The 144,179-nt window shown below is 38.2% G+C and overlaps 3 protein-coding genes and 1 pseudogene across 3 annotated transcripts; all 4 read left to right on the plus strand.

The window, feature by feature from the left end:
* The first annotated feature begins 32,680 nt into the window (after nucleotides 1-32,680).
* On the plus strand, nucleotides 32,681-34,159 carry LOC114220995 (transcription elongation factor A protein-like 3; annotated as a pseudogene).
* Nucleotides 34,160-37,188: 3,029 nt separating this feature from the next.
* On the plus strand, nucleotides 37,189-110,688 carry SPINK5 (serine peptidase inhibitor Kazal type 5). The gene is made up of 33 exons (XM_088023175.1): nucleotides 37,189-37,243; nucleotides 38,557-38,582; nucleotides 42,935-43,062; nucleotides 44,721-44,793; nucleotides 61,023-61,150; nucleotides 62,951-63,014; nucleotides 64,133-64,260; nucleotides 65,712-65,778; nucleotides 69,225-69,352; nucleotides 70,905-70,992; nucleotides 72,883-73,010; nucleotides 74,257-74,338; nucleotides 75,770-75,897; nucleotides 77,621-77,702; nucleotides 78,037-78,164; nucleotides 81,356-81,404; nucleotides 83,104-83,231; nucleotides 85,005-85,095; nucleotides 87,446-87,573; nucleotides 88,198-88,264; nucleotides 89,289-89,416; nucleotides 91,153-91,261; nucleotides 92,690-92,817; nucleotides 95,778-95,850; nucleotides 96,670-96,797; nucleotides 96,958-97,036; nucleotides 100,540-100,667; nucleotides 101,452-101,524; nucleotides 102,442-102,528; nucleotides 102,622-102,749; nucleotides 103,631-103,727; nucleotides 107,790-107,920; nucleotides 110,457-110,688. Exons 1-33 carry the CDS (start codon nucleotides 37,189-37,191, stop codon nucleotides 110,686-110,688), a joined length of 3,417 nt encoding a protein of 1,138 aa, XP_087879301.1.
* A 13,623-nt stretch (nucleotides 110,689-124,311) lies between these two features.
* Nucleotides 124,312-129,408, plus strand: LOC148164342 (double-headed protease inhibitor, submandibular gland-like). Its single transcript, XM_088023635.1, has 6 exons — nucleotides 124,312-124,390; nucleotides 125,193-125,206; nucleotides 125,758-125,879; nucleotides 127,313-127,355; nucleotides 128,801-128,910; nucleotides 129,363-129,408. Exons 1-6 carry the CDS (start codon nucleotides 124,324-124,326, stop codon nucleotides 129,406-129,408), a joined length of 402 nt encoding a protein of 133 aa, XP_087879761.1. The 5' UTR covers nucleotides 124,312-124,323.
* Nucleotides 129,409-139,981: 10,573 nt separating this feature from the next.
* On the plus strand, nucleotides 139,982-142,335 carry SPINK14 (serine peptidase inhibitor Kazal type 14 (putative)). The gene is made up of 3 exons (XM_028119085.2): nucleotides 139,982-140,038; nucleotides 141,172-141,308; nucleotides 142,290-142,335. Exons 1-3 carry the CDS (start codon nucleotides 139,982-139,984, stop codon nucleotides 142,333-142,335), a joined length of 240 nt encoding a protein of 79 aa, XP_027974886.2.
* Nucleotides 142,336-144,179: the final 1,844 nt, after the last annotated feature.

Consider the following 144,179-nt stretch of genomic DNA (forward strand, 5'->3'; position numbering starts at 1 on the left):
CATAGGGAGGGGAGGGGACTCTGGGTGTGGTGAATGTGAGGAGCAAGATGAGTGAAGGTTAGAGAGTGGGAAAGAAAGAAAGAGGTAATCTGATCAGAAAGGGCACTTCAAGTTTTGCATCTTGGGTGGGGGGAGAATATCCACGTAATGATGAGGGCTGCAGTGTGGTTGTGTCACATAGGTTGTTAGGGTAGAAAATTCCACAAGGAAAGCTTCTAGGAGTACTCAAAGAACATATAAATTGGGGGATAAAACAGTGCAGGGCAGATAACCCCATGTACCTTAATAAAATCCAAAGGGTGTGTCTGTATTTTATAGAGTTGTCAAAGATAGATAAAATTTTGTGGATTATTTTTTCTTCAAGGAGGCAAAATGTGTGTGTATAGATTTTTAGAATATTTCCTTTCCGCAGATATGGTTAAGCCATATGGCATGCAAAGGGTGAATTCTGAATTATTTGGAAAACTTGACTGTATTGAACAACTAATTCTCTTTAAGGTGTTGGCTTACTGACATCATGTTCTTTAAAATTATTCCTACTACCTGTATACTCGCTTAATGTTCTGGCCCAACTGTTTAACTGATTCTTCTGTCACACGTGGCCAAGTTGGCTAATATAGTGCCAGTGTCAAATATAGTGCCAGTATGTGCAGGAGTCCTCAGAATCCCAAGAAACATCTCTGTTCTTTGGTATTTCAACTGAGCTGCTCTTCCGCCATGTTTGGTAAGCTCTTCCCTTCTTCAGATAACCACTTAGGAAATTCCCACTTGCATTCCTCCTGAGAGTTCCAGCTGCTTCCTACACACTCAGTATTTTTAGCAGCTCCCAAAATAGCTTCTGTCGTCTAGTTTTTTTGTCTTGCTCCTGATATAAGTACAGTTCCTCAAGTAATAAAAGCAATAATAAATACATATGGTACAGTTTTCAAAATGCTTCCATAGGCACGTTTTTGTCTTCACTTCAATAATGTGAGAAAGCTGGAATTATTTTCACCTTACTGACTGATGAGAGAAGTCAAATGATTGTCCAAGGTTGTTTACCTTAGCAAATAAAGGTGACCAGTGTGAAAAGCTAGGCCTTCTGAAGTCAACGTTGACCGCCAAGAGCTTCATTCTTTTAAAGAAATACAAAGTTTAGAGTTTGAAGGAAAAGATTTTAGGAATCATCACTTGCAACTTTCCACTTACTGCTAATATCCCATACTCAGTATCCTTGCAGAGGCTCTTTTGGCTCTACTTGGCCTTTTGCATTTTCATATGTAATATAAATTCAGCTACTCATTTTCTACAAAGTATCTTACTAGAGTTTTGAAGACTATTGAGCTGACTTTGTGCATTAAATTTGGGAACATTTAAAATTTTTATAATTTTGTGTCTTTGTATCCATGAACAGGTTGTATTTCTCCATTTATTTCAGTAGTCTTTAATTTCTTTTCAAGTATTGTTTCATAGTTTTCGTAGAGTACATCTTTCATTATATTTATTCCTAAAATTTCTGTTTCTGATGCTATTGTAAATGGCATTACATTTTTTTATTTAAAAAAGTAACACTTTTTTAAATTTATTTTTTAATTAAAGTATAGTTGACATATATTAGTTTCGGGTGTACAACATAGAGATCTGACAATTCTATGTATTACACAAAGCTCACCAAGTATAGTCACCATCTGTCACCATACAAAATTATTACATTATTGACTGTATTCTCTATGCTACACTTTTTATCCATGTGACTTACTTATTTTGTAACTGGAAGCTTGTACCTCTTAACTCCCACCACTTATTTCACCTATCCCTGCACCCCCTTCCTCTGACAACCACTAGCTTGTTCTCTGTATTTATGAGTCTGTTTCTCTTTTGTTGTTTTTTGTTTGTTCATTTGTTTTGTTTTTTAGATTCTACATATAAGTGAAATCGTATGGTATTTATCTTTCTCTGTCTGACTTATTTCACATAGCATAATATCTTCTAGGTCCATGTATGTGGTGGCAAAGGCAAAATTTCATTCCTTTTTTATGGCTGAGTAATATCCCATTGTGTGTGTGTGTGTGTGTGTGTGTGTGTGTGTGTGTGTGTGTGTGTATCTTTTTTATCCATTCATCCATCATTGGACACTTACATTGCTTCCATATCTTGGCTATTGTAAATAATGCTGCTATGAACATAGGGGTGCCTATGTCTTCTCAAATTAGTGTTTTTGTTTTATTAATAATTGATAATTCATATTGATAATAATTGGATTTGGATCTACCATCTTACTATATATTTTACAAGTTTTCCCTCCTGTTTTTTCCCTTTTTCTCATTTTCCTGTTGTTTTTGCATTGAATATTTTTTATGATTCCATTTTTGCTCCACCGTTATTGGCTATACCTTTTTTAAAAATTTTAAAGTTTTACTCTAGTGTTTTCTGTATACATTTTAAGCTTTTGCAGTCTATGATTAAATATGTCAATAATTCATCATGTAATAACCTTACCGTAAGATATTTTCATTTCCTCTCTCCAGTCATTCATACCATTGTGGTCATGTTTAATTTCTTTATATATAATAAACCCACAAATATATTTAACTTTAGGACATCAAATCATTTATTTTATTTTTATTTTTTTAAAGACTTAATTTTTTTTTAAAGATTTTATTTATTTGAGAGAAAGAGCAAGAGAGTGCAGGAGCAGAGGGGAGGGGCAGAGGGAGAGGGTGAAGCAGACTCCCCGCCAAGCAGGGAGCCCCCCGCCCCGTGGGGCTCGATCACAGAATCCTGGGACCATGACCTGAGCCAAAGACAGACGCCCAACAGACTGAGCCACCGAGGTGCCCCAGGGCATCACATCTTTTAAAGTTATTAACTTTAAAAAATGTTTAAATTTGGGTTTGGGAGTTAGTAAAAGTGAAATCTCACCTCATTTCATTCATTTTTGTTCCAGGTATCATGGACTAAGTTTGACATTTTTCCTCATCCTTTAAAAAGATGGGACTTTTTCCTTCTATGATACATTTTTGTTTTGTGAGATATTAATATTCCAATCTAATGATAATTTAGTGGTTAAATGATTTTAGAAAATGCTGTATACGTTATTTTTCTCTAGGGATTTTTCACATGTACATTAGCACTTGAAAGAACTCCTGCAGCTAAAGCAAAGTTATTCAATTTGTTTAAATCAAGATTGTCAAACCACATTTGACCCTAAAAAGCTTTTCTCTAATGGTACAAATGGTAAATTCTTGGTCTTATATGGAACATACTTTGAAGGTCACTGCTTTAGAATATATAAAAGATTTTTATTTTTATTGTTCCTAAATTCAGAGGCTAAATTATTGATCATATTTCATTCAATCATCCTTTCACATTCCCCCCTTAAAAATAAATTGAATGCATACCACGTGCCATACATTGTCATTTATACAAATAATGGTGAAGTTGATCTTTAAATACAAATTCTCTGCCTTCAAACTTCAAATCTGCCTTCAAATACTGTGCTTTTTCCACAGTATGGCAGGGGCCTCCATCGAAACTTCTTTATAATTCCCGGTATTTCTAAGCCATTATGACATGAAAAGTAAAATCCAAACCTAGTTTTTTCATTATTCCATGACCCTGAGTAAATTTCTTCCCTGTTCTACAGAGCGGTTTTCCACATCCGCAATCCTCAATATAATTCTCAACGTACCACAAAATGGTCTCTCAGTATTATTCAGTAAAAGATGAGATTCCCACAGACCTCTTAGTATACAGGCAGTTTTTTTCTTTTTTCATTTTCTTTTTAGATATAATTTTTATACACTAAAATTTGTAAGTCTTAAGTGTACGGTTTGATGCATTTTTATGAATGCATAGACCTGTGTAATTACCTTTCAGATCAAAGTATAGAAATTGCCTTAAAGGTTTCTTTGTGCCTCTTTATAGTCAATGCATTCTCCCCTCCCCTTCCCCAGCCACAGAGGTTACAGTTGTTGGAACTTCTATCACCACAGAACTGCTTCATTTGTCTGGAACTTTATACAAAAGGAATTATATACCATGTAGTCTTTTTTTTTTTTTTTTTTAAACAGGCTTAACCCATTCTATTCTTGTATAAAAACATTATATGGTGGCCATGTAGTCTTTTGTATCTGGCTTCTTTTAGTCCACATAATGTCTTTGAGATTCCTCCAAGTTGCTACCTCATTGTTTTAATGTCAGTAGGGCTTCAGTCTCTTAATCAATACAATGAAAAGGGTTGGGCTAGATGGTCTCTAAGGGCTTCTTGAGTTCTGACAGTAAGTAAGACGCTCTTTCCACTGTTAGGCAAGAATTAAAATGCAGGAATTTTGACCTGAATCAGTTGCCATGACACCATAACAACACTGGGAATGACACCTTTGAATGTGTAATCCAATGAGAGCTTTCATGTTGCATATCTGGGCTCGGAACATTTTATGCACCTGTGTTATGTAAGGACAGAAACCATGTTCTATCTTAGGATGCCCTCACTGACTTCTGGGTCCTCCCTTATTCAGCATTTTTTCTGTGTGACTTACTAAGTTGAATTGCCCATATTACACTTTTAAAAAACTGTTGATAACAAGCTTAGAACTCTAGTGAAAAGCTCCCTCCTAATTTCATTTAGAAATCCCTATGTGTAGTGTTGAAGAGTTTAAGGGGTGCCTGAGTGTGTCAGTTGGTCAAGCGTCCAACTCTTGGTTTTGGCTGGGGTCATGATCTCAGGGTCATGAGATCAAGCCCCACATGGGGCTCCGAGCTCCGAGCCTGCTTGAGATTCTTTCCCTCTCCCTCTCCCTCTCCCTCCCTCTCTGCCCCTCCCCCTGCTCACTTGTGTGTGCCTGCACGTGTGCTCTCTCTCTCTCTCAAATAAATACAATCTTAAAAAAAAAAAGTTTAAGAGTCATCCATGGTGTTAGGAAAACTCATATTTGAATCCTGGTGCTTCACTTCTACCTGTGTGACCTTGGGCAAGTCTTAATCTCTCTGAGGCTGTGTTTCCTCGCCTGGAAACAGAGATAAGCCTAGCTCCCTCACAGGGCTCCTGTGAAGAGCCAAATGAGAGAACACATGCAGAGTGTTCACCATGCCTGGCACATGGGTAGAGCTGCATCTAGGATGGCTGTTCGCCCTGACAGACTGCAGAGTCACCTGCATCTACACTGTTTCACTGAACTTCCTTTGTACACCAGTCCCGTTTGTTCACATTTGCTGGGACAAAGGTGGGCATAGCAGTGGGTAGGGAATAGCCACAGAACTGTTAATCCTATGAAGAAAAAAACGTCCAATAGAAAATGGAGTGGGACAGATAAAAGAGAAGAGCAAGCACTGGTCTAGGGGATGAGAAATGGGTTCTAACAACTTGTCTGGTCATAAAACATTTCACAGTCCTGACTGAAGCACTAACTATCATTGGGGATAGCAAACTAATTGAATGGTTTAGAGTAGATGTTTTTCATTCAAACCCTGTTCTGCCACTTATTCTCAAATTCCTCAAACTCTCCCAAAGGAAATTTTTTTATATGTGAGAACAATATAATATAGAAGTTAAAAAAATGAGGCTGGAGTCAGACAGGGGTTTGAGTCCTGAAATTGTCATTAACAATATCTGTACAATATGATATAATAGATATAATACATATATAGATATGATACAGATATATGGTATGATACTGGTTAATTAATTTCTCTTCTCCTTGGCTTCCTGACCTATAAAATGTTAGTTGTCATGAAGCTTGGTTAACATAAGAAGAACACTTTTAACAGTGCCTGGTATGGAATCATCTGCCAACAAATGTTAGCTGTTATTCATGAAATGGGCCTGATGATACCCACCCCTTCAGGTTGTTGAGGGCATTTAAGTGAGACACCATAGGTGTCATAGGTGAGATGACTGGCATAGATATAATGATACTTTGAGTCCTATTGTTATAGAAAAATTACAATGTATAAAAAGAAGTCTGGGAATGTGATCAAGGATGAGAAGATTTAAGGAAAAATAAACATCATCAGCACCAAATTAATGGATTTGCTATTTTTTTAAATGGGAGCATAAGAAAAAATGAGTGGAAGAAATTATGTTTGTGGTTTATGTGATCTATATAAAGGAATGCTCTTACTTTTGCTCTGAAATAGGGGAAACCAAGCAGAAATTCTCAAGTCACACAATAAATAATAATAATAACGACAGTGATAATACCAATAACAATAATCATGAAGTACATCCTCAGGGAGTGAAATCTGAGAAAGAGTTCTTTCTCAGGGAAGGTCCTTGCTTTATGGAGCCTATATTCTAGCGGGAAAGACAAATAGTAAAGAAGTAAACAGATTAATAACAAGAGAATTCTAGTTAGTGATTATTCTGCAAAGAAAATAAAATAAACTGTCATGAAATGACCAGTACTGGGGATGCAGTAGATGGAGGGTCTGCTTAGATTTCGTTGCAAAGAAATGTCTGTCTGAAAAAATATATATATTTAAGTTGAAGCCCATATGGGAGTCAACCCCTCACAATCTAGGGGATGAGCTTTCTAGGCAGAAGGTTAAACTCATGAGATTCTAAGGTAGCAATGAGCTTGCGTGTTGGAGAAACAGGAAAAGGGCTGATAGTAATAGATTATAATAAGTGAGAAGAAACAATAGTACAAGTTGACACTGGAAAGATTCATTAACATTTTGTAGGCCAGAACTTAAAGTCTGGATCTAACTAATTCCAATGTGAGGTCTGATGGAAAACAATCAGAAGCTCTGAGAAGGTGGTTTAATTGATCTGATTTGTATTTTTATTTTATTTATTTTTTAATTTTATTTTTTTAAGATTTTATTTATTTGTTCATGAGAGACAGAGAGAGAGAGGCAGAGGGAGAAGCAGGCTCCCAAGGAGCAGGGAGCCAGATGCGGGACTCGATCCCAGGACCCTGGGATCATGACCTGAGCCGAAGGCAGACGCTTAACCATCTGAGCCACCCAGGCGCCCCTGATTTGTATTTTTAAAAGATATCTCAGACTACTGTTTGGAAAACTGACTGGCATAGGGGTCAAAATGGAAGCAAGGAAACTGATGAGGATGCTGGAGCAGCAGTCTTTATGAGAGATGGTTTGGGTCAGGTCAGTGTAGGGGCCGTTATGTTATAGAAGAAAACTTGACTGAGTCGGTGGAGCAAGATGGCGGAGGAGTAGGAGACCTAGATTTCGTCTGGTCTCAGGAATTCAGCTGAATAGGGATCAAACCATTCTGAACACCTACGAACTCAACAGGAGATCAAAGAGGAGAGTAGCAACAACTATCTGAACAGAAAAGCGACCACTTTCTGGAAGGTAGGACGGGCGGAGAAGTGAATCCGAGGCGATATTCGGGAGGGTAGGCAGCGGGGGAGGGGCCTCCGTCGGCTGCTTCTGGCAAGTGATAGAGCCGCGGAGCCCAAAATCGGACCTTTTAGAAGTCGGCTCCACTGAGGGACGTCGCTCCAGTGGCTAAGCGGGGGGTGGAATCCTCCTGGGACAGTGTGGTCTCAGGACCCTTGGGGTCACAGAAAGACCGGGGGAGCCTGAGTGCGCTAGAGCTCCCCGGGGATCGGAGCGGGGAAGCCGGCTGCAGAGACGGAGCCGAGGAGTGGGCTCTCAGCTCGGGGTTGCCATAAACTGTGATCCGCGGCCCAGTCGGGCTACTGCTCCTCCAGCAAGGACCCAACAAGCGGCAGATCCGGGGAGACTCCCCTTCCTTCCCGGGGAGGAGCGGCGCGGGAATGCACCATAGGGATCTGCTGGGTTTGGAGACTCCACACGGGGTCGGGTGCCAGAGATAGCAACGCTCGGTCACAGGCCGGGTGAGCGCGGAGAGCGGCCGGAGACCGGGGACACGGTAGTGACTGCTTTTCTCTGGGGGCGCACTGAGGAGCGGGGCCCCGAATTCTCAGCTCCTCCGGGTGGAGATTGGGAGGCCACCATTTTTGCCCTGGTCCTCCAAGGCTGTACAGAGAGCTTGCAGGGAACAAAAGCTCCTGAGATCAAACCCGAGCAGCTTGTTTAGCCCCGACGAACAAGGGCGGGGCAATTCAGCCCCCGGCAAAGACATTTGGAAACCACAGCAACAGGCCCCTCCCCCAGAAGATCAGCACGAACAGCCAGCAAGCCAAGACCAAGTTTACCGATCAAGGAGAATGGGAGAACTCCAGCGCTAGGGGAATACTGCACATAGAATTCATGGCTTTTTTTTTTACCATGATTCATTAGTTCATCAAAGTTAATTTTTGTTAACTGATTTTTTTTTCTTTTTCCCTTTTTCAAACAACATCTTATCAACTCTTTTTTAAAAAAAAAAACATTTTTTATTTTTCATTTTTAGAGTCATATTTTATCCCTTCATAGTAGTTACCCTTATTTTTGGCATATATATATAAGTTGTTCTCTCTTTAAAATTTTGAGATACAGTTTCTTCTAACAGATAAAAATATACCCTAAATCACTAGTGTATGGCTCTGTTCTAGTCTCCTGCCTGATCACATTCTCTCCCTTTTTTCTTTTTTTTTTATCTTCTTTCTTTTTTCAAACAACTTCTTATCTTATCAAGTCCTTTTATAAAATCTTTCATAATTTTCATCTTTACAGTCATCTTCTATCCCTTCATTGTATCAACCCTTATTTTGTACATATATGTCTTTCTTCCTTTAAAATTTTAGGAGGAACTTTTTTCTAACCAAAATACGCCCAAAATCTAGTGTGTGGCACTGATCTATGCACTAGCCTGATCATATTTGATCACATTCTGCTTTTTTTGTATTGTTCTGTTTTTGTTTTTATCTTTCTTTTTCTTTTTTTTCTCTTTCTTTTTTTCTTTCTTTCCCTTTCTTTTCCCCTGGTTTCAGGTCTTTTCTCATTTGTATACAGTATATTTGCTGGGGACGTTGTAAACCTGTTAGCATTTTGTTCTCTCATTCATCTATTCTCCTCTGGACAAAATGACAAGACGAAAAAAATCACCTCAGCAAAAAGAACAAGAGATAGTACCGTCAGCCAGGGACCTACTCAATACGGACATTAGTACGGTGTCGGACCTAGAGTTCAGAATCATGACTTTAAAGATACTAGCTGGGCTTGAAAAAAGCGTGGAAGTTATTAGAGAAACCCTTTCTGGAGAAATAAAAGAACTAAAATCTAACCAAGTCGAAATCAAAAAGGCTATTGATGAGGTGCAATCAAAAATGGGGGCACTAACTGCTAGGATAAATGAGGCAGAAGAGAGAATCAGTGATATAGAAGACCAAATGATGGAAAATAAAGAGGCTGAGAAAAAGAGGGAGAAACAACTACAGGATCACGAGGGCAGAATTCGAGAGATAAGTGATACGATAAGACAAAACAACATTAGAATAATTGGGATCCCAGAAGAAGAAGAGAGAGAGAGGGGGGCAGAAGGTATATTGGAGCAAATAATAGCAGAGAACTTCCCTAATGTGAGGAAGGAAACAGGCATCAAAATCCAGGAGGCACAGAGAACCCCTCTCAAAATCAATAATAATAGGTCAACACCCCAACATCTAATAGTAAAACTTACGAGTCTCAGAGACAAAGAGAAAATCCTGAAAGCAGCTCGGGAGAAGAGATATGTAACCTACAATGGTAAAAATATTAGATTGGCAACAGACCTACCCACAGAGACCTGGCAGGCCAGAAAGGACTGGCAAGATATCGTCAGAGCACTAAACGAGAAAAATATGCAGCCAAGAATACTATATCCAGCTAGGCTGTCATTGAAAATAGAAGGAGAGATAAAAAGCTTCCAGAACAAACAAAAACTAAAGGAATTTGCAAACACGAAACCAGCCCTCCAAGAAATATTGAAAGGGGTCCTCTAAGCAAAGAGAGAGCCTAAAAGCAGCAAAGATCAGAAAGGAACACAGACAACATACAGTAACAGTCACCTTACAGGCAATACAATGGCACTAAATTCATACCTTTCAATAGTTACCCTGAATGTAAATGGGCTCAATGCCCCAATCAAAAGACACAGGCTATCAGATTGGATTAAAAAACAAGACCCATCCATATGCTGTCTGCAAGAGACTCATTTTAGACCCAAAGACACCCCCAGATTGAAAGTGAGGGGGTGGAAAACCACTTACCATGCTAGTGGACACCAAAAGAAAGCTGGGGTGGCAATCCTTATATCAGACAAACTAGATTTTAAAACAAAGACTGTAATAAGAGATGAGGAAGGACACTATATCCTACTTAAAGGGTCTATCCAACAAGAAGATCTAACAATTGTAAATATCTATGCCCCTAACATGGGAGCAGCCAATTATATAAGGCAATTAATAACAAAAGCGAAGAAACACATTGACAACAATACGATAATAGTGGGGGACTTTAACACCCCCCTGACTGAAATGGACAGATCATCTAAGCAAAAGATCAACTAGGAAATAAAGACTTTAAATGACACACTGGACCAAATGGACTTCACAGACATATTCAGAACATTCCATCCCAAAGCAACGGAATACACATTCTTCTCTAGTGCCCATGGAACATTCTCCAGAATTGATCACATCCTAGGTCACAAATCAGGTCTCAACTGGTACCAAAAGATTGGGATCATTCCCTGCATATTTTCAGACCACAATGCTTTGAAACTAGAACTCAATCACAAGAGGAAAGTCGGAAAGAACTCAAATACATGGAGGCTAAAGAGCATCCTACTAAAGAATGAATGGGTCAACCAGGAAATTAAAGAAGAATTTAAAAAATTCATGGAAACCAATGAAAATGAAAACACAACTGTCCAAAATCTTTGGGATACAGCAAAGGCAGTCCTGAGAGGAAAGTATATAGCAATACAAGCCTTTCTCAAGAAACAAGAAAGGTCTCAAATACACAACCTAACCCTACACCTAAAGGAGCTGGAGAAAGAACAGCAAAGAAAGCCTAAACCCAGCAGGAGAAGAGAAATCATAAAGATCAGAGCAGAAATCAATGAACTAGAAACCAAAAGAACAGTAGAACAGATCAACGAAACTAGGAGCTTGTTCTTTGAAAGAATTAACAAGATTGATAAACCCCTGGCCAGACTGATCAAAAAGAAAAGAGAAATGACCCAAATCAACAAAATCATGAATGAAAGAGGAGAGATCACAACCAACACCAAAGAAATACAAACAATTATAAGAACATATTATGAGAAACTCTATGCCAGCAAATTAGATAACCTGGAAGAAATGGGTGCATTCCTAGAGATGTATCAACTACCAAAACTGAACCAGGAAGAAATAGAAAACCTGAACAGACCTATAACCACTAAGGAAATTGAAGCAGTCATGAAAAATCTCCCAAGAAACAAAGCCCAGGGCCAGATGGCTTCCCAGGGGAATTATATCAGACATTTAAAGAAGAATTAATACCTATTCTTCTGAAACTGTTCCAAAAAATAGAAATGGAAGGAAAACTTCCAAATTCATCTTATGAGGCCACCATTACCTTGATCCCAAAACCAGACAAAGATCCCATCAAAAAGGAGAATTACAGACCAATATCCTTGATGAACATGGATGCAAAAATTCTCACCAAAATACTAGCCAATAGGATCCAACAGTACATTAAAAGGATTATTCACCACGACCAAGTGGGATTTATCCCTGGGCTGCAAGGCTGGTTCAACATCTGCAAATCAATGAACGTGATACAATACATTAACAAAAGAAAGAACAAGAATCATATGATCCTCTCAATAGATGCAGAAAAAGCATTTGACAAAGTACAGCATCCTTTCTTGATCAAAACTCTTCAGAGTATAGGGATAGAGGGTACATACCTCAATACCATAAAAGCCATCTATGAAAAACCTACAGCGAATATCATTCTCATTGGGGAAAAGCTGAGAGCTTTTCCCCTAAGGTCAGGAACACGGCAGGGATGTCCACTCTCACCACTGCTGTTCAACATAGTATTAGAAATCCTAGCCACAGCAATCAGACAACAAAAAGAAATCAAAGGCATCCAAATCGGCAAAGAGGAAGTCCAACTCTCACTCTTTGCAGATGATATGATACTGTATGTGGAAAACCCAAAAGACTCCACCCCAAAACTGCTAGAACTCATACAGAAATTCAGTCAAGTAGCAGGCTATAAAATCAATGCACAGAAATCAGTGGCATTCCTATACACCAACAACAAGACAGAAGAGAGACAAATCAAGGAGTCGATTCCATTTACAATTGCACCCCAAACCATAAGATACCTAGGAACAAATTTAACCAAAGAGGCAAAGGATCTGTACTCAGAAAACTATAAAATACTCAGGAAAGAAATTGAAGAAGACACAAAGAAATGGAAAAACGTTCCATGCTCATGGATTGGGAGAACCAACATTGTGAAGATGTCAATGCTACCTAGAGCAATCTACACATTCAATGCAATCCCCATCAAAATATCATCCACTTTTTTCAAAGAAATGGAACAAATAATCCTAAAATTTGTATGGATCCAGAAGAGACCCCGAATAGCCAGAGGAATATTGAAAAAGAAAAGCAAAGCTGGCGGCATCACAATTCCGGACTTCCAGCTCTATTACAAAGCTGTCATCATCAAGACAGTGTGGTACTGGCACAAAAACAGACACATAGATCAATGGAACAGAATCGAGAGCCCAGAAATGGACCCTCAACTCTATGGTCAGCTTATCTTTGACAAAGCAGGAAAGAATGTCCAATGGATAAAAGACAGTCTCTTCAAATGGTGTTGGGAAAATTGGACAGCCACATGCAGAAGAATGAAACTGGACCATTTCCTTACACCACACACAAAAATAGACTCCAAATGGTTGAAGGACCTAAACGTGAGACAGGAGTCCATCAAAATCCTAAAGGAGAACACAGGTAGCAACCTCTTCGACCTCAGCCGCAGCAACTTCTTCCTAGAAACATCACCAAAGGCACGGGAAGCCAGGGCAAAAATGAACTATTGGGATTTCATCAAGATAAAAAGCTTTTGCACAGCAAAAGAAACAGTCCACAAAACCAAAGACAACCGACAGAATGGGAGAAAATATTTGCAAATGACATATCAGATAAAGGGCTAGTATCCAAAATATATAAATAACTTCTCAAACTCAACACCCAAAGAACAAATAATCCAATCAAGAAATGGGCAGAAGACATGAACAGACATTTTTCCAAAGAAGACATCCAAATGGCCAACAGGCACATGAAAAAGTGCTCAACATCGCTCGGCATCAGGGAAATCCAAATCAAAACCTCAATGAGATACCACCTCACACCCGTCAGAATGGCTAAAATTAACAAGTCAGGGAACGACAGATGTTGGCGGGGATGTGGAGAAAGGGGAACCCTCCTACACTGTTGGTGGGAATGCAAGCTGGTGCAACCAGTCTGGAAAACAGTATGGAGGTTCCTCAAACAGTTGAAATTACAGCTACCATTCGATCCAGCAATTGCACTACTGGGTATTTACCCCAAAGATACAAATGTAGGGATCCAAAGGGGTACGTGCACCCCAATGTTTATAGCAGCAATGTCCCCAATAGCCAAACTGTGGAAAGAGCCAAGATGTCCATCGACAGATGAATGGATAAAGAAGAAGTGGTATATATATACACAATGGAATATTATGCAGCCATCAAAAGGAATGAGATCTTGCCATTTGCAACGACATGGATGGAACTGGAGGGTGTTATGCTGAGTGAAATAAGTCAATCAGAGAAAGACATGTATCATATGACCTCACTGATATGAGGAATTCTTAATCTCAGGAACAAACTGAGGGTTGATGGAGTGGTCGGGGGTGGGAGGGATGGGGTGGCTGAGTGATAGGCATTGGGGAGGGTATGTGCTACGGTGAGCGCTGTGAATTGTGTAAGACTGTTGAATCACAGATCTGTACTTCTGAAAGAAATAACGCAACATATTTTAAGAAAAAAGAAAAAGAAGAAGATAGCAGGAGAGGAAGAATGAAGAGGAGTAAGTCAGATGGGGAGAGGAACCAGGAGATATGATGGACTCTGAAAAACAAACTGAGGGTTCTAGAGGGGAGGAGGGTAGGGGGATGGGTTAGCCTGGTGATGGGTATTAAAGAGGGCACATTCTGCATGGAGCACTGGGTGTTATGAACAAACAATGAATCATGGAACACTACACCAAAACAAATGATGTAATATATGGTGATTAACATAACAATAAAAAATTTAAAAAATAAAAAAAAGAAGAAAACTTGACTGGACTTACTGGAAGATTGGGTAGAAAGGAGTCAGATAAGAATCATAGGTTTTTGGCTTGAGAAATACATTTACTGAGAAGCTCAGGACAGGTAGGACAGGTAACAGAGTACAGTAAGTGTTCAAGAGCTCAAGCCTAAACAGCTGAGCTAATAGTACTCTGTGTCTTATTTTACCATCTTCCTTCTGGTGTACATTTAAGTTGTTATTTTCTTGTATACAGAGCTATACAACTATCAAACTTATATGTTTAGGTTAGTGAATTTGATCTGTTATGTCATTGGCATAAAGAAGTTAGATTACAGATTAAGATATGCATTTAAAATAGTTGTGGACTCTCTACATTGCTCTTCAGAATGGCTGTACGGTTTCCACGAACTCTTCCACCATTGTCAGTGTCTTTCTTTTTAAGCCTTGTAAATTCAAAGTACATCCAATTTCAGGCCATTAAATATTCAGGACACTCTGTGTGGCCAGCTAATGCTAAATACTTTGGGAGGTTGCTGATGAAAGGGTTATCAGAGAGAACAAAGAATGAAATAATAGTAATAATATCAAATACTTACTGAGAGCTTATGATTGCCAGGAACCATTCTAAGTACTTTATACATGTGCTAACTTATTTAATTTTAATTATTTATTTAAGAGATAGCTATTATTATTATCCAGAATTTCCATATGAACAAACAGAGGCAAGGAGAGATAAAGTAACTTGTCTAAGCTCAACAGTTAGTGGCCATGTAAATCCAGACAGTTTACTTCCAGAATCCATCCTTCTAATCATTACATTCTGTTAAGTCTATAAGACACCTGATTGGTGAATGTTATATTTATATAAAAACAACAACGTGAAATAGAATATGTGGTTCAGATGTCAGTCTGTGTAGTAGTTAGGGAAAAATACGCGTGCATTGAATAAGTCATTATTGATTTAGTTAAAACTTGGTGAAAGTATTGAAAGAGAGAAATTTTTTCTACTTTCTGCATCTCGGCTCAGTGGCCAGAAAATCATCCTCCTCATTATCACCATCACTGACAACTACTGAGTGCCTACCATGTGCCAGGCCCCGAGTTAAAAACAACATAGGTATTAGCAGCAATCCTTACATTACCATCACCTTTTCACAGATGGAGCTAGGTTAAGTGGAATCCGTAAGACCCCAAGAGGTATGAAGTGGCAGAGCCTATATTCAATCTCAGTTTTTGTGTCTGTGACTAGCTTTAAAATCTTTAATCTTTCTACAGTGACAAATGGAGGGACAAGAAGACGTATTCAAAAGCTAGGTTGTCAAGGTCTAAGGATTCACGCAGATTCCCATATATTCCAACAGGTAAGCTGCACACAAATTATGTGGTCTTTGAAAAGCAAAGATGAATAGGAAGATCTTGATTCTGAGGCTGGGAGAAGCTGCTGGAAGATTTTGTGGATGAAATCATAAGATAAGATTTAAAAATTAAGACTTTATTTTTTAATAAAGTCTGGGTGGCTCAGTCATTAAGCGTCTGCCTCCGGCTCAGATCATGATCCCAGGGTCCTGGGATCGAGCCACACATCCGGCTCCCTGCTCGGCGTGAAGCCTGCTTCTCCCTCTCCCACTCCCCCTGCTTGTCTTCCCTCTCTTGCTGTGTCTCTCTCTCAAATAAATAAATAAATAAATAAATAAATAAAATCTTTAAAAAAAAAAGACTTTATTTTTTTGGAGCAGTTTTAGGTTCACAGCAAAGTTCAGGGAAAGGTACAGAGATTTCCCATATACCCCCTGCCAACCAGCATACGCATAGCTCCCCCACCAGAGTGAAACATTTGTTACAGTTGATGAGCATAAGATATCATCACCCAAAATCCATAGTTTACATTATGGTTCACTCTTAATGTTGCGCATCCTATGAGTTTTCAGAAATGTGTGATGACATGTGTCCATCGTTACGGTATCATGCAAAGTATTTTCACTGCCCTGGAAATCTTCTGTGCTCTAATTATTCATCCCTAACCCCACCCCTAACACCTGGCAACCACTGATTTTTTGACTGTATCCATACTTTCACCTTTTCCACAATCTCATACAATTGGAATCTGACAGTACCTACCCTTTTCAGATTGACTGCTTTCATTTAGTAATGTGTATTTAAAGTTCCTCAATATCTATTCATAGCTTTTTCTTTTTAAAAGCCAATTTCTTTTTAGACTGAATAATATTCCGTTTTTCTGTATATACCAGTATATTTATCCATTCACCTACTGAAGGACATCTTGATGGCTTCCAAATTTTAACAATTATGAATAAAGCTGCTATAAATATGCATGTACATGTTTTTGTGTAAATGTAAGTTTTCAACTCTTCTGGGGTAAATACAAAAGAGTGGTATTACTGGCTTTTATGGTAAGAGTGTCTTTAGTTTTGTAAGAAACTGCTAAACTGTCTTCCAAAGTGGCTGTGCCGTTTTGCACTCCCACCAGCAATGAATGAGAGTTCTCATTGCTTATAGCCTAGCCAGCATTTGGTGTTGTGTCAGTGTTCTAGATTTTGGCCATTCTAATAGTTATGTTGTGGTATCTTTGGTGTTTTAATTTACATTTCCCCAATGAAATATGATATGGAGCATCTTTTCATATGCTTGTTTGTTATCTATATATACACTTTGGTGGGGTGTCTGTTAAGGTCTTTGGCTCATTTTAAAATCAGATTGTTTCTTTTTTTTAAGATTTTATTTATTTATTTATTAGAAAGAGAGGGAGAGAGAATGCGCACATGAGAAGGGGGAGGTTCAGAGGGAGAGAGAGAATCCCAAGTAGACTCTGCACTGAGCACAGAGCCCAACATAGAGCTTGATCTCAGGACCCTGAGATCAAGGGGCGCCTGGGTGGCTCAGTCATTAGGCGTCTGCCTTCGGCTCAGGTCATGATCCCGGGGTCCTGGGATCAAGCCCCACATCGGGCTCTGTGCTCGGCAGAGGCCTGCTTCTTCCTCTCCCACTCCCCCTGCTTGTGTTCCCTCTCTTGCTGTGTCTCTCTCTGTCAAATAAATAAATAAAATCTTTAAAAAAAAAAAAAAGACCCTGAGATCATAACCTGAGCTGAAATCAAGAGTCAGACACCCAATCAACTGAGCCACCCAGGCGCCCCTTCAGCATCATTTATTTAAAAGGTTATCTTTGCTTCCTTGTATTGCCACTGTTCCTTTGTCAAAGATCCATTGCCCATATTTATGTGGGTCTATTTCTGGGCTCTCTAATCTGTTCCATTGATCTATTTGTCTGTTCTTTCACCAATACCACATTGTCTTGATTACCATAGCTTGATAGTAAGGTTTGAAGTCAGGTAGCATCACTCCTCCAAGTTGTTCTTTTTTTCACTTTGCTTTACTCCTTCCACATTGAATTGGCAATTCTGGGTCTTTCGCCTCTTCATATAAACTTTGAATCAGTTTGTTAATATCTACAAATAACTTACTGGAATTTTGATTTGGATTGCATTGAATCTGTAGATCAGGTTGGGAAGAACTGACATCTTGATAATATTGAGTCTTCCTACCCATGAACATGAGATATTTTGTAGTTTTCCTCATATAGGTCTCTAACATGTTTTGTTATATTTAGACCTAAGTATTTCATTTCTTTGGGTGCTAATGCAAATGATGTTGTGTTTTTAATTTTAAATTCTACTTATTCATTGCTGGAATACAGAAAAGTGATTGACTTTTGCATATTAATCTGCAACTCTGTCATAATCGCTTATTGGTTCCAAGAGGTTTTTTTTTTGTCTATTTGTTTGCATTTTCTACATAGTCACATCTGTGAAAAGACAATTTTGTTTTTCTTCCTAATCTATATACCTTAATATTTTGTAGAATGAATAATAGTTACCATTTATTGAGTACCTACTAAAGCCTAGAAATTTTCAGATATTACCTAATCAGTCCTCATGATAACTTTGGAATAGTTTAATCTCAGCCAAGAGTCAGAAATTTCAATAATTCTTTGTTGCTTTCATGGCTGGTAATTGTAGATTCAGGACCGAGAACCTAATTTAATTTTAAAGCCCATGTTTTTCACTTGCCATTCTTCCCTGCTTGTAAGTGTTATAGGAATGTAGATCAGTAGTAGAATGTGCAAGATTTGAGACTGTTGGAGGCGTCAAACTTAATAATTAAGGTGAAAAGGTTTTACAATGTCTGGGACCAATTTTAATGACAGAAACTATTTTGTGTGACCCAGAGAACACATAATTGTAAACACATTCAAGGTATTTAAAATTTTAAATCTGAGAGAACACGAAAAGAAGTTTCCCTTATCAGCAAGTATTCACTCTTTACATACTCTATCGGGTATTGTACTTATGAACATGTATAAGGCTCTGTTAACTATGTGTCTTCTCTGTTAACTACACACCTATGAAAACAAAAACCAACTCATAATTTAATCACTAAAATAGTGTGTCAAATGGGTGATCAAGTCAATGTGCTAGAGGAGGTCAGTGGAAGGAGTGTTCCCAGGTGGACAGGAAGTCTCCTTGTAGCAGCTGAAACTCCTCTCCACTTCAGTTTTAAGGTAGCGGCCAGACTCCCTGATTGATGTTCTGCTCCCATGATAACATTGCATCAAACAAGTTGGGAGGAAAATGAAAAATCAGCTAATCCTACTCCCTCAGTTCACAGAAGTGGAAACTGAGACTCAGAGAGGGCAATTTTTGTGAAATCTAGCGTTTTGGATGATGAAATTATCCTCAACTCTAAATGTTTCTGGCTTTCAGATTAGCACATCTTTCCTTTTCTACAGGGAGTTTTTAAGTTGGGAGACCACTGAAGGAATGAGCTCTCTCATGTTTATGTCACTGTTTATATCCTGGCAATTTAAGTTGAGTTGTCTGCCTTAAATGCTTTTTAGAACAAGGCGGGGTGGAAATAAATTAGCAAGTGAGCAGAAATAGACATGAGTAGTCCTGGATAAAATGACACTCTTTGATCTAAGGAAATCCTATATGATGAATCATACTTCACATATTTCACATTATAATTTGACCTTGGAGAGTTTGATGGATATTAAACACAGTGTAATTTAATTCTTAAAAAGAGGGTGGGTGGGATCAGGGATGAAAAAAAGAAGAGAAAGATCATCTATTGGACTTTTTTTTTTTGCCAATTGTAGAGCTAGATTTCATTTAATTTTAATTCTCACATTATTCTATGAGATCGATGTCATTATTGACATAGAACCCCTATTAGTGAAGTGTAGAAGTTCGTATAGCTGGTAAGTGGAGAAGACAGGCATGTGTCCTTTCCTCTGCAATGGTTTGCTTTATATGGTCTCCAGATTGGGTGGGATCCTAGGTTTCTGTATCTGCAAAATGGAAGTGATATTACCTTTCTCATTTATATCCCACATTGGAACAAAAACATGAAGATATGGGCTAAAGATATGGAAGTATTATGAAAAAAATCACATTATTAATATTTTCACTAGAGGTGTGGGATAACAGCCCATTGGAACTTTACATTTGGAAGGCACCACAACAGCATGACCTCTGTGGTCACACATTTCTAGGTTTGAAGGCAGTCTATGCCACTGTCTAATTTTGTAATTTGGGATAAGAATGTGAGTCTCAGTTTCTAATTTTAAAACAGAGATCAAAATACCCATAGGTTTTTGAGGAACATTAAATCAGATGACAGGTGGAAAAAATTTTATTAGTTAGTTCTCTAAGTTCCAAGGAGAAGAGGTTTTACCCAAGTTACCTCTAGTAACAGGTATGTATTTTAAGAATAACATGTGACAATAAGAGAGAAGGGTCCCAGAGGGAAAATGTGGTATATATATATATACAATGGAATATGATTTCATCAAGAAGGAAATCCTGTCACATTCTAAAACATAGATGAAACTTGAAGACATTATGCTAAGTGAAATAGGAAAATTACAGAAGGATAAATACTGCATCATTCCACTTATATGAGGTATCTAAGATAGTCAAACTCACAGAAACAGAATGTAGAATGATGGCTGCCAGGGGCTGAGGGGTAGGGGGAAACAGGAAGTTGTTCAGTGGATATAGAGTTTTAGTCATACAAGATGAAAAAGTCTTAGAGATCTGCTGTACAACATTGTGCTTATAGTTAATGATACTGGAGTCTTAAAAATGTTTTAAAAGGGTAAACCTCATGTTATATAATTTCTATTACAATAAAAGAAAGAAAGAAGAAGAAAGAAAGACCCTGGAAGGGCTTTGGTTCACAACCAAAAGCAGTTCAAGTAAACAATCCAATAGGAAAGACTGAGAATGTGCATCAGGGACCTTCAAAGACAAGGTACCAGAATTTTTTTTTAAGGTTTTGATATTTCATTTCAGTCAGTGCATAGTCCTAAAGGGAAAACTCAAGTGTGTTGGACTGCTGTGCACATGCTTTGGTGTTTGTAATCTTACAATTTTGAATTCTGTATTTTGTAGAGAGGTGTGTCAATATATTTGCAGTTTTTAGGACACCTGCCTTCATCTCTGGGAGCAATGGATTTTCTTGCCATCCCTTTCCCTAGTTCTTCTGACACCACTATCCTGGCCTCAGCTACTTTTCTGTATCTTACTTCTTTTTCCAATTATCAGTATGTTGATTCTCTCCATATTACACTACTCAAATTCCAGCAGGGGAGATTATTTAGCTGAAATAATATCCATTGCCCCTATTGTGCCAAAGCTCTTGTACAAAGTATCCTCAACCTATGGATTGGCTGCCCTTGGACCACATGTCCACCTTGTCTGATTAGTAGCCATGCCTCCCCATTTTGAAAGAATAGTCTAGAGCTTCTTTTTCCTCAAAGCTTCAATTTCCTCAAAGAAATTGGATGGGGCAATTTTTTGTAGACATGTCTGACATCATGGAAGACAAAATTACTATTATTGTCATTATTTGAAACTAGAAGTTTTTGGTCTGGTCTCAATATGGCAGAAATGAGTAATCCCTTTTCTAAGAGGACAATGCAGTTTGTCCAAGGCCAAATGACTTGTAATTAGTAGCCAAGGTTGTAGTTTGTATCTCTGGATTTCCACTTCCAGTGTTTCTCCTATACAAGGTATTATCATTGTGATATCAGCATTGTTTTTTTAAAAAGATTTTATTTATTTGAGAGAGAGAGAGAACACAAGCAGGGGGGAGGAGCAGGGGGAGAAGCAGACTCCCCACTGAGCAGTGAGCCTGACCTGGGGATCCACGTGGGGCTCAGTCCCAGGACCCTGAAACCATGACCTGAGCTGAAGGCAGACACTTAACCGACTGAGCCACCTAGGCACCCCTGATAATCCGCATTGTTAAAAAAAAAAACTAGCATGTGGCAATGTGGCAACTTTTTCTTAACAGTACAAATCTCTTATTGCATTCGTCATAGTAGATGTTACCACCACTGAATGTCTGGATAGATAGTGACAGGTACCAGTCGATACAGACATATAAATATACAGGTATATTTAAAAACCACAAACTTACAGTGTTCTTTTTAAATAACTGATAATTTTTCATTTTACTTTTTTCAAAATACTCATAAAGCTTGCCTCATTTTCAGTAAAATTGCTTGTCAATTCCATTTTTAAATGTCATTTGTGTTAACTTTGGCCAAGTTTTTTTTTTAAGATTTTATTTATATATTTGAGAGAGAGTGCTCATGGGAGCAGGGGGAGGGGGAGAGGGAGAGGTTGAAGCAGCCCCCCCTGAGCAGGGAGCCCACCATGAGGCTCAATCCCAGGGTCCTGGAATCATGACCCCAGCTGAAGACAGACGCTTAACCAATTGAGCCACCCAGGCCCCATCTTTGGCCAAGTTTTTAATATTTCCTTATTGATTATATGTAAGTGATAACCATTCCCACTGATTACATTCTCTAACTTATAAAGATATATTAGATTACTGTTCAATTTGCATATCAGTGTTTGTGTATACTCAGGAAACAGTTAAAGCAGAAGAGTTAATCAAGATGTTTATTTTAATAGAATATTAACCCAGCCCACAGAGTTCCTGTAAAGAAAATATTTGCTATTTAAAAATATCGGGTAGAAAAAGCCATGAGAAATAAAGCAGAATGAGACTCAAGATTTAGGTATTGTGCCTTTTATATTTTGGTCCCAATATCCTATTCTAATTGTATCTATCATTATTTTCATTCACCTTTTATTACAGCCTAATTAAACTCCACAATATCACTTTTCCTCCAAATATATTTCTGAACCTCACCTGCATGTCTTTATGTTCAGATGACTCATCTCTCAAGGCTTTTGTCAAATTTCATATCTCCTATATATCTTTTCTTAATGTTTCAGCTGATAGTAAATTTTCCCACTCCAAACTCCCATGGTATTATATCTTTTGGCAGTTATCCCTGTTTATTTCAAAGTAGAGCTATATTGGGGATTAACCTTATCTACCCTAATAGATTAGAAGATCTTTGAGAGCAAGGTTTATAGCTGATTCATCTTTAGCAATGTCTACAGACTTTGAAATTGATGATCAGTGAATCAATTAAGGAATGATTTTAGTTTATGTGCTACTGAAGTGAGCACAGTGAATAATCATCTTGATAGAGATAATGGAAAATGAGAAGTAAACTTTAAAAATGAAGAAAGAGGGTAGGAAATCTCAGTAACATGTTCAGTGGGGAAAGATACAATTCTTCATAACATGAGTAATATTCAACTGATACAAGATTCAACATAGTCAGAGTGATTGAGATGTGGGAGAAAATGTAGCAGGGAGAAAAGTCCACACTTGGCATCACTGTGACTTTCAAACTGTTTATACCTTTTTCCTCTTTCATTCTGATCAATAAATATGTATATAACTTCTTTGCATGTACTCCGTGTACGAGATCTACACGGGTGATTTAGAAAGTTATCCTCTCTGTGCCCTTGCCGTGATGAGCACTGGGTGATGTATGGAAGTGTTGAATCACTATATTGTACACCTGAAAGTAATGTTACACTGTATGTTAACTGTACTGGAATTTAAGTAAAAACTTAAAAAATTAGGAAGTCATCCTCCATGTAATGACCGGGAAGCTGGGTGAGGCACACTGGTCTTTCCCTTTCTATTTGAAAACAAAACACTTTCAGTTGTTGTGTATGTTATGCTTACACTCATGATCTTATTTGAACAAATTTTGTTTAAGCATAGAATTCAATATAGCAAAGACAGAAACATTGTAAGCCCCAGAGAAAGAACAGAAGATCTGTAGGAAAGTTCTTAAGGAGCAAGAAGAGAGGAAGTTAGGGAAGCAGTCTTTGGAGAGCACATTTGAAATACACCATGGTTATAACAGTGAGGAGAGTCAGAAATACAAATAAACCTTTAGAGTGAGACCAACTGTGAATACCTAGCTAGCTTGGTGAAGTTTCAGCAGAGGTGAGAAGCCATTCAAAGAAGATACTTGGAAGTTAGATCTCAGAGGAGTTCGACTGCAGAGATGCTAATGACAAAATAATGATTGGAAAACATGGAGGAAAGGGTTAGAAAGAAGGCCAAAGTAAACTATCCAGTATTCTACATCTTCTTTTGAAAGTGTATCTCTGGCCAAGACAGGTTATTGATGGAATCAATGTTTGTACATGCATTCTGCACTCAGGGGAAGATATGATTTTTTAAATCAGAAATGAAACACTGGCTAATCTAGTAAATCATTAAAGAGTAAGTATTACTTTGCTTTTCTATTGGTACCCTATACCCTCTGTGTGTCATAGCAGAATCCCTTGTTCCAGAAGCAACTGTCTAATCGCCAAGATAATTAATAAAACTTTGAAACTAATTCTGGTTTAGAAGTATAAAGCAGGGTTTCTGAACATTTTTTTTTTTTTGGAGTTTTGGACTGGATAATTCTTTGTTGGGGGCAGGAGGTGCTGTCCTGTGCATTGCAGTATGTTTAACATCATCCCTGGCCACTATCCATTAGTGTCATAGAGCATCCCTAATTGTAACAACTAAAAAGGTCTCCAGACATTGCTAAATGTCCCCTGACTGGGGATGAGGAGGGACAAAATTGCCTCCAGTTAAGATAGAGTAAAGCTAACAAAAATGTAACCTGGAGTTCAAACCCATTACACAAAATTCTGCATATGAGATGAGTCTCGGTTTATTCCCAAAATACAGGATGATGAAGGACGAGTCAGTCCCAATCAGGCATGAGTAGGTGATTGAAAAAGTGGTGTGGGAGAAAGCACACTGGAGCTGGAAGTCAGGAGATGTGGAATGAGTTCCAACTATGCCACTCTCTAGCTCTCTGTCCTTGTATCTGTGGCTTCCCCTCATTGGCCTTACTAATAAAATGAAGATATTTGAATATACTAGAATATGCCAAGACCCATTCCCATTCAAAGACTGTGATAAGTTTGTGACCATTCATAAATGTTCACCTGGTTCTTTGGGTACTGAATTCTCTCAAAGACTGTACACTCAAGAGGGCTGAGTGTTTTCTTGTCAAGCCTAACCTGACACGTTTCCCCTCTTTCTTTTTTTCTTTTCTAACAGGGCTCATTGCTATATCTACCCTCACTGTTTAATTCTATGAGAAATGGAAGGGAAAAGTGTGCTCTGCCAAAAGCATCTGTTTTGCCTTACAATATTCTTTCTTTTCTTTTCTCTTTCTTTCTTTCTTTCTTTCTTTCTTTCTTTCTTTCTTTCTTTCTTTCTTTCTTTCTTTCTTTCTCTTTCTTTCTTTCTCTCTCTCTTTCTTTCTTTCTTTCTTTCTTTCTTTCTTTCTTTCTTTCTTTCTTTCTTTCTTTCTTTTTCTTTCTTTCTTTCTTTTTCTTTCTTTCTTTTGAGGAGGCCTCAGGCTAAACAGTTTTGGTAAGGCAAGCACTTTTTGCTGAGCTCACAAATGTAATCCAAGTGGGCAAGGAATCAAGGGTGAACTTCCAGGGGAATTGTGGAGCCCAGTTCTCTCCATCTGCCTCTCTTCCCAGAAAACAAACGTTGGAGGCTATTCTGCATTTCCGCCGTAAGTAGGCTGCCATTTTCCATTGCATCACAACTTTAAGATGAGAGATTACTGTGACTCCCAAGAGTTGTTTTCAGAGCACACCAGTTAATTAGGTGACAGACAGCTGGGTGGAGTGATACTTTATTATTCTAGATGTCTCCACACCCACAATGGACTTGGCCTGGTGCCACTGCCAGCCACCCTCAGAGCAGTGGCATCTTACTATACAACCACACCCAGATGACAACAAATTATATTTTTTAAGAACTAACTTTAGTTAAAATTGCATATATTAATTAATCTAAGGGCAAAAAAAAAAGAGTATTAGCCCTTCCTTTCCTTATTCCCCTTTATTTTAAAGATTTTGAGATGTAATGAGTTAGCCTTGTAAGTGAATATGATCAAGTAGGAGTTGAGGCAGCTTGAAGCACACAATACCAATTTGGATCAAGAAGAGCAATGAGCTTTTGTTCAGCACCTTATAGCTTATGGACTACTTCCACTCTTATTATTTAATTTTATCTTCATGACAAAACTGATTTATAGATGGCAATATTACTTGTATGTTTTAAATGAGAAAATGGGCTCAGGGATATAAGTAAACATGTTTAAAATCACACAGATAAGTTAGGGGACCCAGTTTTTTTACTCCAAATCTTATGCTTTTTTTTCACTGTGGTTCCCTAAGTGACTTAATGATAGAATGTTTTGATCAAAAGGGTCATCAGTTACTTCACTATCTACTGAATGCTGCTATGTTCCAGGTATTGCTGACTTTGAAGACAGTATTTTAAAAATTTTTTTATTTATTAGACTTTATTTTTTAGAGACGTTTTAGATTCAGAGCAAAACTGAGTGGAAGTACAGAGGTTTCCCATATACCTCCTGCCCCCACATGTGCAGGGTCTCCCCCACTACCAACATCCCTGTTATCAACATCCCCACCAATGAATGAATGGTGCACTCATTACAGTTGATGAACCTATATTGACACATCGTTATCACCCAGAGTCCACAGTTTATTTTAGGGTTCACTCTTTTTTTTTGAGAATTATTTATAACTCATATTTTATTTATAAATATATATATTTATAGATATATATTTATAAATAAATAAAATCTTTAAAAAAAGGAAAATGGACAATGGGGACAAAAAGAAGGAAGGTAGACCAATTAATTTTTACTGATCAAGTATATCAACCAATGTAATAAAAATACTGTCTTCACACAGAGCATTTTTAAGATAGTGAAACTGCTCTGCATGATACTATAAGGGTGGATACATGTTATTACACTTTTGTCCAAACCCATAGAATCTACAACACCAAGAGTGAACCCTAAAGCGGGGCACGTGGGTGGCTCAGTCGGTTAAGTGTCCAACTCTTGATTTTGGCTTAGGTCATGATCTCAGGGTTGTGAGATTAAGCCCTACATCAGGCTCTGTGCTCAGTGGGGAGCCTACTTGGGATTCTCTCTCCCTCTCCTCCTGCGTCTCCTCTTGCCCATGTGCTCTCTCTTCTCTCACAAGTAAATAAATAAATCTTTTTTTTTTTTTTTAAGATTTTATTTATTTGACAGAGAGAGACACAGCGAGAGAGGGAACACAAGCAGGGGGAGTGGGAGAGGGAGAACCAGGCCTCCCACAAAGCAGGGAGCCCAAAGCGGGGCTCGATCCCAGGACCCTGAGATCATGACCCGAGCCAAAGGCAATCGTCGCTTAACCAACTGAGCCACCCAGGCGTGCCTCCCATTGTCAATTTTCCAATGTGCCTCACACCTCATCAGTAATTTAGGAACTTAATCCATGTTCACAGTCTTGCTTCAGCTAAAAGTGAGGACTGGAATTAAAATACAGATTCCCTAATTCTACATTAGATACTATTTGACTATATTCATGAACTTGCTAATGAGTTAGAGGTCTAGGAGGGACTCATAACAGTAGGAAAAGGCAGTTGCCCCACCCCCATCCTCAGTTGGGTGATAAGACATTTCCTCTCTTTAGGGTGCCTGGGTGGCTCAGATGGTTGAGCATCTGCCTTCGGCTCAGGTCATGATCCCAGGGTTCTGGGATCGAGTCCCTCATTGGGCTGCCTGCTCAGTGCAGAGCCTGCTTCTCCCTCTCCCTCTGCCATTTCCTCTGCTTGTGCTCTCTGGTTCTATCTCTCTGTCAAATAAATAAATAAAATCTTTTTTTAAAAAAAAAGACATTTCCTCTCTTTAAAGTGGGAAAATATTTGAAAATTTAAGAGGTTAGAATGAGCTGTTTGGTTTTCTGACCTATTTGAAAAGGTGTCACTTTTTCATGTCTCAAATAACCTGTCAGTCCATCCAGACACGTGTGGCTATTGTTCATTGAGGGTGACCCAATTCCTTGCAAAGCCCTCACCACTTGGAGTACCATAAGCTGTCCAATTGAAGGATCACTGATGAGGAAATGACTCTTCTATCATGGAGGTTATTCGTTTGTGCCCCTAAAATTAGGCACTGGTTCTTGGCACTTCCCATAAAATATTCAATACTTTCAAAGACCCAAAATTGGATTTCCCCACTGTGATCCCTAATTCAATATTGTCAAGAGGCTAACAAGAAGACATTTCTAATAACATCTAACACTGGGGGCGCCTGGGTGACTCAGTCATTGGGCGTCTGCCTTCGGCTATCCTGGGATCAAGCCCCGTATCGGGCTCCCTGCTCCGCGGGAAGCCTGCTTCTCCCTCTCCCACTCCCCCTGCTTTTGTTCCCTCTCTGCTGTCGCTCTCTGTCAAATAAATAAATAAATAAATAAACACAAAAACCATCTAACACTGTGCACTCTGCATACATCAGGTATCATTTTAAGTCTTTATATGATTTACCTCCTGAATCCTCATGGCATCACTGTTATAATTCTCAGTTTAGCAGTGAAGAAATTGAGACAGAGAGTTGAGATAAATTGTCCTTGGTCACACATCAAAAAAGCCAGTTTCTAAACCCAAGTAGTATCACTGCAAAGCCGAACACTTAACTTCAAAGTTTTATGTCCTTCTGGCTCCCAGGTAGTCTTAACGATACCGTGTGCACTGTTACCAATACAATAGTTGCTTTAGGTTTTTCACATAATCATCTCAGTCTGCTCAACAATGCTGTCAAGTGGATGATACTCTTATCATGGTTTGCCTGAGGTCAAAATGCCAGCAAGTCTCACATTTCCAAAAAAATCACTAATCTGTGTTACAGTTTGGAGAACTGATCTTCTCTATCCAGACATTGTCTGACTCCACCTGTAGATGGTTCAGGAAAATCCTGAAACATTTTACTTCATTTTGGCTGGAGTCTTTTGTACTCTCAGTATTTTCTCCTTCTTTTCTTTTTTTTAAATTTTTTTTTTTTAATTTTTAAGTAATCTCTATGCTCAACATGGGGCTTGAACTCTTGACCCTGAGATCAAGAATCACATGCTCTACTGACAGAGCCAGTCAGGCACCCCTTTTCTTTCTTTTATAATCCTTGAGTAACAAACAATATTGAGAGTAAAAAGAGAGGCATGGATTCAGAAAAAAGTAAAGAGAACTGAAGGACACCAAATGCATTGAAAGAGAAAAGTAAATATCATTTAAAAACAAAGTAAGATTTATGCTTCTGGTTACAATGGAGTAACAAGGAAAGGATATTTCCTGTTACCTGAAACAATGAAAAAAAAATACAGAAAAAAGACAGAGTTTTCTGACATGGGACATCAAATAGTGCAGGTCAGTGATCCCTGGGAAAGGGAAGAAATACTAAGTAAGCTACAGATAGAGAGAAAACACAGGTGGAGGCTTCCAGTCTCCCTGAGATGCAGATACATAGCTGAGAGTTGGGGAGACCAAGGGAGCTAAAGAAGCATAAGTAGTATTTCCTATGTGAGAGAAAAAATAACCCCTATTGTATACTGTAGACTAAAGCTAGTTTTTGCATTTTCCAAGGTTGCTTATGTGGTTGGCAAATAACTGTCCACTATTTACAACTCCATGCTCAGAAATATTAAAATTACTTTTAAGGGAAAATATTTTCTTAACTAAATCAGTTTTTTAGTAAGGATTTGGAATGTATTAATATCATGTGGGAGTTATCACTCAAAATAAACCAAAAAACCCACTAAATTCAAAATCATTCCCATATTCAATTTTAATTTCAACTCCTGCCTCTCTGTTAGATAACTAACTAGAGATAGAGTAAAAACTGAAAATGTCATATAGAAGAAATTACCAGAGCAAAACTTTGGTTCTCATAATTATTAAAGGAATGATTCATTCTGATTAGCTGAATTTTTCGTATAGGTGAGTTTATGTATCTTTTTAATCCCAGTTCATTTTTTTTTAAGATTTTATTTATTTATTTGACAGAGATAGACACAGCGAGAGAGGGATCACAAGCAAGGGGGAGTGGGAGAGGGAGAAGCAGGCTTCCCGCAGAGCAGGGAGCCTGACGTGGGGTTCGATCCCAGGACCCTGGGATCATGACCTGAGCCGAAGGCGGACGCTGAACAACTGTGCCACCCAGGCGCCCCCCCAGTTCATTTTTTAAATTGAGCCTGATTTCATCAGGGAATCCCCCCTCCAGAGGCTAGAAACTGTGTTATATGTTAGCTTTACTCCATGGACATCTTTTTAAAAAACACTTTCACACTGGGACACCTGGGTGGCTCAGTCAATTAAGCGTCTGACTCTTGGTTTCAGCTCAGGTCATGATCTTGCTGTCGTGAGATCGAGCCCCGCATCAGCCTCCATGCTCAGCACAGAGTCTGCTTCAGATTCTCTCTCCCTCTCCCTTTCCCTTCCCCTCTGCTTTCCCCCCGCTCATGCTTTCTCTCTCTCTAAAATAAATAAATAAAATCTTTTAAAAATAAAAAATAAAAACCCTTTCGCAGATTTGTTTGAACAATGATTTGTATGATCATTTTCCACCTCTTCCACTAGATTATAATCTCTTAAAGATCAGACATCATGTATTTTTTATTCACAAATTTAGCACAAGGCTCTCACACAGTGCCAGGCAAATGTTGGCATTTAGTCAATATTTGTTGTATTCATGTGCGGAGTATTAAGGAATCTATTGGAATACCATAACACCTCACTTTGGACTTATATTTTTAACTTTCTAAATCTCATTTCAGGAATTTGGTCCCTTACCTGAGAACTCTATGATTTCTATTCATTCCTTTATTGCCTTTTTCTGTCTAATGAATCAAGATTGTGGCATGACACAATCAATATGTTACTTGACTGAATGAAATTTAAATCTTAAGACCTAGATATGAATCTTAGCTTAACCACCTACAAGCCAGGTGGTTTGGTGTAAGCCACTGTGCACACATCTCACTGGTATTTCTCTGTGTGTCCAAATTTCTTCTTCTTATAAGCACACCAGTCAGTTTGGGGCAGGGCCCAACCCTAATGGCCTTATGTTAACGTAATCACCTCTTTAAAGGACCTATCTCCAAATACAGTCACATTCTGAGGTACTGGGTGTTAAGGCTTCAAAATATGAATTTTGGAGAGACACAACTGGGGCCATAACAGTTGAGTGTCTGAGCTGAGTTAATTGCAGATGTAGGTAATGTGGTCTCTATAGTGTGTGGTATTTAAGGGCATGGGCTTTGGAGTTTCACTGCCTTTATTTGCAATGATGGTTATCAGTTGCAAAGACTACTGCTTACAGGCTGTATGAACTTGGGAAAGTTACAGTATTTCACCAAACCTCAATTTCTTTACCTGTAAAACAGAATGAAATAGTTACTCTTTAGGTTTATTGTTATTCCTGTCAGTAAGTGCACAATAAATGCCAGGAATTTTATATTTCTTTGCAAAAAGTTTTATAAAGATGTATGTCAAAAAACACATAAATTATCTTTTCCAAATTTTGATTATAAATGTAACAGTTTTGTTTTTGCTTACTGTATACACAAACACATGTAAATATTTCACATGTAAAATATGCAGCATTTTTCACCAAAATCCCTCATACTAGCTACTTCAAAGTTAATTCACTGTGATTTTTTTTCAAAGGACTGTAGCTCCACAAACTTCTGTTTCCTATAGTCAGAGTGAATTCTAGGAGACTTTGGAATGTACTGAATCTCCAGGTGACAGTGTAGAGTCACGTAACCGAGCTCCTGTAGCATCAACTGTAAGGATATTGTATTTAAGAACCAAATATAAACCAAAACATAAAACTTAATCCAATTAAAAATTAGATATTGAAACTTTCTTGTTTTCTTAATCCTAATCTAATAAAAGCAACAATTATATCTATAAATAGCAGGGTCTGTGATCCAACAGTGCCCATCCCATCTTGTTCTTAGATAAAAAAGATGCCTATCTCTATAGTTTCTTTGCTTTTGTAGACAAACAGAAAGGAATTCTCAGAGAGGGAGTGAAGCTGGCTGTTAACACAACAGTGCAAGATAAGAAGGTGGGTAAAGGCTGTTTCCCAGTTAGTGTCTTTCAAAAAAAAGGATACAAACATGCTAAATTAATGGGGGAAATATGAGAATTATGGGAAAGGAAATTAAGAATTAAGAAAATAAGAAATAAATTATTTCATCTTCTAAGACCTGTCAGTCGTGATCACAACACATTTCCTTTTGCCCTAGTCATTATGGCTATATGATTGTGTGTGTGTGTGTGCGTGTGTGTGTGTGTGTGTGTGTGTGCAAGAGGAGGAATTAGAAGAACGAACTACATTAGCAGTAGCACGCTGTCCCTAGTTTATAGCACCATAATGTCTAGATTCTCTCTGAACGCCCTGAAAGGCTCTGGGTTAGCCACATTGGGTGTACAAGGTGGCAAGGCTGGGATTACTTTCCACGCTAGTTCCTGCTCTGGGGCTCATTCATGGTACCATTTCGGGCAAGTAAGAAAAGGATAACACCTTCTTTGCTACCTCACATCATTGCATAAACAAATAAGAGAGCTAATAATGGCAGATTGTTTTGAAAGATGCAGAAAGTGATTTTGATCTATAATATAGTTATTTATTAAATTATTGTGATCATCAAGGATACCTCTACATAGAAAAAGAGATTTGAATAATAGTCTGATCACTTTGGATTTTGAAATGACCTTTGTATTCAGTAACACTACTGGTCTACAAAACCTTGTTTACTTTTACAGTTTTCTCATCTCTTCCCTCTGTGTCAATATCCTTGATATGAATTCAGATTCTGGGTCACCTGACACATGTTCTGAATTGTAAAGTGTGTACTTCTTATAATCAAGCTCCATTCCTTTGTGATGAGACAAAAAAAAGTTTCTACATGTTTGATGAATAATTAAGAGCTGAAGAAAAAAAGATGCAATTTGGAATTTAAGGAAAAGTACTCACACTCGCTGGCCTGTCTGGCTGTCACGCCCTTGCGTCCTCCGCTCCCACCACCCGCTGGAAACCTGTCCCTAAGCGGCAGAGGGGTGGGGAGGCGGGCGTGGGCATGGGGGCTTCCGGAAGCCTAGGCCCTAGGACACGCAGCCCGGCCGGGACCGCAGCTCTGCACGTTAGTCCCCAGCACTGTGCAAGGCTAGAACAGGAGGAGGAAACCAGTCCACAATCCCTGCAGGACAGGAAAAGAAGGGGAAATCTCAACATGGAAAAAATTCTACAATGAAAAGTAAGAAAAGCCAAAAAGAAAAGCGAGGCTAAAACCAGAATATGAAGTAGAGCCTGAAGATGAAGGAAAATCGGGTGAGGAAGAAAAGCTGAAAGTGGAGGGGAAGTCAGGGCATGAGGGAAAGTTCCAGAATGACGGACAGCCAGATGATGAGGGACTGCTAGTTGATGAGGGACAACCAGAAGATGAGGTAAAGCAAGAAAAGCTGGGCAAGTCCAAAAATGAGGGAAAATCACTATGTGAGAGCAAGCCAGAACCCCAGGCAAAGCCTGAAAGTCAGCAGTGGGCTGCAAAAAAGCACCTGGCTGAAGATTACATGCCCAGGAAAGCAAAAAGAAAAATGGACAGGGGTACCCCTTGATTCCCCCAAGGACTATCAAGATGACTTACAGGAAAGGCAACTTGGGATACAAAAATAATGATTGGAGGAGACACATGCACCCTGATGTTTATAGCAGCATTATCAACAATAGCCAAATTATGGAAAGAACTCAAATGTCTATTGCCTGATGAATGGATAAAGAAGATGTGGAATGGGGTGCCTGGGTGGCTCAGTCAGTTAAGCATCTGCCTTCGCTCAGGTCATATCCCAGGATCCTGGAATTGAGCCCCACATTGGGCTCTCTGCTCAGTGGGGAGCCTGCTTCTCCCTCTCCCTCTGTTTGCTGCTCCCCCTGCTTGTGCTCTTTCTTTCTGTGTCAAATAAATAAATAAAATCTTAAAAAAAAAAAAGAGGTGGTGTGTATATACAATGGAATATTACTCAGCCATCAAAAAGAATGAACGCTTGCCATTTGCAATGACATGGATGGAACTAGTGTGTATTATGCTAAGTGAAATAAGGAAATCAGAGAAAGACAAATACCATATGATTTCACTCATACGTGGAACTTAAGATACAAAACAGATGAACATAGGGGAGGGGGGAAGAGAAAGAGGGAAGCAAACCATAAGAGACTCTTGACTATAGAGAACAAACTGAGGGTAACTAGAGGGGAGGTGGCCAGGGGTGGGCTAAATGGGTGATAGGTATTAAGGAGGGCACCTGTTGAGATGAGCACTGGGTGTTGTATGTAAGTGATGAATCACTAAATCTTACTCCTGGCACCGATATTACACTATATGTTGTTAACTAACTAGAATTCAAATAAAAACTTCAAACAAAAGAAAAAAAGGAAAGGCACTTGGGCAGTGAGGAGATGATGAGAGAATGTGGAGATATGTCAAGGAAGAGCTAAGGAAAAAACAGAAAATGGGTAGTTTACATTGGATACAATAAGATGTACAAGATCCATTCTCCTCAAGGGGCAACAGGAGTCAGGGAAGTCAAGAATGGAGGTAAGGGCCAAAGGCGCTTACATGATATTCCATATCTTTAATGCCTTTGACATTCAACTCTGATTTCTCTGATGAGAATATTGCTGACCCTGCTTTCCCTGACAGGCATTTGCCAGACTACGTGCTTTAACCTTAAGTTGAAACTTTGCTTTAGGTATCACTCTTGTTACCAGCAGCCTTTTGACCCAACCACAGTGTTCTCTGTCAGTAGGACATTTTCACGCATTTGCGTTGAAGAGACAGTGATGCAACATTGTAAAATAACAATAAATAAGAAATGGTTTTCAGAACCACACACAAAAAAAGCACCCTGATAACCCAAACCCCAATTTTCTAAAATCTCCCACCCATTCATTTGAATTTAAATTTTGTGGTTTTCAGAAACATGGAGTGATTAACAAAGTATGCAGTGAATCACCTCGGGATTTAAAACATTCCTGAAATGAAATGGAGAAAGAGTCCTGATGCCAACGGGCAGCTGACCATCCTTCCAATATTGGGGCTCCTGGAATCTTCTTTTGGCTCCCTCTCCTCACAAAAGAGGCTCTCAGTTTCAAACCTCTTATTCATCATTTCAGGATGACCTGGGTGGCAGTGAGGAGCACTTTTCCAGTAAGAAGGTAACCAACTCCTCAAGCTTTCCTCATAGCAGAGATTCTTCAGAGCTACAGTCATCTTTAGGTTCTTTTGTTCTACCCTCACACCACTTCCACTCTTGGGAATACTATCTATTTGGGCTAGATTTGGCATTCATCAGAGCATATTACACAGGCACCAATTCTGTGAGGTGCTAAACTGACAGAGTGTATTCTTGGGACTCATTTCATATGATCTGACAGAACAGATAAAAAATAAAGAGTTAGTACTGGTATGTCATTATTTAGAAGACATTTTCACAGAGAAAGCTAAGAAATCAATGCTGATTGAAATCTTGCAGTGACTTTGACAGATTTTAAACAGCAAATGCTTTGATTTGTTTTAGATATTGTGGTTTAGAACATAATAACAAAATGAAAAAGAAGACTTATGTCTTGACTTCTTAATTTCACTTCAGAATGTGTTGGGGGTGTCATTACATGCTGAGTAGGCTTAAAATCTGTTGGTGAGGTCAATGTGCAAGAGATGTTGACTTTTCTTGTACCTTTGAAATTACCTAATAATACAACTACATCATTGTAATGACATAAAAATGCAAGACCAGCTATCATTAACTATAGAACTTATCACTATACTCAAAATTGTTCTAAACCTTACACACACACACACACACACACACGAATTACCTCTAACTCTTACAACAATTGTACAGTGTAATTTTATGACCCCTGTTTTGCATATTGGGAAGCCAAGGCAGAGAGAAAATAAATGACTTGCCCAAGGCAACATAGCTAGTAACTGGTGAGTCAAGATTTGAACCCACATCTACCATAACTCAAAGCCAGGCTCATTTCCTTATGTTGTGTAGTTGCAAAGACAGGAATAGAAACAAATTTCCTGACTCCCTGTTCCATTCTCTTTCTATTAAACTATGATGGATTAAATTTTCTAATCTGTAACAATAATGTAGCTTGAGCTTGCTTTCCATAGGCACTCATTTTACTAAACCACTGGAAAGAAACAAAGCACAGACCTTGAAAACAATGATTACACTTTTAGAGGAAATAAGTTATTTCACACACAAAAAATGAAAATACTCTGGCTTTAATGGCATTCAGAATATTGACATCATCATCAAATTGGCTAGCCTTATTTCAGTTTTCTGGAAGAATCTTTAAAAGAGCTTTGATCCCATAAAGTCCCAAACTTTCCCTCTGTGGATGTGGAGACCCTTTGGAGTACTGGAATCAAACCGTTTGGCTCTGGCTTCAATCATTTTTGCATAATTTTTCAGGTATTAGAGTAGAATAAGCTGGTAGACAAAAGGCATTACTTGTAAAATGGAAGAAGGAACTAAGGAGAAGATAACTAAGGAGAAGATACTTTCTCTGGAAAAATCTTACATTGATTATTTATATTTATATTTTTAAGTATTTAATTCTTTATTTTCTTCCTGAGAGAGTAAATAATGAGTCACTATTGGAGTAAACTTAATTTAGGGGGAAATTGATTGAGCCACATTTTTCAAACAGTAATTTGGGGAGTGATGGGCTGTAGAAAGTTAAAGTTTGAGCCTCTAATGTTTATGATTACAATGTTTGGTTAGACTAAAACATAAGGCTTTGGAAAGAAAATGTCCTTCAGATTGAGAATTTTTGAAAGTAGTTATGTGCAAGCTTTGATTTCACATAGTTTCTGCCTTTATCAATGTGTGATGGAAGCAGTGTATGGAGTTAAATAAAAAGTGATCTTCCTCAAGTACCACCTCTGCCTCTCCCATCTAAATTGTGTGCTCTTGGGAAAGTCATTGTCCTTTTTCAGGATTTTGGCTTCACCATGTACTCAGTGTTAAAATCTTGCTGGGTTATCTCTTTGAGTTGTTCACTCTAACTTTTACATGAGTCCGTGGCACTGAATTGAGACCCTTCAAAACACCTGCAGATGGAAGCACTAAGAATTCTAGCTTCTCTTACTCTCAGCAACTTTCTCCAGATGTGGGAATCTGTAAGTCTCTACCTGACTAGTAGGATAACTCATCTGTCTTCTTTCCTCCCCTCCCACTTATGAAGGGAGCCCAGTTAGAAACATGTTTGTCTGCAAAGTTATATGTCTGGTCTTGGTGAAGAATTCAGTTCTTACAAAGGAGTATGGAGTGTTAAACTTTAATAGAGTTCTTGGACTCAATCTATTGCCTTTTGGGGGAGGTATCATGAAAACATATCAGAACTGTGGAAATAGACATTATCTGTTCAGATCTGCCATCTTGACAGGATGCTAAAGGATGGAAACTAAATTGATGTGGTATATTAAGTCTAGCATGACCTAGAACAACTGGTTTTGTAATGTTGGTTGTTGTTGTGGGTGTCACCAAGTATATAAAAAGTGAGCTGCATCTCTATGGGTTCAGTCCTAGAGCACCGGCTGGTGAGCAATGCACAGAGCCGACTTGTAATAGACTTACATCATCTTCAACATGAAGATAGCCAAAGTGCCAATGCTTCTGACCCTGGCCCTTTGCCTCATACAAGGTGAGCAATTTGCATGTAATCTAAGCCTCTTCCACACATGGCAAAGCCCTGGGCAGGGACTTGTCTCTCTCCCCCTACTCCTCAAATATGTGTATATATGTAAGTATGTTTGTGTGATTATATGTATGTGTGTATGTATAGTCTTGAAATATCTTACGAGACACAGAGTTTTGAAGAATTATATATGTGGCTTAATAACTATGTTGTTAACTTTAGAAATGGCAAATAGTTTGACATAATCTGAATTTTTATCCATGAGAAATCCTTCTATTAATTCTGTATTGGTTCTGAAAGCTAATAGATTCTTCTTCATCTTCCTCTCACCAAGCATATTAATTCATACTGTTGGGAATTATATATACTGTACATATAGATGATACTAAGCATATCAATTCATGCTGATAGGAATTATGTGTATAATAGATATTTAAAACTTAGATGTATATTTTATAAATAATAATACTATATTTATAAACTATTAAAAATCAAATTTAATCATCTATTCTTATTTTAAAGTAGTAGTGCCTTCTAGCATATTTTATTTTTGTGTTACCAAATCCTAAATGGATTGAAAGCATATCTCTTAAAAGGTAAAGACTTTTGTGGGAAGTAGAAGGTAGTTTTTTGTATTTGTTATTTGAATTTGAAGGGAACATGAATTTCCTAGGCTCAATCTTGTTCTGAAGCATTTGTATTTTTTTAAAAGAAAATCTCAGAGATGGAGAGTCAGGAGATCATTATATATAAATGATGCCCACTTTCCTAAAATAAGTGCATAAGTACAAAAGGGAGTCTGTTAATGAAAGAGTATAATAGCCTATGATTTTAATTAATCTCGATTTTTGTCAGATCTTTGAGTTTTGTAGATCTAATAAGGAGACAAGTTTGCCAGAATTCAGAAACTTTCATTTTATGTGCATATATGATATAAACTTTATGCTACATTATACTTTTAAATTATAATTGACATGATGTATTTGTTATATTATAATTTTAAAAGAGGTCTGCCATACTTTGCTTTGAAAGGATCTCTTTGAAATTAGATATTTTGAAGGGGATTAGAAAGTACATGAGTATTGTTTTCCAAAGTAATTAGACTTTTATGAGTGACTAGACCTCTGTGAGTACATGTACTGATTTCCTGGGGCAATGCCCCCATTTTATTTGCCATGGTAAATTTTAACATGTTCAAAAGCAATTTGTGGTTTTATAACATGCAGTCATTAAAATAAGCAAGGCACTACACTGAGTGAATTGTTATTTGTTGAATATTTTACATTCCCTTAACTTAGGTTTCTGTATTTTTGTCCCAGGTGCTGCCAGTGAGGATGAAAATCAGGTTAGTCCTGCTTTTTCTGTTCATTGAATCCATTCCAAAATCTCTAAGGAAAAATGGCCTGTGACCAACACCTTCACATTAATAATACAGACATATGATACTGATAGGTACTAATAGCTTTTGTTAAAAACACAGAAACAGGTCTTTATGAAGGAAGACATGAATCACACACAGACACACAAACGCACACACATACACATCAATGTATTAATGATGATGGATGCCTGCAAGAGCCAATCTACCGTGCTAAAGGAGTGCTTTCAAATTCCATAAACAAAGCAGTGAATTAGTATTGTTCGATTTAATAGCCGAAAAAGTCATAACAAACATAGAAAGCAGAAATAAGTGTCCTTGTGATCATTGTGTATGAAGGGGTTGTTTGTACCTTGTATATGGTCATTGTCTATATTTCATTCAGTAAACATTTTCTGAGTATCTATCATTTGCCAGACCCTGTTTGAGTTGTTGGGGATATTGGAAAATAAAGAAAATAGACAAGAACCTTCCCCTTGTGGAGCTTACATATTAGTGGAGGAAAACAGATAAGTTAATAAGTAAATTAGTAAAATATATAGCACATTAAATGATGATTAATGCTAGGAGGAAAATGAAGCAGAATGGAAGATAGGAATTCCTGGGGATGAGGTGGTATCAGTTCTTCTTAGGATACTCAAGTAAATATTCTCTGAAAAGATAGTATTAGACCAAGGATCTGAAGGTAGTAAGTCCTGAAGATTTTTGCAGGTGACAGCAGATCAGGGAGAAGAATCTGGGATAATAGAGGCCTTGACTCAGGAGGGTGCTTAGAGATCTTTTGTTTGAACAATAAAAGAAACATTTCTCTAGAAGTTAATTTTTTTATCTATTTGGAAAAAAAAAAGTCCAGAGCCAAATACACACACACACACACACACACACACACACACACACACACACACCTATGCCATTAATTCAGCACTTAAAATAGTGCTAGGTGTATAGCAAATGTGTGCTATGTCTCTTAAAAGCCATGAACATTAAAATAATAAACCAGTAAAACAATGCTTTTCTATAATGAAACTCTTAGAACTATTGTTAAAATGCTCTCTCGTTATATTTTAGTGTAACATTTTTTTAAAGAAACATTTCAGGAATGTTCTAGAAAATTTCATCATAGTTTATATAATTTCATCTAAATTTGCTGTGTAAGGAGAGGTTCAAAAACCTTTATAAAATAAGTAGGGTAGTAGAGTAGAGTAGAAAAAAAGTTGGATTGGGGGAATCAAAGAGCATGCTTACTTGCATGTTTCATACTGGCAAAAAGAAGAGTATTGTGTAAATCTCACTGTTCATGAAGCCATAATTTTCTTTTTCAGTCTTTGATAATGGGTGGTGATTCTGGTGGATATTTTTAATTTTGCAACTGTGACTTTTTATACCATTAAACTTTATTTCACTGGAAAATAGTTTAAAAATAAATTTAACCACCCTTTATGTTGGCATAAGCAAGAATACAAAGAAATAAATATGTCTCTGGAAATATTTCTTACAACAGTCTTTGTATATTTCATCAGAAGTGATGAAAGAAGTCTTTGTATGTTTCATCAGAAGTGAAAACTATTGATTTAGTCTTTCTTATGGTGCTGGAATTTTTGTTCTCCAAATTCAGTAGCTTGAGTTCTTACTAGTGCCAGAAAAGCATGTTGAATGTAATAAACATGAGCCAGCACAGCACAGGAAAGCACCGTAGTGCCCTGCAAGGATCTTTACCATATACCTAAATTTATCATCGCAGAAGAGTTATTATAATAGCCAAAAGGAGCTTGTTAGTGCCCTAACACAGAGTGGGGGTGATGCCAGCTCCTGGGGGATTTTACTATGCTGCTAAAGGAGGGTGGGTAGAAGACAATGGGCCAGTAAAGGAAGGAGTTTGGTCCTAGAGGGCTTTAGTTTTTCTGGGACATGTGGAGAAAACACAAACAACAGCAACAATAACAAAACAAAACAAAATGGAAACAAGCCAAAAGACTGCAAGTAAACGCTTGCTAAAAAGTGATCTCCCCACCTCAGGATGCCTTTTTGGTGTAGATCTGCTCCTCTTTTAATGCTCTCTCATGGTTCGGTAATGGAGAGGACATTCCTTCTTTCCCAGGGAAAACCCACCTCTTACTTTTCAATTTGTATGGCCTTTTCCTGTTTGCCAAGAGAATACATTGGATTATTTCATCACTCAGAAAAGCAGCATTGAGTTCTATCTTAACTAATTATAATTAATCTTAACCTTCTCTCTGGGTCTTGGTTGTCCATCTGTAAAAAAAAAGAAAAAAAAAGCGGGTCTTTCTAGAAATTATGCATTCATGTCATTGTGACACTGGAGAAGTCCAATTCAGGAATTATCCTCATTGGTAATGTTGTTTTTCAACTGACTGCTGAAAACTATAAAAAGCTTCATTCTAGTATTTCATGAATCTTTGTTTTCAATGCTTTCTTTTAAAAAAAAAAAGATTTTATTTATTTATTCATGAGAGACAGAGAGAGAGAGAGGCAGAGGCAGAAGGAGAAACAGGCTCCCCGCTGAGCAGGGAGCCCAATGCGGGACTCGATCCCAGGACCCTGGGATCATGACCTGAGCTGATGGCAGATGCTTAACCGACTGAGCCACCCAGGTGTCCCGTTTTTAATGCTTTCTTAAGACCTGCCTCACAAGGGATATGTTTCTATCATAAAAAACACTAGGCTCCTCTCTGATTCTATGACAAAGTATTATCTAGACTATGTAGAATCAGTTATATCCGGCAAGCTAAGCAGTAACTTGCAATGTTGGCATAAGATACTGTAAAGTCAGAGACTAGACAGATCTCAAGAGGCCCCAGTCGTCAGACTGTTGCCAGAAATTATTGCTGGGCTACTCAGATAAGATCACTGGGTGGTGATAATAATTTGAGAGATATTTTAGTAGGTCACCCCACTGGCAAAATTTCCCAGGGCTGGTCTCTGATATTATTTATTTATTCTTCTTCACCATTAATCATTCTGCAAGTGCTACCAACTGCCTCCCATGTTTAAGAGGCTAGGTGAAGTACATCATTATCCATTCGATGGTAAGCACAGTTTAGGCAAAGATGCTTCCACTTTATTGCTATATCCATGCACCTAGCTATATCTGTGTCACCTAGCAAAGTAAATTAATACTGTAATGAAGTTTTGTTGACTGATTTAATGATTATTATAAAGATATAAGAGGCTGGACAGAATTCTTTTTTTTATTTCAATTATTTAACATATAGTGTATTATTAGTCTCAGAGGTAGAGTTCAGTGATTCATCAGTTGTGTGTAATACCCAGGGCTCATTATATCACATGCCCTCTGTAATGCCCATCACCCTGTTACCCCATTTTTTTGGCAAAATCAAAATAAAACCAAAAAACCACATAACTTAGATTCCAAAGGCTTGCTCTAAAGGCCCACTGGATTTTCTAAACTAATAGGGAGTATAACATATTAAATCAGTACTTGAGAGATAGTGCAAATGCGCCATTGATTTTAAGAGTGACATATAGCAAGCTTTCCATAAAATATATTGACTTAACCTTTTCAGCAAGCTTTTTGTGTTCCTTTGGCAGTAATTATTATTGACCTACTGTGTACTAGGTATTTTATATGTGTCATATTCCAATAATAGTAATCACAGTAATAATAAAACAGGAGACGGAAGAAGGAGGGAGGCTAATGTAATTATTGATTATCTACTATGTGTCAGGCACTTTGAAAGTTATACATACTTATAATATTTAATCCTCACAATACATGGGGAACATAGGAAATTATAGCCTCTATTTTTACAGATAGGATAATTTAGCCATTGAGAAGTTAACTTGCTATGGCTATTGGGCTTGTAAACTACAACCCTGGAATATAAGGTCAAGTCTTTCCATTTCACTAATTGTTTTTGGAAGAAAGCTTATTAAGTAGATGGACAGTCCAGTCATTGTTTTTGTTTATGTTATTTGTGTCGATTGAGTGAATGGCTTCTATACAAAGCAGGTACTGGTCTTTAAATAATATTGCTGGGGCACCTGGGTGGCTCAGTCGTTAAGCACCTGCCTTCGGCTCAGGTCATGGTCCCAGGGTCCTGGGATCGAGCCCCACATCAGGCTCCGTGCTCAGCAGGAAGGCTGCTTCTCCCTCTCCCACTCCCGCTGCTTGTGTTCCTGCTCTCGCTGTCTCTGTCTCTGTCAAATAAATAAATAAAATCTTTAAAAAAATAAAAAATAAAAATAAATAAATAGTATTGCTCAAGGAAGTTCTTAGAAGGTAAAGTCTTACTTTGATGAGATTTCAGTAAACACGCTTTTTTTCATCTTTTCCTTAGGAAACATGCGATGAGTATCAGGCATTAATGAAAAATGGAAAATTATTTTGTTCCCAAGATAAAAAACTTTTTCAGAGCCCTGATGGAATAGCCTTCATCAATAGATGTGCCACGTGCAAAATGATATTGTGAGTAAAATTCCTCTTTAATTGTTTGAGTTCCCAGCTATTCTCTGGACCAGTAAATGTATTCTTTTTATATTCTGTCAAATGTATTTTTCTAACTCTAAAAGATTAAATAAAAATGCTTAGCAGATCACTCTGATACCTCTTAATCAGGTGAAGTTGGATAAGTGCCACCTACCTGAAAAGATTTTAACAATCGCTCAAATGGTGTTCCAAAGCATTCCAGAGGGTATGTAGCACTTAATAGACTTTTGAGGAAGTAGTTCCAATTTGAGTTTCCTGACTCTGGGAAAAAAAGAATTCTTGGGTCTGTTAAGCCCTGACTCTGTTGTGCCCTTGGGACTGAGAAAAGCCCCCCGGGGGAAAGATGCCAAACTCTCCTTATGGCAGCCAACCAGTAGAAAGACTTAAGCAGGACATATCCTGATCCTGTGAGCTGCCAGCGTCTGTACACATTTCAGATTATGCTAGGATAACATAGTCTAAAGAACTGATTTTAGCTTGCACCTCCCTGCAGCTCAGGAAGGGTGAGTGTCCTGGAGGTTTACTGACATCTATGCAATGCTTCTTTGCTTCTTTCCTTCTCTTCAGTGACACCCAAAGGTGAAAAAAGGCTTGTTATCCATCGAAAATCCTCAAATCAGAGTGTTCTAATCTGTTTTTGAACAAGGAGGTCATCTTTAATTTTTGACCACCATCAAAACTTCAACACTGATACCAAGCCAATGCTAAGCTTATCCACTCAAGATAATTATGTTGTTATAATTAGCTTTTTAAATGCCAGGGAGTATGTTTCAGGGGATTTAATTTGACCTAGTCAATAATATTGGGTTAATGAAGCTGTGATCACACATGCTGCGCCTAGTGAAGAAATCGTAGAAGATGAAGGAAGAAGGGCAAGATTTAGGGGGTGGGGATGAGGGAGACCCAGGGCAAGCTGAGCAATTTTTTCTTATTCTCTTGAAAGCTGAATGTAAACCAACAGAGATATTATTTACTATAAAGCTTCCTTCTTGTTATATAGGGTGTCTTGAAAGGGGACTGAAACTATGAATATAATACATTTACTGAAAAATAATTTAAAATAAAAATAAACTGCCTTGAGACATACAAGACAGGTTATTTATCTCTTTGACGTCACTAACTCAATTATAGTTTTTGTTACCTATTTAAATTATGTTGGAATAGTCTTGGTTTCTTAAACTGGAAAAGACATGTACAAAGCATAAAAGCTCTCCTTAAATTTCTGAATTTGCTCTGTGGGACCTTACAGTTTAGAACCAGAACCAAAACAAGCAGATAGATTTTGGTTCAGTGTGAATATGGTATTTCCAAGACACTATCCCAACGATGTAGAGATGGCTTTTAGAGTTGGTTACCACCTGGAGGTTGGAAGCTTTTAAAGGGGTCGGGGAGTAGTCTGTTGGTTGTGCGGTTAAAGGTAGGGATTCTTGCCTCTTGTAGAGCCATGTCTGAGATATTTTTCAGCACTGAGGAGAGACTTATGGTGCCTGAGCTAATTTCTGCACGTACCACCCCCACATGTGATATACTAGATTGAGCTGAGGCAAAGAGTCAAAATTAAGGTTGACACGTATGCAAATCTTTCCCCCAAACTGGGAAAGCATGTCTAAGCTATGCTACTTCCTGCTCTCTTCCAGGGAAAAAGACGCAAAATCCCAGAAAAGAGCCAGCTATTTAACAAGAGCCTCCCGGGCCACTGACCCAGAAAAGGTGAGATTATTTGAAGTCAACTTGTTGTAATTGCTTTCAAGATTATGTTTGACTCTATTTAGAGCTATCTGTTTATTTCCTAATTACTAGGTCATACCTATTGTGAAGCCAACTACTTAGAAGGGAGGGAACATGGCTTAGTCCAGGGGTAGGCTAAATCTCTGGTACGTCTTGTCCGTATGCCCAACCCATGACCCAACTCTCAGAAAACATTCTGGGCACTGACAGACACTAAGAGGTGGAGTAAGTCAGTGTGATGTCTGCCTTCCATGGTCATTTCTCATTCCTCCTGTCCTGTCTCAGCTTCAACAAAAACCTTCATGGAATTATCAGAACTAATTTCAAATGTCAGAATTCTTACTCACTGTCTGTATCACTTGGACAATTTCTGTATCTCTGGGGTCTCATTTTTTTCATCTGTGAAAAGGAATGTGGATCAAATGAGAAACTAACTTTAAAAAGCCAAATACAGTGTTTAACATATGTTAGCAGGCATCTGATTCATTTTATTTCTTTTTTCTTTTTTTCTTTTACTTCCTACTGCATGTCCTTTCTGATACCTAGAGAGTTTCCCTAACTCAACTAGAGGTGCTTATTTATATCTATTTTGCACTTTGGAAAACAGGCTAATATTTGTTTGAGAAAAGTATTCTGTGGTAAAAAAATGGTTTTTAATAAAAAATGGAATAAAATGAAAGAAACCATAAAGATGCAAGCCCCACACAATGATTTCACTTTGTAATTTTTTTTATTTCTACGAAAAAATAAAAATACTAGACCCGGATTGAGGGAAATTTCTGGCCTACACTGTGTCACAGTAAGCTGTTGACGAAGCTGGGGGTTATCACTAGGAATCCTGACAACTATTCATATCACTCCAAGTCTCCTGGGTAGTTTCTTCTTTTAGTTCCTCCTCTCCTGTCCCTGACACATAATTAAAACGATCAGTCAGGGAGACACACCCAAATTACTGTAACATCCCTGGACTTACCAAGCTAAAATTTTCCCCATCAGTGTTACTTAGGAATGTCTGAGAATCTTAGCCTCCACAGTAAATCTACTCAACCACATTGTTTGCTTGAACTCAACTGGTTTCACTTTTAAAACAAGAACACAGTCACCACTCAATTCGTCAGTCACCGCAAATCCTTTATCTGAGCAACAGCGAGCAGCTTCTGTGCTCTACAAAATCTCTGAAGATCAGAAAATTTCCTGGTAAGTTCCAATCCTGCCTTTAGCTGTCACATTTAGAGAGAGGCTCATTCACTAAGATCTATTCTCCTTCTCCACCCTCTCCTCCGCATCTTTTTCCTTCATGAGAAACTGATCAGTGATGTTTTAAGATATAAAACATAAGCCAATGACAAATGAAAAAATGAAATACACGTACATACCAATTCTTTTTATTGTTATGTTAATCACCATACATTACATCATTAGTTTTTGATGTAGTGTTCCATTATTCATTGTGCATAACACCCAGTGCTCCACGCAGAACATGCCCTCTTTAATACCCATCAGCGGGCTAACCCATCCCCCACCCCCTCCCCTCTAGAACCCTCACTTTGTTTTTCAGAGTCCATCGTCTCTCATGGTTCGTCTCCCCCTCCGATTTACCCCTCTTCATTCTTCCCCTCCTGCTATCTTCTTCTTCTTCTTCTTTTTTTCTTAACATATATTGCATTATTTGTTTCAGAGGTACAGATCTGTGATTCAACAGTCTTGCACAATTCACAGCGCTCACCATAGCACATACCCTCCCCAATGTCTATCACCCCATACATACCAGTTCTAACAAAACTATTTCTAAATATTGCTAGTCAGATGTAAATGTTGAATTTTAATCAAATAAGATTTTTAAGAAATAAAATTTTGGAATTCTAAGACATTATACCTTTCTGTTATCATTTTATGCCTGAGTTATAATTTTTACCTTTTAAGTCCCTATGATTACTTGTTTTGCTACCTAGGAATATACTTACTTACAAATTAAGGTAGTCCATATTTGGCTGCAGGCCCTTTGGGTAATTTCTGTTTAGACTTTTACTTGTTTGTGTTTGAATGGGTTCATGTTATTACATTGTTTTTGTTGTTACTTTCCCCCATAAGAGAGAAAAATCTACTACTTTCTCTGCTTAGGTTCCTCCCATCAAAAATCAACCCTGATGCTCACTTTCAGAATAAGGTGCTCTTCCTGCTCAAGAATTTTCCTCCTACAGACAGCCTTTCTCACTTGCATCATCAATTTCTTCTTCACTAGTATGGCATTTTTTCACTTTCCAACTCTAATATCCAATCCATTTACAACTCTCATTGGTATTGTCTCCAAAGTCTATCTCAAATATGACTTCTTTTCACCATTTTCATTTCTATCACCCATAGTCCAATTCCTCATAATCTTTAATGTATTTGGTCCATGTAGAGAATTTTATTTTTTAAATTGATTGATTCCTTTATTCAATGTTTCTCGTTGATGTAGGTTGCCAACTATGTAGGATATTAAGTTCTTATGTGTGTATATGTGTGCTTCTGAGTTCCCTATTCTGTTCAGATGAGCTCATTGCTTTAATAACTAATAAGGCAGGTCCCCTTTCTTAATTCATCTTTTTCCAAGTTCACTTACCTATACATAGACATATATTTTCCCATATACTAGAAATAAAAAGTTTATTGAGTTAATGTAAAATCCAACTTGAGTTTGGGAACCCAAAGTGATTAGGGATACAAAGAATTTATCAATTAATTTGAGTAAAATTGACCTTTTTATAATATTAGCCTGCCCAACTCAAGAACACAGAATACCTTATCATTAATTCATAATAATTTCTGTCTACTTTATGAAATCTATTAAGTATTCTCCACAGATTTTTATAATTTTTGCTAATACCTAGAAAATTTGTCATTTTATTGATATTTTGTTTGGTATTTTGTTTATAGTATTTCTATCTGGTTATTGTTGGTATAGACAATTTCTATTGATTTCTACAGGTTGATCTTACATTGAACAGCTTTATGATATCTTGTGTTGATTCTGATAGTTTATTAATTCTATCATTTTTTTTCTTGGTAGTTGATCACATTATCTGCATAAAAGGAGATAATAGGTGTTTTATAACTTCCTTTTCCATTTTCTCACTCCTTTATTTCTTTTTCTTTTCTTATATCATTGGCCAGGATCTAGAATTCCATAGTTAAATAGTAGTGATGATAATGAGTATCAGCTTGCCCTCTCTTCATATATTAAAAGGAATATATCTAGAGTTTCTCCATTAACTATGCTTACTGTAGGTGTTTTATAAATAAACTTCAGCAAGTTTAGAAAATTCCTTTCTGTTCTTAATCTCCCGAATCTGTTTTGATCATTACCAAATGTCTTTTCTACAACTGTTAATATAATTTTCTGATTTTTCTCTTTCAGTCTATTAATGTAATAAATTTCTTGATAAATTTGCTTATGTTAAACTACTAATGTTTTCTTAGGGTAAATAATACTTAACCATAATACATTTTTAATACACTGTTGAATTTGGATAGTTAGTATTTCTTTTTTTTTTTAAGATTTTATTTATTTATTTGAGACAGAGAGAATGAGAGAGAGAAAGAGCACATGAGAGGGGGGAGGGTCAGAGGGAGAAGCAGACTCCCCGCTGAGTGGGGAACCCGATGCGGGACTCGATCTGGGGACTCCAGGATCCTGACCTGAGCCGAAGGCAGTTGCTTAACCAACTGAGCCACCCAGGCACCTGGATAGTTAGTATTTCATTTAGAAAATTTGAAACTATTTTCATAAGTAAAACGAGTGTATACTTTTCTCTTTTTAATTATTCTTGTCTGGTTTTGAAATCAATATAAAATTACCCTGAGAGGTGGCACCTAAGGCTATGGCTGAATAAGGAGGTCAACAAATCCTTTATCCAAAAAACAACTATAAATTGAGACAAAATTGACCAAAACAACCGTTATAGTACTCTAGAAATTGAGTCACTCTGACTAGCCTATATCACTCTGACAAGCATTTATGCTTGAAAAACTGCTAAATTTTTAACTGGAACAATGGGGGGGCGGTCTGTGATGTTCTTGTTTAGGGATACTCCCATCTCATTCCTGTTGCTTGGTTGGTATGGAGGGTCTACCTTCCTAAGGCAGGCTATGAGGGTCAGGAACTGCACTGTCTTTATTAAAGTAATTTATAGTGGGCAACAATCATGTCCAGAGATGTTTTCAGTGGCTGTCATGATCTTCAATAAGAGTAAGGACAGTGGCCTGAAGTTGTAGCATGGTTGAGGCAAGCCTATTTCTGGCTGAGTCTTCACACATGGGCTGCAGAGAGCAAAGTGGGACCAAGCAATTCACAAAGTTTTAGCTGCATAAGACCATGCGCAAGCACTTAGAAAACACACATAAAGCAGCTCTTTCTGCCCACAGGTCCTGTCCTTGTACTTTAATAAAACCACCTTTTCTGCACCAGAAAAAAAAAAAAGGAAAAAGAAAACACATGTGAAAAAATCCCAGTGGAAAGCAAATGCTGGGGTAGATGTAACTATATCCTGAATTTTGAATGCCCTCCTCCATGCAATGGAAGCCTGAGGTGTTTGAGCCCAAACTGTATCTAATCATTGGCCAATCACTAAGTTATAGAGATAGAGAAAGAAAAACCTAGAGAGCCAGTCTTAAAAAAATAAAAGCTATAAATATTTTCATAACAGAAACATCAACAGCTATACACTATCGGACAGCAAGAAATCAGAGAGTTAGCACAGCCAAAGATGCAAATAAACAATAAAACAACAAAAATAATCTTTCTAGTGAAATCATTATCCAAAATTTCCGATCTTCAACAAAAATTATGAAATACGCAAAGTAACTGGAATGTATGACCCATAAGGGAAAGAAAAGCCAATGGAAACTATCTGAGTGTCTCTGGATGTTAGATTTCACAAAGATTTGAAGCAGCTATTTTAAAAATGTTCAAATACTAAAGAAAACCATAGTTGGATAATTAAAGGAAAGTATAATGACAATGAATAAACAAATAGAAATTTTCAGGAGATAGAGATGGAGATAGACAAAGGTATATATCTCAAATGAAAATTCTGGAGTTGACAAGCATAAGTCAAATAAAAAATTCAGTAGAGAGTTTCAAAAGCAGCTTTGAGGTTGCATAAGAAAGAATTAGTAAACTTGTAGAAAGACCAATAAAAGTTAACAATAGAAATAGAGAAAAAATATTGATGAAAAATAGAGTCACAGAGTCTCTGAGGTAGTAAGCATGCCAAAACATGCGCAAAGAAATACCAAAATTAAAGGGAGATAAAATAGACAGAAAAATTATTTCAAGAAATAATGGCCCCGAATGTATCATGTTTGATTTTAAAAAAAAATTACTCATTACATTCAAGAATTTCAGCAAGTCCCAAATAGGATAAACAAAAAGAGATTGAAACTTAGGCCTATCATGATCAAAATGTTGAAATCAAGAGAAAATTTTTAAAGTGGCAAAAGAAAAATGACACATTCTTTATACTGGTTACAATTAATGACTGGCTTCTCATCTAAAATAATGAAGGCCAGAAGACAATGGAATGGCATGCTCAAAGTGCTGACAAAAAAAAAAAATGTTTATCAATATTCTATATCCACCAAAATTAATCTATAAAAATTAAGTCAAATAAAGATAGTTCCAAATCAATGAAATCTGAGAAAATTTGTTGCCTTCAGACCTGTCTTACTAAGTCATAATAAGGGTAGTCCTTTAACTGAAAGGAAATGACTCCTAGATAGTAACTTGGACTTCCAGAAAGAAATGAAAAGCACCAGAAATGATAAATATATGGTTAATATGAACTAGTTTGTAAATATATTTCCCTTATTTTCATCCAGTTTCTTTTCTTTTTTTTTTAAATTTTTTAAAGATTTTATTTTTTCAAGTAATCTCTACACCCAATGTGGGGCTTGAACTCACGACCCCAAGATCAAGAGTCCCATGCTCTACTGACAGAGTCAGCCAGGTGCCCCTCACCTCGTTTCTTTTAAAGATATAATATTACATAAAGCAATAATTACAATTCTGTTTTATTGGGTATATAGATAAAATATTTAAGATAACTATAGTGCAAAGGGGAATAAAGGAAATAGAGCTGTATTAGGGCAAAGTTTCTATATTTTAACAGAGTTAAATATTAATCTGTAATAGATTGTGATAAATTAGGAGGCATATTGCAATTACTAGAGTAACCAGCAAGAAAATGACATATATATAATAAATATATAAAATCAACACAAGAGTTAAAAAGACACACTAGAAATATGTAACCAAAAAGAAGGCAGTAGTGGAGGATAAAGAAGTAGAAAAGGACAGGAGCATATTGAAAACAAATAGAAATGTAGCAAATGTAAATATATCAATAATTATACTAAATGTAAATGATTTAAATATTCAAATCAAAAGGTGGAGATTTTTGTATGATTAAAAAAAGCAACTATAAACTCTCTCCATTACATACTCCTTAAATTCAAAGACACAAAAGGTATGAAATGATGAGTGATACCAGGTCAAATATAACATGAGAGAGCAGTATTTGCTATATTACCATCTTACAAAATAGACCTTAAGACAAATAATATTATTGGAGACAAATAGGGACATTTTGTAATTTAAAAGTATTAATACACCAGGAGATATAACAATTATAAATGTATATGCTCCGACTAACAGAAGCTCAAAATGTATGAAACCAGATATGCTATAATTAAATGAAGAAATAGACAATTCAACAATAATAGTTAGAAATTTTAATATTCTACTGTTAAAAATTGATAGAACTAGACAAAATATCATCAAAGATATAGAATACTTGAACAACACTAGGAACTAACTGAAATATAGAGAGTGTTTCCCCAATTATTGCGGAAGGTACATTCTTTTCAAGGAACAATGAAACATTCTACAAAAAGACTGAATACTAAATACTAGGATATAAAATATATCTCAATAAATTTAAAAGAAGAAAATCATACAAAGTATGTTTTCTGAAAAATAGAGTCGAATAGAAAACCAACAAGAGGAAGAAATTAGGGAAATCCCCAAATATTTGGACAGTAAGAAGTAGCATACTTCTAAATAACTGGTGGATTAATTAGAGAGAAATTAGAATATAATTTGAACTGAATAAATACAAAAAACATAATTTGAGACATGGGTTTAGCTAAAGCATTGTATAGAGCTTTAAATACCTCAATCAGACAAGAAGAAAGGTCACAAATTAATAATCTTAACTTCTACATTAAGAAACTTAGAAAAAGAAGAGCAAACTAAACCTCAACCAATCAGAAGGAGGGGCGTAATAAAGATTAGAGCAGAAATCAATAAAATACAAAACATTAAAATAATAGAAAGTTAATAAACCAAATGTTTTTCTTTGAGAAGATTAACAAAGCTGGCAAACCTTTGGACAAATTGACCAAAAAAAAAAAAGTGAGAGAGAGAAAACAAAAATTACCAAAATCAGGAATGAAATATGAAATATCAATATATACCCTAGAGAAATTACAAGGATTATATTAGAATATTATGAACAAATTTGTGCCCAAAAAGTAGACAACTGACATGAAATAGACAAATTCTTAGAAATACATGAATTACTAAAAACTGACCCAAGAGGAAATAAAAAATCAAAATAGATGTATAGCAAGTAAACAAATTGAATCCATGATTAAGTGAAAGAAAAGTTCAGATTTTGTTGATGACCCCCACCAAATATTGAAAGAAGAAATAATATTAATCTTTTATAGACTCATTCAGGAAATAGAAGAAGTAACACTTACCCGCCAGTATTATTTTGATACAAAATCCAAAGGAAGATATCACAACTACAGCAGACTACTGATAAATATTACTCATAAACATACATAGAAAAATGCTTAACAAAATATTAGCAAACAGAATCCACAACAACAACAACAACAAAAAGATAAAACCATGACCAAATGGGTATTATTCTAGGAAAGAAAGGTTGGTTTAACAACAGAAAATCTAGTACACCATATTGATAAAGACAAAACTACATCATTATTTCAATAGATGCAGAAAAGGCACTTAACAAAATCCAACAGTCATTCAAGATGAAAAAAACACTCTCCCTGTCTCTCTCTCTCTCTCTCTCCTTCTCTCTCTCTCTCTCACACACACACACACACACACACACACACACTCACATGCACAAAAACTACCAATAGTTAAAAACTTCCTCAGCTGATAAAGGACATCTATGATAAAGCTATAACTAGCATCATACTTAGTGGTTAGGGAATGAATACTTTTACCTTAAGACTGAGAAGAAAGTGAAGATGATTGCTCTCACCACTTTTATTCAACACACCACTTCTATTCAACATTGAACCGGAGAGTATAGCCAATATAATAAGGCAAAATTTCTTAATTAATTAAAGACATTCTGCTTGGAAGGAAAGAAATTGTTTTTCATTGTAGGAACATGATACTATATATAGAAAATCCTAAGCATCTATAAAAAGAAACTAGAGAATGACTTTAGCAAGAAACTAATAAATGAGTTTAGCAAGATTTCAGCATACAAATCAGTAATGCAAACTCAATTGTATTTCTGTATAGTAGCAATGAACAATCCAAAAATTATTATCAAGATGGCAATTCTTCCAAAATTAATCTATAAATTCAACATATGCCCTACAAAAATCCTGGCTTTTTGGGTAGAAATTGACAAATTGATTTTAATATTTATATAGAAATGTTGGGACACCTAACTGTAACTGACTTCAAAATGTATTATAAAATGACAGTGAACAAAACAGTGTGTTATTGGTTCAAGGACAGGCATAAAAATCAGTACAGTGGAATGGAATTGATCTTCTTTACATTTATGGTCAAATATTTGACTAACTTGTCAAAATAAACAAATGCTTGGAAAATTTAGTATCTGTAAAAATAAATTTAGATTCTTACCTTACATCATCCACAAAAATTAACTCAAAATGGATTAGAGTCTCAAATTTAAGAGCCATAACTATAACATTTCTGTGCTAAAATGTAACAGAAGAAATTCATGAATTTGGGTTAGACAGAGTTTTTAGATATGAAACCAGAAGACTGACCCATAAATACAAAATTACTAAGTTGGACTTTATCAAAATTATAGGCATACTTCATTTTATTGCACTTTGCTTTATTGTGCTTCTCAGACGTTTTCTACAAATTGAAGGTTTGTGGCATCCTGCATCAAACAAGTCTATTGATACCATTTTTCCAATAGTAGTTGCTCATTTTATGTCTCATCTTTGTAATTCTCGTAATATTTCAAAATTTCATTATTATAAGTTTGTTGTGGTTATCTGTGATCAGTGATCTTCAATGGAGAAGTACAATGAGATTAATGTTGTTTTCATGGCCACTAATGCAACATCTATTCTGCAGCCCATAGATCAAGGAGTAATTTTGACTTTTAAGTCTTATTATTTAAGAAACATACTTTGTTAGGTTCTAGCTCCCATAGATAGCAATTTCTCTGATGGCTTTGGGGAAAGTAAATTGAAAACCTCTAGAAAGAATTCACTGTTCTAGATGCCATTATGTACATTCGTGATTCATGGGAAGAGGTCAAAATACAGTATCAACATTAACAGGAGTTTAGAAGTTGATTCCAACTTTCATGGATGACTTTTAGGGATTTAGGACTTCAGCAGAGGGGACAACTACAGATGTGGTGGAAATAGTAAGAGAACTAGAATTAGAAGTGGAGGCTGATTATGACTGAATTACATCAGTCTCGTGATAAAATGAACATATGATAAGTCACTTCTCTTTTTTAAATATTTTTTTCATTTATTTGGGGGGGCAGGGGGAGGTGCAGTGGGAAAGAGAGAATCTCAAGCAGACTCCTCACTGAGTGCACAGCCCAACATGAGATTCCATCCCAAGACCCTGAGATCATGACCTGAGCCAGAACCAAGAGTCAGGCGGCTTAACCAACTGTACCACCTGCACACCCCGAGGAGTCACTTACATGGTTTCTTGAGCTGGAATCTACTCCTGGTGAAGATGCTGTGAAGATTGTTGAAATGACAATAAAAGTTTAGAATATTCCATAAACTTAGTTGAGAAAGCAGTGGCAGGGTTTGAGAAGATTGACTCCAATTTTGAAAGAAGTTCTGCTGTAGGTAAAATGCAGTCAAATGGCATCACATGCCACAGAGAAATCATTCATGAAGGAAGAGTTCATCGATGTGGCACACTTCATTGTTGCCTTATTTTAAGAAATTGCGATAGCCACACCAACCTTCAGCAACCACCACCCTGATCCACAAGCAGTATGAACATCGAGACAAGACCCTCGACTAGCAAAAAGAGGAAGACTCACTGAAAACTCAGATGATGATGAGAAATTTTTAGCAAAAAATGTATCTTTTAATTAAGGTATGTTCATTGTGGTTTTTAAACATAATGCTATTGCGCACTTAATAGACTACAGTATAGTATAAACATAACTTTTGCATGTCCTGGAAAACCAGAAAATGCATTTGACTTGCCTTATTGCAATATTTGCCTTTTGCAGTGGTCTAGAACCAAACATGCAGTGTCTCCAAAGTATGCCTGTACAAACATTTGGGCTTCAAATGAAATCGAGACAATAGAAAAGCAAGTACGGACTGGGAGAAAATACTCATATATGGGGTAAAAGACTTCTATCTACAATATGTAAGGAACTCTTACAACTCATTTATAAGAAGATAACTCAATTAGAAGCCATTACACTAAAAACATCTTAATGGCTAGGGAGCACTTAAAAAGATGTTTTACATTATTATTATGTAGGGGCATGCATATTAAAACCACAATGAGGTACCATTACACACCCACAAGAATGGCTGTAAATCATAAAAACAGAAAATATAGAATGTTGTTAAGGTTGTGGACAAACTGGAACACTTACAGATGGCAGGAAGGAGTATTCAAGAGTGCAACTACATTGGAACACAGTCTGGCAGCTTCTTAAGAAGTGAAACATAAATTTACCATATAACCTAACAAATTTGGTCTTAGGAGCCTACCCCACTGAAGTGAAGACGTATGTCCATCTGAAGCCAGGCATGTGAATATTCATAACAACATTCTTTTTAATAATCCAAAACTGGAAACAATCTACATGTCTGAAGGTCTGCTGGTGATGGATAAACAAAATGAGCTACATTTATAGAATGAAATATTATTCAGGAATAAAAGGGAAGTGCCACTGATACTGTTATGACATGGATGAACCTCAGGAATATTAGGCAAAGTGCAGGACGCCAGAATGAAACAGTTGCATCTTTATGATTCCATTTATAAGAAATATCGAGAAAAAGTAAATTTATAGTCAGAAAATTCTGTGGCTGCCTAAGGCTAGAGCTGGGAACGGGGATTACCTATTTACAGTTAATTTACGGGCACAGGGGAAACGCTTAGGGTGACGGAAATATTCTAAAACTGGCTTATGGTGATGGCCATACAACTCCATAAATTTACCAAAAATCATTGAATTGTACACTTAAAATTCATGAATTTTATGGTATGTAAGTAAAACCTCAATAAAACTGTCTACAATTGTTTTTCAGTTCACATACCGTCTCAATTTTTGGAATAACTTGTAAATTATTATTACCCAATACAAGCTTTCCTTTTTTCTTAACAGTTTAGAAAAATGGATTTTAAAGCTATTAGTACTTGGGCATTTTGGGGAGGGAATATCTCAGACCAGTATATCAATGGGAATAATGCTATTGGTCTGTTCAACTTTTATTATTAAACCACTGTAGGTATTTTACACTTTTTTTTGTAGCCACATCTCTATTTTGGTTTTCAGATGTTGTAGCATATAGATACTGATAATATGCTTTTATTGTATGTATATCTCAATTTTTATACAGTTATTTTCAATTATCATTGCATGTATTTTTATTTCCATCTTCTCTTTCTCTTATCAATTGTCATAGAAATCTGAATATCAGCTTTTTTGTTAATCTTCTCAATTATTTTTGTTTTCTGTGTCACTTATTCCTATTTCTTTATGTTTGCTCTGCTGCACATTTTGTAATGGATTGAGCAATACCTAGTCTTTAAAATTTTAACTTCTAAGATTCCATGACAAGAGTATGTGAAGATATTAATGATCATCTATCTCAAGATTTGTGCTGGAAGTGTTTCCATTTGTCGCTCTTTGCCAAACATTCCTTAATTTTCCTCCCTTCCAAGTAATACGTTATTTGATTTTCAAATATATTGCACTTCATCTATTTTAAATTAACTTTGATTTTACTGAATTTTGGGCATAGACCATATGACATCGGTTCTTTGAAATTTTCCTAAGACTTTTTTAGGTGGTCTAATAAATATTCCACTTTTATAAGTGTTTCCTATGTCTTGGAAAAAATGTTTGTTTGCTGTTCCTTGGATGTAGTTTTCTATAAAAATCTAATGGCTTAAGCATCTTAATTTTTTCCTTGATCTATCAATTTCTCAGAAGTATATGCTAAAATCCCTAAGTCCAGTTACTGATTTATCTAATTCTATCACATCTTTTTGGTTGCAGTCTGATGGAGGTAGAGCCTGTATTATTAAGTGAATGAATGCTCAGTGGTTATTATACCTTCATGTTCTGTTTTTCCTTTTACTTTATATAGTATCCTTTGTCACTTATGCTGCATTTTGGGCTGAATTCTATATTTTTAGTATTCATGTTACTGCATCTGTTCTCTTCTTATTCATTTTTACCTCATATCTTTTCTTATCCTATTGTTTTAATATCTGTGTGCTCTTTAATTTTAATTTTCTCTTATCATCCATACCTGGTTTGATCCTGTTTTTTAAATCCAACCACAAATCATGTTTTAATTTGTGTGTTTAGCTCATTTACAGTTGTTATTTCTGTTGTACTAGAACTTAATTCTCCTAATTTTTCATATTTTCAGTTACCAGATTTAAAAAATTATTTTAAAAGTAGTTTCTTCCTTCCAGCTTTTCTTTGATGATGAGTTAAATGTTGCATATCTATTTTTGCTCTTAATATGACTCCCCCATCCAAATATCCATATTTATAATTATTTATCATCACTATTACTAATGTCTTTGTTTATTGTTAATATCTGTATCTTCTCCCCTAACATATGTTAGCTTGCTTTTATTTGCTTAAAAATCCCTAAACCTCTCTAATTTGTTATTGACCAGATTCTATCTTTGGGTTGCTATGGCTATTTCTATCTTTCTTTGTTTTTTCATTTTTCATTGATTCTAGAAATGTTCCCTATTTCTTCAAATATTTTTCCTATATATGGTTGCCTCCTTTTTGGGACTTTAATTCTATTCACCATGTTCTTTAGATTTTCTCTTCTATTTTGAATTCATTTTCCTTTACCATTGCTTCTCTGAGAGTTTCTTGATCTAATCTTCTGGTTTACAAATTCCTTAGGTACATGTACCTACCCTGCTTTTATTCTTTCTATTGTTTTATTGATTACCATTTAAATATTTTCCATGTCTAAAACTTCCACTTTTTTTCCCATTATAGCTTCTTTATTTCTTGTTTCATATTGCAGATGTTTTATCTCTCTAAAGAATAGTTACAGTCTTGAAAAATTATTTTTCTATGCATTCTGATAATTCTGCTTCAACTGATACTGACTATTCCCCACATTACCGTATTTCTTTTATGTCTTGTTCCTTACATATACAGGTATTTCTACTCTAACATTCCATAATAGCGTTAGTTATTTTTTTCTGCTACAGTGAGTGAGATGGTGTTCAAGGCTACATTTGGTCTCTGCCTCTCCTGGGGAGTGTAAGGATAGGAAAGGAGATGAAGCCTACATCAGAAGGTTCTGGAACCAGTTTGTTGCCACTCCAGTCAGGTTAGGAATCCATCTGTAAGCTCTCAGAAACTGTTAGCATTAGGAAGAGGTGTTCTCTATAGGTTGTGACCTACCAGCCCTTGGAGTTTGGAGAGGGAGGCGGGGGAGGCGGGGGAGGAGGAGTAAATACCCACAGCTGTTCTCAGGGCCTCACAGCTGCGCTTTTTATCTGCCCCGTCATCACTCGTCATCACCCTGCCAACACCTGTGACCTAGTATGACACTTGCTTTTGCTGAAGGGGGATAGCGGTGATTGTCCCAAGTCAATAAAATCAATCCATATCACCCATGCTTCATTAGTTTCTCCAGAAATGACCCTAGAGAGAAAACCTGCCGCTCTCTGCTTTTTCCTCACACAGCAGCCACACTCCATTGTGCCCCTGAAGCAGGACAGTCTAGTTCCTATCACAGATCCTTTGCACTTGCAGTTCTCTACTCCTGGAATGTCCTTCCCTCAGATCTCCAGTGGCTGGCTTCTCCTCATTAATCCCATTTTACCTCAAATGTTACCTTTATGGAGAGATCTTTCTTGACACTGTATTTAAAATAGCCATCATTCTAGTTATTGTTCAGATTATTTTTAATAGCATTTATTTTAATTTCAAATTACCATATTTATGGTCTTTACCTTCTCATCAGAATATAAGTTCCTTAGAGCACATATTCCAAGTTTTTGTTGTTGGTTTTTTTTTTTTTTTGGCAGTGTCTTCATCTAGTAGAAACCCAGAGGCTAGCAGATGTATAGTGGATTTTGAGGAACAAATGAACTACTGAATAAATGAAATAACACATATAGCCATTACTTATCTTCACTCTATTTTAACTTCTTCCCCAACAGATGACATGAACAGTGGGTTACGTTCCATAGCTTTTTTTTTTCTACCTTAAATTCTTTTTCTTTTTTTATTGTTTTTCAGAAGTATTCCTTGATGTAAACTTTTGGTTCACAAATTCACTATGTATTTGTAATTGTTCTTTTATTCTTTCTATTGTGTAACATACTAGGTCACAGGTCTATATTCTAAGTGTTCCACATCTATATTTAAAATATTTTTATTATGACAATAACATCAAAAATTTATTTTGTCATGTGATATAATAACTAAAAAATTCTCCAGTGTCATTCTTTGCTTTTGGATAGAAATGAAATTCAAGTTAAGTCTAGGTCTTCTTTAGTTAGCTCATATCACAATAGTGTTGCCAAATAAGGTTTCCTAAGTATTCATTTGATGCTCAGCACAAATCTGTAGGACAGATGGGGTGTGAATTTTCCATTTGTCAGACAAGGAAAGTAAGGTTCAAAGAGGTAGAGTGAGTGGGTGGCAGATGTGAGAATCAAACCCTAGTCTCCAGTTAACCACCTAGTGTAGCTGTTTTCCTCACCATACAGGTATGTCCCTAAGTATGCGTCATATTATTTGAGCTGAGATTTGGAGATTTCTTCCAGCATCCTCAAAACATGTTTCATGATTGGCTTGATTGTCAGTGAGGAAAATGTTTAAAATAACAACAACAATAACAACAGTGAAGGGTTATGATATGCTATGCGTCGTTGTAAATGCTGTGCACGTATTCATACACTGAAACTTCTTTAAAATGCTGAGAGGTGGGGCGCCTGGGTGGCTCAGATGCTTGAGCGTCATGATCTTGGGGTCCTGGAATGGAGCCCCACATCAGGCTCCTGGCTCAGCAAGGAGCCTTCTTCTCCCTCTCCCTCTGCCTCTCCCCCTGCTCATGCTCTCTCTCTATCTCTGTGTCTCGAATCAAAAAAAAAAAATGCCGAGAGTTAGTAATATTGTACACATTTTGCAAATAAGGACACTAAAGCACAGAGGGGTTATGTAACTCCCACATCACACAGCCAGTATGTGGCAGAGTTAGAATTATAAGCCCAGCAGTCTGGCTCCTGATCACTACCCTAATCTATAATAATAAAAACTTCATTGTAGCTTAGAGTTTACAGAGAGCTTTCCTATTCTTATCTACTCGACCTCATTATCACTCTGCTAAGAAGGCCGGCAGGATTTGACAAACAGTATGCTAAGTTTCAGAGGGGAGACTTGGCCTACCTCACCCAGATAGCAAGTGGCTGAAATCAAATACCAATTCTTTCTCCTAAAATCTATTTACATCTCTGTTCTTGGGCCATGTTTTATTATTCATGATGTTATTTGTGCAGTCTCCTTAGTCTGTTTTATTTTCCAGTAAGTGATCTTGTTGTGGGTTTAAAATATTAATGTATTTATGTATCTAAGGACTATTTTCTGTCTTATATTTTGATGTTATAGTTTGATGTTTGATCATGTCTCTTGCAGTTGAACTGTGATGATTTCAGGAAAGAAGAGAGAAATGGGGATTTTATCTGTACCTTCGATAGCGCCGCCGTCTGTGGTACAGATGGGAAAACCTACAGCAACAAATGTGCGCTGTGCGCTGAGAACGCGTGAGTATCTGCAGCAGGCTTTCTCCCTAAAACATGCTCTCCGTGTAAGTACATGCCACAGTTTTTTCTTACAGTCTTTAAAATATCAATTCATTTTGCGAAAGTTAGCCATCCAGAAATTATTAGGACCACTCATTTTACTATTCTTAAGGAAAAAAATATGAAGTGCAACACTTTATATTTTACAAAGCACTTTTGTATGCAGTTTATCAGAGAGTTATCAGTGTCTCTGTGAAGTAGACAGACATCTAATAGATCTAAATCTAAGTATCTACCTGTATGCACATATAAGCACACAGGTATGTACACGCACTTATATACATATACATATACATACAGACATCTGTCCCTTTCTATCTAGGAATATATCTTTTTTTACAGAGAATTATTTAATCATCAAATGATTTTTTTATTTAGTGCTCAGTAATTTATAATATTAGAGTAGATAATTGGAACTTTTAATATTGAACTTCTTTCCATTGATTTGACCTTTGTCACATAGCTAAAGCATCTCACATTTTGTCGCCGTTTGATTCTTTCTCCACCCTCAATGCTACGTTTGGCTGTCGGTTGTCAGTCAACAAGATGGCACACCTGCTTCACAGGTTCTGGCCTGTGGCCTCAGTCTTGAATTGTCTGCTCTTCACTTTTTGCACACATAATAACAACCAGTGCTTGAAACTAATAAAGGATATGATAAATATTCAGTCTTCAGGGTTCTGCAAGCATTATCCCTCCTTGTAATAAGTATCTTTACCAAAATACAACTGAATTAAATCACTCTGATCCCTTGCATTATTGCATTTTCAGAGATGCACTCTGAAATGATGCCTTCACCTCTCACCAGTGGTCAACATAAATGGAAAACACAAACAGACATAGGGAGAACAGACAGGTTTTATTAGATATGTATTTTGTAATACTATTATGGGCACACTGTACATTTAATTACTACTATGTTTTATGTGGGGGATCCTGTGATAGATTCTTTAAATCTCTTCAGGTCTAAGTGTCACCCCTAATTTCTGGTATACTTCCTTCATTATACAGTGAGAACCATACTGCTCATTGGGTTTCTTCCTTAGCTTTGTCTACTAGGGCACTCTGCAGTAACATTGGTATTCAATTTTTTTTTGTTTCCCTCAGATGATAGCTTTTGATATAACTTCTTGTAACTTTTAATAACTTCATTTTTCTCTTTATATTGTTTTTGTTGTTTTTTTATTGTTATACAGAGGCTGTGGTTTTAAGCTGCCTTACCTTTTTAAAAAGTAGGAAATGTATTTTACATTTATGGTTCTGTTTTCAGATAGTGTTAAAGCTCTATTAGACTGAATAAACTTAATTCTTGGTACTTAAGGTACTTTCCGTGACAACTAAAATATTAGTCAGCATAACCCAAACAAAGAATAATAGAGCAGGATGTTAGATCATTTAAACTTGAATTCGTATATTTAAAACATCATTATCAACAACAGCATAGTTCTTTGCTGTTTTTAGTTATAAGGTGTACTTTTTCCCTCTCTTCTGATATGGACCCTCTTTAGACATAGGAAAGAAAATTCTAGAAATAATATTTATAGGTCTGACTCTTATTAGCCCTCCAACATAATTCTATTTCTTCAACTCCAAGTTATAAACACAGGCTCTCATTAGAAAGAGTAAATGAGGAAAAGAATGTGATGTGACATCTGTTTTCAAGGGCAAAGGAGAATCCTAATACAGTGACAATAAGTTACTTTTGAATGGTAAGAAGTTTTGTGATACTAAACTTCTGTGTCTACTAACTTTCAATTCCAGTAAAACCAGGTCCCAAGTTGGCATAAAAAGTGAAGGGGAATGTGAGACCAATAATCCAGATCAGGTGAGAACAAGTGTCAAAATGGTGGGAAATCTTGGGAGGCTGACTTCAGAGAGAAAGAAGATGCTCTCCTCTTCCTTCTTTGGTGGGGTGCTAGGAAGGAAGCAATTCTTGCTTTACCTAAGATGGGGCCCTGCTTGTTTAGATGAAAAGCAGTTGATAGTTCCTGTAACTGGAGCAGGTGACTTTGGTAGTTAGACTTTTCAGCTCTATTTCTGCTTTCTATGAAAAAAAAATCAATCCATCCATCCATCCATCAAAAGGAAACTACACTTACAGTAGAAAGGGCATTATGCTTCAGTCACCTCATCTGAATTGAAACCCTAGCACTGTCACTTGCTGTCCAGAGACCTTAGGCAAATTACTTACCCACACTGTACCAGTGTTTCCATATCTAAAAATGAGATTTGGATTAAATAGCTTTTCCCTTTGCTAACATTCTGTGCACTTGTGATTATAGGAGAAAGAAAGGAGTATCTCAGACATACCACACTTGACTTTTTCTAGCTGAATGTTTTTTCCTAAGTCAAGGTTTGGTGTGCCCTTTCTATGCTCCTAGAGCACCTACCAGGGCAGTTAGTACATCATATTTTATTTTATTTTATTTTATTTATTTATTATTTTTATTTATTTATTTGAAAGAGAGAGAGAATGAGAGAGAGCACATGAGAGGGGTGAGGGTCAGAGGGAGAAGCAGACTCCCTGCTGAGCAGGGAGCCCAATGTGGGACTCGATCCCGGGACTCCAGGATCATGACCTGAGCCGGAGGCAGTCGCTTAACCAACTGAGCCACCCAGGCACCCAGTACATCATATTTTAAATGTCTCTTTGTGTCATCCAATAGATCATGAGCAAGTTGAGTGCAAGGACTGTGTTCCACCTTAGTTCTAGCACATACTAGGGTATCTGTGTTTACTAATAAATGAATAAGTAAATGAGCACCATATGCAAACTCATGAATTATGCAACACTCACTAAGCTACTTCTAGGCATCTGGCACTGCTCTAGGTGGCTAGTGTGCATTGGGCAGAGAAGCACTGAGTACTATAAAATTCTGAAAACCGTGTGGAAGGCATTACAATCAGGATGGTGAATGTTAAGTTCTTTTCCCTGTTCTTCAGGATGTATGTAGTGCTTTTCGGCCTTATGTGAAGGATGGAAGACTTGTATGCACAAGGGAAAATGATCCAGTCCTTGGCCCTGATGGCAAAACACATGGCAATAAGTGTGCCATGTGTGCTGAGCTCTTGTAAGTATCATCATTCCCACGCAGGCCAAGTAGGTGGATTTGATGAGGATGCACTTGGTTGCTGTCCTGAGAACCACTCTACAGAGAGATACAGTCCTTTTCATGAAGCATACAATTCTTTGCCTTCTTAAAGTGAAATAGTCCTTGCTCTCTGAATGACTTCTTTTCTTTTTAATTCATATCATCTGCTAGAGTTTCTTAAAAGGCATGGTTAAGGTAATTATGTTAGTTATTAAATTCAAGACTCTTAATTTGCTTAATTATAATGATAGGACAATGGACAGTGTTTTATACGGCACAATATTTTACAATTTAGAAAACACATTCCTGGAATAAACTAGATCATTCATTTGATGTGCATTGCTTCATTTGTATATGTACAGAGACTCTTACTCAATGTGACAATCTAATTTAAAGTAATAATAATAATAATGTCATGTGGCTACCTTCATTATTACTATAAAAGGTGGAACTTTAGGGAAGAGAAAGATAGGGTTAACTTTCTCTGAGTGCCTGACATCTGTTGACTATTGAGGCTGAGATGTGAAGAGGATCCAAAGAGTCTTTAATATTCTGGCTGTTAAACAAGATATAGACTCTCTATATGTCAGCAGGCTTTCAAGTGCTCCATTTACATCCACGGATCTTTAAAATCATGGCAGAGAGAGATCTAACAGATTAATAAATTTCACACCTGCCTTTGAAAATTATAGTGTGCTGCCAGAGAATTCAAGGGCACGTCCTCTCAGGTTTACAAAACAGTGATTATATCTGGTTTCCAGACAGGAAATAAGCCTAATTTCTACTTTCTTATCTAGAAGACATGTGGGCTTAGTTTTCCAGCACGCCCCAATTCTGTGACTTTCTGCTTATTTTCACACACTAGCTAAAAGAGAATTTGACTTCCCTAACTCTTGGTTTCTTCCTCTGTAGAACTAGTAATGCTTGTCTCTGGATGGGACTGTAATTAGGTAATAGATAGGAGAGGACTTAGAAGCTCAGTTCAATGTCACTTTTTTTCACTGCAATGATTTTACATGAAGGTAAACAAATACTTTACAAGGTATAGAGAAGGTTTACATAAGGGTGTGGACGGCAGTACTTCAAATGCTCAGTTCGGTTTCACCCTTGTCACACCATTGTGTTAAAAAGCTCTTGGTTCTGCCAGTTAAAGGGACTTTTCCCCAACAATCTTCTGTTTGTCAATCAAGAAGTCACACCCATCTACTTTTACAGAACAAAGCTTCTAATTGACTGTCAGTGAGTCAGTTTCACACCCTCCCTTATCTTTGGCAACTTTCTGGCTCAAATTTGAGGGAAGAGCTTGTCTCATGTTAAGTGGATCGGTTTAACAAGCTATGGCCAAGGATATGAAAGTGCCCCTAGCACAGAACTGGACACTGAAAATATGATTGAGCCATAAGCTGACCAACTATTTTCTTTCTTAACAGCTTAAAAGAAGCTCAAGAAAATGCCAAGAGAGAAGGTGAAACCAGAATTCGACGAAGTGCCGAAAAGGTAAATTCCTCACCGACGTAATTTGATCTTGTGGCCAAAGTATTAACAAAGTTAGGCTTGAATCTTTGAGGTAAGTCAATGACATTGTTCTTAATTTTTACAATAAATTGTTTCCCTTAATTTCAAACTTCCCCAAATTGACTATTTCAAGTATATTAATCATTAGATTAAAATTGCATTTCCCACCTAAAGTTCAAAATATGCTATTTTTAAGAAAAAGGGAAAGAAAGAATATCAGTCAGAAAATATGCAAATTAAATTCTGCTTCATTTCCACCAGACTTCTCTCTGGCTTAGATTAATTTTGCTTTGAATAAATTTTTTTTAATACAACATAATATAAATTAGACAGGAATAACTTTAAAATAATTCTAGAGTCTTTTAAACAGTGTATCCACTGGTGCATTTTATGTATCATCTCATTGATACAAACTGGAGTTATTTGTTGTGATTATTACAATGAGGCCTGCGTTTATAAAAGTCTAGCTTCTGTTTAAAGAAAGATATCAAACAAATATTGACATTGTGGTTTTTAAAGTACCCTTAAAATTAAGTTTTTTCAAATTATTATACGATTTAATTGTTTAGTATAAAAAAATTGTTCCTTTTAGTAATTGAATAAACATTGTAGGTCATACAGCTTGGATTCCCTAAATCATCAAGGTTATTAAACCCTACTTTCACTCTAAGTGATAGCAGTTACTTTGCTAAATGACTAGATTTTTGTTGAGAAGTCAGAACAACTTAGTTTTACCCATAGTTTTGTTATGCTCTGGCTGTGTGAAACTGACCAAGTCATCTCTTCTCTCTGGGCTTCAATTTCTTTGTCCCGAATTAAGGAGGTTGGATAAAGAACCTCATTTTTACCTTCTTGTTGGACTGTGATTCTACTATACCCTGTAATGCTAATACAAGTGTCGAGGCCTCTTTTAAGGCAACAGGCTTGAACAATGGAAACTGATCAAGGCAAAAGGGCCCACAGTGATCCCCTGGCTGAATACAAACAGGCCCATCAAGCAACCACCTCAAAATATCCATCAGCCCTAACTAACCAATGGGCTACTTACACCCAAACATAGGTACCAAAAAAGGAAAATTCCATACATTCCCATACCTCCTCTCCTTCCCTCTTTAAATACAGCCTCCACCCACTGCCTCATGGCAGACAAGTCTTTACTTGGCTATTCTTCCTGGCCTTCCTTGCAGTGTATCCAACAAACTTTTATCTCTTTTGTTCTGCCTTGGGTGAATTCTTTCACTACCTGCACCACCAGCCTGCACTCCATCAGGATGCCGTACATTTGGGGGCCCCCATCCAATTGGGAGAGACAGCACAACAAGTATACTATTTTTGTGGATGATGGGCATATGTTTTCCTAAGGATAGACAAAAGTCCAGTTTTTGGTAATCAAGGACTAAAGTTCTACTTCATGATGCTATTCCATCAAGCAAATTTCCCACCCTAAATAGGGTGTTCAACAGAGTTTCAACGAAGGAACATGTCCTCAGTAATTTGTTCAATACTAACTGAGATTTGAAAAGCAGTTCTTTTGGTTGTCAAATTTCAGTCAAAACCTTTGGGTCACCTTGTAATATTGAGCATTTTATTACTCCATAAACATGGACAGTTCTTTTCCATTATCTGTCATCAGGTCTTGTTTATTTTTCCCTCTTTTCCTCTGTGGCTGGGGTCATTGTTTTGGTGGGGTCACTGGACATGACTGTTGAATACGACTGCTTTATAGTGATGGCTCAATATCTGCCCCATAATTAACCTGTCAGTGGGTTGCTCACAAAAGCATTTCTTCAGAATCTCCTCGGATGAATCACAACTTATAAACTGAAATTATCATTGTTTCTTTTATGGGAACCATTGGACAGTAATTTTCCTACCATGCTATGATTATCAGGTGATTGTCTTCCGTGTCTTTATTCCTAGATTGTTACAACCAGGAAATGTGGAGCACACCCACTGCTCCTCCAAAAACAAATGCCTTCTTATTACGAGTCAATTAGGATTCTCTTTAAAGTGTCCTAATGAAATATGAGTTATATTTTAAAAATTGTGAATATTACATCTAGAAAAGGCCCTAAAGAGCATTATTCCAAAAATTCATTGTGTAGTTGGTAAGATAGAGGTGTCTAAGGTGATGGACGTTTGCTGTGATTTCCCAGGGAGTTAGAAGCATAGTCTAGCTGCTCAGGTCTTCCCATTTCAAACCATACTCTTTATGCTCATGTTTTCTTGGCTGAAATGGGAAGATGAGGGTCACATTGTTGAAAAAGGCTCAGAGAAGCATTTTTTTGTAGGTTGTGTTTTGTAGGTTATGTAGTAATATATGCCATTACCAAACATGTTTATTGACATAGAGTTTCCTAAATTTACAGTAATTTGGGGTAGATAGAGATATAAATATAGCTGTAAATATGAAGTTTAGCCTTCACTTCAGATAGTAGAATTTTCCAAACATGGAGAAAAACCCGAAAGTACTAAACGAAAGCTTTGGGAAATCTGGATACAAACCTTTCTTGGGTTATTTGGGGAAGTCACAGCCTTTAAAATTAAAATTTAAATTTTAGTCTTGGTGTTTTACCTATCTCCAGTGGGGAGTGAAGGAAAATTAGATTCACTCTCTGTGCTTTCCATAGAGGCCTCGACACTTGTATTAGAAATGGACATCCATAAACGAGGCAGAGCACATAAAAGTGAACAACAGCAAAGTCCACAGAGTCACAGAGAGGACAATGGATGCCACCTTATTTATTTTCCTTGCAAACCAGACCCGATTGTTCCTGATTTGATCCATATTAAATAGTGTTTAAGCATCTCATCTTACAGATTCTCTATTCTGCTTGTTGGCAGTTTTTTTCTTTTGTCCTGGCAGCTGCATTTTGTTATGTCTATCTTGGAATTTGTTGAAAGATCTTTTATTTTTTGCAATCCTTTTTTCATAGACTTGAAAGTTAATAAGAGCTATCTAGTTTTATGAGATATTTGCTCAGCCTTATTTTTTATAAGGCTCTTTTACCTTTTTTTAAGATTTATTTATTTATTTTAGAGAGAGAGTGTGTGTGCAAGTGGGGGGAGGGGTAGAGAGAGAGAGAGAAGCAGACTCCCTGCTGAGTGCAGACCCCCCCCCCAAGGGGGACTCGATCTCAAGACCCTGAGATCATGACCAGAGCCAAACCAGGAATTGGCCACTTTAACTGACTAAGCCACCCAGGTACCCCACGGCTCTTTTATCTTTTAATAAATATACCACATAGTAGATACAGGTACGTAGTAATTTCATAACATAATTACTATTTCTTATTAATCCTCATTAATATGTTATATGTTTACCAACACCTTCTAGGCCTGATATTCTTTGGCTATAAATCCATGATATATATTTTCTATGTTAAAGAGTAGAAAAGTGCTAAATGTAATTACTTACCTTTTTGCAGGATTTTTGTAAAGAATATGAAACCCAAGTGAGGAATGGAAGACTTTATTGTACACGGGAGAGTGACCCAGTTCGTGGCCCTGATGGCAGGATGCATGGCAACAAATGTGCCCTGTGTGCTGAAATTTTGTGAGTACAGATGTGGGTTCTTTGGAAGTATGGGACAGGTAAAATGGAGATTGATGGGAATGGTAAGAATAATGTCGAGGTGCCACTTTGTTGTTGAAAATTTTTGAGCAGTTTTCTGTCCTCCACAAACCATGATATCACCTAGTAAGTAGATCCTAATGATGTATGTCTGTTTCTGAGTACAAATGGATTCTCTTTTCTAGTTAGAGGACTGGATTACAAAACACTTCTTAATATTTCCTCCCACCACCTCTGTAAGCCTTTTTACAAGATAGTCATAATACAGAATGAGGGTAAAAGCAAGTACCAAGACTTAGACTGTTTCCTTCAATAATTATCCCATTGTGACAAAACAGATGTTGTCTCCCATGAAAACTTCATGTTTATACGTGACTTGGATTAACTTTATCTTTTTGTCTCAGGCGTCTGACCTGGGGGGAAGCACAAATCCCACAACATGTAAATTACAGCATTTATGAAGATGTCTCAGACCAGGTCTTGTCACTCTTTCAGATCCTTTAACTCTTGAAGCTTTCCCCTTTATGCTGTCCTACTTCCAGTTTGTCTCAATCTCGGCCAGCTAGTGTCTCTTCTTCTGTGGATCACATTTCAAGATTATCCTTCTTTGGATAAGACCTCCTGAAATTCTTGATTGAAATCAATCTTTATAACTCTTAATAATTTTATTTCATAGCAATCATCACAGCTAGTAATTATTGCTATGACTATTTGTTGACTGGGTTCTAAGTTCCAAGAACACAGGGTATGTGTCTGTGTTATATATATAGCACCAGACCAGTGCTTGACAAAAAATAGTTACTAGCCAAATGTTGAATGAATGTATGAATGAAGATCCCTGCTCTCAAGAAGCTTAAAGTTAAATAGTAGAAATAAGCCATAGACACACACACACACACACACACACACGTTGCGAGACAGAGTAAGAACTATCCCGTAAGAGAATATTCAGCTATGAAAATACAGTGATGGATGTACAGTTCATTTCCACTTCGAGGTCTAGACTGTCTTCTTAAAGAAGGCAGAATTTAAGCTGAGCAGATTTAAAAGAAGGCAAGATGACAAAAACAGTCATTGCAGTGGAAGGAAATGTTATACATGAAGGCAAAATAAATGGGATTCTTTGGAGAAAGAGTGAAGATTTCCATCTAACAAGGAGCCTTAAGATGATTGGAAAATGTTTGTTCTAGAACTCATAAACACGTAGCTATTTTTCCACCTGCACCTAAATGACTTATTTTTTAAAAGATTTTATTTATTTATTTGAAAAAGTGAGTGAGAGAGAGAGAAAGCACAAGCAAAGGGGGAGGGGCAGAGGGAAAGGGAGAAGCCGACTCCCTGATGAACAGGGGAAGGAGCCCCATGTGGGGCTTGATCCCAGGAACCCTGGGATCATGACCTGAGCTGAAGGCAGACACTTAACCGCTAAACCGACTGAGCCACCCAGGAGCCCCCTAAATGACTATTTTATAACATGAGGATTTGAAGAATCTGTATTCATGTATTCATTTTTGGGTTTTTTTTTTTTCTCCAGCAAACAGCGTTTTTCAGAAGAAAAAAATAAAGCACATGAAAACCTGAGGAAGACTGAAGAAAAAGTCAAAGTTAAGAGAGAAATTGAGGTGATGATTAGTTTGATAAATTTAGTTATGACTTTTGTGGGATGTGTGTGCATTTTACTCTATAATGCATTTTCGATATTGGTTCATTTTTCCTTCATTACTGATGGATTTTCTGGAAAGCAGTTTATAGTTACTATTTCATAAGATTTAGAAGAATAATTACAACATTACAATTTTTAGCTCTATTTGGAGAAAATTATTCAAGTCATATTAGTAGAATAGTTCCTAAACAAAGGTAATATATCAAAGCATCATCTGAATTCAAAGTTTGATATGTGTGGTAGCTGTTTTAGAGGTCTTCTATGTATCATTTTAATACTCTCCCTTTAAAATCGTACCACATTCTACTTTGTGCACATCTCTTAACTAGTCATTTGCTTGTTTGTTTGTTTTTCTCCTGCTGCCAACTTAGCTCATACATCTCATAGATTTCCTTTGTGTTGATATGTTAACATCCTTCCTGACCTCTATGCTTCTCGCCAACAGCTTCCTCAGTCCTCAAGATTCAATTCATCTTCTATACTGTTTTTATAGAGTGGGAAATATTTCCACGACTCAGTGGCCTTAGGAAAAGCCAACGTTTGAGGGTATCCTAGAGGCTATTTGGACCATTTCACTCCTATGTAACTTATTTTTAACAGCGAGTGTTTGCCCACCTTCTGTAGTGTGTAGTTCACAGTTTCATAAAGCAGCTGACTTCATGTAATTCCATCGTAGTGTCTAAGCCTCACTTTCAACTGATGTCTTCTCTTCAATCCTTTAATTTTATTTCTGAAATCAAATCAATCCTTTTATCTTTCATTTCCGGTTTTCTTCCTTCCTCTTTGTCTTCCTTGTTCTCTTTCCTTCCTTCCCTCCACCCTTCCTTTCTTCCTCCCTCCCTTCCTTTCCTTATTTTCTCCTATAGTTTCTCAAACCAGTCTCCAGCCACTCAAATCCCCACATATCTGGCTGGCTGGGTGGTCTTTCTAAAACAGATTTGCTTATGTTCTTCTCTTCTATAAATATTTATCATTTTCCAATTTCCTAAGAATAAAGTCCAAATTCCCTTCTAGGTTCGATGATCTAGTTTTGGCTTATCTTCAAGGTCTCCTTTTTGACCCCTTCCCAAACCTTCCTCTCTTTATCCAGCCGATTCTTCCTGACAATAATAGATGATCTCAAGATAACATGGTCTTTTATGTCCCTCTGTCTTTGCATATATGTTGTAATTCCTCCTAGAGGACCTTTTTGCCATATTGTTTACCTGGACACATCCTAAAGATGGAGACCTCAGCTATAAACTCTTCTCTGTACTTCCATAAATCATTCTTCCCTTTGTGTTTATACAAATTTAACTCAGACCTGTGTCATATCTCTTAGCTTTTTATATTGCAATTCCTTATCCTGTCCACTTGAGTGATAAAAGAGCTAAATCACATTTATAGTCATATCCCCTTAATACATTTGCTGAATACTTAAATGGGTAACTATTGCATGGAGAGAAATATCACAAAATTTTGGGATGATCCTAAATCCTAAAAGTTTTATTTTTTATCCTTAGCTCCTCTTTGATATCTTTAATTAACAGCATCTAAAATGTATAAACAGAGGGCACGTGGGTGGCTCAGTTGGTTAAGCATCTGACTCTTGATTTTGGCTCAGGTCCTGATCTCAGGGATCTTTAATTTGAGATCGAGTATGAGATCAAGCCCTGTGTTGGGCCCCACACTCAGCATGGATTCTGCTTGAGATTCTCTCTCTCTCTCTCTCTCCCTCTGCCCTTCCCCCCCCAACTCACTCTCATACTCTCTCTGTCTCTCTCAAATAAATAAATAAAATCTTTAAAAAAATAAAATAAATAAACAGAATAGATAACTATAGCTAAACTGTCTCATTTTCATTATTTAGAAACTCTGCAGTGAATATCAGGATCATGCAAAGAATGGAATACTTTTCTGTACCAGAGAAAATGACCCTGTTCGTGGTCCAGATGGGAAAATGCATGGAAACTTGTGTTCCATGTGTCAAGACTTCTAGTAAGTATAGAGTATCAGAGTGTCTAAAGAATGCCAAAGAGAAAGGACCTTACAGAGAGTCTAATAGAACTAGCTACTTCCATAAGTGGAGAAACTGGGGCTCAAAATAGGGAAGGGAGTTGAATAAGTTGAATACTTATATTGAGAATGTTAGCAAGAGAGCTGGGAGAAGGACCTAGAGCTATTTACTCCAATATGTCTGCTTCCTTGACACTCATTCTCTTACTGGAACATCCTGACAGCCTTGAGCTTGTGCAAATATCACATTGTCCATACTGCTGAAGCTTCATACGTGAACCTGTGATACAAGTTCATAGGCATCTCATCTTCCAAAGAGGTTAGGGCCCAAAGTAAGCACTTAATGCAGATATTGATTATTAGAGTTAATGTTGCCCATCAAATAGTCATGAACCCTTACAAAATTAAATATTACTTTACATAATGTGACATTTCTCAGTAAGTTAGAATTGACAGTTTGCTTTCAAAATTTGGAACTACTCCCAGTTTATTTGATTGAACTCAGATTAAGTAGTTGATTTACATTTCGAATCTATGGTCTTTTGTTTTGATTGACAGCCTTGTGTGGTTGAAATAGCATCAGTTAACCATACATACCATGTAATTCTATTGTGCAAAGCAAATATAGGCTCATTTGGTTTATCAATGTATGGAAATTATTGGCCTTTTTCCACCTGCACTCCATTTTGTCTTTAGATAACACAGCCATGAGTAAGCAACACACTTAAGGTGAATTAATAAAGCTAGGATGTGCATGATGTGATAGACTATAGACTTGAGAGAAGAGACCTTGGTTAATCATAGTCCTGTCCTAAAAGTATAGCCAAAGCCCTCTCTGCCTCAGACAAGGGAACCAGTCAATGTGCTTTGTAAAGGCCACTTTCAGTCTCCAGGTATAACGTCACAAGGGTACTAGTTTTGATATCTCCCTGATGGACATTGATGGTATTTCTTTTCTGACCACAGGCAAGAAAGGTATTTTATAGAAAGCAAGCTTTCCAGATCCACAATCACTGTCTTTCTTTCAATGTTAAGCAAAAAGTATAAAGAAGTTAATGGTATCTTACCATACTGGAGGCTGTTCTGTTGCTTCTCATTGGTATGTAGTGATAAAAGGACAAAATTGCTCTTCCTAAGGAGGGAGGACAGATTAGCAATGCAAGAATGTGGACAAATAATTGCCTGTACTTGGTCCAATGGATTCTTCTCATTTTTTTCTCTCATTTAGCCAAGCAGAAGCTGAGGAAAAGAAAAAGGCTGAAGCAGAAGCAAGAAATAAAAGAGAATCTGAAAAAACAACCTCATATGGAGTGAGTGGAATCCACCCATTGAGTCCTACTTGGCATTGTAACTTGAACATATTTCAGAGTCTAAAGGGTGGAATATTTTCCAGTAAAAAATTGCCAGGAAATCCTAACCCTTTAATCTGGAGATGACACTGAGATAAATCCTTTGGGAACTTGATCAATGCTTGCTGCTTCCAAGACTAACCCTGTGGAGTAAAAATTATTTGAAGTCTGAAAAAACTGGGTTCTAGCACTGGTTTCATCACTTACAGACTGTGTTAGCTTTTGCAGACCACTTCCCATATATTCCCATATACTTTCTACATATGAATTTTTGAAATTTCACGTTTGAATTGGGATAAAAATACCTTCATTCTGCACACAGAAAGCCTGCTTTTTAGCTCTGAAATGTTACAGTATTTGTCTCCATAGCCTTCTATTAAGTTGTTAATGCTTATTATTTAAAGATGAAAGTCTTCTACTTTTCCCGCTAGGTTCTATTCTTTCCGTTATCCAACTACGCTCCCCAACAGAGCTAGAGTAAAGCTTCACAATATTAATCAGATCGCAATACTCTTCTGCTTAAAAGCCACAAATGGCTCATCATAAACTATAGGATATAATTCAATCTCCTTATCTCTCTTCTTATTTGGCTTGCCTTCATTCAGAAATTCATGTTCTGCTATATGCCCATGTGGTTTCCTACTTTATCTCCCAACTTAATGGTCTTGTATGCATATTCCCCAATCCCCTTCTTATCCACGAAAATGCTGTTTACTCTTCAGTCTCACTCAAATTATTCTTGTTATGTGACATCTTCCCTGGTTTTCACAATCAGATCTCATGGTCCCAACCTCTGTGTTCTCAGATTTTCTTGTACCTATACGTTTGCACTTATTTTATTCCTCCAAAATTTTTTTTTAAGATTTTGTTTATTTGCGAGAGAGAGGGAGAGCACGGGAGAGAGAGCATGAGCAGGGGGAGGGGCAGAGGGAGAGGGAGAAGCAGGCTCCCCACTGAGCTGGGAGCCTGACCTGGGGCTTCATCCCAGAACCCTAGGATCATGACCTGAGCTGAAGGCACACCCTTAATCGACTGAGCCACCCAGGCTCCCCTGCCCTTATTTCAGTGTGTTTAGATTATAGTGGAATATAATCTATGTTTGGGAGTAATGTCACCATGATGGCAACACATTACTTGTCCACCTCTTTTCTTATATTGTGACATCCCATTATGTCTTACTTACTCCCATCTAACTTACTTATTCCCATCCCATTCACATCTAACAAATGGTGAGTTCTATTTGTTGAGTTAAATTTTACATTTGAGAGAAACACAACTAAAGTCCTGGTGTCAAAGAAGCATAACATTAGTTTCTGCCGATGTTGATGTTCCAATCATCTGCTTGGAATAGGAACAAAATGTATCCCTAGCTTGCTTTCTCTATCCTGGCAGGAGCTGTGTAGTGAATACCGCAAGCTTGTGAGGAATGGAAAACTCCCCTGCACGCGAGAGAATGACCCCATCCAGGGCCCCGATGGGAAAATGTATGGCAACACCTGCTCCATGTGTGAGGTGTTCTTGTGAGTAGCGCTGCACCTGGGGAAATGAGGGAGAGTTCTGTCCTCTCTGCTTCATTTTTTATTTTTTTAATTTTAACTTTGTTATATTTTATTTCTTAAATGGTGTTTAATTCTTGTCAATGGCATTTTTGCATAATGTCATAATTATCAAAGAATAATTCCTGCTCTGTCCTGAGAAAGGGGCAGTAATGTCCACAAGTAGCTGTTTCTCATGCAGACTTCTCTTGCAGACTGGCTTGGTCTCTGAGGTGCCGTGGGTACTTCAGCCTTGTCCCCGTGTTCTAGGATTCTCTCAGTCATGTCATGTTCTTGACTAGAGGTTGGTGGTTCTGGTGAGGGGAAGGGAAGTTAGGAACCACTTGTGTTGCCATCATGGTGACATTACTCCCAACAAACTCCAAAGAATCATTCTTGCTTATCAATCACTGGTTGAATTCCTGAGGAAGTGTACAGGATGTAAAACAAGGATCTTACCCTTGCAGGGAGGGCTGTGAAGTCACCTGAAATCACACAACACATCACAAAGCAAACATATAAATATGCAAAACGGTACATTAATTCATACACAGGACCTGGGGGAATGACTTGGAATAAGAATGATGAGTATCCGGTGGAGTGAACCCCTCCCATGTGTCTCGTGAACACAGCTTGAACAGCTGTGGTAAAGCCTACTCTACGTCCCTAACCCCACACTTTCTCCTTCATGGTGATCAGGACTTTGCTTTGTAGCACAAAACATAGTTAGTAGCTGTAAATTGATATGGTGACTGTATGTTCACCGTCTCTCTTCTTCTACTAGACAATTGTTGTTAGGGAAGGGATTCTAGAAAATATAAGCAGTGAGTTCAGATTAACTTTCTGCTTCATTTCTGTGTTCCATTATGAGAGGACCACTTCAGCAGGAAAGCAAAAGCACACTTAGAATAAAAACCATGTAAGGCTTGGTACATTTAGCAAAGGGGGAGTCATGGTCTTGAAATATCCAAGTAGCTTTTGTTTTATCAACACTAGCTCCAGGTTGTCTCTGTGGATGAAAGTGGAAACAATGAGTGAAAGCTCTGGAAGGGGTCTGGCTCAATGCCAAGAGCAATTTCCTAACAGTCAGAGGACTTCAAGGGTAGAATGACCTATGTGGGGTTTCAAGGATGATATAGGTAGAGAATTTACTAGCGGATTAAAGCAAAACTAGACAGTAATCAGGCATACTGAGTATTAGAAGTCATGAGTAGTGGAAGATCAAAAAACTTCCTCTGGATTAAGGTTTAAATCTGTAGTGTACATTTGTTAGTTCTGTGTCCTTGGGAAAGTGATCCATTCTGTCAGTTTTCTCATTTGTAAATGGGGTTATAATAGTAGTTTTGTAACATGCAGTTGGGAAGATTTCATGGAATAAGCCCCAGGTCAGGCACATAGTAAGAATTTAGTTAAGGTTTTTTTGTTTTGTTTTGTTTTGTTTTTTTAGAGAGAGAGAGAGAGAGCACAAGCAGGGGAGGAGGGTGGTGAGGAGCAGAGGGAGAGGGAGCAGGGAGCCCAATGTAGGACTCGATCCCAGGACCCTAGGGTCATGACCTGAGCCGAAGGCAGACGTTTAACTGACTGAGCCAACCAGGCGCCCCAGAATTTAATAAGTATTAACTGTCATAATTAAATTATATTTGAGGTCACTTTCAACCTGGACATTCTATGATCCTTACTGATCTCCTTTTTAATCATTCTTTTTTAGCCAAACAGAGGAAGAAGAAAAGAAAAAGAAGGAAAGTGAATCAAGAAATAAGAGAGAATCTGAGAACACAGCTCTCTTTGAGGTGAGGGGAACTTCTCCAAAAGTCAGAGGCATGTGGACCTGGGCTCCATAGATGGCATTCAGGAAACTCATAAATCCCCTGAAACTGTAGGAAATATTTGTACAGTTTGTTTGTTTATATGTGAGCATATACCCATGTGCATATGTGACTATTTCTAGGTCGAGGTTGTATAACTTTTATCATTTAAAAATAGTCATGTGTTCCCAGGTAAAAACTATTCTAAAATAAGCCAATTACTAATCCCCATTTAAGAACAAAGTCTAAACTTCAGCTATTTTTCCAATCTGACCCAACCTGTGTTCAAAACCTCAAACTCCCTTCCTCAATTTCACAGGAATTATGCAGTGAATACCGCAAATTAAGGAAGAATGGACAGCTTCTCTGTACTCGAGAGAACGACCCCATCAAGGGCCCAGATGGGAAAATGCATGGCAACACCTGCTCCATGTGTGAGGCCTTCTTGTGAGTAGCGCTCAGGACTTTAGAAGGAGAGGGAGAAGGAACTGAGGGAAGTTTTCAAACAATGGCAAATAATGCATTTTCCTCTTCAGGACAATGGTCATTTTTGGGTGTCACACTTAAATGAACTAAAATTTAAAAAAAAACAAAAACCCACATACAAGAAAACACAAAACCAAAAAGCAAGTGGAGAGCTTTCAGATGATGATTATTGTGATCTAAAGAGAGCCATAATATTTTTTTTTATTTTGAAGTTCTTTTAACTGTCTTTTCTTTTAGAATATTTTAGAGGTAACTCAAGATCTTTTATTCAGAGAAGAGATTACTCTATGATAACCATACAAATTGCTGTTAGTTTTCTGAAGGATTATCAGCTAAAATAAGAAATGGCTGAGATTACATATAAAATATCGTTATGGTGCATGGAAAATTTTAGGGGAAAGATTTTTTTTGTTTTGTTTTAGTTTACTACCTTTCTTACTCTGTGTGACCTCATGGAGTAGAATTAAATGGGTGAGAGCTTTAGGGACACAGATTTGGGTGCAGCATGAAGATGTACTTTGTAATAGTTGACATAGGTAAAGCCTGCTTTAGAAATGGTAAAAGTTGGATGCTCATTTTCAGGGGAGTAAAATACAACTGTAGAATAAATGACAGGATGTATCCTCTCAAAAAAAAGTCTATGATAATCCTTAAGGTTTTTTGTTTTTGTTTTTGTTTTTTTAAGATTTCACTTATTCATCCGACAGAGAGAGACACAGCGAGAGAGGGAACACAAGCAGGGGGAGTGGGAGAGGGAGAAGCAGACTTCCTGCAGAACAGGGAGCCCGATGTGGGGCTCTATCCCAAGATCCCGGGATCACAACCTGAGCCAAAGGCAGACGCTTAACGACTGAACCACCTAGGAGCCCATTCCTTAAGGCTTTTGATCTTATTCCCAAGGGATACTCCAGTTGATTTTCTATATACCCAGAATCTCTGAAAGGATTCAGTCATTCAGTCTTCCCTGGTGGAGAGCATTTTAACCCTGAAGATTTGTCCTTTAGTGTTTGGGCATGGAAGCACTAAAAACCAAATCATCATAGCCAACATTTATTGAATGCATGTAATTGGCATATACTTGCTAAAAGCTTGGCTACTTAATCCCACTTAATCTTCACAATTAGCATATGAAGTGGGTCTTTCTTACATTATCACAAGTTATAGATGACAACATAAAGGCCCAGAGAAGTTGGGAATGATAGAAATATCAGTGCAGGGGAAAAAAATGAAGAAAATGATATTTTCCACTGTATGCTGTAGACATAATATAATCATTTAGCAATGCCATTATAACTTCTGGTGATTAATTATATTTGCCTGAAGTTAGGCTTGTTTCAGTCTGTTTTTCTTTACCTTGACATTCATCTTTCAGTGACAAGGAAGTAATTCTGCCACCTAGTGGTCAGCTCTGCTACTTCCTCTGATAAATTTCCCAGGATGGAAAGAAAATGCTTCTTAAAATTTTTAGTCAAAGTAGACTCATGGTAAAGCTTAGATTAGTTTCCATGTAAAGAAGTATGAGGAACCTCACAATTTTGAACTATTTTAGTAATTTTCTCCCATCTCTGTAAAAACTCCTTGTCAAAAAGAAATAAAAATTTACTATGTCATATTTTGTGGGTATGTTAGCAAAAGCTCTTAGCTTTTTTTGAGAATCATTTTTCCCTCCATAGTCTTTTTTTGCACACTGTCATACCATATGCAAATTGTCTTTTCACCTTTTTTTAAAAAAAATATTTTATTTATCCATTTGAGAGAGAGAGCATGAACAGGGGGAAGGGGCAGAGGTAGAGAGAGAAGCAGACTCCCTGCTGAGGCTCAATCCCAGGAGCCCGGAGATCATGACCTCAGCTAAAGGCAGATGCTTAACCTACTGAGCCATCCAGGCGCCCTGTCTTTTCACCTTTTTTTTTTTTTTTTTAAGATTTTATTTATTTACTTGACAGAGAGAGACACAGTGAGAGAGGGAACACAAGCAGGGGGAGCGGGAGAGGGAGAAGCAGGCTTCCCACTGAGCAGGGAGCCTGATGCGGGGCTTGATCTCAGGACCCTGGGATCATGACCTGAGCTGAAGGCAAACGCTTAACGACTGAGCCACCCAGGTATCTTTTCACCTTTTAAAAAAGTTTTTAATTTGATCAATGAATGAGCAATTCTTACATTGAAACATAACATTTTTACATATAATTTACACATTTTACATTTTAAATGAAAACTTTTTACATATTTAACAGGATTAAATTGTTTAGATTATAGATCCAGTTGTGCTACACTTGATTTGCAACACTGTTAGTTATCAAAAATGGTTAAGAGCTCACTTCATTTCCATCATATACCTTTTTTTTGGAGGATTCACTCTTAATAATAATTACAGTGATGAAGATAGCGATCACTTATATCACTTTTATCAATAATTTCATTATGTACCAGATCCTTCCTCTAGTTGCTTTACAGGTATCAACTCATTTAATGCTCACAACAATCCTCTGAGAAGAATGTGGTTACTACTCCTCCCGTCCCTCCCGTATTTAAAGATGAGGAAGGCACAGAGAGGTTCAGACATTTCTTGTATTCCTTATGGCTCTGGACTCTGTCCTCTTTTTTTTTTTTTAAGGTTTTATTTATTTATTTGAGAGAGAGAATGAGAGCATGAGAGGGGGGAGGGTCAGATGGAGAAGCAGACCCCCCCGCTGAGCAGGGAGCCTGATGTGGGACTCGATCCTGGGACTCCAGGATCATGACCTGAGCCAAAGGCAGTCGCTTAACCAACTGAGCCACCCAGGCGCCCCATGGACTCTGTCCTCTTAACCACCATGCTATATGCCTCCCAGAAGGCAAATATTAACACTTTCTCGAGAGCTGTGGCAGATGCAAAATAATCAGCCAATAGGAAAGTATTACTGCAATGTTCTTGCTGAGGAGCCAAATGGCTTTACTCATTAAGGGACTTTTGCACACTATTCTCTTGAGGTGAAGTAAATAATTTCAGTTTATTATCCAATAAAATTACAAATTGCTGTGAGTGGATCTTTGGGGGTGCTTGAGAATTGTCAAAGCAATGAATGATCCCCCTGTAAATGTTAAGAATCTACTCTACTGTATTAAGACCCATTTCTTCTTTTCCCCTCTTTTTCTTCCCCTGATCCTTATAGTCAACAAGAAGAAAGAGCAAGAGCAAAGGCTAAAAGAGAAGCTACAAAGGTAATTTTTCTCAGGACTGCTAATGTTATGCCTTGACATTTTTTTCTCCTTTAAGTATTCTAGGTATCTCATTAGCAGAAATGTTTTCCTTTTCAATTGCCATGCCTGAAATGAACAACAACAAACAGCCTTTCACTTGTAAAAAGGGGTCTCAAGTAGAAGTTTCTAGAGTATCGATTTTATTGCATGATAATTCAAATTTTGAGTTTCATTTTATAAGAAGGAGAGGGTTAATTTACTCTGTAAGGCATATTCTCCATATTTGGCTTTTCTTATATTTCTGTTATCATAAGTAACACCAACAAAATCTGTCTGTATGTGTTGTCGGATTACTCTCATATGACGGCCATAAACAAAATTTGCCTTTATGGATCTTATTACCTAATAAATGCAAAGCATAAGCCTAATATTTATTTGGGGAAAGTTGACACAGTTTAAAAGTCTGCCTTTAAACTGACTCACTTTCTCATGAACTTTCTTTCTGTTGGTTGAAACCATCTTTTGAACACTTGTTTTATCCATAATATCTGATCAGCTGCTAAATCATCTTAGATTTTCCAATCAGTCTTAACACATTTCTCCTTCCCTCTGCTTATATCGTACCTCTCCTGTTTGAAATCTGCATCCCCTATCCCTCTGCTTTATCAAGGAGCTCCCAGGAAGGTGTCAGTTTCTCCAAGGACTCATACTTGTCCTCTCCTCCATATCTTTATTTCTTAGTGTGAGCATGTTTTTCTTTTCTTTCTCAGCCTTCTAAAGACAAATCAAGATTCACCAATTTTTTTGCACATTCTTCTTATTTTAAATTTTCCAGCTTTTTTGAGATATAATTGACATACAACATTCTGCAAGTTTAACATTGTGTATATTGTCTTGATTTGGTACACACATATATTGTAAAATGATACTCCCATAGCGTTACCTAACACTTCCATCACATCACGCTATGACATAAATACATTTCTTTTTGTGGTGAGAACATTTAGGATCTACTCTCTTAGCAACTTTCAAGTATACTGTATAGTATACTGTTATATTGTTAGCTATAATAACCATGCTCTAAAGCAGATCTCCAGAACTTAATTCATCTTATAACTGGAAATGTATACCATTTGACCAGCGTCTCTCTATTTCCCCCACCCCCAGCCCCTGGCAAACACCACTCTACTTTCTGTTTCTATGAGGTCAGCTTTTACAGATTCCACATATGAGTGAGATCGTACCATAATTTTTTTTCTGTCTCCTTTATTTCACTTAGCAGTGTCCTCTAGTTTCATCCAAGTAGTTGCAGATGGCAGGATGTCCTTCTTTCTCATGAAGACTCAGCAATATTCTCACTTCCTCCAGGAAGCCTCCTCTTCTAGGTCCATTGAACTCTCTCCCCTTCAATCTTTCATTAGCTCTTATAGAGTGTGATATATAACATAACACAAACATGTATATTGTTCTCTGATTTTTATCAGTCTTCTTCTGCACCTAGAGTGGAAGCAGCCTCAGGAGAATGATGATGATAAATATTTCCAGATCCATTCTAGTGCAACGACAATTCTGAGTCCATGATGGAAGCTTTGTAAATACTTATCGATTTACTGCTCCCTGTCATCCCTTTTTGTTTTTCTTCTACTCTGCATCACTTATTCCTCAGAAGAGGCAAAGGTGCAGGAAGGGTAGACAGTCATTCTGAGAAAATATTTTCCAGGAGCTCTGCAGTGAATTTTGGAACCAAGTGAAGAATGGAATGCTTATATGCACCAGGGAGAATGACCCTGTCCGCGGCCCCGATGGCAAAATGCATGGAAACAAGTGTGCCATGTGTGCAAGCCTATTGTGAGTACCTACCCTCATCTGTCGCACTGAATCTCTCATCATCAATCACGTCTGAGTCTTAGTTTCCTAGAAATGTGTAGCATATATATCATGCTTGTATGCTATGTAAGTTTAAAAGCACATGGACAATACATGAAGTAATAATGAATCATACAATGACAATGTGATTCTCTATCCAGTTACCCTTTTTTAAAAATTTTAAAAATATTTTATTTATTTACTCATGAGAGACAGAGAGAGAGGTAGAGGCAGAGGGAGAAACAGGCTCCCCAAGGAGCAGGGAGCCCGATGCGGGACTCGATCCCAGGACCCCGGGATCATGACCTGAGCCGAAGGCAGATGCTTAACCATCTGAGCCACCCAGGCACCTTCTATCCAGTTGTCCTTCTATCCTCTAGTTAAGTCATGGGAAAGTCTTAATTTATATTTTTAACACTAGATAATCATCATTCATAACTGAAAGCAGAAGTTTGATGATCTGGATGCAGTGATATCTTTGTCTCTCTCTCTCTCCCCCACTGACATTTTATGATTCTGTGAATATATTCAGCTATTGGCTAAGGGAAAACCAGTTGGTCAGAAGTTTATGAGGCCAGTAGGCAAGAAGTGTTAAAATAACCTGAATGAGAAAAGGAATGGAGAAGATTGCATTTATCCCTTCAGGGACATTACAGTGCACAGCTGAAATAACACTTTGATAAGTGGTTTAGTATAGAGAGTAAAACCTCTAAGAGGCGAGCCCATACATTAGATGTTTATTGAAATGTCTTCTTGTGAGCCAAATCCAGGGACTTTTAGGCCATTGTTTTGGTGAGTGGGACTAAAGCTCCATTGTGTGAGATAGTCTAGGAGAAATTGATTATTACCTCCTCAGGTTCTCCTCCTTCTTAGATTCCTAATCCTCTACAGAGTGTCAAGCTAAGGTAAATGTTTAAATAATATCTGTTGAAAAGGTGCAAGGTTACTGTTTTCCCTTAACTTTCATATGTCCTTGTCCAATCTCAGGTATATGCACATAGTTCCTTGAAGGAGAGACTGACAGACTAGGCCACTAGTGTACACAGTGGCCTAAGAGTCAGGAAATCAAGGCTCTTTTCTCACCTGATCCATTGTTCATGCTGTGGTGATGACTAAATGGGATCTCATCAGTGCTACAGATTTTCCAGCTTTGATAAACTGTGTATCAGTAGAAAATGGCAAGAAAGCCAGAAGCTTAGGCTCATGATCAACCTAAAATATTAATTGTTGCATCTTATTGGACTTGGATCATTATTCTAAAACTTGAACTTCAACCTGAATATTAATTTCCTTAAAATAATATCTAAAAAAATAATTTTATAGTGAAACATAGTTTATTTTGACTATGGGCCCATCGTCTGACTTGGTATCACCTCTGGCTTTCATCACTGATATGGTTGTTATTTACAAAGGAAAAGTTGCACAATTTTAAAAAATCAAGGTAACTGTGACTTCTTTCAGATCATTGAAATCACTGATTGATGGGATAAGACTGATGGAATCAAGACTACTTGAGGGTCTCATACTGATAAAAGATCATGCTAGTTTTTTTTTTTAAGGTGTATTGTATTTTATTATTATTTTGTTTATTATCTGCATTGTTGGACACAGTGATAGTATCTCTTAGACTGGATAAATTTTTACTGAAGAGTGAATCTGACCTTGTCTGGAAGATCCTCATCCCTTTTTAAAATACATTTTCATAGACAATGGGAAATTGTACTTAGCTTGTATCTTCTTTGTTTGCAATTGCAGCAAACTTGAAGAAGAAGAAGAGAAGAAAAATAACGGCAAGGAAGGAAAGGACAAAGCAAAGGCTGATAAAGTGAAAAGAGAAGCAGCACAGGTAACTGTTTTAGATATTAGAACCACATAAATATTCCATTGCCCTGGACAAGCCTCCCACTCCCACCTCCTCCTCCCAGTGTCCTTAGTGACTTTGCAGACTGAGAACATGTATTTGGATCCTTGTGTATAAGAAGATTCCTTCTTCCCATTCACACCATATCTGATTTAATGGCTTGTGCATTTGAGAAGAGGTCAGTCATCATTTTCTCCACTGACCATGTGAATTGTATTATCCCCAAAAAAGAAGTGTATACAGATGGCTATCTTGTTATCAACTGAATACAAACCAATAGAGGCAGATTTCAGATTTTTCTCTGTATCTTTTTATATAAGGATGGTTAGTTCAAAACAACAAAATGAACAAACAAATCTAAGTTTTAATCCCAATTAATTTTCTGTGAGATTTTGGGAAAATTACTTAACAACATTTTTGAACCTTGGGTTTACTTTCTCACATGATGATGATGATGATGATGATGGCTATTAATTATTTAGTTGCTGCTATATGCCATATGGTATAGCAATTTTAGGACTGATCTTTGTAGTAACCATTCAAGGTATGTATTATTGTCTGTATTTTATAGAGGAGGATTCAGAGGCTCAGATAAGAAGTTAGGAGATATATATAGTTAATAATTTGAGAGCTAGAATTAGAACACAAGTTCTGGCTATAATGCCCATGATACACCTTAGATCTTGCACCCTGTCACCATTTGTAAGATTCCTATAGGGTGCACCTCAGGTCTTCATTTCTTCTCTCCTGTATCCTTTTATAATTTGGAAGACCTGACTTCTTACTGTTCTCCCTGCTCTCACCTCTGTTCCCTATAATCTACCCTCAACTCAGAAACCAAAGTAATTATTTAAAAACATAAGGGAGGTTATGCCACCCAGTGACTTCTCATCTCATGCAGAGTAAGAAACAAGGTCCTTCTAGTGGCTTACAATGCCATGCATGATCTGACCTCTGCCACCTCTCAGACCTACTTTCTACCCATTGCCATCCTTGTGCTGCCTTGTTGCTTCTAGGACACGCCAAGCATTGATTCAAGGTATCCCATCTTATGGACTCAGTTACGTTATGGTTAAAAACCTGAACTCTGGACTCACACTGCCAGGGCTCAAATACTGCCTGCATGTCCCTACCAGTAAGGCAGACAGTTTTGTGTCTTACTTTCTTCACGTATAAAATATTATTATGTGTATTATTTTTATGAAGTCCTGAGAAACTTATCCATGTATATCAGCACAGCCCCTTACATGCCTTAAGTTTTCAGTATTATACATGCAACTTTACTTTCTTTATGGTCCCCTCATACTCAGACCTGACTATCCCTTTATTCTGTCAAATCCTGGCCACTTTTTGTGGCTCAGAATAAGTATTAGCTGCTCTCCAAAGATTTTCCCCATTTATACAGTATAGTTAATAACTCTGTCATCTATTATGCCAGCAATTTTCCTTTATTCCTCAATTATATAATTAGTTTTGTTCTAACTTATAGATGCTTCTATGCACTTTCTCCAAAGACTCTAAATACTCTGTACTTGGTTTTTATGGTTGCTCTAACAGATTACCACAAACCTGGTGGCCTAAAGCAACACAAACTTACTATCTTTGGCTTTTATATTAGAAGTCTGACCTGGGTCTCACTGAGCTAAATCAAAGGATTGGTAGGGCTGTGTTCCTTTCTGGGATCTATAGGGGAGAATTTCTCTTTGCTTTTTCTCACTTCTAGAAGCCATCATGCTCCTCAGCTCTTGGACCCCTTCCATCATCTTAAAGCCAACAACATCATGTCTCTGACTGTTCTTCTGCAGTCATAACTCCCTCTCATTCCCTCCTGTCTCACTCTTGCAATTGTAAGGACTGACCCCTGCAGTTACATTGGGGACATAGGAGAATCCAGGAGAATCTCCCCATCTCGAGTTTCTTAACTTAATTATATCCACAAAGTCCCTTTTGCCCTGTAAGGTAATATATTCACAGCATCTGGATATTAGGACTTGGACAAATTTGGGGGGTAGGAGTTTTATTCTGCCAATCACATTTTTTTTTTTTACAAAAGGAACAATAGATGATTCTTCTTCATTTATCTCATAGTACCTAACCCAGAATAACATTTGAGTTGAATTGAAGGTTTTCTAATGAGCTCAGTAACGTAATCTTATTTTCCAGATAATGTGTGTCCTAGGCCCCTGAAGAGTATCTTGGTAACATTGACCTCCTACATCACCATTTTGATGTATCCGTTAAGTTTGGATATTCTATCACAGTTTTCAGAGGGGTAATGTGGAAGAGTTCTCCAATGTTTAGTTACCTGGTTCTTAAATCCACCCTCACTTGACAGGAGCTGTGCCGTGAATACCGTGACTATGTGAGAAACGGCCGACTCCCCTGCACCAGAGAGAACGACCCCATTGAAGGCCCAGATGGGAAAATGCATGGCAATACGTGCTCCATGTGTGAGGCCTTTTTGTGAGTAGATCCACAGCCACTGCTGCTTGAGTGTGGAGAAGATAGGTCATACTGAAGGTTTTCTCTAGGAAGTAGCTATGGAAGCTATCTTTGCATGGAGTTCAAGGATTTACAGTTATAAAGCCATATACTTTGCGCACTTCTTTGAGGTATTCTTAGTGTTTGAAAATGTCCTTGAATTGCTCCGGGGAGGACCATGTGCTCACAGCAGACCCCCAGCATCAATGGAGTACGAGGACTGGCATACCTGTTCTCTGCATAATACTGCCATGAATAATCCAAGATGTGGTCACTGGGTGCTACCAAATTGAACATTTGCTAACATCTAGTAAATATTTTCAAGCATCCTCATTGCTTTCTGGGAAGAAGGACAATATCTTTATTTTCCAGAAGAACGTAGTGCTAAAAATTTGTTGATTGGTTTGCTATGATGCGTGTGTCTTATTCTTTAAGCAAAGTTAAAAACAAAAAACAACATGGAGAGCAGTGCATTTACCTTTGTACTCCCAAACTCAGTTGGTAGAGGTAGGGAAATAATGGGATATTCCTATCTAGAGAGATTTTCCCTTTAGGATAATAGGTACTGGGTGCCAGGAATGATTCTCCCCTCTCCCCATCCTACAGCCAGCAAGAAGCAAAAGAAAAAGAAGAAGCTGAATCTGGAACAAAAGCTAAGAGAGAAGCTGAAAAGGTAATTGTCCTAGAAGGTTAATATCACAGTGAAGGATGAGGTTTTGCAGTTTCTCTGTAAAAAAAAAAAAACAAAACCAAAATACATGGAATTACTGAAAGTCTATGTAAGAGAACTCAAGGTTCATCTAATCTAGGAATTGATAGAATTTTCTTAAAGGACCAAATAGTAGACATTTGAATGGTTGTGGCCGTTCGGGCTCTGTCCCAACACTACTGTCACAGCTGTAAAAGCAGCCACAGGTAATATGCAGATAAATGGGTAAGGATGTGTTCCAAGAAGACTATTTACAAAACTAGGTGGTGGGCCAGAGTTTGCTTACAGGCCAGAGTTTGCAAACATCTGATCTACCTCATTCCTGTGTTTTCAAATGAAGATTTAAAACCCAGAGAGAAGGAAGAAATTGCAGTGGGACTGTCGGCATCAGATTCCACATCTTCGTATTTCAAAGTTCTCACAGTTGAAAAATGAAAACAAAAGAGTTCAAACCTAGACCTCCAGACACCAAATCTAGCGTAATTCCTAACCTACTATGTCGTTTTGAATGACCACATTGGGTCACATCAGTTGTGTTCCTCACTTTATCTTTAATTATTTCTGGTGCCAGCATTTTGGGGAAAATAAAAATAGTACATTGGGCACACTAGAATATTCTAGGATAATATTTTCTTGGTTTCAAAAAGGTTGATTACAAGTAGATTTTTTTCAGGTTTGTGGGCATTTGCTTGCCCCCATCAAAGATGAGCGGCCAGTTCTCCCAAGAACCCAAGTTATTAAGGGATTCTTTCTTATGTGTGGGTGCAGATTATTAGTCTGGATTTGGGGGCTAAATCTCAAGGAAAAAGAAAGAGAAACTTCTTTTTAAGTCATGTGTGTTTAGTAGGAATTGAATGAAACAATTGCCAGGAAGAAACATACCCAGAGGTCACTTTCTGTTCCTGTTTTACTAGGAATCACTTGGAAGGAATCCGACAAAGTAATTTATACGAAAATACCCACGCTCTTGCCTTTCCTCCTCCTTTAGGATACATGCAGTGAATTTCGGAACCTTTTGCAAAATGGAAATCTTTTCTGCACACGAGAAAATGATCCCGTGCGTGGCCCAGATGGCAAGACCCACGGCAACAAGTGTGCCATGTGTAAAGCTGTCTTGTGAGTGCACAAATGAGGCCCCTGCTGGGAGTTGGCAGAGTTGGGGAGACAGAGAGCCAGGAAGATAATGTCTATTGTGTTTGTCCTTTCTTTACATGTAAAGGGAGCAAATGATTCTCTGCAGAGCATTTTCGGGCAAATCTTTCTTTATAAAGACCAAGATTCACAATTCTAGAAATAGACAATATATGACTAGGGTATTACATTCTCTATAAATTCTGGAGGAGAGCCCACCTATTAATAGATCACAACATCTTTCTTGGTAAAATTTTAAGTCCTTTGCTGTCTGATGGATCCCTTCTCTACATCATCTTTTAAATACCTCTGGGAAGATAATAAACATATTTTACTATCAGCCTAACTTTTCTACCTACGTTTTTGAAAATATAACACTTTTCACAAAATGAAAAACAGTTCTTTACAGAAAGCTCAGAAGTACACATAAAATATTTCAGTCATTCAATAGCCACTTATTGAACATCTACAATGTACAGTGTGAATGATGATTGTACATAGATGGATGAAATAGACATGGGTTCAAGTTCATATGATAGGAAGGAGGATAGGAGCCTGGGTGACTCAGTCAGTTAAGTGTCCTACTCTTGGTTTCGGCTCAGGTCATGATCTCAGGGTCCTGGGATCCAGCCCCACATCGGGCTCCACACTCAGTGGGGAGTCTGCTTCTCTCCCTCTTCCTCTGCCCTTCCCCCTGCTCTCTCTCTAAAATAAATAAATAAAGCTTTAAAAAAATACAAAGGAGGAATTGCTAAATGATAAATGCTGTATTCAATGGGTTCTAGCACTTCAGGGAAGGGAGAGTTAATAGGAAGGTTTATGGGGGAGTAGAACTGGACTTTATAATTTGGATAAGATGTGAACAGGAAGGAATGAGAGGAGAAGAAGGAAAAGGCATAGGTAAAGCTCTAAAATTAAGGAAACTGTATCAACGGTAAAGAGCAAGTCATTTAGTTTCATTAGAACCTAGCCACTTTGCTGGGTTTGAATGCCAGATCAAGGACTTTGAAGTCAATTCTATATATCGTGGGAAGCTGCTAAAATTTTTCAGGTAGGAGAGTAAGTGGCATAAATATGGTTCCTTTGGGAAGATTCGTAGGTCGGTAGTAAAAAGGGAACAAAGAGAAGGAAGGGACTGAGATTCGGAATGCTGCTGGTGGTAGAAGGGGTTTGCAGGAATCCGAGAGCGATAACTGGAGTCAGAGAAACAGGAGAGAAGGTGAGATGTGAAATCAGTGTCATGCCGGCAACAGCTGTGGGAGCTGAGAGGCGGGAGCAGAGACAGCTCCAGGGTTTTGTTCTTCATGGAAGGTAGAGAGTCCAGGAGCAAGGGCACACTTGGTGGGAAAAGATAATTATTGTTGGACCTCTTGGCTCTGAGGTATTTGAGAAGAATCCAGCTGAGAGTCACAGTGAGCATTTATGAAGGGCTGGTAAAACGCTCCCGTGGTCTTGCTTATGTTTATGTACTTGGTCTTCCTCTACAGCAGGGAGAGCTCTTCCAGGCAGAAGGACTCAAAAAAAAAAAAAAAAAAAAAAAAAAAGAAGGACTCCACATAATTCGTCTTTCTGTTTTCAGAGGGCCTGCAACATGGTAGCTGTTCAGTAAATGCTGGTGAATTCTATACAAATCTAATTTGGTCACAGGAGGAGGAACTTGCAGAAACGCACCCCACTCTCTGTAATCTATTATTCCCTACCTCCCCCTTTCTAATTTCCAGCCAGAAAGAAGATGAAGAAAGAAAGAGAAAAGAAGATGAAGATCAGAGAAACGCGGCGGGGCATAGTTCCCACGGTGGTGGTGGCGCAGGTGGAGGAGGGAAAGCTCAGGTGAGAGAACCTCTAATTTGCACAGGCAGGGGGGACGCAAGTCATGGACAAGGGCACCCGTGGGAAAGGGGAACATAAGTCATGCTGGGTGTGAAGGCGTCCTTGGAAGGGCAGGGCAGTTACCCCCTTGAAACTGTAGGGTGATATCTCAGTAATTTTTCATCTCTCTAGGGCGCATTTTTGACTTCTTTAAACCTGGAAATAATTAACATGATGACGTCATCCGAGTCTCCTGACCCCTTTTTACAGAATGTAACTCTCAGGCCAATAACTGATCACGGCAGAGACAGTGACATCAGCATGCGGACGTTCCCCATCAGCAACTCATGCTCCTCCTTTTCTCTTATTGTTCTCTCTTTCCCTCTGGAGCCACGTGTTAGAGGCAGATTTTCTGTTGGGATCCAAGGCAGCATAATACGGTGAAACTGCAGGGTTTTCAGAGCCAGATAGTTGGGGGTATGACCCTGCCCCTGCCTCACAGGACTTGTGCAGCTTGGAATAAATTAGTTCATCTCACTGAACTCTGGTTTCCCTTATTCACTCTTGCAGGGAGAAAATAAAATAATTTAGGCAAGTTTTTAGCCCATTTCCTGAGACATTGTGAAGGGTCAGAATGACAGTAATTGCCTGTAAATCCCCTCCTCTGGCGTGTGAACACCACTGTGTAAGACGACAGCCACTTGAGCTCTCTTCTTACGACCTTGCTATATCAGGACCATCCCTTTGCTTCCAGATCTGTCATCTGTTGATAAATTCTGGCTATTCTGTTTTTCCATCTTTCTCGGTAAGGAGGCTACATCCTCACTCTCAAGGGGGAGAGCTGGTAAGGCCCTTTGTCTCTCGGCTCCACAGTTCGCTCAAGCCTGTTTTCCTTGGCATTTTGCATAACTTTATACTTCCCTCCAACATTTCTTTCTCCCTTTGATCTACACCAGAGGTCAGCAACTTCTCTTTTCTGTAAAGGCCAGATAGCAAATATTTTAGACATTCTGAGTCCTATAGTCTCTATTGCTTTTGTTCAGTTCTGCCATTGTTGTCAGAAAGCAGCCATAATACCTGAATGAGTGAGGGTGTGTTTCAAGTTTTATTTATAAAACCCCATATATAAAAACAGGCAGCAGGACACATTAGTCCTGTAGGCTATAGTTTGCTGACCCTTCATGCTGTTAAATCCCAGCGAGCTTGGTAATTTCCCTGCGTAGAACCTTAAAGGCAATATTATTATCCATGACAACTGACGTCTTAGAATATGGGTGATTCCCGTCCCCCTTTCTCTGTAGATAGCAGTGCTAGGTGTTATATATATATAAGAGGAGGTGGTAAATCAGAACTTTTCTTACTCAAATTGTTTTGAGTTAAGTTTGTTAAATTTAACAGCAATACAAGAGATCAGGTAATCTGGAGACCTACTCTCCTCTCCTTTTTCAGGACCAATGCGCAGAGTATCGGGACAAAATGCAAAATGGAAAACTCAGCTGTACTCGGGAGCATGATCCTGTACGTGATGCTGATGGCAAGTCGTACAACAATAAGTGTACCATGTGTAAAGAGATACTGTAAGTACTTCTTTCCACTGGCAGTCCAAAAAATAGTCACAGTCACCACTTCCTCCTGAATGACTGGCTCTTTCTCATTTACTTACGACTCCTTCCAGGAAAATTACTGTTTTTGTTAATTCCCAGGTATTGTCTCTTTCTCTTACATCCCCTAAGGAACAACAAGCCCTAGCAATGGCAGCTAATCAATGTCTGATTCCTACTCTATTTTTTCTATCATAATTCTGTGACCTACAAGTGCCATCATGGTAGATAATTGTGCTTTAGAACATATAATGCCTAAGTCCTATGGAGAATTTGTGAAGATCATTTGGGATAGTTCATCAGCATAGTTTAAGAGGGTTGTTTCTTGTATGTATGTGTACAACACATTTATTGTATAATCCAGGGTGTGTTGCTTCTATTTTCCCATGGTGAATGGTACTGAATTGGAGTGCTTTATTATCCAACTCAGCCACACTTGGTTTGTGTTACTGAGGGAAGTAACATAACCACTGCTGTATACTAAGGCAGTTTTCTAGATGACCTTGATGGGTGCTTATAGTTCTAAAATTTGATGCCTATAGCACAATGCTATTAATTATGGCATTTAATTGGCATATACTTAATAAGTAATGCTTCTCCACACATACACCTGTTTCACCTTTCTCCTTGAAAATAAATTACAATCTTGTGACAGTATAGGCCATGTGAGAAAATCTGATTAGTGCAAATATTGCATTTTACAGATGAGAAAACCTGAATTTTTTTTTTAAGTTCAAGGTCACATGAGGGGAATGAACTTCAGAGCTGAAACCAGAATTCAGTTCCTCTGAATACCAGCCTAATATTTATTCACATTATGAAAAGTCTTTAATAGAAGCAGGGCAGTAGAGTAGAGCAGTGCTAGGGTTTTAGCATCAGATGATTTCAACTTCATGTTCCAGGACAGGTTATTTCACCTCTCCAGGCTTCTGTCTGCTTGTATTTATAATGGGGGTAGAGGCAGCAATAATCATCAGAGCCACATACTGTTTCTTTTGAAAGTTAAATGAGAAGAACCATGTAAAACTCTTAATACAGTACCTTGCACAAAGTAGGCACACAGTAAATGTGAATTGTCACTCTTAACAGCATCCTTCGTGTTCAGTAAATAATACATAACAGTATAATCACTAATATTATGATCTCTTACACTATACTGTTACCCTTTTGCACAGCTTCTACTTTGCAGATATGACTAACATAATCAAGATAGCTTTTTACTTATGACTTTGTTTCTTTTTGCATCACATATTAATAGTAGATAATTTGGTTAAGGAACAAATAATTTAGATGCAGAAAATTATGAAGATAAAATTTTGCCATTGAAATCAGTGCCGTCTATGTAATAAGATACTTATCTGGAATATTTAACAAAACAACACAAATGGAATATTTTTTATGATCTTTGGAAATCATTCATCTGACAAGAAATGGTTTTTGATTCTCTGCTAGGTAACAGGCACTACTCATGGACAAGCATTCTTGATGTGAACAAGAAAAAGTTCCTGCCATGGAACTATAATATAATATAGAAAAGACAGATTATAAATAAATAACGAAATAACTACATAGCACAAAGCCAGATAGTGATGAGGCAAATAAAAGAGAGTGAAGCAAGAAGGAGATTGCAGTTGCTGCTTTGTTTATGGTGTTCAGGGCAGGCCTGACATGTGAGGGATACTGGTAAAAAGTGAGTGAAGTGAATCATCTGGACATCTGGAGGAAGAAAGTTTCAGGCAGAGCAAGAGCCAATGCAAATTTCTGAAGATGTAAAATTGCCAAGCTCAAGAAACAGAAAGGAGGTCATTATGTCTCAAAATTATTGCACAGAAAATAGCAGAAAATGAGTTTGGAGAGATCAAATAAGGCTTTTTAGGCCAAGAGAAGGACATTGGATTTTATTCTATGTGTGATCAGCGGTCACTGGAGGCTTGTGATCAGAGCCATGATTATCACTAGAATTCACTAAACTGAATCATTACAATACCCTCTTTTTCCAATAGTACTTGATAAAATGTCATGACTTTATATATGTTTGAATCTTCAGGATATGTTTTACTACCACTTTACTACACAAAGGGAACTCCCTAAAAAGAATGTATATATTCATGTTATGTACATTCATACACATGTTTGTTTTGTGTACAAAACCAAATGAAACTTTGCAAGAGATATAAGTGTATTAGAGTTTTGAAATATTTGGATCTTGAGCCAACCGCATCAGAATGACCTGGCTCGTTAAAAACCAGGCTAGAGTCCCAGTCTAAATCTTGTCAGTAAACCTGTTGGGATGGTCAGTGGATCTGAATTTTTAAAAATCTCAGTGTTTCTTAATGCACATGAAAACTTTGGGAACCATTGAAATAAATACTTTATCAGAAAGGTGAGAGATTTAAAAAAAAAAAAAATGATCCTAAGGTACTTTCTAGATTACTTGTCTTCTTTCTATCTTGGGCTCCATACTTTAAGAAATAATATTCTAATGGGTTGCCTTACTTGTCAAGGCACTAGAATGGTGAGTTGGTGGTGAATTAAAAACCACAACTAATGATGAAAAGATGAGGACACTGGGCTTAAGACCTGAAACTTGCCTCTAAATATCTGATGGGTTAATATCAAGAAGAGATAATGGATTCAGCAAACCTGTTCTGTGTTGTCCTGGAATTGTGAATGAAGTAAGACTGAAGGACAGACATTAGACAGAGATAAACCTGGACACAAATAAAGGAGACTTTGAAATTACGAGTTGATCTACATATAATATCCACCATACGTACCCTGTGATGAGGAAGCTTCCTAATAACCAAGCTGACTGTCCACCTCAGGGATGCACAGAGATTCTCTGTGAAGGAGGTGGTTTAGGATACCCAAACTCTAAGCCTACTTCCAAACCTGAGTCTGGGTTAACAGGATGACTATTGATTCTTCTCTTCCAGGCAAAGAGAAGCAGAGGAAGAAAATAAGCATTCTGGCTACAGATCAAATGGGACTGAGTCAGCATCAGAAAAGGTGAGTCATTAACTAGATTTTGACAAGAATGATCTTTCTGTAAGTCAACCCTTGGCAATCAAAAATATGGAAAGAGAATGTCAATGTTGCCAACCAAGATCTTTGCCCTAAGAAGATCAGAAGTCGTCATACATGTCAGTATTGCTGGTAACTTGTTCAATGGAGATATTTAATGCCAAATGGAAATCTTGCAGTCTAACAATATTGCAAAGCACTTTTACAAATAGTAGTTTATTTCATTGTCTGAACAACCTGGTCAAATACATTTTTTAACTTTATTTTATAGATGAGGAGAATGAGGCTCAGCTACTGTCACAAATTACTATCAACAGTGGCTTGAAACAACACAAATTCTCTTTGTGGAGGCTCTAGGGAAGATCTGTTTCATAGTCTTTTCTAACTTCTAGAGGCTGCCTGCATTCCTTGGCTCGTGGCCACCTTTAAAATCAGCAGGGGCCAGTTGAATTGTTTTCATGCTGCCTTACTCTGATACTGACTTTCCTGCCCCCCCCTTTCCCTCATGAGAACTTTTGTGATTACACTGGGCCACCCAGATAATTCAGGATAATCTCTCCATGTTATGGGCGGCTAATTAGCAATCTTAATTCTATCTTCAACCTTAATTTGTCCTTACCATATCAGGCTACGTATTTACAGGTCCCAGGAATTAGAATGTGGACATGTTTGTAGGCTATTATATTGCCTCCGAGCAAGGTTAAGTGGCTGCCTGACTCTCAAATCAAAATCTTCAGATTTTCAAGCCCAATCAAATACTATGTGAAAACAGCCATTTCCAATATAAACTTTCCTTCTTTTTAGGACACGTGTGATGAGTTTAGAAGCCAAATGAAAAATGGACAACTTATCTGCACCCGAGAAAGTGACCCTGTCCGGGGTCCAGATGGCAAGACACATGGCAATAAGTGTGCTATGTGTAAGGACAAACTGTGAGTATTTTCAAAAATGGGCCTTTGATTGCAAAAATTAAAGTTTGATAATCATTTCTCATCAGTTTGAGAAAATGACTTCTTTTTAAAAACAGATCTAATTATTAATGAGGTGTTTGTTCACTTTGGTTGAAATGTTTTTTTCCATTTTTTCTTCAAGGGAAAGGGAAGCAGCTGAAAGAAAAAAGAAAGAGCAGGACAACTTGAGAAACACAGGAGAAAAGAGCAATGAAAACGAGGTAGTGTGTGTTAGATGTATTTTCTGGAAGTACAAGCTGGAAGCTTGGGGGTAAGGTTAATCCATTCAACAAATATTTATGGAATGCCTACTCTGTCCCACTCCTTGTGTATATAATGATGAACAGGAAAGCATGGTCAGATCTTGCAAAGAAATAGCATGCTATTTCAATGCTCTGAAAGCAACTCTGATGTAATGACCACCTATCTGCAGGACCAATAACCATCACCAAGCTATGGTTATGATGAAGTGGATTTCTTCTCTGAAGTTTTACTTTTTTTTAAAGATTTATTTATTTATTTATTGAGAGAGAGAAAGAGCATGTGTGTGTAGGTGGGGGGAGGGGCAGGGGGAGAGAATCTCCAGCAGACTCCCCACTGAGCACAGAGCCCAACACAGGGCTCCATCTCACAACCCGTGAGATCTCCACCTGAGCCGAAACCAAGGAAGAGTCAGACGCTTAACCGACTAAGCCACCCAGGCGCTCCTCTTCTCTGAAGTTTTAAAACAAATAATTAAGCAAATAGACACCAAAATTACAAATAAGAAAGCAAATATCAAAAACTTAGAGCTCCAGATGATGAATTCTTGACATGGCATTCCAGTGCCGTCTTGTATTCAATTAGGGCTTTAAAAATAATGTTCAATGCTTTACAACACTAACACATAGAATATGACACAGCATAATCTCTTCTAATCCATCAATGGACTCCCAATTAGAAAAGAGAAATCGTGAAGTCTCCCCAGGAAAGTTTTCCTGTTAATGAATGTTAATGAGGGAACTTTTCATTAGGTCTATACTGACTTAAAAAATGAACCATTAATAGTAATTTCATTTTAACAAATATATGTTGGGAATATCTATTATGCATTTTGGTAAATGAATGGCCTTGAGATAAGATTTTATTGTATAAATTCAAATCATCTCTACTGGCCATCTATTCTATTTCTAATCTTAGTCAATATTTTTCTTTTTTTAATATCTATTTTAGAAATGTCAAACAAAAAATATTCTGTATATTCATATATTAAAAATGTCCAGACATTTTGTGTGTTTGTGTGGCAAAAAGAGAGCTATGGTCTTACCTACATCTGCAAAGTTAAATTTTTTACAAATCACATGCATCATCATATTTAAATCTGCTTCTCTGAACAAAAGATTCACAACAGCTGTGTTTCAGTTTCGAAAAGGAAAGAAAAGTTTTTTATTATTATTACAGAAACCTAATAGGAACAGAAGAAGAAAGGAATCTACACATAGATGAAAGTAATAGGAGGCAATAAATGAGAATAAGGCAAAGTTACATCAAATCAGATACTTACAACATCCAACCTCATTAGCTGGGGAAGCCCTATGGGAACAGCCAGGCTGGAGTCCCAGCTGAGAGGCCTGAGCTGAGCGTCCTCCCCTCAGGTGAGACTTCCAACCGACCCTCCCCATAGGGCCATATTTATAGGGCAAATAATAGGGTTTGAAATTAAACATTTGTCTGCCTACCTGCAGTTCACTGTGAGCTGCATTTCTATGTTACCATGTTTCTGTATTTTCAAGGAGCCTGGGCTTTGTCTGTCTGCCTCCCCTCCCAGATTCCATTCTAGGGGGCCAGTCCAACCTTGAGCAGGAAGGGGTGTGAGATAAGATTTGTAGCTCTTGGCACCCAGAACAGAAGGGCCATCTGGGGGCCAGATAATATATTTCAAACACCCAGACTCCCAAGGTTATTCACATAGCATGAGTCTAACAAACAACATTCTTAGCCTGCTGATGTACATGCAAACCCAGGTGGTCAGTTATGTGGGACAAATCATAATAACATTTATCCATACTGACCACCTGCCCAGGACAAACTTCCAATTCTAGAATAAATGTCAGGGAGATATAATGTACACATGGGGAATACAGTCAGTAACATTGTAGTAACTGTATGGTAACAGATGATAACTAGACTTATTGGGGTGACCATTTTGCAAAGTATACAAATGTCAAATCACTATGTTGTGTATCTGAAACTAATATCAATTATACGTCAATAAAAAATAAATAAGCCTTCCCAAAATCTATGCAGTAGGTGGTATTGATCCCGTTTTTCAGTTGAGAAAAACTCAGATAAGTTAACTACACACAGGTCATAAAAAGAAGAGCCAGAGATTGCACCCATAAAGCAAAGACGGAAGTACAGGCAGATGGGTGCTATCATAAACATATATGTAAGTGGGATTTTGTGTGGCTGGAAAAGGAAATAATTCTAGCAACTTCCAAAAATGATGGCTGTGAGACATTTAATATTTTGATCAAGTGTTCCAGAGAACTTTTTTAATACTGCAAACAGAAGTAGGTCTGGAGTTGTTAATGGGTATCACAATTTAAAGAAAGAAGGATAGGGGCACCTGGCTGGGAGCATCTGACTCTTGACTTTGGCTCAGGTCATGATCTCAGGATCATGGGATCGGGCCCCGTGTCGGGCTCTACGCTCAGCATGGAGTCTGCTTGTCTCTCTCCCTCTGCTCCTGCCCCCACTCACACTCTCTCTCTCTCTAAAATAAATAGATAAAATCTCTTGGAGAAAGAAAGAGAGAGAGAGGAAGGAAGGAAGGTGGGAAGGAAGGGAGAAAGGTGGGAAGGAAGGAAGGAAGGAAGGAAGGAAGGAAGGAAGGAAGGAAGGAAGGAAGGAAGGAAGGAAGGGTAACTGCTATCCACGTTACTAGCAGTATTTTTCAAGGTAATTTTCCCATATCTTTCCTTGGGCTTTTTGAGCTTACAGGTAGTTTATGACAAATTTCTGTAGATATCCAAAAATTTCATCAGAGGCCAGATCCTGTGGATTCATTTTCACTGTCTTCTTTTTAAGGTTCTTATTTTTCAGTGAATATAAAAGGCAGCTTTATCTTTTTACAAGTGTTTAGCAGTTTTATTCTCTGCCAGGTAAAAGCGCAGAAAATAACAAAGCTTGTTACCCGATTTCTGATCACAATTCCAACATTGACTTTACTTAATCTCTCTGAGCCTTATTTTCTCACCTATAACATGAGGATAATGAGTGCTTTTCATCAATAAAATGAGGATAATGAGTGTTTATCTTGTGTGCTCTTAGCAAACAACAAAATGCCTGGCATATAATAAAATATTATTTTGTTCTTGAGAAACAGAGCGTCTATGATTTCATTTCAGGGCTTATGTGTGGAGTAATGAGGAGCCTGCAGGGAGACAGGTTTGGGGCTCAGCCTGCTAAAAATTGCATTAACACAGTGCAGGCTGCCCTAGGCAGTCGTGAAATTCCACCAGACAAAGTCATTATTTGAGAGGGACACTATGGAGAGGATTCTAACTTCCTACGCAGATATTGAATGAAGAGCCTTTAAAACACATTCCATCCCTAAAATTCTGTTTTCTCTAGATTTTTATTTCCCCCCTCAAGTATTATGAGCTTATATCTCACAAATTATGTTTTAAATTTTAGAGCTCAGACTATCATGGTAACATCTTTTTTCTGCTTCTCTTGGCAGGATCAGTGCCACGAATTCCGGAATATGGTGACAGAGGGGAAGTTTATCTGCACCAAAGAAAACAACCCTGTTCGAGGTCCAGATGGCAAGATGCACGTCAACAAGTGTGCTATGTGTCATAGCATCTTGTACGTGAAGAGGTTTATCGATCAATTTGATGGGTTGTGCTTGTTTGCGAGGAGATGGTTCTTTTTAATTTAAAACTTAAGGCCCTGGGCATTGCACATGAAAAACATACAAGGCCTTCCCTTTAGAAGAGGACAGTGAGCTTTCAGAACGCTCTCGCAAAAAGTGTTTCCTTTGATGATGAGAAGCGTAATCATACCCAGAGCATCTGGGACAGGGAGACAGCTGTTGTATGGTGCCCAAATCCCGGGCTTTCAGAGAAGTCCATCAGCTGAGTTACCACATACTTCCTCTTGTATGTAAAGGCAGCAATTTCTACATGATAGACTTTTCATAGGGATTCAAGGAGATAATATGCTTCAAACATTTATAAACCTGAAGCAATATAACTACATAAAGAAAATCAATATTGGAGAGTTCAGTTCTAATTGAATATGGAAAAGAGAAAGGAGAAAGGAAGCAACATTACATGAGAGAGAAAAATACATTGTATTTTCCTTAATAAAATACAAATATTTTATTAAGGAAAAATGCAATGGCCTTTTAGGAGCATAGCACTCTGGATGACAGTGTAGTAACCAAATTTATGAAAGTCGATAGCGTTGCCACAAATGCACTATGAAAATTCCAACAGTTAAGACTCATTAGTAAAAAAGAAAAAAAAGTATTTTAGGTATTTTTTTCAGATATGAGAAAATAGTGTTAGATTTGCTAAGGTTTAGAATTAGAGAAATACTTCATTTAAAAAACTCAGTAAAAACAATCCTATCCTTTTTTATTCTGCAGTGAGCGAGAAGCTAGTGAAAGAAAAAAGAATGACGAAGAAAAATCAAATGCCAAGCCCTCAGATGATGCAAAGGTCATTTCTTAAAAGATGCAAAGATAACTATTTTGCCTTTCATCCTCAGAATCTGACATTCTCCTCTGGTTTTTTGGATAATAAAAATGCCAATGTTTTGCTTCAAAGAAAATAGACTTTGCTAATATTTCATTTTGATTATAACAACATTTTTGTCTGGCTTTAAGTTTAATATTTTTCTCAGTTTTGTAGAGAATTTGCCCACAGTGTGCATCAAATATTGCTCTCCTCTTTGGGAGAAATATGGATTGAAAAATAGAGTGTAAAATTCTTTACCACCTCACCTGCATGCTTTCCTCTGACATAAATGTGAAATGATGCTTCGGGTAGCTTGTTGACATTGATTTTTACAATTCAGGTAACATACACTAATTTCAAAGCCTCCCCTTTAGCTTCTCTCCTTGATGTCTTTTTTTCCTGTTTCCTCCAGATAGCTTTCACAGCATCAATAAATCAATAGTGTGTATGCATGATGCTGCCTCTTCTATTTCCTTTTCAAGCCTGCAAAGAAGACATCTTCTTCATTCAGTCCTTTGCAGTAATAATCACATTTGTGGCATTAGATTCCTATGATAGTCCTTTGGTCAAGAGTATAGCTCCTATGGGATGCCTGGGTGGCTCAGTTGGTTAAAGCGTCTGCCTTTGGCTCAGGTCATGGTCCCAGGGTCCTGGGATCAAGTCCCACATCAGGATCCTTGCTCAGCGGGCAGCCTGCTTCTCCCTCTGCCTGCCGTTCCTCCTGCTTGTGTGCTCACGCTCTCTCTCTCTCTCTCTCTCTGACAAATAAATTTTTAAAAATATCTTTAAAAAAAAAAGAGTACAGCTCATGTGGAAAATGAGGGGAAGGGAGGAAGGAAGCTAGGAAGGACAGGGTGAGGGAGACATGACCTATTAAGTGTTCCCCTCTGCATTTTCAGGACCCAGGAAGAAAAGTTCAGAATGAAGTGGTGTTGGAAATTTTAAAGTCTAGGCGTTCCTTGGCCTCCATTGCCAGGATAAGGGTAGTGAGTCTGAGCTCACAGCTAAGAAAGGACTTTCTAAGACCAAGTTTTAGAAAGGGGAAAAATCCTGTTCACTTCCCCTTTCTCATTTTCTAGGACAAGTGCAGTAACTTTCGGCAGTACGTGAGGAATGACCAGCTCTGGTGCACTCGAGAGAATGACCCCGTGCGTGGTGCTGATGGAAAACTATACAAAAACAAGTGCCATATGTGCAGAACGATCATGTGAGTAAGAGGATCCTGTTACCCTTCCAGCTAGTGGGGGAATTGTGTTTTTATTTTTTTTAATTTTTTATTTTAATTTCTATTTTTTGGTGCAAAAGTTGTTTTTATTAAAGCATGGGGACAGGACCCATGGGAACAGCATCTTTAGAAGTTGCTGATAAAATAAATGTGTGCTCATTAATCCATGGCGTCCTTAAAATAAGTCTTTAGATTCAAGGCCCTTAAGTTGAGAACACTTGATATAGGAGACAGGAAATCCATATGTGAATTCTAACCAGAGTGTTTACTAGCTGTGTCACCGGAGAAAACTTTTTTTCAACTCTCAGGATCATAACTACAAGAAAATCTTCCAAATCTTTGTTCCACAACTGGATCAGACTCAACAGAAAAGTCTTTTTCCGAAATAACAGATTTTTACCCCCCAAAATGTATTTGGCAAAAAATTCAGGGCTAAGGAATTTGTTGTTTAGAAGAGGTTTCTAGGTTGTTTTGATGAACAACTATATTTGGGGACCAAGGGACATGATAGATACGGATGACAATGGTTATGAAAACACTGTGAACACAATTAGAATAATCAGTATTTTTTTAGCTCTTTGTAGTATGTTCCTGGAGACTGGAATTACCAATACTACCCTCTTTTTAAGTTCTAGAAAAGCTAAGCTCAAGGCATTTAAGCAACTTGTCCAAGGTCATATATCTAGTAAGTGATGAGTGCTCTCAACCAGTTCCCTATTGTGTACTTTTCTTTACATCATCCTCTGGCTGAATGTTCTGCGGTTCTATCATATTTTATTTAGGATGGCATAGCTTCCACTGGAAGTTACAGGTGCTAGTCTTCGTGGCTATAACTTTAAATTACTTTTCGTCTTCTTCTGTAGTCAAAAAGAAGCTTTGGAAAGGGCAAGAATTCGAGATAAATCATTCCACGTTAGATCTCTGGACGAAAACAGCCCAACTTCCTCCAGTTCTTTTCTGGTAAGAATGACTACTCCTGAAAAGCTACTTATTAAGTTGATGCATTTGTTTGGGGTCTGTTGCAAATCCGCGCTCCCCCCCCACCACCACCCATGAGCTTCATTTCCATAGAGAGGCCTTGGAAAGGTGAATTCAGCGTAGCTCCAAACCCTTTGTGTGTAGTTCCAAGCTCAGTGAGAGTTCTGGGAATTACTCATCAGTGCATTATTCTGTGCTCTTTTAGATTATTAGCCCTGTTCCAAGCCAATTTAGTACATTATTGAAATTTTAAAACGTGGGTGTATCATGAACGTGGCTTATTGCACATATGATCAGATAAGTAGTTAGGAGCCTCAATTCTGTAATTTCAGCAGGCCAAAAAGACTCCTCACCCAGCTTCCTGTCTCTCCCCCTCCCCAAATCAACCCTCTTCCCAATAGCCTAGAAAGGGGTGCAGAGCATTTTCACACCCGTGAGATTCCACTAATCAGCGATTCATAGTGATTAAAACTTGTTTATTCAAAATACAAGCTGATGCCCTTCAGTAACATATACTTTAGTGTAAATCAGCCTAACAGGTTTGCTTTTATAGAGCTTTGCCAAAGTGAGGAATAGAGAGGAGGAAAGGGAATAAGCGTATATTCGTGAAGTATACTCGTGAAGTAGCATATGAAATTGGCCTCTAAAAGTGAAACTTGAGCATCTAGTCTGATGACCCAGCAAAAAAAAGAAAGAAAAGTATCAAGCATGAATTTAATCTTATTATTTGCCCAATTTAAGTAGGATAGTAGATGAGTTGCCCTGGTGAAATATATACTAATTGCAGATTTCTAGTAAACTAGTTGCTACCCTAGGAATCCCGTAAGCATGGAGAGAAACTATTCACAGAATCTGTTCTTTTTTCCTCTAGCTTATTGAGATATAATTGACATATAACACTGTGTAAATTGAAGATGTACAGTGTGTTGATTTAATACACTTTTAAGTTGCAAAATGATATCACTGTAGTGTTAGCGAACACCACTATCACCTCACATAATTACTATTTGTGTGTGTGGTGAGGACATTTATTCACTTACCAACTTTCAAGTGTATTATACAGAATGATTAGCTATAATCACCATGCTGTACATTACACCCCTAGAACTTATTCATCTTATAAGTGAAAGTTTGTACCCTTTCACCAACGTCTCCCAAAGTCCCTCAGTCCCCTTCCCTGGTAACCACTATCCTATACTCTGTTTCTGAGTTTGCATTTTTAGATTCCACGTATAAATGATATCATACAGTATTTGTCTTTCTCTGTCTGACTGATCTCAGTTAGCATGATGCCTTAAAGATTAATCTAAGTTGTAAATGGCAAGATTTCCTTCTTTCTCATGGCTGAATAATATTCCAGTGTTCTGTGTGTGTGTGTGTGTGTGTGTGTGTGTGTGTGTGTGTGTGTGTGTAACACGTATTCTTTATCCATTTACCCACTGATGGTTGTTTCCATATCTTGGCTATTGTGAATAATAAAATCTGTTCTTTAAAAAAAAAATTTTACTGAAGTATAAGAGTCATATAGAAGAATGCTTATTAGGAGTGTACTGCTAAATGCAGTATCACAAAGTGACCACAGCTGTGATATTAGCAACTACCTCAAGAAATGAGATACTGCCAGCAGACAAGAAGCCTCGTCAAGGTTCTTCCTAATGTACAATCTGGTTTTGAGCTGAGCTTTCTCTTGGAGAAGAGAACCACATTCATTATTCACTTTCTCATTCATTCATTTTACAAATGTTTATTGAGCACCTACTATTTTCCAACCATTATTCATGTGTATGAGAACAATAGTCATAAGCAAAGCAGACAGAACTCTCTATATTCATGGAGTTTATGTTTGAAGAATATAGATAGTAGATAATATGAATAAATAAAATGTAACTCCAAGGGGAAATAAAATAATGATATAGTTAATACTGGGATCAGGGTCGGGGCGGGGAGTACAATTTTAAGTAGGCTGTACAGTAAATAACTCTGAGGTGACATTTACACCAAGACCTAAACAGATTGATACCATACATGTTAAGTGAGAGAAAAGCCTTCCAAGAAAATAATAACAGAGCCCCAAGGAGGGGGTCAAAGGCCAGCCAGGAGACCAGTGTAGTTGAAATAGAGGGACCCCAGAGAGAACCATAGAAGGGGAAGTCATGAAAGTAGCAGGAGGCCATATTATATAGGATTTTGCAGACCATATTAAAGATATTGATTATTATTCTGAATGAAGGTTTGGAAAAGAGGAGTGATGTGATCTGATTTATTTTTTAAAAGACTAACTCTGCCTGGTATATTGAAAATGCACTACAGGGAGGCAAGAACAAAATCTGGACAGCTGATTAGTCATAGCAGTAGTCAATGGAAGAGATGACTGTAGTTTATACCATGGCAGTAGGGGTAGAAGTCATGAAAGGTGGTTGGATCCTGGGTCTGCTCTGAAGCTGGAATCAACCACAATTGGTTCAGAGTTGATGTACTATGTAAGAAAAAGGAGAAGCAGCCTGTCGTTGCTTCTTTGTAATGCTTTATCCTAGTAGTTTTGAACCTTGTAGCAACAGATACCTGAAAAAAAAATGCTAAAGATATATCTGGTTCATTCCTACCTTTGCCAGTGATTCATAGAAGGTGCTTGCCTAAATTCTCCCTGAATACCTACCAATATGGAACTCACCATAATCTAAAGCAGTCCACTGGATTTTTTTAATTTTATTTTGGAGAGAGAGGGAGAGATATCCTTAGTATTTTCTTACATAGTCTGTCAACTCTGAACCAATTATGGTTGATTTCACCTTCAGAGCAGACCCTGGTTCCAACCACCTCTCAAAGTCCCTCTCTCCCCCGCTGCCCCTCTCCACACTTGCATGCTCATGCATGTGCGTGTGTGTGTGCACACACTCTCTCTCTCTTTCAAATAAAATAAATATTGGGAAGAGAGGCAGAGGGGGAGGGAGAGGGCCAAACCAACTCCATGCTGAGCAATAGCCCAAAGCGGGACTCCATCTCATGACCCCGAGATCTTGACCTGAGCCAAAACCAAGAGTCAGCCACTCAACAGCCTGAGACACCTAGGAACCCCTGGATGTTTGAATTATTTATCAAAACAAACTAGCGAACAAGTACTTATTTATGACTCTGGAATGAATACCTACAGATATCATACGATTAGATTTTCTATTTCTTTGCTTCAGAAAGCTGTTTTGAAGGTATTTTTTAATTTCATCTAAGTTGTCAAGTTTATTGGTGTATAGTTATAACATTTCCACATTATCCTTTTAATATCTATATATAGTGAAACCCCCATTTTATTTTTAATATTGGTAATGTACATTTCTTGCCTTTTTATCAATTTTGCAAGTGGTTTATCAATTTATTAATCTTTTCAAACAACCAGTGTTTTGCTTTGTTGTTTTCTATTTCATAGATTTCTCTTCTGTATTATTCTTTTCTTCTATTTTCTTTGAGCTTAATTTGTTTATTAGCTATTATGCTAGCTTCTTTTTTTTAAGATTTTATTTATTTATTTGACAGAGAGAGAGCGCGCACAAGCGGGGGTGGGGGGGAGCAGGCAGAGGGAGAGGGAGAAGCAGGCTCCCCGCCGAGCAGGGAGCCTGACCTGGGGCTCCATCCCAGTACCCGAGATCATGACCTGAGCCAAAGGCATCCGCTCAACCAACTGAGCCACCCAGGAGCCCCCATTTGCTAGCTTCTTGACATGGAAGTTTAGATCATTGATCTTAAATCTTTCTTCTTTGCCAATCATGTATTTATTTACAACTTTCCCTTAAATCACTGCTTTAGCTGCTGTGATTTGGTAATTTATATTTTTATTATCATTCAGTTTAAAACATTTCTACATTCCATTATGATTACCTTGAGTCATGAGTTATTTATAACTGTGTTGGTTGATTTTTAAATAGTGAGTTTCTATGACCTATGTTACAGTTCCTTTACTAATGTTTTATTCAGATGTGATTGAGGAAATCAAAAGGTTTTTCCACTCCTGAGTGCCATTGAGTAAATCTGATTTATGTTTTACTTCTTCAGGATTCTGAGATGTGCAAACATTACCGAGTATTGCCCAAGATGGGTTACCTTTGCCCAAAGAATTTACAGCCTGTCTGTGGTGATGATGGCCAGACGTACAACAATCCCTGCATGCTCTGTCATGAAAACCTGTAAGTACACATGTTGTACTATCATATCTTCAAGTGGAGAGGTTCTTGACTATGGTGTTGACCCACAAGACTGCACTCATACCAATTGGAGGTGCATTGCACCAATTTACTAATCATAGCAGTTAAAAATTCAAATTTTGTGGATGATCTTATTCATATATAAAATAGAGAGGATTGGAGGTTATCCTTTTGATTAAGTTGCTTATATACTTTACTGAGTGGAAGAGAAAGGAAAAAATGGTGGGGTTGCAACAGTTAGAGAAAGTCTCTATTAGCCCACATACAGTCGCGGGAATGCGAACATCGTCCACGCGTTGTGTAAAAAGAAAAAAAGTTGAGAATCATTGCTGTGCTGGCCAATAATCTCTCCTGGGCCCTCTGACTACCTGATAGTCACATATTTTCCATCTTCTCCAAGTCTTCTTCTTGGAGCAGAAGTGGTCTCATTCAAGAGAAAGCCCCCGGAACAAATGGCAAATGGCGGACTTGGTGTGGGCGCTCAGATTTATTACTGTCTGTGCATCTGTGGCCATGTTATCTCATCATTCTCAGATTCACTTTTTCCACTGAGGAAGTGCAGACCATTCTCTGAGCTAGCTGGCTTCACTGGATTTTTAAGAAGAATTGAATTGCCATTTTTATTTCAAATTACATATGAGGGATTTGTTTTAATACTATCATTATGGGTTTTAGCTTTTTGCTTTTCTGCTCAAATACTGTCTTACCCTCACCTCTATTCACCTGCCTCACATTTGACCAGCTTTAAGTGAAAGCGTGGTGACAAATCTTGACTCTTCCAACCCACTCCCACCCCATCCCAGATTTACACTGTATTCTGTGTATGTTCTTGCCTTCTGGGGACACCATAAGCAAAGCCCAGAATGTGAGGATGGGACGTTCTGCAATTTATACACTTAGCATAACATCTGAATATGAGTGCTTTGTGTGTTCTCACATCTGTAGGTAAGACACTCGCACATTCACTCTCTCGCTGAATCCTCACTACATGCTATGAGCGCTATTATCTTCACTGTACAGAGGGCGAATCTAAGGTTCAGAGAGTCCAGGTAACTTGTTTAAAGTCACAAAGCTAGGAAGTAGATTAGACAGAATTTTCACCTTGTTGGTTTGGGTCTCAGTACAGTTCTCTTTTCTCTCCACTACACTACTGTTATATCCAAGGTAGTCAAGGGATCAAAAGTTCCTTTGATGATGAGAAAGTTACCTCTTTCCAGAAAAGAAAAGAAAATGAAGCAACATTAACAATTTGTCTGCATGAAATTTATGGGCGCATGAATCTCCTGAAATCCCTCCATGGATCTTATAGAGTTTTAAGAATTAAGAAATCTCCGTTTAAGAAATGAATGCAACCATTCAGGAATTTGTTACTGTATATGCCTTATCTTCAGCCCAGAAATTCTTCAACTTCCCTTTATTGTAAATGTCAGGGCCTAAATTATCCACCCAGTGTTCTTTAAGCCTTCCATTAACTGTATAAACCCATAATAAGTCATACTTTAAGTCAAGGGAACTTTAGAGTCAGAAACTTCAATGGTAAAAATATTAATAAAGCATGGCTCAGGTTGGATTGTTTAGCTAAAGGAACTGGTAATATATATTATAGAGGGAGGATCCAGGCTGTCCTAGGCAAGAGGAAACAGTATTGATTTCTGTGGTCTTAGAGGGAAGCCATTTCAACTTGAGCAATGTCCGAAGACAAGTCAAACTGCCTTAATAGACAGTGAGTTTCCCATCACCAGAAGCAAACAAGCAGATGTTTTATATGCAATATTTAAGAGAGAGGCATTAAAATTCATACCTTTTAAGATTTTTTCCAGCTATAAAATTTGAACTGTATGATTACATATTATTGTATTTTATAAAATCTATGTTCTATATACATTTTATATACTTTTATTATATATATGTATTGTATTTTGTAATCCCACATTATAGGTACTCAGTAAAATGAAGCTTCTCTGTGGGATCCAGTTTTCCCATCTGTAGAATAATGGCTTTTGGAATAGGCGGTCTCCAAGTTTATTTCCTTTTTTTTTTTTTTAAGATTTTATTTATTTATTTGACAGCGAGAGAGACAGCAAAAGAGAGAGCACAAGCAGGGGGGTGGGAGAGGGAGAAGCAGGCTTCCCACTGATCAGGGAGCCTGACGTGGGGCTCGATTCTGGGACCCTGGGATCATGACCTGAGCCAAAGGCAGACACTTAACAACTGAGCCAGCCAGGCACCCCTCCAAGTTTATTTCTAACATTGAACAATTTCATGAGCATATAGTGAATGAAAGGTGATGGAATGAATCCAGGACTGGGGAACGTATCTGGAGCTGAATCTGGAAAGAGAGAGACAAAACCTGGGTGATTCCTACTGGGAAATAGTTGAATTCAGATCCCGGGTCCTACTTGTAATTTCAGTTCTGGTTTGATGCGCAGATGTCACCCCCATTGATCCTTGTTTGTTTTCTTTTCTCATCATAACTGTCAGTTTTTCCATCTTTTTAATTTCCTCTGCTCTGTCTTAGAATACGCCAAACTAATACACACATACGCAGTGAAGGGAAGTGTGATGAGAACAGCACCCCAGAAACAACTCCTCTCGGTGTGCCAGCATCTGTAAGTACACTGCATCCCCATTACACGGCCAGAGCCAACTGGTTCTGCTTCCGTGTCTGTCACCGACCAGTGGACATTTCTCTGGCTGGGGCAGCGATGCTGGCTCAGAACTGGTCACATCTTCATTGTGAAGATAATTAAGTAATCACTGAAATATGCAGGGATAATAATATAATAGTTAATATAAGTGCTTACTGTTAACTGGGATCATTAATAGATTGTTTATGAGCAAGGTCCCTCACATAACACTTTTGCAAAGTAGGTTTTATATCCTGTGATTTACTATAAAGAGAGAAGAAAAGATTGAGGGAGGTCACATAGTGACGGAACTGAATTTCAGCCATTTCTGTAAAACCCCCATGTTCTCACACTTAACATTGCATTCAACTGTTTCCCAACATGACAAGCTGGCCTTTTCATTTAAATCCCTGCAAGGATTTTTTTTATTATTATGTTCAATTAGCAAACATATAATACATCATTAGTTTTTGATGTAGTGTTCAGCGCTTCATTAGTTGTGTGTAACACCCAGTGCTCATCACCACACATGCCCTCCTTAATGCCCATCACCCTGTTACCCCATCCCCCCCACCCCTCCCTTCTGTAACCCTCAGTTGGGTTCCCAGATTCCAAAGTCTTTCACGGTCATATCCTCAAATGCAATCACCAGAGAGAACAGCAAACTCGATAATGTCTGTCAAAACAGCCTTGCAGCCTGCAAGATTGACAGACTTTATCGAGTTTGCCGTTCTCCCTGGTGATTGCATTTGAGGACGCTCTTCCTCAGGCAAGATGATATGTAACTTGGGGGAAAATGTAGGAATTTTCAAACAAGAAAAAATGTTTGTTACCAGGCAAATACGGATTTAAATTCCAGTTTTTTAGATTTCTCATATATGAGACCTTTGGCAAATCAAAGATCTAGACCAAAGATCTCACCAAGTTATTGAAAATACTCAATAAATACTGACTTTTAAGCATTTGGCAGTGTCTAAAAACTAATGGCATTTATTATTATTATCACTATTATTATTATGCCAAAGAGACCAAAGTATGAACTTAGACAAAGAGAAGAATCCATAGTGGAAACTTAGAGAAACCCCAGATCCTGGCACAGTGCTTATATATGTTTAATAATTATAATGGATTATAGTTTAATAACCTTATATTTGATGTTAAAATATATTTATATTCAATAAAAACAAAATATTCTAATAAATTATATTTACTAAATAAATATTTATTATTATTCACAACTGGTTTCACTCCATTCCACTGCCACAGAAAGCTTGGCAATAATGGAATTGGAGACTACTCTGCCAGATTTGGAGCTCCTAAGCAACACTAGACGAGACTGCATTCATAAGAACTACTCAGTGAGTCTTGATATGGGACCCTGGAAAAACAAGAGCTGGAAACTCGGTGGTTTTGGTTTTACATTAGCAGCTGGAAGGCCGGGTGGAGTAGGCAGAGTATTGAGGTGAAGCCCGAAGACCTTCATCTTTCCTCATGTGGGCTTGGCAGTCATCTGTTACACATCCATAAAGAGATGGTATCGACTTTTGTTCTAGACCCCATATTGTGTGTGCTCTCTTATTACATATAAATTCGTAGTGGTTTGCTCCTTTTTTATTAACAGAATATAGTATCCCTCCCATCTCGCACACATACCTAATTACATGTAACTCAGGACAGTAGGTAAAAATAATCTTTATGTGAATCCTAAAGATCACACTTTAGGCCACATCTTGCTGTACTCTCATGTAGACAACTTGACAAAAACTGCTTTATGAGAAATGTGCCATAGGATAATACTGATAAGATGTATTTATTCAAATAAGGAAGAATCTTGACAGGGCTAAGCATAAAAGGCTTTGTGAGAGAGTTTCTTCTTTCCCTTTTTGGGTGTTTTCTTTCCACTAGAATTATGTAACATATTATTAATGACAGGACTTATTTATGGTGTTAAGATGATGGAATAAATCATTAGAACAAAAGGTGTCCTGAACATGGGCTCAGTTCCCTCTGTAGGATTCAGGGCTGTGACCTTGGATATACTAAGGTGGTACAAGTGGGCCATGGCCCAGTGTTGCTCTTACAACTATGATGCATGCATATCCTGGAGGTTGAAAGCAATTGCTGGAACTTCGTTCCTGTATAGAAAGAATCTCTAAGAGAGTCTGGAATTTGAAAAATGAATAAAAGGCCGGGCAGTCACAACTTTCCTAGAAAAATAGACTGAAGATCCTAGAATGTATACTCATGCTTAGTATCTAGGAAGTCTTTTCTATTATACAATAACTCCTAAGATTTATGTAACTCAGAATTTTATGTGCTCTTCCCTGTATGCATCCTCACAGTAGGCCTGTGATTAGGACAGGGATTATTATCTTTCCCATTTTACAGAAAATCAGCCTGGGGGAGACCCTGCAATTATCAGTTATTCAACATTCTATTTTGCATCTGGTTTCTTCTGGCTTCATAGCTTATGCTCTGCCACCATCCCTTAGTTGTCAGGAAATTCTGAAAACCAGGGGCTCTAGAAGAGGGATTACATAGCTCAATTAAATAAAAAGTGGCTACCTTGAAAGGACATTTCTCAGTTAAGGAAAATACCAATACTATTTTGTAGATGAATAAATGACTATTCTCAGTTCCATGACAAAGCTTTTCAAAGATACCACAAGACCATAGATGGCCACCGTCAAACCAAAGGAAATCTCCTGGGGTGGATGTGAGAACTAAAATGGAGGTCTGGGTTTGGAACAATAATGCTACTGGTGCTCCAGGTGGTACTGGCTGACACTGTGCAGTTATATGGGAAAAAATTTCCTGAGGCCCTTACCTTCTTCTGAAAAATATTTAGGTGTTGATTCGCTCTTTTAAATGTCCATTTCAAGGGTATATGAATATTGGATGAGTCAGGCAAGCAAGTTAGCTGATTAAATTCTTATGGCCTCAAACAACTTATAATAGTAACGCATTAGTGTTGGAGGAATTGGATTTAAGTTCTGACCCAGTGTGAGACCTTGGCAAGTCACTAACCTTCTCTAGAGCTCTGTTCCCTCCTCTGTGAAGCGATGTTACTGACACCTACCTCTTTTCATTACCAGGGTCTGGTCACATGTGATCACACATGATGATGAGGGTCACACATGATCAAGGGCAGAGTTAGTATTTGTATCTACTGCTGCAGGCAGTGTATACTAGGTGCTCAGTACTCATTGAATCAATTGAATAAAATGTGAAAGTGATTGTAAATGGTGAGTTCTTGGCAGACTGCAAGGATGTATGGATTTCTTTGACTACAGTACACCTGTAGATGTATAAAACCCACATTTCTATAGTATCTCACAGTTTCTAGCACCTAACCTACCCATTTTCTCTTCCAGGACAAATGATGGAAGAATTGGTGAAAGCCAGGAGGGAAAAAATATGCCCCGATTCTGAATCGCCTAACCCTCACCATCTGTATAGAGAAAGAATTCTTCAGAGCCTGTCTTATTTACTATAGAAAATAATACAGAGCTGTTGGGGGAATGGACTCACTGACTTTCAATCTTTCCCATCTCTTTCCTCCTAGATTTGTGATCTCAGGGCACAGAGACATCTCCATCTGTCTATGCTTGAAAACCTCCTAATCACAATGCTGTCTGTTCAAATACTTGCTCAATAAAAGTAAACCCAGCAGAACACCATTTCTGGGATTTCTTCATCACTGCCTGGATAATAGGAACTTTATTTTTTTTTTAACAGAAGCCAAAAACTCTACCCTTTTGTCTTGCTAAGCTATTGGTGGACACAGAATGCTCACTTTTTTTCAGATTCAAGTTGCTGTCATAGTTGGGAAGAAATGTCTAGAAGGGAGGTAGGGAGGTATGGGCTCCCTGGCATTCAAGAGCTGTATAAGACCAAGCCAGCTATGAATCACCTTCGGTACCTGTCACCTTACCAGCTCTCCTGCCTACCTTCTGTACTTCCACAGAGCATAACTACCACTGTTACACAGATACCATCCAAAGACACAAACCAGTAGTTTCTCATATTCAGTTGTGTTGCTCCTTGACTATTTCCTCTATCAGGGCCTTGGACCCATGGTCTGGGCAAGACTAAGGAAATAAGAATTACCAGTGTGTCGCATGTCGCTAGGGCAGCACTGTCCATTAGAAATAGAATTCAAATGACACATAATCTCCAATTTTCTAGTAGATACAAAAGAAATGGGTAAAGTCAACTTTAATAATATATTTTATGTAGCCCAATATGTCAAAACTATTATCATTTCAAAATATAACCAATATAAACTTTTATTTTAACCAGGTCTTGAATTAGTGTATGTATTTTGTATTTCCAGCATATCTGTTTGGACCCACCGCATTTCAAGTGCTTAATAGCTACATGTAGCTAGAGGCCACTAAACCAGTCAGTGAGCTCACGCATCTGAGAAATCAACCAGGGAATATGAGCAGTAGGTAGGGGTGAGATGGAACAGCCTGTAAGCTCCTGCCTCGGTGCTGAAACTCTGTCGTGCTCAGCATCTTGATACTGATGTCCTGTGAGCGTACCTAGTTACGTTGTTCGCTTACAGTTATTGGGCTGGTGCTGAACACATCCTAGAGGGAGAAAGCAATGCAGAGTCCATCATGGTTGAAGTTGTTCTCAGCTATAGAAGAACTGTACCCAGAATGGCAGGTCTACTTGGATTTGGGAAGTTAATTCTGTATTTTTCACCTCTGCCCTTTTCTTTTAGATAAGTTGTCCCTAGGGCAATTATAGTAGGATTTTGTGATCTTTGTCCTTTGTAACTGTGTGAAAGATCAATTCCACACTAGTTTTTTTTCTATGCTATCATTAAGAAAACAGGAGAAAAAAAAAAGAAGGCTTATAAATAATATTTCAAGCATGAAAATACTGTCATTTCAAAAAAAAAAGTGAGAAAACAATGTTGCTATTTTCTTTGGCAATTCCAGGATGTAAGGGAAGGGTTTAGGGAGTCTGTAGCATGAGATTGTACCTCCTTCCTGGGTAGTTTAGGAAATCCAGAAACTCTGGATGGCTAGGGTGTCCATGGCTAAGACATATTATTTTTTGAGAAGCAGTTGCTTTTTTATGTCATTTTGAACATTTTTTTGAGCTATAAACAATAAACACTTTACCTTCTTTCATTAGTGTTTTTGTGGTGATTATGATTATTACATAATATGCACAAAAGGCTTTGTTATCGCACGCTTAAGATTTAACTAATCCTTGATAATCATTCTAAACACCAGGGAAAGTGTTGCTTAGGAAGAGGGTGGGGTGGGGTGCCTGGGTGGCTCAGTTGGTTAAGGAATAGGGTGGGGTGGAGCATGGGATGGTCTGGAATGGGATGAGACATGGGGATGGAGAAAGGCCCAAGGACCCAGGGAAGGTCAAGGGTGAAGTGGAGGGTGCAGACATCATGAATGGGATGGGGTCCAAGAAAAATAGGCAGTGGACTGAGGTGCAGGGATTGGGGTTGAATGTGAAGGTGTTGAACACATTACTTGGGATTTTTAAAAAGCTGAAAGTTGATTTTTTTTTTTTTTGGCAGACACAAACAGGTGAATATAAAATGTCATCTGTGTCAAAATGTTCACAACAAAATAGCTGCATTAAATGTCAAGTAGACTAATTTTTCTTCAAGTGAACTAATTTTTGAGTTGCTTCTTGAGTTATGGCTCAATGGATGGGAGGCAAATGAAAACCAGACCCATGTCACTGAGATTTCACAAACCAGCCCTAAAATTCTAGCCCAGGAAGTGACAAAGGATCCTGAGTTGGAACTGAAAAAGCAAAACTATATCACCTCTCCTTGGTCACCACCACAGCCTTACACATTTCTCTAGAACTGATGCTGAAAATGATTCCATTTTCAGAATATGGGTTTTCAGAGATCTAACACTATCAAATTCCTTATTTTCTCATGTAAGGAACTTACCTGAAGTTTTCCTCTCTCTCAAGGCTTCAAAAACACCCAAAGAGAGCACTTGTCTAGGCTATGGGTAGGCAAACTTTTTCGGTAAACAGCCAGATAGTAAATATTTTAGGATTTGTAGGACATACAGTCTCTGTCACAACCGCTCAGTCATGCTGTTGTGTAAGTAAATAAATTTACATTGTGTAAATAAATATACATGGCTGTGTTTCAATAGAAGTATATTTATAAAAACAGGTTGTGGGGGATGCCTGGGTGGCTCAGTGGGTTCGGCATCTGCCTTCAGCTCAGGTCATGATCCCAGGGTTCTGGGATCGCGTCCCGCATCGAACTTCTTGCTCGGCGGGGAGCCTGCTTCTCTCTTTGCCTGCTGTTCCCCCTGCTTGTGTGCTCTCTCTCTCTCTCTCTGATGAATAAATAAATAAAATCTTAAAAAAAAAAAACAACAGGTGGTGGGCCAGGTTTGACCTGTGGGCTGTAACTCAGTAGTGGATAGGAATCTGTCTCTTGTCCTTCTTTGTAACTTACTGGTCTTCTCTTCACCCTCTTTTATACTCTTAAACACCAACCACACTTCTCACTCCATGATAATAGGGAATAAAAATAGAAATAGAATAGTTGAATAGAATTATAGAAAATAATAAATGTTGACATTTCTAAACATTTAATATGTGCTTGAAACTGAGAAAAGCACATGGCAAGACTCAGATTTGTACCCCAATCCAACATTCTTTGTGGCCTTCTTGATTGACTTTGACCAAGGCCAGAGTCATATATTATAGAGAGAGATAATGGTAAATAAAGTGAATATGTCCTGCGGCCTTTACAATGACAAGGGCTGTTTACCTCCTGGAAAAAAAGCATAGCAAGACATTCTTGTTCTTTCTTTGATGCTATCATGGCACACAGGTGCCTTTGTCTTTCCAGGATTCAAATTAAAGTTCTATCTAAATAACATGTGACTATAAATCCTTCTTTGAGATGAGGAAAGAACAGAGAGGACTTTGTCAAATAAGGACTAGTCCCAGGAAAACAGTCAAACAAAATATTTGTCATCCTTGATGGAAATTTCACATGACTCTAGCGCTCCTTCCAGATTATTTTGAGGGATGGTATGCTGTCTTCCTCTAGGTCATTCTACGTCATTAACTAGTTTTCCTTGTATCTTTCCTTGCCCTCTATCACAAAGCAATCAGAAAACAGTGTGGACGTTTGCCAGTCTAATCTGTTACAGTACTTGTAATATTTTTTATGACTTTTAGACCCTCTTTTTTTCTCCAGTGGACTTTTCTAATGGCCTTCAAACCGACTTGCTTGTCTCCATCCTTATAGCTCTCTCTTCAAAACAAAACAAAACAAAACAAAACCCTCCAAATGACCTCTTCAAAACACTGATCTATTTAATTCCCTGGTTTAAATTGTTGAAAACTCCTCCTAAGCCGCCACACTGTGCTAGAACAAAGCAAAACGAGACAAACCGGAAGTCTAGGCATTGGCTTCGGTCTACCCCCACCCCCTTCTTCCTGTGTAGAGTCAATCACCACCGATAAGCTCAGGTTCAAGCCATCATCGTCGCTTCATGATCATCGCTTATTAATGACCTCCTTGCTTCAGGCTTCTCCCTTCCACTCCATTCTTCACTGTAGGCAGAATAATGCTCTGAAATCCAGATCTGATAGCATTATTCTTAAAACCTGTGAGCGGCTTCTCTGGCCCCAAGATGAAGTCCAAAGTCTTTCTGACATGCGAGGCCTCCATTCACCTCTCCAGCCTCCCCTTTTACGTTGTCCTCTTTCCCTTAAATAATTTTCTTGAACTTCTTCCTACGTGTCCCTTCCTAACATACTCTTTTTATCCACCCCCATGGTCCTTCTCCCAGTTTTTCTTCCATCTCCCAAGGTCCATCCGTCCAAACTCTTTATTTGTTATTGCTCACTGAAGGTACAGCTTCTTTCTGGAAACCTTCCATGACCTCTTTCCTTTTAGAATATGATTTAGTTAGGGGCACGTGGGTGGCTCAGTCGGTAAAGCGTCTGACTCGTGATATTGGCTCAGGTCATGATCGCAGGGGGCTGAGATCGAGCCCCACGTCGGGCTCTGTGCTGGGTGTGGAGCCTGCTTAAGTTTCTCTCTCTCCCTCTCCTTTTGCCCCCACCCTGCTTGTGCTCTCTCTCTCTCTAAAAATAAATTTAAAAATAAATTTTTTGAAAAAGAATATGAATTAGTCATTCCTTTCATATGCTCCCATAATATCCTCTGGTTACACCTGCCCGCCCAGCTGTCACTGCTGTGCACTAGCTTATTTAGGAGTTGCTCTCTCTCCCCAGGCTGTGACTTTTTTAAGAGAGGAGAACATTTAATGTTCATGTTCAAATCCCCAGTGCCTGGTACAATGCCTGGCATGAAGCAGTTGCTTATGAAAAGTTGTTGAGTAAAACTAGACCCTTAAGATAAAGATTTTAAAAGGGAATATAGGACGGAAACTCTCAGTTCTGGTAATGACATAAAGCCTACAAGGATAGGGGACGACCATTACTTTTCAAGGAACTTAAAGAAGCAACTACATTCCCTTCCTGGTACAAATAATAAAACAACAACAACAACACTGACGCTAATAGCTGGAAACAAACTAGTTACATGAAAATATGAACTTATAAGATGTATTTCCCCTCCTCCTCCCTGCCCCAGAAGGCTAAATTCATGAGGTGTTTCTCAGAAATACTAGCAAAAGCTGCAGCTAACGAGGAATGCAAAGAGTAGTATGATGCCAGAAAAATATGCTGTGAAGTGTACTGTTGTAATTGGCATTGTACTTGCAACTGATTAACTGGATTTTATCTGCTAAATATGTAATACATACTGATAAGGTCTCAGTTGAGAAAAAATCATTTTATTTCAGGTTGATAATATCCCAGATCGACAGGGCTAGAGAAAAATTAGAGATGATTTATCCAGGATGTTTCGTGTATGGGAATCTGGAAACCTGGAGAGGGAAAGTGATTTTTTGAGCTTACCCAAGTGGGTCTACATCAGAAATACAAATTCAAGTAAGTGTATTTTAATCTCATGTTCCTTACACCACTCCCTCTGGCTTAATGAATCCCAGTTCCATGCTCTTCATACAAATAATATTATCTATCTGATTATGTTTACAGACAAAAGAAATGGACTTTGCGTCTAGTGATCCAGAAAATTGCTCACTATCTACAGAAATGGTTACTTCTGTTTATTCATGGAATAATTCAATTCCAAATCTATGGAACATGTGGCAGGAGAAAGTAACACGTGCTGATTTTTTAGCATATAGGAATGGGCTTAATAATAAAAAGTGAATTCCAATGGCTTGACTTACATGAAAAAAGTCCTGGGAGCAGTAATAAAATGAAGTTTTCAACTATTATACTCTTACCTCTGGATCCATTTTGCTCCTGGAATTTTAAGTGAGAAATTTGCCAGAACTCCTGTTGCCAAGGTCTCTAAAAATAAGTTATGGACAAGTTGTGTTCACAGGGGATATTTGCTTAAGTCCCAGCCTTTGGTCACAGGACAGTATGGCTACATCTAGCAGGAAATGCCACATCCTTCCCCACCCAGAGGCTGTTCCTATGCGCTCAAAAGAGGAGTAGGCAGTTGAATGGGTTCCAGTTTTAGGTGCCCACTGAAGGATTGCTGGTGGGGCTGCATAAGCCCCGATTAGCACTTACCTAGAAGCACAAGATAATATTCTAAAGAAGAATGGAATGTTGATCATCATTTTAATGTCAATATGTCAAATACGAAATAATAACACAACACCAACAATAAAAGCAATAGTTAAAAGCTATTAACTACTCTTCCCTGTATCTTTCCTTCCCCTCAATCACAGAGCTATAAGAAAGCAGTGTGTACATTTGCCTTAGAGGATATTTGAGTTAAACTGGACAAAAACATAATGGGCAAGAAATTATTCTTAATGGCTTGTGTGCTTTGGAAAGCAACGAAAGGAGAAGAAATAAAAATTTCAAAAGAAATGAAAGGGACCAAGTTCTAATATTGACTACCGCTGCTGCTTGGCAGCAGTCTCAAAAAGCAAAAGACGGCTCAGTGTACGACCATGAAATGTGTCTGCCAAACCCAGGATTCAAGAGTTCTCGATCTCAACCTAAAGTCACCACGTCCCAAGGGTGGCGCAGAATCAAGGAACTACCTCAGGGAAGGGAACCATTTACAGCTGGCTTGGACCATCAGGATGCAGGCAGCAGCCATGACTAGCCAGGGATTAGAGGGCCTCGCCTCATGTTCTTGCTCACTTCTTAACCATCTCAGATCCTCATCAACCTCAATAATGAATGAGACTAAACGTCCCCAAAGCCCGGCAGAAGACTTGGAATCAAACATGATTTTATTTAGAGAAAAAGAGGGAATAGATAATTTTGTACATCTACATTTATTGATCAAAACTCACACCTTCTACGTGGGGGATCATACTGGGGGTTGCTAAGAATTCATGTGCAGTGCACATCCACCTCCAGGCCTGGCTGCCCTAGAATCACAGCCAATCGGTTCTCTCTGAGATAAAACCTTAAACCTGTTAAGGAACTGGTAATAGAAATGGGAATGTACTTGAAGTCGCTCTGAAGTAACTTTTGATCTGGGCAATGTGTTGTGATGGTATAGAGTTTACATAATCCTACATAGTGTGTTTATTTTTTGTTTTTATTTAAATTCAATTTAATTAACGTATAGTGTATTATTAGTTTCAGAGGTAGAATTTAGTGATTCATCAGTTGTATATAACACCCAGTGCTCATTTCATCGTTTCTTAATACCCGTCACCCAGTTACCCCATCCCCCCACATCCACCTCCCCTCCAGCAACCCTCAGTTTGTTTCCTATAGTTAAGAGTCTCTTATGGTTCATCTCCCTCTCTGTTTTTGTCTTATTTTTCCTTCCCTTCCCTTATGTTCATCTGTTTTCTTTCTTATATTCAACACATGAGTGAAATCATACGGTATTTATCTTTCTCTGACTGACTTATTTTGCTAGTTCTAGCCATGTTGTTGCAAATGGCAAGATCTCATTCTTTTTGATGGCTGAGTAATACTCCATTGCATATATATACCACTGTTCTTTCTCCATGCATCTGTTGATGGACATCTGGGGTCTTTCCATACTTTGGTTATTGTGGATATTGCTGCTATAAACATTGGGGTGCAGGTGCCCCTTCAAATCACTATGTTTGTGTCCTTTGGATAAGTACCTAATAGTGCAATGGCTGGGTCATAGGGTAGTTCTATTTTTAACTTTTTGAGGAACCTCCATACTGTTTTCCAGAGTGGCTTCACCAGCTTGCATTCCCACCAACAGTGTAGGAGGGTTCCCCTTTCTTCACATCCTCGTCAACGTCTGTTGTTTCCTGACTTGTTATAAATTTAGCTATTCTGATCGGTGTGAGGCAGTCTCTCATTATAGTTTTGATTTGTATTTCCCTGAGCCCGAGGGATGCTGAGCATTAAATCTTTAGAAAGTTACTGAGTAGTGGCAAAAGGAAGAAAGAAAAATGCAGTCTTATTAGAATTTGTAGACAGGGCTAAATTCTCTGTCATCCCTGTGGGAATTTCCAGAAGGAAGAGACATGGGAGGTAGATTTTTTTTTTTAGAGGTAGATTTATAAGCTATTATTCTTGAACTCTGAATTTTAAAAAAATGATAAACAATCAAACAACACTTATATTCTTCCTGGCAAGGAAGGCACACACTCAAAACCTAGTTGGTGAGAGATTGGGTGTGAGTGTGAAAATCAGAGAAGAAATGAAGATTCCTTCAATGTTCCTGGATTGGGTTGCCACTGACAGATATTAACAAAGTGAAACTGGAGGGAAGCCATTAAAAATGAGATTTAGCAACAAGGTCTCCTAGGAACATGTTGAACTGGAAGATCCTTTGGGATGTCAGAAAGGTGAGATCCAATAAGCAGTAGAGAATTGAGTCCAGGATCCAGGTGGCAGGTACTTGCTCATGTTCTCTGGGAAAGCAAGTAGGGACAGAAATCCCATGCGGACACAGCGCTGTGTAATGGTGTGAGAAGATTTGGCATAGCCGAACAAATCTTGTGCTGGACTCTGGGGATCTGTCTCACTGAGGGGTCTTGGACAAGATACTCTCCCTTCCAGGGCCTCACTTCCTTTTGTGTGTGTGTTCTAGATCAGTTTCCAAATGGATTTGCATGGAAACTTACGGGAAGTGCTGGAAATGCAGGCACTCTTGAATCCTGTCTTGCTTCTATTTAAGTGATTGCTTTTTTAAAAATCTGTTTCATTGCTTGCTTGCTTCATAGAATTACATTCAGGGAAGGGGGAAATACCATTTCTTAATTAAATAACAATAATGAAAAGTTTGAAAGCCACAGACCCAGGTGCTTGCTCCTGACCTGGCCAGCTCTACCATCACTAAGCCATTTTTCTCATTTCTGTCATCTACTCAGAACTTGGTCACTCTAATCAGATGCTCCACTATGACTTGGGAAGGAGATCATTTATCCCATTGAGAAAAGTTTCTGGAGCACATTTCAGTATAGTATACATATTTCAAATGCTGAACAAGCACTGAAATATGGGTGAGGTGCAAGTATGCAAATTTCACAATAGCATAAACCAAAATTATAGAATTATCTCTGAGAAAAAGAAGTGGTATTGGAGAATGGAAAGGATGAATGAGAGAGAAACATCCTAAAAAATTAGAAATAATTGCAACCAGTTACTGGGAGACCGTAAGTTCTGAAATTGAAAGATCTTGTTTTGGTCAAGATTCTATCACTCATTAGCTGTCTGCTTTGGGCAATTTGCTTAACTCCTCCAATCTTTGAGTTTGTCCTTTGGGAATTAATTCTAGCTTAACTCCGTATTAACTCTATCTTCTAGAGAGCTGATGTCGTCACATGATAGTGTCATCTGCATGATATAACAGAGGTGAAAGTGCTAAGTAATTGGAAATCATTAGGCCTGGATTATTGAAAGAACTTTGGTTATGTGGATGGACATATATATATATAGATATGGACACGGAAGAATGTGTCAAACAGAATATCATGATTATAATCTTCAGATTATATGCTAAAATCTGGATTTTCAATATAAATATTGGTTTTTGTTACTGAAGTAGCATATCTTAGTAAAAAAATATAGGAGAGAAGTATAGATCTAGAATCCTAAAGAACTGGCTCTTCCAACTGTTCACTCTGTGACTAAAGAGAAAGCACTTAATATTTCTGTGTTTGTAGTCCCATCTGCTAAGTAGCAGTAATACTGGTCTGCATATTTCACAAGTTTTTTTAGTCACTTAACAAGACTTCGTAGAACATTGTAAATTATCTTCGAACTCTAGAAAATGTATTATAGTGCTAAGTATTCATGTTGTGTACTACTATACATTTTCAAGAAATGTTCTCATTGCTCCTGTTTTCTATTTCAACTTTCCCGCATTTCATATAATCTTGAAACCCTTTATACATGTCATTTTATTGTTTATTTCTCTTCACTACACCTATGATTTTATTTGTTCTCAAATATAGCTATGCTGTTGTATTTGCTAAGAAACCAGAGGATTATTATGCAAGACAGTTCTGGTAGGTGAGTTTCGGGATATAACTATTCCAGCTGCCTATAAATCAAGGTAATAAGGAAGCTTTTCTTGACAAATGAACTTAACATCCTAGCTTGGCTTAACAACCAATCATCAGTGAAAAGATCAGTCTTGAGGAGGGTGGGACCCTGCCTTATGCATGTGTGTGTATATATATGTGTCTGTGTGCCTCAGAGAAGTCACCCTCACTCCTCATCACTATGGCGGGTATCACTGCTTTTGCCATCTTTGCTCTTGTAGCCACCACATGGGCTACCCCTCCACCTGGTGAGTTAAGACTCCTTTGAATAGCCATGGCTTTATGTTAACTGCAGTTTGTTCAACCTTCAGTAATGATAGAATGTTAAAGTCAGAAGAAAACTTGAGACCTTAACTATTTGGATTGGACTGATTAGCAAAGAGGGGGTGGGGGGTCAGACCTTCTAGAAGAGGAAGAGAGACTGAGAAGAAGAATAAAAAGATTGTCATGGGAATAAAAGGTAGAGCGTAAGGAATATAGTCAGTAGTACTGTAATACTGTTCGGTGACAGATGGGAGCTACAACATAATGTGGTGAGCACAACATAATGTATATAGACTTAGTGAATCACTATGTTGTACACCTGAGACTAATGAAACATACTGCCTCAGCTGTACTTCAGTTAAAAAAAAGAAGAAGAAAAGGACTGTGGGCAACCTGCTTAGTTCCTGATCCAGACCAGGCTTCTGACTTGCCTTTCAGAAACAACTTATGCAGCTTTGAGACCTTCACCCAACCTTACCCTGGGCTTGCTCACAGGAATTCCTGTGACAGCCCTTTCTCCAATGACCAGGGATTCCCCCCCCCCCATGTTGTTTTTGTTTTTGTTTCTTTTAAGTCAGAATCACACACATTTCTGGCTTCATCCTGAATTAGCCCTGAGTAAAGAAGAGACCTCTCTTAGGTCTGGCCTGGGCCAGGGATGGCAGATAGCAGTTTTAGTTACTGTGAACAATGAATTCAACCTTGCATCTCTAACTATGGAATTTGCTCTTTCTCGGATTCCTTCTCTTCAAATGCATCTCATGCCACTCTCTTCCGGTGATCAAGTAGTGGGAAGAAAGGTGAGTGTAACCTTCTCTGTGGGGTCTTGGTAAAAATGAAATCGGAGCTGATGTGTAAATGGAGCTGTGAAAGTAATGAAGTTGGCTCACTGTGGATGGAAATAATTCCTAGGGAGTTAAAACCATTCCTACTCTGCTTCTCCTGGTGGTGGTTCTTTCTTTAAAGGTTGCAAAAGGAATCTCTTTGCAAAAGGAGAACAACAGATAAAGTAAACTGTTACCATTAGGCGTCATTTCAAACTTTTCTGAGTATTTTTTACTTTCATTATTCCATTGTACTCTCACTGTAACGTGAAAAGGAGAGACTAACATCTCCTTCTTAAACAGCTAACTCTAATTTTATCTACAGAATGTTTCATGTCTGACCTGTCTGACCTAGCTGCCCCTAGTGCAGCATTTGATCCACAGAAGGTCTTCTAGACATGTTTGCTGACAAGTTGAAGAGGCTAGTATTCCTTGCACTCTCTTCTTTGTCTTACCAACTTGATATGAGAAAGACGACAGAATTGAAGGAAGACGATGTAAGCCATTATTTTTTGTTCCAATTATAGGTGGACTGCTCCAAATACAACACAAAAGACTCTGAGATTGCATGCCCAAGGCACCTGGATCCAATATGTGGCACAGATCATAAAACTTACAGTAATGAATGCATGTTTTGCATGCTAACTCAGTAAGTATCATACTCAGTTTGGATCTCCTCTTTTTTTTTAAAGATCATGAAGTCCACATTGGCCAAAATCTGCTTGGTTTATAACAACGTGGTTTGATAAATCCTACCTTTGGTCGTGCTCCTCCAATACCCTTTGGGCATTACTTTGTTCAAATAAAAAATAAACAAATAAATTTAGCTGTATCTCAAAGGAGATATGTATTTCTTTGCTATCCAGCCAAATTCTCATTCACATTATACACTATTCCTCAGGCATTAGCTGTTACCTATAGACATTTTTATTCCCACATTACATTTGAGGAAGCTGAGTCTCAGGCAGAAAATGTGTCTTGGTCAAAGTTCCATAATCTTCTGTTGGGTCTTTCTTATTGCATAATGAGAACTCAGAAGACAGCTCTCTCTATGTAGGCTCTTTGCCATGGGTGCTATTTACAAATCTTTGATCTATCCTTCCTACCCCAGAGAAAATCCATGTTGCTTCTTATGATTATCTGGAAAAGTCTAGGGAGGAGATTGAAAGTACAAATGGATAGTTGGGACCCCCACCACCAGTAGCCCGCAAATTACATATGAGTTCCTCACTGTAAACATCTCAGCTTCTAGGAGAATGAAAGAATGGTTATTACCAGCCATTCCAGGAATTGGAATTCACTGCTTTATGATTAGTGCATTAGAATCCAGACTGCACTTAGGAGACGTGTGACATTAGGCAAATATCCAATCCACCTCATGCTTCAGTAGTCTCATCTGTAAGATAGAAATTATAATAGTGTTTAGGATCCACGGCAATAAAACACGTCAAATCTTAGCTAGGCAGCTAATACAGACTGCATACTTACAGAAGTGAGCTCTTCTTCCTTCTCATTTTCTCCTTCTTTTCTAACCCTTCTGAAAATTTATAGTCAAGTGTAATAACAATTTATTCAGAATAAAGTCTCTCAGAATATGCAAACTCATGTACTAATAAAAACACAAGAGACTAAACACGAGATTTCACTGATTTTTATCATTTCATAGCCTCCTTTTAGAAGACAGAAATCTTGTAGAAAGAAGTGACTGTTACAAAATTACACAGACTACAAGTGCCAGAGATGGATTTGAACATATTTTCTTTTTCTTAACTGCAAAAAATGTTTTCACACTATATTATGCCTTTGATTTTCATCTGAATATTCATGGACTAATTTTTTTAAATGCCCAATCTCCTCTTAGTGTTGATCTTATTTTCTTATGTTTTTATTTGTTTACAAAATGATCATCCATCAAAGGTGTTAATGGTCAATATTAGCCAACCTGGGTAGAATATTAACCAGAGCTCCTCATTCTCAGTACAGGACAGAGAATACAGAATGACATATGACAGTATTTTACTCTGTGGATTTGTGAAATGCCAAGTAATGCATTACCCATTCAATAAAAATCTTCTCTTTCAGAAACAAAGGATTTCAAGTCAGAAAACTTCATGATAATAAATGTGTAAGTATACACAGAAATTTCATTTATTCTTAATATAAAATGTTACAATAATTCCTCACTTTATGAAAGTTTTAAAATAGACATTTTAGAAATTGTCTGTGAGTATGTATAGTCATAGGTAAGTCATGTGGCCAGCCTAAACAAAAGACCTGAACACAGTTAATTTACTTCTCCAGAGGAAAACTCCACAAATTTTACTTATAGCTCTTAACTGGGGCAGAATGGTATACATGTGGTTGTTTTCTAACACTGCAACTAATTAGCAGGTTAAGAAGAGGACATTAGGGACTCAAAGACACTCTCATAACAATAAAGGAAGTTATTAAAAAAAAACTCGAGAACAAATGTAAAGACAGTTCTGGAGTAAAGAGCTATGTGAATGGATGTAGATAATTTTAATAGAGGTTGAAATGTGACAAGAGAAATAAAAACATGGGGTTGTAGTAGTAAAGACAGTTCATTTTAAGGGGTGGAAGCTGACCCAATTTGAGGGAGAGAAATGTTGTCATGAAACTGTTATAAAAAGAGTTAAACTGATTTCTAAGGAGGACTAGGAGTCTTAGGAGTTGTTTTGGTGACTCCAGTGGGTAAGGTCAGGGAAGATAGGAAAACAGCCTAAGCTAAGGCACAGGGATGTATAGGAGCAGGAAACACTCTGGGAATTCAGTCAAGTTTACTGGGAGTTAGAGGCAGAGCAGATGAGAGAAGTAAGCATGGCTCATGAGGGGACTTTCTGTAGATGGGGAATCAGTTAACTAATAAAAAAAAAAAAGATCTGATTTGTTTTTTAAAAGATCACTCTGACATGAATGTGAAGGGTGACTGAAATCTTAGCTAAGCATGGACGCCGGGCAGCAAACTGGCAGACACCTGCAACTATGCAGGCAAGACATCTGGAGGGCCTGAATAAAGTGGAGAACTGTGTGGCGAGGAGAGGACTGGTTCGGACATTAAGCACAAGATAGACCCACTGGGGGGCGCCTGGGTGGCTCAGTCGTTAAGCGTCTGCCTTCAGCTCAGGTCATGATCCCAGGGTCCTGGGATCAAGCCCCGCATCGGGCTCCTTGCTCAGCAGAAGCCTGCTTCTCCCTCTCCCACTCCCCCTGCTTGTGTTCCCTCCCTCGCTGTGTCTTTCTCTGTCAAATAAGGAAATAAAATCTTAAAAAAAAAAAAAAAAAAAAGATACACCCACTGGATGTACTCTATTCACCAGTTCCCGGTGGAGAATGAGTGAGAGGGAAGCCCTAACCTCAAGCTAAACTATCTCCTACTGTGACGAGATTGCCACCATGGTTGGGTCAGATTTTGTGAATTGAAGAGGATATGTCTTTTTGCATGTGGGATTGAGGGCTAAATGACATCTCAAGGCCTTTAAAAAAAGCTCATTTTCTATAATTTAACAATTTGAAGTTGTTCTTTCTTTGTTTCCTTTTTTTGGACTGCAGGATATTGAGTGTACCCAATATTCTGAAATATGTACCATGGAAAACTTACCTCTCTGCGGATCTGATGGGCAGAACTATGCAAACAAATGTTTATTTTGCAATGCTGTTGTGTAAGTGCTGAATTTAATGTGCTATTTGCAGAAATAGCCTTTCCCGCCAAGCCAGAAACCATCATAGCTACCTAATAAGCAAGATGCTCCTACAAAGCATAAAAGTGAGATGGTTCAGTGATAATTATAATATTTTACAAAAAGAGGTAAAAAGAGAGAAAGAGAGAGAGGGCAAGAGAAAAAAGAAAGTGGATTGTTGGAAGAAACTGAAGCTGGAAAAGGAGACTTGATCAACATCATAATATTGCTAAGTGGCAGATAACAGAGATATTTATAGATTTTTGGCTCCTAACACTGGTTTTGAATTACTTTTTCTACCATGCTGGAGCTCAGTTACTAATTACTTACCTTTCACACTCTGTGCTCATTTGGCTGACATGATCTAAGAATATTAAAGTTTCAATTTAAGATCTCCAAAGCATTCCCTTAAAAAAAAATTATTTCTTTTGTAGGAATAGTCGTGGTGAACTTTTTTTGGCAAAGCGCGGACAGTGCTGAGTCTCCCTGATGCTCAAGGGCACCGAGTTCCCTTTGGCAGATTCCACGTAGAGAACCAATCCCTCTTGGATGGCTATGGGAGCAAATATATGGATTTCATTCTTCAATAAAAAATTCTCAGCAGAAAGCTTTCAGGTTTGTCTTTGGATGTGACTGTTTCTTAAGGAGAATGTCTATGGCCATTTCCCTCAATAGGTCACACAGGAAGATTTCCTCTATTTCTACTCAAGTTGAGTAGGAGAGATTGTATACACACTGGGTGAGAGAAGAATCTGCTCTTAGCATCCCATTAAAAAGAAAAAAACCTCACAATTTTTAAGTAAACATGCATCATGTGGCAGATCTGACCACAAGTCTAATATTAGTACCTTTAGCCACAATAATGAAAAGTGGGAAATTCAGCTTTGGAGAAAAATAAAGTAAGCATCCATAATACTGTCAACTAATCAGACCAGGAATAATATTAGACATTAGATATCTATTCAAAGAGGACTCAGTCACAAGTGGCATCCACAAAGGAAGACATTTTGTTGATCATGTTGGGAAGAGAATAAAAACAATATAATCTGATTAAATTGTTGAAGTCACTAAAAGGCCCAAGGAAAGTTCAAGGTAACTGGGAAAGATGAGGGCATATGCAGAAGTATTATAAGATAGAGAGATCAGAACTTTCTCATTTCTGGGGCTCCACAGAGAGGAGTCATGTCATTAATGTAACATGCAAAGATAGATATTTTGCATTGGTAAAGAGAAGAATTTCCTAACAGTAAGTTTTTAAATAGGAACAAAGTTATGCCCTATAAGTTCATCTGTCCAAAGCACAATGCTTTTTTTTTTAAGATTTATTTATTCATTTGAGAAAAAGAGAGAGAGCATGCACATGCGGGAGGGGAGGGGCAGAGGGAGAAGAAGGGAGCGAACCTCAAGCAGACTCCCTGCTGAGCATGGAGCCCACTGCAGGGCTCCGTCTCACGACCTTGAGATCATGACCTGAGCTGAAATCAAGAATTGGATGCTTAACCAACTGAGCCACCCAGGCGCCCCAGCACAATGCTCTTTTAGTGAAGACTGGGCAAATGCTTGCCAGCTATTTTGTAGAGATTTGTGTGTTTTTTCTAACAACACACATAGAAAGATCACTATAGGTCAAGCAATCTGTTGTGTAAGGAAAGGCAATACAAATGGGCAAAGAATCCATGCCATTAAGGAGTTTGTACATTAGTCAGAGACATACTTTTGAAGAGTTGATTACTATACAATGTAAAAAAGACTATAATCAAGAATTATTAAAGGTTCCGTAAGAAGTGAAAGACCTGACCCTTATGACCTCATTTAACCTTAATTACCTCCTAAAGCCCTATCTCCAAATACAGTCACAATGGGAATTAGTGTTTTCACATTTGTATTTGTAGGGGACACAATTTTGTCCACAGCAGCTAGGTTGCCAGAACTTTGTTTTTATTTTTCATATGTGAGAATAAAATGCATGACAACATAACAATAGAAGAAAGAAATGAAACTATTCTAAGATTCTGTGCTAAGTTAAATGGTATAATACCACTTCAAGGTGCACTGTGAGAAGTTAGAATGTATACTATAAGTCCTAAAGCAATACCAAGTATGCCACAAAGGAGATAAAATGGAATGATGAAAAAAATACTATATTTGTGTGTACAAAAGAAGACAAAGGAAGTAAAGGGGAAAAACAGATTGACCTAATAGAAAGGAAGTAGCAATATGGTACATTCGATGTAATTGTGTTAATTAGGGTTTTTCAGAAAAACAAAACCAATTGTGTGTGTGTGTATGTGTGTGTGTGTAGAGAGAGAGAGAAAAAGAGAGACAGAGAAAGAGACAGAGAGACAAGAGAGAAAGAAAAAGACTTATTTTAAGTAATTGGCTCATGTGATTATGGGGACTGGGAAGTGGGTCAGCAGGCTGGAGACCCAGGGAAGTGTTGATGTTGCAGCTCAAGTCTCAAGGCAGTTGAGAGGCAGAATTCTCCTTCCCCAAGAGATCTTAGGCTTCTTCTCTTAGGGTCTTCAACTGTTTGCAAGAGTCCCACCCACATTACAGAAAATAGTATGCTCTACTCAGCGTCTACTGATTTAGACACTTCACCAAAGAGGAAATCCCAAAGGCACATATAGGTAGTAAAACTATTAAAAATACCTGTGAGTGATTAACATAGAAGTCAGAATAGAGTCTGTGACAGGGGGCTGTGGTTAGGTAGTGCCTTAGTCTGTTTGGGCTGCTATAACAAAAAAAAAAACCAAAACCCCCCAAAAAACAAACATAAACTGGGAGGCTTAAACAGAAAATGTTTATTTCTTACAGTTCTGGAGTCTGGCAAGTCCAAGATCAAGGTGCCAGAAAATTCAGTACCTGGTGAGGACTGTCTTCTTGCTATGTCCCCACATGGCAGAAGGGGCTCTCTGCCTTCAATGACCTAATCACCACCCACAAATTCTACCTCCTAATACCAACACATTGAGAATTAAGCTTCAACATATGAATTTGATGGGGACACAAATATTCAGTGCAGGCAATAACGTGGGGAAGGTTTTTAGGATAAAAGCCATTCTAGCTCATCACTAGAGTGCTGGGTACATGGGTGTTGACCTTATAATAATAAATAATTTAACTACAATTATTTTACAAAATAATTAACAACAATAATAACAACAAGATATACTAACCTAAATGTTGATTGTATCTGAAAAATATCTTCACAATGGTGTTGATCAAATATCTGGACACTGTGGCCCAGCCAAGTTGACATATAAAATTAACCATTACGGTAAGTACATCAGTTATCATATTAAATATGAATGGTCTAAACACGCCAATTAAAGGAAGCGATTGACAGACTGGATTTTTTTTAAAAGACTAGATTTAAAAAAAGCGAACAAACAAGTGTGTTTACAAGAAAAACACTTAAAAAATAAAAGCACAGGGGCACCCAACTGGCTCAGTTGGTAGAGCATACAACTGTTCATCTCAGGGTTGTGAGTTCAAACCCCATGTTGGGTGTAGAGATTAGTTAAAAATAAAATATTAACAATAAATCATGGATCACTACATCAAAAACTAATTATGTATTGTATGGTGACTAACATAACAAAATAAAATAAAATATTAACAATAAATCATGGATCACTACATCAAAAACTAATGATGTATTCTATGGTGACTAACATAACATAATAAAATAAAATAAAATAATAATAATAAAAAAATAATAAAATAAAATATCAAGTAAGTAAGTAAATAAGTAAAAGCACAAATAGAATAAAAATAAAAGGATAAAGTAAGATTTACCATGTTAACATTAGTCAAAAGAAAGCTGGAGTAGCAATGTTAATATGAGCAAAATAGATTTTAGAGCAAAGACTAATTGAAAGGGTGAGAATTCATTTTATAATGTCAATTAATTAAGGAGATATAAAAGTCTTAAATGTTTATGAACCTCATAACAGAACTTCAAGATTCACAAATCAAAAATTAATCCAAGTGTGAGGAAAAATAAACAAATCCATGATCATAATCAGAGATTTCAATATCCATCTCTCAAAAATTAATAAAACAAGAATATTAGCAATTGTGTAGCAGAGTTGAGCGATACTATCAACCACGTGACCTGAGAACATACCCCCGACACACAACAGCAGCGTAAACCTTCTTCTCAAGTACACATGAAATATTTACCAAGATAGACCAATTTCTTGGCCATAAAACAAGTATCAATAAATTTAAAAGAATTCAAGTCACCTGGCATATGTCCTCTGACCATAACTGAATTGAATAAGAAAACAAAGCAAAACAAAAAAAATCTCTGGAAAATCTCCAGTATTTGGAAAGCGTATATCACAGCAATAAATAAACCCTGAGTCAAAGAAGAAATCAAATGAGAAACTAAAAGTATTTTGAGTCGAATGAGAAGAGAGTAATATAATTTGTAGAATCCTCCTAGCGCAGTGCTTAGGGTAAAATTTATATTGCTATATATCAATATTAGGGGAAGAAATTATCAAGATGGAGCATATCCTATGCCTTAAAACAATATAAATACATTTATCCAGCATTAGTAATGCTAGTTCTTTATTTGAAAACCCATTTTCCTGGCACATTTTGAAATACAATTTCTCATCTGCTTTTTTCCTCTGTGTCCACCCCACTAGACTATACAACTGAGGGCTTGGGCTATTCATAACATCAATGTGTCACTTGAAACACTTACCACAACACTTTACTTTTTTCAAATGTTGGTACAGGTTCGATTGATTCTGGGAAATAGTATGGTATGTTGCAACTAGAGGAAGTTTTCATTCAGTCCTTCAAGAAACATAAGCTTATAACGTGCCTCTGATGTTCCAGTAACTATGAAAGTGAGGACAGAAGGGTTCCAAGTTGGGACATAAGAAATGCTTATTGAATTGCTAAGAACAAAGCACTGTATCAGGCTTTTGGCTGAAAACATGCATAAAAACTTATTTTCTCCTTGCAAGAGGTACACAGATTACAGATAGCAAATATTTGTTTCCTTACCTGTAGGTTTATTCTAGGGGTTTTGAAACTTCATTGACTGTGACTCGCAGTGAAAAAAAAAATTGTATTCTACCTCACCACCTAGAAATACACACGCTATTGAAGTTACGCTGTAATTTTTATGTCATTCTACTCTATTCACTCCATTTTACTATATTTTAAAATAATGTAATTTTAAAATAATGGTGGCAACAAAATAAATTTCACAACCTACTAAAGGGTTACAATATAGAATTTGAAAACTTGTACTGTACCGTCTGAGACTTAATGCTTAATTTTGGCGAGCAGAAGTGTCTGTCTGTGTATGTGTGCTCATAGCTGTGTGTCCGGTGCCACCCTGAAAAGAAAGTGGGATGTCTTCAACTCACACTGATCAGAGAACATTGCAAAGGAGAGTTGACTCAAGGCACCCACACTTAACCTGGGTCCTCACGATTTAGATGGTCAGAGCTTCTCCTCCACACGTCCCATAAGAGATTGTGGGCAGGATTTGCTGCCCCGAAGTGAAACGGGGAAAAGCCAATCAGTCTTTGAAAAGAGACAGAAGCCTGAGGGAAGAGGAATCAGGTCAGACACTGGGTGAGCTCACCGTCAGGGCCGCACCTTAAGGATTTATTTTCCTTCTCCTCTTTGAAGAAACTCGTCTTTATCTTACCAGCTTTTTACCTTCTGCCCCTTCTCGGTGATTCCCTTTAAAGATTTCCCTTTCTCCACCCTTTTAGTGAACAAATTCATGTACATCTGTACAGACAGGGGTGGGAGTTTTAGGGAGAATGAAGGATGAAGACATTTAAAAGGGAAGTGTGACTGGTCTCAATTCTACCTCATGGTGAATCCTAGGGGACTGCGAGTAGCAGCCAGAAGTTACCAACAGGGACCAGCAGACCAGTGAGGGCCTAGTGCAGGGAGGACCTCTGAAAGCTAGAGAGGAGTAAACAGATGGGCAATTAAGGAAAGAAGTAGGGTTAGCAAGAAGTAAGAGCTTCCATTTTATGCTAGAATTGCATGTCCGCAAGGGAGGAAGGCCGACACTTGAATTATACAAGGTTGAGTGTTGGTGTTAAAAAGAAGTAAAGGAAATAGCAACAAAACAGTGATTCTGTCCAAAGAAAAGAGACAAGAAAACTTGTCTTATTGGGTATGTGGGATGTTCCTGTCAAAATGAAAATTACATCAGGTAAGATTAAATAGGCAAAGAAGACTTACCCAGTGCTATTGGGTAAGAGAAGCCAGAGCTCAGAATGAACTTAATGCTGCTGGAAAAAAAGGAGGAAGATCTGTAAGGTCTGGGTGAGCTAGTGAGAAAGTAGTGGAGGAGGTGAAAGGAAAATCATAGACCATTTGGCCTATGGCTTTATCGAAGGAAATATAAACTTGGCTTTATCTAAGGGAATATAAATTTCTCGTATCTTTATGACAGGAGGTAGTTTTGCAACTTAGGGCAAGATGTCCATGAAAAGTTAGGCTCCTGCCCTTCCACAGAGACTAGGAGATAACCTGCACGGTCTTTCCTGATGGCTACATTTCAAAGGGATACCTCCCGGGTCCTCGAGAAAGACTTTTCTGCGTTGTAAAACTGGTGAGGGATTTCCAAAGAGAATTACGTCTCAAGGCAACAGCGAAAGAATTCACACTTATAATATTTCTGAAGTAAATGTTCTAAGATAAGGGAGGTCAGGGGCCCGGAGTCAGGTAGAAGCCTGTCTATATTTTTGTCAAGCTGAGGGGAAATTGAAGGCCATTAAGACCATCTTGGTCAGTCTGGAGAACAGGTCAGGAATTCTGTTACTCAAATCAGCGTTCAAGACCAGAGCAGGAGATTATGCTAGTGTGGCTAGTGCCTCTATGGCGTCTATAAAATCCTTGAGAAGAAAAAGACTTTATCCTATAGCCTGGGGTTAGACTGACATCTGTGTGGTGGCTCTTCTGTGAGGGAAGGACAGCTGTTGGGGCGTAAGGGAAGGCAGCTCAGTGCTCTGCTGTGAATATAACTGGTTAACAAAATGGGCTAGACAGGAAAGCTCTGTAATTTGGGCAGTGGAGCTGAAACTTTCCTTTCTGCAGGAAAACAGCGGAGCTGTAGGTTAAATCTTGCAGTGGTATCCCTAAAAGGTGATAAGCACCGGCTTTGGACTATAGAGTAAGGAGTTGGTTTTTGGGTGAAAATGTTGGTTTGAAGTGACATGAAACATACAAATCAAATCATTTCATAGCTAGGAAGAGGAGCCTGCCATCCAGGGAAAAAGCCCCAAGTTATAGCTTTTAGCTTTAAACCACGGGTATGATCCATGATGAGAAAGTCATAGACTAAGGATTCTCTGAGGAAGATGTGATTCCTTAATCTTATTTATTCTTCTCACCCAATATTATTAATTCAACTGGAACTTGGGGGAGTTTGGAAAAGCTATAGATATTTTAGCCTTATTTCTTTCCTATGATGTTTTACTTTTTCTTCTGTAATGCTTTCTATGCAATGGAGTCCCTCTATCTCTCTGAGTTGGGGGACAAATGATTCATTCACTTAGTAAGGTAGCATTGTATTTTCAAAATGTTCCACGTTAGATTATAAGCACAGAGCCCACAAATTAGGTGAAAACCTCCTATTTGATATTCTACATGACTCAGATCCTTTCTGGAAGTTTTGTTTTTAGGCACTTATTAAAGTTAATAAGAAATAAATTAACTGAGGTAAATAAAAATTTGTTCATTCTAGCATTGTTAATAATAATGAAAATTGGAATCAACCTAATTGAGCACTTATTAAAGTTAATAAGAAATAAATTAACTGAGGTAAATAAAAATTTGTTCATTCTAGCATTGTTAATAATAATGAAAATTGGAATCAACCTAATTGAGCAATAGTGGAAGAATATTAATACAATAAAAACCCATATATGTGACAGAATATGGCACCAGGCATCTAAATTCAAGTACTGTATGACTACATTCAAAAATCAAGAAAATGTCACGGTACATTGCTAAGTGAAAAAGGCAGAGAACAATATATAGTACTACAAAAATTTGATTTTTAAAAACTGGAACAATGTAATTCAATACATGTTTAACGGTTATCTCTGGGTTTTGAGATTTCGTGTCTTTTTATTTCTATTTTAAATTTCTATTTTACCTATTTTCTCAAGTTCACCTATTTCCTTGGTGTAAGAACAACTGTTCTTTACAGGAAGGCAGATGGAGGCAAGAAGTTTAGATAACAGGAGGAAACTCAGCCATGAGCACAAATCTTCCAGGTCACAATGCAGCGAAGGCTCTGGTTCAGCTCAAGAACAAGACTGGACCCACTGCAAATGGTATCCGGAGACCTCGTTCAGCACCCACCTCCTTCCCTTGCACGCTGGGCCCAGGAACTGACTCTTGTTGTGGAACATCCTCTGCTTTTTCTGCTGTGCCCTTTCCGACTGTGGTACGTTTCCTCATGCCATTGCCTCTTTGGATTGCCTGCCAAGGGCTGCACCGTCCAGTGTCCGGTGACCCATTCCCACGCCCAAGTCTCCTAGGCCGCTCTATGCTTCCTTCCCCAATGCCTCCTGCTGAGGTTTGACTTTGATTTACCCTGAATGTGGGGCCTCCAGGGCCTGCTTCTCCTAGCACACAATGCCTCAGTGCCTTATCTCTCCTACATAGCTGTTCTACCCCCTCCTGCAGCCCTAGTACCTGCTCCTTAAAAGAGGCACGAGCCACGAAGGAGCATGTTACATCTCTCTTCCTTTTCTCTTCTTTCTGAGGTGGGTCGAAGGGGACATATGTGGCAAGGGTGTGGGCATCTGGCGTCCTGCGTTCATGCAGCTGCATCTTCCACTGTTGCTGCTCCATTCCCGAAGGAGGCCAGGGACGATGTCAGGAAGAGATGGGGTGTGCTGAGCAAAAACATGTCCTAGATTGTCCCCGGAGCAGGCAGGGTAGGCAGCTAGGCAGCTCTGGACACTGTGCCAAGAACCTCCAACCATCTTGGGGAGTGGAGTCCCCTAGGGAGTTTACCGTGTCTCAGATATCACATGTCACACCGTAGCATCTGGGAAAGAGTTTGTGTCAGTTGCCTAGTCCCATATGCTACTGAGCAGAGGTGAAGGCCAGAGCATGTAGGGAGGACCTGGTCACTTTTATAGGGTTAGGAAGATAGGGGAGTTCAATGTGGTCCCTTGGTCAGGCCTAGAACCTACGTCTACCATTCTCTAGGGTCAGAAAGGCTGCTACAAGGGGAAGGCAATCCCACAGGAGGATTTGCTCACTGACTTCTCCCTTTCCAGATGTCTAGATGAAGATAACTTTGGGGCCCCCATAAGATAGCATGGAATGGTATTTTTCCCTATGTACTCTCTCAGAATGCTCCAAGAAAGCTGAGCGGTCCATGTCAGAAGATTCTCAGCACAGCCAAGTATGCCTAAAATATTACAGTCTTTGTCTTACTACAAAGAGGCAGTCTCTGCTTCGTGAGCAAGTACAGACCTGCTTCCTCTGTGGAGAAGGTCTTGTTGCCCAGAAGCCTCTAGTGGCCTCATCATTTTCTTTGTATCCCCTCAAAGAAAAAAATCTGGGTGAATCCTTAGGTAAGGAATTGCCTTTTCAAGACATCTAAAATACCTCCACACTAAAATAATATAATTCTGTCCAAAGAGTAACTTCTGATTTACTTCTGTCTTCTAAGTAGTCACAGATCTGTCACTGAGTTCTATACTTTATGACTAACAAAGTTTAGGTTTTTCTGAACATCTGTTCTTGGGGAAGGGTGAAATAATAGGCTTTCCAGATATGGCGTACAGTGGTTACAGTGGGAAGGCTAGAGATGGATATTCACTCCAAAGGTGTGCTTAATATCTTGATTACCTTGCTCTAGTGATTGTACTAGAGGAGAACATCCCGAGGCAATATCTCAGAGCATCATTCTAAGGACACACACACCAAGAGGGAAAATGGTCAAATATCTTCTGGTATTCTGCTCTCTGTTGTTCTTCATCTTGATACGTTGGGCGTTACCTGCTGGTGAGTATTTTTTTTTTAAGATTTTATTTATTTGAGAGAGAGAGAGAGAGAGAGAGAGAGAGCACAGCCAGGGGGAGGGGCAGAGGGAGAAGCAGACTCTCCGATGAACAGAGAGCCAGAAGTGGGGATCGATCCCAGGACCCCAGGATCATGACCTGAGCCTGAAGGCAGACACTTAACCAACTGAGCCACCCAGGTGCCCCTCTGGTGAGTGATTTGACTGGTTCTGGCAGTTATGTAGGGTTGTGAGTTCTGACATTGTAATCTGAAAGAATGCTTTGGAATTATTTTCATTTTATTTATGTAAGTCTGTCACTTCACTATATATGTATCTGTATCTATAGAGAGAAAGGCAAGTAGTGTGGTCCCAAGAAAAGGCTCCCAGCCAATGTACAAGGGCTTTCCCATCTACTAATGCAGATTGTGAAACTTAACTCATGGGGACTCAGTGAGGTATGATGTTACAGTGGTGGGCAACATGCCCACAGCACAGCACATCTCAAAGACTCAAAGCTTTTGAAAATGCTTTGCCATGAATTTAAGTGGGTGTTACCTTTTTTGCCCTCTTTTAGAGAAGAGCCCTGTAGGGAGTTTTAAAAAGACCTAGGCTCAAGGACTGAAGGGCTTGCATTTTCACCTATCTACCATGAATTCCTGGGCATTAATAAGTGTCCTTCCCCTCTCTGTAAAATATGGGGATTGGGCCAATGGTCTTTTTAAAGTTCTAGCATCTCTTCATGTCTTTTATGTATTGGTTGCCAGTTCTGAATCATCTCAACCCCAGGCTAACTCCTATTAATCAAAAACTTGTTTGGTACACTGGACTGGCACCATTTATGAGAGCAGTGATCGCTTGCTCATTATCTATCAGGAGTAGAAGACCTTTTTGAAGGGAAAAAATGAATGCATGTATAAATAAAAGAATGTGCTCATATTGCAAGCTTCCTCGGTAATAAATTAGAATTCCTTAATTCTGCCAACAGGTTAAGCTAGGATTCACCACATATTGTACCCTGCAACTACTCTCATGTATGTCTTAGTTTCAGGCCGTCGACAGTGGTGGCCACCACATGGAACTGTTAAGGTAATCTTCCACTCTATTTCTCAGGACAGACATTCTGAGTTTTCTCTGGGATCGCTGTGTTAGAACCTTACTTCGGCAATGCCATCTGTGTGGCATTCTCCAGAGTCCACTCACAGGAACGTGGCAGGTACCCTCCTGGTACAAGAGCCCTGAGTAGAGTGATCCAAACGGGGAACCAGGCCAAGACTTGGTCATCTGACAACTGGAGAACGCTCCCTCCCTGGTGCCTAGGAAATGTTTACGAACCCTGACCATTGCCTGGGGAATTGAGAAAGTGGAGGGATTCACTGGGGGACAGACGTACAGGATGATAGGGCCTGGCCACTGTGGTAGTGTTGGCTAAGGAAAGAAGGAGAAGAGTTTCTAAGCTCAGATATGATCCCTCTTTCTCTAAATACTCAGCCAAAACTCTCTACCCCCTTGTATCAGAGGCATGTTACCAATCTCTCTATGGCTCTCCTAGAGCCCCTGAGGCCACCTCCTCAAGTTCCAGCAACCCCGTGTCCCTGCTTCAAGCTGCCACTGACACCAGCACTGTGAGTGCACATGGCTTCTCCGCCCTGATGAGACGCGTCCCTTCTTTTGTTTTTCATGTTCCCCACAAAGTCAGGGCATTGTGCTAAATGCTTTCACATTTCACAACTTCAAGAAAAGAGTTGTCTTGGGGATTTTGAGAACGGATAAACTATGGTACATATTTTAAATCAAAGCATATGGGTTTCAGTGAAACAGCTTCTCCGGTTATGGGCTTTCAGGGTTTTTTTGCCCGGTTGGCACAGAACATCTCTAAGAATATTCCCACGTCTGATACTCTGGGAATAAAGGAGATTGAGAAAGAAGCTAAATTTCCCAAATACATCCTGTTTGTCCACTCCTCCCTTTCCCACCAGAGGGTAGCAGGCCTCTGTGCCCTGTGACTGTCAGGAGCTCCCCACGAGGAGGGCATCGTGGTTGACAGATGGCGTACACAGAAGTTCGGCCTCCACTGCTTTGTGGAGGGGCAGCTGTAAGCGCTTTGTGTGACTGTAATGGGATCCTGACTGTGTTTAGATTTTCCTAATCAGGTCCAGATGTGACCTACCTGTCTATGAGAGTGATTGTAATCGTATCATTCTTTTTGACTGAAATTTCAGGTGAAATGTCCATATAAGAAAGTAGACTTGAGTTGGTTCATTGGAACTGTGAACCCCTGCCCCGGTTTATATCAACCCATCTGTGGCACTAATTTTGTAACCTATGAAAACCCCTGCATCTTGTGTATTGAGAGCCTGTGAGTACTCTTTGGGGGGGGGTGGGAAGAAGAGAACAAAGATGAGTTTAGCCCACAGCAATGACCATGTACCTCTTCTACCAAGTACGTCAGCCTTGAAGCCAGGAATTTGCTCCAGTTTGCACAGATACTAGTCAGTCCCCAATCAGAAGAGCATGTGGCAATAGAAAGCCCACTGGGGTGGAAAGCAGACTCAGCATACTCTGTGGTGTTTTGGGCCCTTCTAGCTGAGCCCTCACACTGCCATATGACAGGTGATGTCCGTTCCCACAGGCCGAGTAAAGCTTCAGTGATTCTATTCAGCCCCAACATTCTTTGACTGGAAGATGAACTGCGGTTTTGCCTTCTCTCAGATACCTTCAATCTCTTATGTGTCTGAAACTCTGAGCTAGGATGAGGTGCCCGCAAAGTTTGGGTCCTTTTGCTAAGAGCCCGTTTTTAGGTTTTTGGGTTTATGGGACATGATTATTAGTGGTTAGACGCTGAGGTTTCCCAAAACCATGGCTTCAGCTTGAGCTCTGTGTAAGCCAGCGCAGTTCACAGGGAGTAAAATTCTCCTCGTGACATCAGACTGCAGCCCTCAACCCAACAATCATTTTGTAGTTTTGTACAAGGAGCAACGACAGGAATGCATAAACCCCACGTCAGGCCCACTCTTGAAGAATTGGGCCAAAGCATGAGAGCATTAGGAGAGTAAGATGGATTGATACGCCTTAGCACAAGCTCAGGCCTGGCCGAATAACTCACTTTCAAAGAGACTGTAGCATCGGTCGCAATATTGTCCTCGGCATCTTAGAACCATGGAAGGGTAACTAGGTGGGAGGTCCAGTAGCCTGACTCTTGTATGTAGCCATTTCCCTTTGTGCTCTGGCTCTTAGTTTCCTTAAATATAAAATAAGGAAGCTAGATAAAATAATTTGAGGGGTTTTTGTAGTTCTGGCATTCTATTCATGAAATGTTGATTCTGCTTTTTTCCTTTAGGAAATCTCGGGGGGAAATTAGGTTTCAAAATGACGGAAAATGCTAGCTGAGTGGATTTGGATGCCCAAGAGGATATCTTTTTTCTCTCCATCATGACACTCTTTCTCTCGCCCTTCGCCCTTCCTCCCTCCTTCCGTGTGACGGTGCCAGAGGCCTGCCCCTGCTGAGCTTATATCCGATAACGGAGGGCTCCTTAGATCTCTTCTCTTCCTAATAAATAAACTTCTCTGAAAGCCTGACTTAACTTGGCCCTCAGATCTGTGTCTCAGTTCTCAGAAATAGAACAAAATGAACATTTGAGCCAAAGGTCAAGGACAACTATTGGGATTCATCAGCTCCTAATACTGTGAACAGTGAAATAATCTATAATACAAATGCTCCAAGTTGTCTTCCAAGGAACACAACAGAAAGTTCTTCTATATTTCTACGGCATTTCTTAAAAACCAGTTCCTAGGAACTATGGGGCATTGTGCTCTTCCTGGCCATTCTTACCGCCCCCTTGCTGCAAGCCCCTCGTTAAACAAACTCACTTTTAGACTCAGCATTGAGACAAGAGGCATTTACACACACCCAGTCCACGGACCCCACTTTTCTCCATAGAAGGAGGCCTACATCAGTGGTGTCCATGAATGTCCCATTGGTTTTTTTTTAAATTCTCTTGACACATTTTAACCTCTGAAACCTATCAGGACACATTTTTCTTTGGGTTCTATTTCTTCTGTGCATATATACATTCCTAATATGGAGAGAAGACTAATGCACACTAATATGCTCTCTTCCCCTCAGCCAGCTTGCTCCCTGCTGGCTTAGGAAGAGCATCTCTTCTGCCTCTGAATATTCTTGTAAGACTGTGGTCAAGAGCACTTACCTGTTCTGTTAGTTCTTTGACCTTGACTACTATGCCAATTATAAGGCAGACAGGCACAGGGCTCCAGCAAAAAAGGGAAAAATCACCTTTGGCCTATCATCTTTAGACTGTGAAAAGCAAATTGCTCTGGGGGAAATGAAATATTCTCTATCTTGATGGTATGTCTTTTTCTACTCTTCTAAGTGCCGGGGGCAGGAACAGCAAGAACTGCAGGGAGGATTGTTTTCTGACACTATTGCTCTGACTTCATGCTCACAAGTCTCTTCTCTTGTAATGATTAAACTGCCATGAGTGTTGTGCAGTAGATTTTTCATCTCATTTTCATTTTCATCTCTACAAGTTTGATCTATGTTTTGTGTTTCTAACTTTTTTTGCCATCTGGAATATAGTTTAAATGACTATTTTTATGACTGCTAATTCAAATATTTGTGTCAACTCTGGGATGGTTGATTTTCTTCTCATGATGGATGACATCCAAAGATATGAATTTTTGTGAGTGAATCTATGAATTCATAATTTTATTAATTTTATCTTGTTTTGTTCTGAATATTTTGATATTTGTGGAAATAGTCTTGAGCTTTTTTCTGAGACATGGATCAGTTGCTTGGAAACAGTCTGACCCTCTGGGATATTACTGGGATATTACTTTTAAGAGTTGTTAGGTGGGACCAGTGCAGTATTCACTAAGTGGCTAACTGTTGCTCGTTACTGAGGCAAGCTCCTCTTGGGTACTCCACTCAATGTTCCATGAATTTTAAGTTTTTCTAGTGTGGCTAACAGGAACAGGCACTATTACAGGCCCTATATGAGATCTGGGCTCTGTTATCGCTAATGCTCTCCAGTTCTTTCTTGGCTTTGGGTAGTTTCCTCACACACGAGCACCAGTCAGCGATATGCTGAGGTTTCTGTCCAGCTCTTTCATGCTGTGGTCCTGCGAACCATAGCCACATTGGTCTCTCTCCTCTCAGCTCTGTCTCCTCAATTCAGGGAATCCACTTGCTCCATCTGGGCTCCTCTTTCCT

The sequence above is a fragment of the Eumetopias jubatus genome, unplaced genomic scaffold (genome assembly GCF_037043125.1).
Source record: "Eumetopias jubatus isolate StellerSeaLion01/CBP00866 unplaced genomic scaffold, mEumJub1_p1.0 scaffold_5, whole genome shotgun sequence".
NCBI classification, from domain to species: Eukaryota; Metazoa; Chordata; class Mammalia; order Carnivora; family Otariidae; genus Eumetopias; species Eumetopias jubatus.

What these genes read in the sequence shown, in the direction of transcription:
- SPINK5 (XM_088023175.1), top strand. Translation starts at nt 37,189, where the DNA reads ATGAAGATAGCCAAAGTGCCAATGCTTCTGACCCTGGCCCTTTGCCTC. An exon ending in TCCATGTGTCAAGACTTCTA is followed by an intron (nt 73,011 to 74,256) that starts GTAAGTATAGAG and finishes TCTCTCATTTAG; the next exon opens with CCAAGCAGAAGCTGAGGAAA. An exon ending in GCCATGTGTGCAAGCCTATT is followed by an intron (nt 83,232 to 85,004) that starts GTGAGTACCTAC and finishes TTGCAATTGCAG; the next exon opens with CAAACTTGAAGAAGAAGAAG.
- LOC148164342 (XM_088023635.1), top strand. Translation starts at nt 124,324, where the DNA reads ATGGCGGGTATCACTGCTTTTGCCATCTTTGCTCTTGTAGCCACCACA. An exon ending in ATGTTTTGCATGCTAACTCA is followed by an intron (nt 125,880 to 127,312) that starts GTAAGTATCATA and finishes CTTCTCTTTCAG; the next exon opens with AAACAAAGGATTTCAAGTCA. An exon ending in TTATTTTGCAATGCTGTTGT is followed by an intron (nt 128,911 to 129,362) that starts GTAAGTGCTGAA and finishes TTTCTTTTGTAG; the next exon opens with GAATAGTCGTGGTGAACTTT.
- SPINK14 (XM_028119085.2), top strand. Translation starts at nt 139,982, where the DNA reads ATGTATGTCTTAGTTTCAGGCCGTCGACAGTGGTGGCCACCACATGGA. An exon ending in CACCACATGGAACTGTTAAG is followed by an intron (nt 140,039 to 141,171) that starts GTAATCTTCCAC and finishes CTGAAATTTCAG; the next exon opens with GTGAAATGTCCATATAAGAA. An exon ending in ATCTTGTGTATTGAGAGCCT is followed by an intron (nt 141,309 to 142,289) that starts GTGAGTACTCTT and finishes TTTTTCCTTTAG; the next exon opens with GAAATCTCGGGGGGAAATTA.